General features: G+C 37.8%; 1 protein-coding gene across 1 annotated transcript; it reads left to right on the top strand.

Annotated features, from left to right (window-relative positions):
• The first annotated feature begins 1,215 nt into the window (after positions 1–1,215).
• On the top strand, positions 1,216–108,334 carry FRK (fyn related Src family tyrosine kinase). The gene is made up of 8 exons (XM_047857712.1): positions 1,216–2,128; positions 52,542–52,663; positions 89,445–89,608; positions 91,292–91,460; positions 96,000–96,158; positions 105,648–105,829; positions 106,938–107,103; positions 107,492–108,334. The coding sequence occupies exons 1-8, from the start codon at positions 1,758–1,760 to the stop codon at positions 107,701–107,703; spliced, it is 1,545 nt and encodes a 514-aa protein (XP_047713668.1). The 5' UTR covers positions 1,216–1,757; the 3' UTR covers positions 107,704–108,334.
• Positions 108,335–121,896: the final 13,562 nt, after the last annotated feature.

Genomic DNA, 121,896 nt, shown 5'->3' with positions numbered 1-121,896 from the left:
GGGGCTAGGTTAGCCAGGCTCAAGGCTCTGCCAACATTTAGAGAGATTGTTTTTTAGAATGGAACTTTTAAAAAAAATGTTTATTTATTTTTGAGAGAGAGAGAGAGAGAGAGAGAGAGAGAGAGAGAGAACAAGCAGAGGAGGGGCAGAGAGAGAGAGGGAGACACAGAATCTGAAGCAGGCTCCAGGCTCTGAGATGTCAGGTCAGAGCCTGATGCAGAACTCAAACCCACAAATTGTGAGATCATGACCTGAGCCCAAGTCGGACGCTTATCCCACTGAGCCACCCAGGCACCCCTAGAGTGTACCTTTTTAATAAGGTACCTTATATGAAAACAAGTGACACATCATAAATGAGTTGAGAGTGCTCTCTACTAGTGAAAATGGCGGAGGGTTGATCCATTCAAACTCTTTGCCCAGTTGTACTTGGGATCCAGGGCACACATCTGTGAGACGGCTCTCCCAGATAAGGGGAAGTCGAGCAAACCCCACTGCCTGTCAGGATGGCTGTCCTGATCTCAGCTTCACTAGCTCCTGAGGTCCTGCCAAAGAATTTAGTAAGAACTCATGTAGACCTGGAGGCCAAAGTTGAACAGAAAGAGCCCCTGCAGTAGCACACATGTGGCCCTTCTTCTCCTTCTCTCTTCTTGTCCCCTAGTCTGTGTGTGTGTGCGTGTGCGTGTGTGTGCGTGTGTGTGTGTTTCAGAAATAGTACATAAGAGATGGGAAATTAAATGTCTCTGTGGGAAAAAGCAGTGCTTCAGGTTCTCAGCATTTTAGTCAGCTGCTGTCATATTTTTCCAGACTGTAAATGTATTTTGAAGCTATTAAAATCTATTCATAGTGATGAAAAAAGGTAGGAACTCAATGGTTCTTTCCCAATTGCTATTTGTCCAATAACAAATACCTAAACACTTTAATTAGCCTTTTTATTTCCCCTATGGTGACAAAATAATCCTCCTCATCTATGTGGGGGAAACAAATCTGTGCTGGGAACATAGCAAGACAAAAACCTCCCTGGGCTAGTCTGTTTGTCCAAGAGTATGGATTTTGGCAGCTGCTTTAAGAGTTGGGCTCCCTGATGAGGGCGCTGGTCTCTTTTGGGTGTGGGAAAGGAGAGGTAGAGAGGCCGGGAAGCTCTTTTAAATCACAGACGAAAGGAAACCAGGAAGTAAGGAGAAATTATTTCAGTCTGCTCATAGCTCAGGATGTTAAAGGCAGTAACCTCAGCTGGTTGGTTAATCATTAGCAAAAAGGAAAGAGCAGCGGAGGTCAGGACTGGCCAAACCACAGAGACGGACTTGAAGCAGGGAGAGAGCTCCTGGAAGAGGCAAGATGTGATCTTACCTGGTGTTAACCTCTTTCTCATATTAACTTTTCCTTGGGACGTAAAGCAAGATGACTCTTTTCTGTTCCCAGACATTTGTCTAAATAAAGCCCTCTTAATTTTGTTTTTGCTGTGGGATTCCTAAGCAGACCAGAAGAAAAGGCATCTTCCCTGAGCGGCTGCCCAGCTCCTGCTCAGTTTTGCTGTAGGGCAGCCGCTCTGGCCACAAAAAGCAAGCAGGTGAGTGTCCCCAAGCGGGGCTCGCCGCAGGCAGATCTGCCCCATTGTTGTGAAACAGGGCTTTGCACGCTCTCCGAAGCCAGGGGAATTGGTGCTGACTTCCAAGTTGCCCGGTGGAAGAAGAGAGTGGATCTGCAGAGACTGAAAGGAGAGGGAGAAGCCCCTCTCCTCTCCTCCCTCCCAGGGCACAATGGGCAACATTTGTGTGAGGTTCTTGACGTACTTGAAGCCCTGTCTCCCATGCCTGTTCCAGGAGGCCGACAAGCCGATGGTGATTGAGAACCCAGTGGCCCGCTGCTCCCCTGATGCTTGCAGGTCACAGAGTCAGGAGCTCAGGAGAAGCCGTGGTCACCACTTTGTGGCTCTGTTTGATTACCAGGCTCGGACTGCAGAGGACCTGAGCTTCCTCGCGGGCGACAAGCTCCAAGTCCTGGACACTTCCCAGGAGGGCTGGTGGTTCGCCAGGCACTTGGAGAAAAGGGTAGATAGCTCTGGGCAGCTGCTGCAGGGCTATATTCCTTCTAACTATGTGGCTGAGGACAGGAGCCTGCAGGCAGAGCTGTGAGTAGTACAAACCCATACTTTATTTCTCAACTCTCTGAGGGCGGGTAATGAGTTTTCCTTCTTATCTGCAACCCCCTAATTTCCAAAGAGCTACCCAGAAAGTATGAGGAAGTACTGGCAAGAACCTTTTAATTGAAACACACCTCTACTGTTAAGAGTGAAACTGGCAGGTAATTGTTGTTGAAATGACTTCTATTACCATATGTATACCCGTGGGCCCTGGGTGTTCATCAACATTAACAAATGGTGCATCTAATACTCTACCTTTTCTTTGGCTGTAAAATATGTCTCACTTTAAAAAGAGAACTGCATTTCATTTCCAGGTATATCATATATATAAATCACACCTTCAAATCTAAAGTTCAGTTCTCTCTCTTTTAAAACTTTTGAAACATCAACGCCCAACCCTAACTCTAATTTTAATCTCTTTTCATCCTGTTAGACACACACAGAGCCAATTAACATCAGGGTAGCATTTAGAAGATGCTAATTTTTCACTGCATTTTCCCAGTGAAATAATGACTAGACATTTTTCTTTGAGTTCCAGATATGGACTTAGGCTACACAAATTGTGATAGTTTGGGGTTTTATTATGATTAGAAACTGACCAGCTATAGATATTTAGTAAGTTTTAACAACAACAACAAAAATATAATGGCTGTATTTCCCCAGAGGAGGAGATAATGACTAATCTGATATTTGGAAAAAAATTCTATGATTATGGTGGACCCACAGAGGAAAATTTTATATACACCCATCCATCCATCCATGCAAGTGCCAGGCACAGCAGAGGCATGGTACGTGGAGGAGGGGTAGGTTATGCTAGTGGTGGTTGAACATAAAGTAGATAAAGCACAGTCTTGACAATGGATACTTGAGGTTTGGTGGGTTGAGAAGCAATTGGGGACTATTACTGGCCCTAACTTTGTTACTGCCTGGTTCCAGTGAAACCCAAGACTGGGAATGTCTCCCAGGACTTATTTTATGGAATGTATCTTGGTAGAGGAACCACTGAGGATTCACTTATTTTCTCATATGTTTCTCTTTTTTATGAGAATTGCAGCATCCTTTACTGGCCTAAGGAATAAAATGACAAGGAAGTGCCAATCAGGCAGTATTCCAAACTCAAATACAAATACAAAAGGAAGGTTGGTAATTTTTGAGATTCTTTCCAACACTAGGAACCTATATGTGTTAAAAAAAAAAGGGGGGGTCTTATTTTATGCCTAAATAGAAATGAATTGAAATCTAGACTTTTGATGAATGGAATTGATCAATTCTCAAATGAGAAAATCATCTGTTTGAACATGTATTTTCTGTGATAATCTATAGGAAATATCTTTATTCATTCACCAAATGCTTGCTTATGTGCATTTATGTTTTCACTACTATATGATTTATGGATATGGTATGATAATGTATGGTATTATATATGTTTTAAATTCAGCAAAACATATGCATACTAGACAAATAAATACTAGAATATTAATACTAGAGCCTTGAATTCATAATCTAATATTTTTATCATTCTATTTATTTATTTTTTTCATCATGATAGGCGGACTCTTTAATTCCCATCTCCTATTTCCCCCATCTTCCCATCCGCCTCCCCTCTGGTAACAACCAGTTTGTTCTCTATAGTTAAGAGTCTGTTTCTTGGTTTGTCTCTCTCTTTTTTTCTTTGCTTTTCTCTTCTGTTTCATAAATTTCATATGAATGAGATCATATGGTACCTGTCTTCCTCTGACTGATTGCACTTACATTATACTCTCTAGCTCTATCCATGCCATGTTGCAAATGGCAAGATTTCATTCTTTTCATGGGTGAATAATATTCCATTATATAAATGTATGAGATATATGTATATATATACATATGTACATGTATATACATGTATATGTATATATATGCATATTCGTGTATATGTATATATATGTATATATATGTATATATATACATATATCTCAGATACATATATCATATCTTTATCCATTCATTTATTGATGGATACTTGGGCTGCTTCCATAGTTTGGCTGCATAAATAAAGGAGTGCACGTATCCCTTTGAATTAGTGTTTTTGTATTTTTTGGGTAAGTACACAGTAGTATGATTACTACATTTTAGGATAGTTTTATTTTTAGTTATTTGAGGAAGCTCCATACTGTTTTCCACAGTGGCTTCACCAGTTTGCATTCCCACCAGCTCTGCAAGAGGGTTCCTTTTTCTCTACAACTAGGCCAACATTTGTTGTTTCTTGAGTTTTTGGTTTTATCCATTCTGACAGGTATGAGGTAATATCTCATTGTAGTTTTGATTTGCATTTTCCTGATGATGAGTGATGTTGAGCATCTTTTCATGTGTCTGTGGGCCATCTGTGTGTCTTTTTTGGAGAAATGTCGTTCATGTTTTCTACCCATTTTTAACTGAATGATTTTTTTGGGGGGGGGTACTGAGTTGTATCAATTCTTTGTATATTTTGGATACTAACCTTTTATCAGATATGTCATTTGCAAATATCTTCTCCCATTCACTAAGTTGCCTTTTAGTTTTGTTGATTTTTTCCTTTGCTGTGCAGAAACTTTTATTTGATGTAGTCCTAATAGGTTATTTTTGCTTTTATTTCCCTTGCTTCAGGACACATATCTAGAAAAATGTTGCTAGGGCCAGTGTCAGAGAGATAACTACCTGTGGTCTTTTCTAGGATTTTTATGGTTTCAGGTCTCACATTTTGGTCTTTAATCCATTTTGAATTTATTTTTGTGTATGGTGAAAGAAAGTGGTCCAGTTTCATTCTTTTGCATGTGGCTGTCTAGTTTTTCCAACAATATTTGTTGAAGAGACTGTCTTTTTCCCATTGTATCTTCATTTCTCCTTTGTCAAAGATTAATTGACCATATAAATGTGGGTTTATTTTTGGGTTTTCTATTTGATTCCAATGATTTATGTATCTGCTTTTTGCCAGTACCATATTGTTTTAATTTTTGTTTTTCTTTTTCAAGACTGCTTTGGCTATTCGAGGTCTTTTTGGTTCCATACAAATTTGAGGGTTGCTTGTTCTAGTTCTGTGAAAAATGCTGTTGGTATTTTGATAGGGGTTGCATTGAATGTGTAGACTGCTTTGGGTAGTAGAGATATTTTAACAACATTTGTTCTTCCAACCTATGAGCTTGGAATGCCTTTTCATTTCTTCATGTCATCTTGAATTTCTTTTATCAGTGTTTTATAGTTTTATATTTGCAAATGACATGATACTATATATAAAAAGCTCTAAAGACTCCACCAAAAAAAACCCCACTAGAACTGATAAATGAATTCAGTAAAGTCGCAGGATACAAAATCAATGCATAGAAATCTGTTGCATTCCTATACACTAATAATGAAGCAGCAGAAAGTGAAATTAAGAAGACAATCCCATTTACAATTGCACCAAAAACAATAATATATCTAGGAATAAACTTAACCAAAGAGGTGAGAGACCCGTTCTCTGAAAACAATAATGTACTAATTTTACATACATTCAATTCATATTACTGCTTAGGATCTCTGTTTGCTCCTCTGTAAGGTCCCTGATTTCACACAGATCTCTGGATTCTCTGATTGTCTGGAAACATGAGCTTTTTTTTTTTTTTTTTTTTTTGTGGAACATGAGCTCTTAATGTTCCATATGTAGTGGTTTAGCTACATACTTGACAGACAATGCTGAGGAAAGCAAGTAAACTGAAATAAAATAAGCAATTCAAAAGTGATAACTTTCTGGGTAACAGGCTCAAGCACAGTGTCCTTGCTTATTTGGATTCTATTTGTCTAACAAACACAAAATAAGACAACTAAAATTTTGTGACTATTTTTTATTCTTATGGGCTATCTGTAACCAAGAATACTTTTCTTTGATGCACATAATTCCTGACCTCATTCCTCTTGGAATTTGTTCTCAGCAGTGTTCCAGTGTGTCACTACTAACCTATATCTTGGGATCTTCATCCACTGGAATAAAAACTTGTTGCCCAGATGTTGCCACTGGGCATCCTGGTTAGTTCAGGCCATTTCTTTTCTTTCAAGTGTACACCATGGCCTTCATCTATGATCCTAGGTTGTTAATGAGGGTGCTTGCCACCAAAAGGCTAAATTCCTTCAATACTTAGCGCAGGGAGCTGTCACCTCTAGAATTCTAGTCCATTTCAGGTAGTGGTGATTTTAACTTAACAATTAAGCAGTTAACAGTCTTATGGGTGAAAGTGTCCGAGTGGCCCACACAGTGCCTTAATACTTGGGGAGTTACACAAAGATGTCTTTTAATGTCTTTTTTCATTGAGTTTTTCAAAGTTATACTTCATTTTTTACTTTCAAATACTGTGGAAGTTAATGTAGGTTTTTTGTTTTTTGTTTTTTGTTTTTACGATGAGCTCAGAATATAGTATTAAGATTATTATTTACATTTACATATGTGAGATTAGAGGCAATGGGAAACCAGTGAGAATTAAGTCATCTAATTTCTAATTAGATTAGTTAAACACAATGCCTATTAGTATTCATTTGTTTGTGTCTTTATTCTTGAGTTGTCATAATAAGAAAACAATGCAAATACTTTTGGAGTTATTAGTGTCAGGGCAAACCAGTTGAAAGTTTTAGCATTTGGCTTTTTTTTTTTTTTTAATACTAAGAAGTAGAGATGTTAAAAAAAAGAACTATAGTATTGTTAAAAGATAAACCAATTTAATACTTGGTTGTTATTCAACTTTGAAGTGCTTTACCTTTTCTGAATATCTTACGTTAAGTGATATAATAAACCCTTTCTTAATGACTTATTTTGTCTCTAGGAAGAATCATTGTATTACCTCATCTTCAATTTGAATTCCTAGATTCTTTCATAGATGAGTGTTTTTCTTCAACATTTCAACATGGAATTTCTCAAAACCCTTACTCTTAGTGTCTGATTACTCAGAACTCCCTTTATATTTTTTATTCGCAGCGTTTTTAGAGATATAAAGTTCATCCAGAAAATAATGGTATGGAAATTACACATAAATCTTCAAGCCAAGAACAATGGCTTTAAGTTCTATGAGTTTATTGTAAAAAAGTTTAACTAATGCAATATAGTGATGAAAAGCAAAATAATCAGCAATTGTGTAATTTACACGTAGCATCATTTATCTACAGGGGGTTTAAAAAGTTGTTTGCCTGATTGTTAAGTGTGTATAAAAATGTGGGAAAGCATTTAGTGAAAAGTTTCTTCTTCTATTATTGCCATGTAAAGGCAGATTATTTCCAGTTCCTCTCCTATTCATCATGTTATGAACTGCTTTGAAAAAAAATATTTGTAATTTATAATTTTGTTGGTAGTTTATGCTATGAAATAAAAGTGTTAGAATTTTATGAAGTATAAAGGTAAGAGAACTTCTTTCTATCCATTTAGGACATATTTTCCTAATTGTGCTCCTTTTTAATGTGTCAACTAGAGTTATGTCAAAATTTCATCTAACTTACGGCCATTGTCATTGTTTGGCTTGAAGAAAATACTAAGAAATAAAATGGTATGTTCTTAGGAAGAGAATTCTTTTACCCCACCATTTAAAAATAGAATTGGAGCCTCATTATTTGGTTATTTGAATACTGCTAAATTTAATAACTATCCAATACAAGTTGTACATAGTGTTCCTAGTTATTTTCAAACTAGGTATCCGTTGACTTCTTTCTCAGCTGAGAAATGAAGCCACCTTTTGATCTTGTTAGTTAAAGGTAGAGTAACAATGTGGTTTAAAAATTAAAATTATTATAAATACATACATACATACATACATACATACAGGCATCAGAATATATAGATTTTGAGTATAATTTGGCATACAATGTAACATTAGTTGCAGGTGTACAAGATAGTGATTGGACAAGTTTATATATTACGTTCTGTTGACTACAAGTGTAGCTACCATCTGTCCCCATATGTCCCCATTTTAATACCATTTACTATATTTTTATGCTGTGTCTTTTATCCTCATTATTTATTCATTTCATAACCAGAAACCTATATCTCCCACTCCCCTGCACCCATTTTGCCCAACCCCTATCTTCCTCCCCTCTGGCAGCCATCAGTGTGTTTTCTGTACTTATAGGTCTGATTCTGTTTTTTTATTTTTTCATTTGTTTTTCATTTTGTTTTGTTTAGATTTCACTTATGAGTGAAATCATGTGGTATTTGTCTGCTTAGTCTGACTTATTTCACTTAGCATAATACCTTCTGGGTCCATCCATGTTGTCTCAGATGGCAGGATCTCATCTTTTTATGACTGCATAATATTTCATTATACACACACACACACACACACACACACACACACACACCATCATTCTTCTCTGTTCATCTATTGATGGACACTTAGATTGCTTCCATATCTTGGTTATTATAAATAATACTGCAATAAACATAGGCGTGCATATCTTTTCAAATTAGTGTTTTCATTTTCTTTGGGTAAATACCCATTAGTGGAATTTTTTGATAATACAATATTTATATTTTAATTTTTTGAGGAACTTCCATACTATTTTCCACAGTGGCTATACCAAAGGCATCGTAATATTCACAAACCAATCTGACATATCTACTTTGAGTAGTTTAAATCACTAGAAAATCACCGACAGGCAATTCATCCTATAATTGTTCTTTTTTCCAGATCATTTATTTCTTTCCCTTTGTGATAGTTTTCAGGGAAGACTAAATGGATATATGTGGAAAATGAAAATTATTCATTTTCAGTTTCTCCCCACTAAGACAAAATATATTTAAATACCATCCTTTTAGAAGCTAAGTGAAAAAGAGGTTTCCATATAAAAGTAAAATGTATTATAAGAATACATATAGCTGTTTATCAAAGTAAATGTTTCAGATAAATCCAAAATAAGAATTTTAGGACAAATAATTTAAGTTAATTAGAAAAATGTATTACTAAGTGACTGTATTACCAATAGAATTATGATGTTTTCTCTCCTAATCCTTTATTGTGAAATAACAATATGGTGCCAAAATAATTAATTTATAAAACATTACATCTCAGATATAATATGGTTTTTCATGTTAGTATAACTATTATGTTTATGTTAACATAACTGTGTTTCTCATAATTTGTTATATAACGAATTTTTATGTACATTGTCACCGTTTTGGGGACAAATGATAGGTAACTGCTAAATTAAAATAAATTTTATAAGAATAATGGCAAAGTTATAGAAGTGAGGAAAAGAGGATCCAACTAAACTGCATTAAAATCACAAAATTTAAGTGTAATTAATAGTTTAAAGTAATTGATAGATAGTAATATTTGATTACAGTATTTCAAGTTATCTTTGAGAAGTAATCAAGTGACATGGTATGGAATCATTAAAGTTAATAGGAATAATTCTTAATCTTTTAGTTTCTTTTAATTTATTTTATTTATTATTATTATTATTTTTTTTCAAGTAGGCTTTTTGCCCAGCCTGGAGCCCAGTGTGGGGCTTAGACTCATGACCCTGAGATCAAGACCTGAACTAAGATTGAGTTGGAGGCTTAACTAACTGAGCCACCTAGGCACCCAATTCTTAATCTTTTCTTTTATATAATATATATATTAAAAATTTTTTAAATGTTTATTCATTTTTGAGAGACAGAGAGACAGAGTGCAAGCAGGGGAGGGGCAGAGAGAGAGGGAGACACAGAGTCCAAAGCAGGCTCCAGGCTCTGAGCTGTTAGCACAGAGCCCCATGTGAGGCTTGAACCCACGAACCATGAGATCTTTACCAGAACTGAAGTCGGACCCTTAACCTACTGAGCCACCCAGGCACTTCTTAATCTTTTCTAAGAAAATTGATAATACTTTGAAAGTTTCAACTGCAATATGCCATTCAAACTCTTTTCTAGTAACAGTATAGATTTTTCTTTTCAGGTTTTCAACAAGTTAATAATGATGGAAAAAATTTTATGTGAGTGAAATAACGCATAAGCTGCTATGCTTCAATCCTAAAGATTAGAACCTAGATTTCAACTTAATCAAATTCATTTTTTGAAAGAAAAATATTCTGTTGGTTTTTCAAATTGGTTTTTGTTCAAGAGAATTTCTTCAAATGTATAGTTTGTCTCTGTAGATACATCCTGATGTTGTTTTTATTTTATTTATTTATTTATTTAATTTTTTTTTTCAACGTTTATTTATTTTTGGGACAGAGAGAGACAGAGCATGAACGGGGGAGGGTCAGAGAGAGAGGGAGACACAGAATTGGAAACAGGCTTCAGGCTCTGAGCCATCAGCCCAGAGCCTGACGCGGAGCTCGAACTCACGGACCGCGAGATCGATCGTGACCTGGCTGAAGTTGGACGCTTAACCGACTGCGCCACCCAGGCGCCCTATTTTATTTTATTTTTAATGTTTATTTACTTTTGAGAGAGGGAGAGAGAGAGAGAGGCAGAGAGAGAAGGAGACACAGAATCCAAAGCAGGCTCTGAGTTGTCATCACAGAGCCTGATGTGGGGCTCAAACCCACGAACCAGGAGATCATGACCTGAGCTGAAGTAGGGTGTTTAACCAACTGAGCCACTTAGGCGACCTTCCTGGTATTATTTTTTTGATAAGTGAAGGTCAAGCTTCTCACCAAATTGACATTGTCAAGGTAGATACAAACTTCTATATAGTAAAGTAGGGCTAACTTTTGTTAAGCTGCTATTATGTCTTGTCCTCTAGGTCTTGAAGCTCCCAAGAGAAAACAAACAAACAAACAAATAAACAAACAAGGTTTTACTTCAACTAACTGCCTGATTATCAGCTCAGAAAATTCCCTTTGGGTTTTCCAACTCTCAGTACCACAATGAGATACCACTATGTCACAAATAAAAATCAGAGCAATCTTTGGACTTTTCTGCTGGATATTTTAACTAGGTCCAAATGTTAGTGGCACAGAGTTTCAACTGAAATATAATGTTAATTGCCCTTTTTATGTGCTTAAGAACACAGGCTGTGCAACCAGTTGATCTAGATTGGAGTTTGGCTCTGTCATGACTTGAGCAAATTATTTGACCCCTCTGCCTCAGATTTGTAAAATAGGAATGAAAATGACATTTATCTTGTAAGGTCATTATGTAACATAAATGAGATTATTTGTGCAAAAAGCATACACCACAGAGAACCTGACATATAATAAGGGCTTCATAAATGTTACCTATTATCGAATTGCATGGCTCCCCATTTACTTCTGTCTAAATAGATCATACTTTGTGCATCTCCACTCTAGCCTCAGCTCACAATATTCTTTCTCTAGAACAGGTTTCATACGCTGAACATCTTTTAGTCTTTTTTCCATACTTTCTGTCACCTGCAGTCTTGGGCTTCATCCACATGGTCAGACTTGTCCTGCCTGCAAACCTCTCCCTCCTCTTGTCCTGAGCAACTTTCACGCATCTTCAGTCTCACTCTGTTTGTTCTCTCCCTGAAGCCTTTCTTGACGTGTTGAACTAGGTTTGGTGTTCCTGCTTAGAGCCTTTAACATTTATCATCATTGCTTATCCATTTTCTGCGAGACTATGCACTTTGGGTGTGGGAGGTGGAGAAAGGAGCCATTGCCCGGGGTCCCAGAGCTTAGTGTGGTACCTGTGCACAATAAGCACTCATGAACATTGGCTGGGTAAATGAATAATTAAATGAATGTTTGCTTATCTATAAATCTCAGATCTTTTAAAGAGCAGCTGACAAAGCCAACTTTTTTTCTTGACAGTTGCTCTCTGAGTTGTTTTTTTACCTACCAGAAATATCTAATGAGTTTCCTCACTCATGCATTGGGCATTTTGCATTCTTCTCAATGAATTGTTCATGTCTCAATTTTTGGTTAGACTCATAGTCATAAGAGTATAATTTCCAGGTCCCAGAAATTAATGACTCTAATCTACTTCTGGGGGAAAAATACTTAGGGGTCACAAATTGATTTGAATATTGTCCATAGTGTAGAATGACCATCAAACCAGAAACAGATTATGAATCTCATTGAAATGGTATTTCAAAATCACAGACATGCATATTAAACTATACTGTGGTTATATTTAGAGTAAAGGAATTATTGGCCTGAGCTCTTAAATGGATAGAAAACCAAAACCCAATTTACAAAATTAATGTTGTAGGGCCAGACTTATAATTTCAGTTTTTATGCTTAACATACATAATTTCAAATTATTATGTATATGAAATATTTTTCAGTTTGTGCATGCTGAAAGTTTGATGCTTTTACTGAATATTAATAGATTTTCTCTGTCACATTCTAAAACATTATCAAACGCAATAATTATATGTTCTTTTTACTGGTTTTCTTACTAATTAACTGCTGATTTCTCTGCAGCATTTTCTGATTCCATTTTTAATGGGAGTTCTTAACACTTGTTAGTACTGGAAAGATTGGACCAATTTTTCTGGGGGAAGATAGTTATGCAGATTGACAGTAGCTTGAATGCTATTTTAGACCTCCTTATGGAGCTATTTTCCTGAAGCCCATAACTTTAGTATTAGTTTATGTGGACTTTTTTTGAAGATCAACCTAACAAGAATTTTGCTAAACTTATAGATATAAATGTAGATCATGTGATCTGTATTATGCCCCTCCTTGCTTTTTTGACTAATTTCAGATTCCATATGGACTGTCTCTTGTGTGTGATCTTGTTGTCATGATTTCATTTTTTTCTCCAAAGGTTCTCAATTAGATTTATTTGCTATTTAAAAATTGAATTAATTTTAGTGTTAGATTAGTTAGTGTTTTTAAAAAATATTTATTTATTTTAAGACACAGAGAGAGTCAAACGAGGGAGGGGCAGAGAGAAAGGGGGAGAGAAAATCCCAAGCAGGCTCCATGTTGTCAGCACAGAGCCCCTTGTGGGGCTTGATCTCACAAACCGTGAGATTATGACCTGAGCGGAAGTCAAGAGTTTGACACTTAACTGACTGAGCCACCCAGATGCCCCAAATTCTTTAATGTTTTTACTTATGTCTCCTTTTTTATTTATATGGAATATTTTGTAGTACCTTTAAATTCAAACTAAATTTCTCAGTTGGAGATTTTTTTATGAATTATTTGCTTTTTGAAGGGTAAAATGAGAATGCAATTCAAGAAGTGCTATAACTAAAAACTTTTGTAATTCAAGAAATGCTAATACTAAGAGCTTTTAAACTTTATGTTAGGTATCTATTTTGAAAGGCATTTAAAATCTTATATCAAAATAAATATTTCCATTAACACAAATGTTGCATACCACATTGGCAGTATGATTTGGGCGATTCAGAAGAATCCCATATGGTTCCTATGGAAAGCCAGTATTGTTGGTAGATTTAAAGTCACTTTAATGCTCTTCAATCTCACATATATCTTTTTTCTATTTATGAATATTAATCAATTATGACATACCATGATTCTCATTGCAAGAGGGACATCATCTTGCAAGCTCCAGAATTGTCCTGCTTGCAAAGTCGCTTCCAGGAAGTCATCTCTGGGGGATGCCTGTGTCATTTCTGTGAAGTAGGACTCAGAACATTTTCTCCAAAATCTTCTCAGCATTTCTAGTGATTGAGAAAGATGGAGTCTATGGGAGTCATGTATCCATTCACAAAATATAAACATTTTGTGTATATTTATTTTATTAAAGGCATTCTTTTTATACAGTGGGAGATACCAAAATGGATAAGACAGTGCTCATTCTCCACAGAATTTTAACAGTCTCTGGAGGTAAGACAAATAAATCAAGAATGTATAGTGCCCGTCAGCCAAAGACCACCAGGAATACACCTGTACTGGTTTATTACTCATTGCAGGGAAGGAGAACACAGCATGGACACCAGTGGAGCATCTCAGTAAGAGCATGTTAGGAAGGATACATTATAGAGTTTGGGGTGTAATTTTGGAGAGAGTTTAAAGAAGCAGGGCTTTGCTGTGGATTGACTGCTGTCAGGAGGTAAGGATAACTATATGATTGGGTATTTTAATAAATTTTGTTGAGAAGGAGGGAGACTAGTTCAAGATTAAGGCTACAATTGGTAAAGAAACAATAGTCATTTGTATTAGCCAAGATAGGTAGATATTTGGTCATTTTTGTGGTTGGACAATGTCCATGCTTTTGTGGGTATTCAGATGTGATTAAGAGTGATCTGATCTTGTTTTTGACTTGATCCATCATGGTCACAGGGTGGCCTCGTCTGATGTTGATGTTCTGTGAGACTGTTTATGTTCAACAGAAGAACACCAAGGCCTAGTTATAAGTGCCAGGCCGGCTCTTGGATGTCAGGGGGCTTTTATTTCTCTTTCTCAGCTAGTATAAGACAGATGCTGATACATGCCATAAGGGCAGCACAGACTGTCATGTAGCTTGCACTTCAAAAAATAATTGTTTAATGGAATGAAGAAGCAAGTATGTGGATCAGTACTGCTTTGGGAAAAAAAATCACACCATTCTTTTAGGGTTTAGCTGATAAGACCCTTTCCTAATATTTCCTACCTTCATAGGAAGAATTCATAATTTGTTCTTCCTATAATTTTGTATTTCTTGTTAGTAGAATAATGGAGGTAAAGATGGAATTTTGCAGGCATTATAAGAGGTGTTATAGATGTGACAGGAATAAGAATCGCAGAGTATTATAGACTTCACAAGGGTTATAAGAACCATACAGTGAGAATCTAACTAACAGGAGAAGGGGCTGAAGATCAATTCTTTAGAAATGGTCATGGTTTTGGTAAGAGCAGTGAGTGTATAGATTACAGTAATGGTTCCATTTGTTCACACCCTCTTGCATCCACATTCTTGGGAAGTCTCCTCCCACACAAACTCTCAATTTGGCCAATTAACTTGTTTTGGTCAATAGAACAATAGGAAATGTGACAAAAACAGAGATTGAAAAGTGCTTGCATGTTGGGACTTGCTTTCTTATTGCCCTTGGAGTTCTGCAGCTACCTTGAGAAAATCCCAGGCAAAAACCCTGGAGGGTGAGAGACCAGGTGAAGAGAGGCCTTATTTGTCCCACCTGACTTTCTAGCTGACTGGAGACTCATGGTCAAGCCTAGCTAAGATCAGCCGAGCCTGTTCCAAATCACTCCCAAATTAGATTTGTGAGTTAACTATATAGTTGTTTTGAAGCAAAACCTAACTAATCTAAGGAAGAAGAGCCCCTGAAAGAAGCAGTCAAGAATTCATGAAAGTAGAAAAAAAACAAAGGGCATATTTTTCAAAACAGGGAGATAGAATGTCAAGAAAGAGATTTGCGGCCAAATGCTAAAGAAAGATCAGAGTAACAAGAAAGGGGTAAAAACTATTAGAATTGCTTGGAGATTACAGATAACACTAACACAAAGTTTTATAAAGTAATTATGGATGATGTCAGGAGATAAAGAGAGTTTAATGAGGAACTTCATGTTCTGTCTAGGACTCTGCTCTGAGAGGGTTAAGCTGGGTTGAGCCATAGGAAAGAGTATTATATTATATGGCTCTACACACGTGACTTGGGTACATCCTGAAATTCAGCAAAGGGAAAGCAAAATCAAGAGAGGCAGTGGAACCCAGCTGCCTACATCTCTGAACAGAGCATGTATGGTCCTAAGGACTGTGTCTGTTTGGCTGGGACTTACCAAAAGTTTCACCCTCCATAGGGCATCAAAGTTAGTGGTAGCTTTTCAACATCCTCTGGTGGGTTTGGATATTTGGCATTTGGAGGGTGGGGTAGAGTGGGCAAGGCTGAGGGTTCATCTTTAGTGTGGTCGGTTTGGCCTTCTCAAAATTGTTGGAAAAATTAATGAATTTTTCTCTTTGGTGCCACACACCTAAAATTTTGGGTCATGTGGGAAGATTGAACTAATTCTAGGTCTTAAAGTAGAGGCAGCAGGGCGCCTGGGTGGCTCAGTCGGTTAAGCGGCCGACTTCAGCTCAGGTCACGATCTCGCGGTTTATGAGTTCGAGCCCCGCGTCAGGCTCTGGGCTGATGGCTCAGAGCCTGGAGCCTGCTTCCGATTCTGTGTCTCCCTCTCTCTCTGCCCCTCCCCCATTCATGCTCTGTCTCTCTCTGTCTCAAAAATAAATAAAACCTTAAAAAAAAATTAAAAAAAAAAATAAAGTAGAGGCAGCAAATATATGTAACTTTTAAAGAAGTTTGTGAAGGAAAGGAGAGATACAGAATAGTGTGTTAAGGAGGCCTAATGAGAAGAACCTACTTGGAAATACTGAGTCAATTTAACAGCTCCTTAAAAATGCTTCAGTACTTAATTATATACCTTACATCTACATTTTTATTTTATTTTTGCATCTACATTTTTAATACTTTCTATGGCATAGTAGTAGTACTATTTTACAAAATAAAAAGAATGCACTCAGATCCATTTATTCCAGTAATGTTTTATATACAAAAAGCAATACGTGGTCCTCTTTGCATTTTTCTAGAAGACAGATGGGGATTGTGTTAGGTAAGCCCTGACTGTCTTCTATTGTATATTACAGTTGTAGGATAGTCCTCTGTTTAGCTTCAGGCTATTATAGTACAGTGAATACAGTGATGTTTCAGATAAAAGCAATACAAAAGTGACTCAATGTCTTTTATCTGTATTATGCAATGGTTTATAGGAAAACAGGTAGATACTGGGTTTGCTGCTGAATCACTTTGAACTCTGTGCTCTCTCTCATCACAATCCTAACTTAAAGGGTGCCTGAGTGGTCAGTTGGTTGAGCGGCCGACTTGGGCTCAGATCATGATCTCATAGTCCGTGAGTTTGAGCCCCGCGTTGGGTTCTGTGCTGGCAGCTCAGAGCCTGGAGGCTGCTTTGGATTCTGTGTCTTCTTCTCTCTCTGACCCTCCCCCATTTGTGCTCTGTCTCTATTTTGAGAGAGACAGAGAGACAGAGCACAACTAGAGGGGCAAATAGAGAGGGAAACACAGAATCCAAAGCAGGTTCCAGGCTCTGAGCTGTCAGCACAGAGCCTGATGCAGGGCTTGAACCCACCAACCTTGAGATCATGACCTGAGCTGAAGTTGGACGCTTTACCTACTGACTGAGCCACCAATGTGCCCCTAAATGCCTATTAATAAGAGGGGATAATTTGTGGTTTATTTATTCAGTAGAGTATTAGACAATAGTGAAAATAATGAATTAAGTGGCATGTAACAGCATGGATGAATTTTGGAAGCATAATGTTGAGTGAAAAGAAAATTTCAAGAGATTGCATATAATAAGATTCTATTTTATAAAGTCTACAAATAAGGAAAAACAAATAATATATTGTTTGGGTAGGCATGCAGGTTAGTAAAGTATAAAATAAAGTAAGGGAATGATAAACAGTAGCTATCGGATTTTCTCATCTGAGTATTATAAATTCCATACTTCTGCAAAACACTTAAATGCTTAGAAGTCACTTAGGTCATGAGACATAGCAAATATGCTGGCCAAAAGGCCACATACAAATATTATGATTGAACATATATAGTTCATGATTTACCTTCCTCATAAAACTACTTTCACTGAATTATCCTTTAATATTACCCACCTAACATAAATAAGAAAGATATAAAAACATATAGCTTTTGCAATTTCTGTTGTCATTATACACTATGATTTTGAAGATACTCTTCCCTCAAATTTCAATGACAAGAATCCTTAACTTGTAGACCATAGACTCTTAGAGATAGGCTTAAGACAATCATGAATCCTCTGAAATGCTGTGTAATATTTGTGTGATGTAGGAGCACCTGGATGGCTCAGTTGGTTAAGCATCCAACTTTTGATTTCGGCTTAGGTCATGATCTCAGTGTCATGAGATCAATCCTTCATTGGGCTCCACATTGGTCATGGAGACTCCTTAAGATTCTTTCTCTCCCTCTCCCTTTGGCCCTCCCCCTGTTCACGATCTCTCTCTGTCTTAAAAAGAAAAGAAATTTATGTGATGTATATTTGTACATTTTTTAGGATAAGGGGTTATAGGTTTTATAATGTTCTAATGGGGACCGTGTTAAAAAAGCATACAAATCTGTATTATAAAGTTAGCAAAGGCACAGTTTTTTTTGTTTCTCTTGAAAAATTGATTTACTTCCTTATAGCAGATAAGAATTTTATTACATATCACATTTTTTTAAATTAAGTACCATGAAGCTCAGAGTCCAGTTAAATGCTTGTTCACAATAACTGTATTTGACCTTAAGTCTGGTTTATTTTCTTCCTTCTTTTTCTCTCTCTCCTTTTTTTTAGAATCCTTTTGGTTCTTAAACTATAGAACAAGTACTGAGTTTTGTAGGGGTCTGTTATTATAACCTACTTTATTACATAAATAATAATTATCATTCTAGACATGTTTTATATTTTAAAACCTTAACTTATAAAGAAAAAGTAATTTTGTATCTTTATATACTAATTAAGAATACATTTTTAAATGGTCTTTCTGAGTTTAGTTGAGAGACTAATTCTAAAGCAGCATGACAGGTTGTTGGGTAGATTACAATGAACAACTATTGGGCGAAACTCTACCTAGCCACTCCTTTATCTTGCTCCCAATTTTTTCCCCCTCATTCTAACACTAGTTGGTGGTGTCTCTCCTGCCTCTTACCTTGTTTGTTTCCTTCTCTTTTTCAACCAGGCATACATCTTTGTTTGCTGGAGAATTTCACACAATTTCCCCGCCCATTCTACTTGTTTCCAGAATTGTAGTCAGTGTGTGTTTGTGCATGTGTAATTCAATCTGGTTATCTCTTGATCTGCAGAGTGAGGCAGGAAATTGCCCTCAGTAGGGGCTTCAAACCTGTGTGAGACCCACATGCATTTGAGGAGAAACACACAAAGAACAAAGAGAAGAATTGAAACAAAGGGAAGGAGGGGACTCAGTGGTTTAAAATGTGGATAAAAAGAACAGATGAATTTTTAATAAACATCGCAAAAGAAGATGTAAGGAACAAACAGAAGATCCCATGAGCAAAAATGAGCAAAGATAAACACCAGTATAAAGCTGGTGTTTAAGGAAATTAAATGAAGTGAGACTGTGAGAAAGTAGGAGAAAGGAAATTGGTGAGCAGGTCGATGATAGCATGGCCTGGTTTGTAGTTGAGGGAAGACTAGATACAGATACCTTGCTGAGAATGGAAATAAGTTGGGCAAATGTGGGCACGTAGGAAAGTTCATGATTCTAGGCTTATGTTATTTTAACTGTGTTTAAAAAATTATCCCTGTGCTTTTACATTTGCGTTACATAAACATTTATACTGAGGAGGCTATATAACAAGATGAGGTTTTTCAACTCAGGCTTTACTTTTGGGTCCACAGTGAGAAAAATAAAATGCCAATTACTGTCAACCAAAGTGACTTAAACCCATTTCTTCATTCTACTCTCTTTTTGCCATCCAGTGATATAGTACACTTCAGTGTTGATTATCTTTCACGAGGCAAAAAGAAAACAACTGACAAAAATGCGTACATTTATTGTACAAAAAATAAAACCAAGTGCATGACTACTGGGACCTAAAAATGAATTGACCTCCTGTACTGTGGACAAATTGGGTTAAAGCAACTTCACAGTGATATAAGAAAGCTTTAACATTCAGTAATGGAAAATTGACTGTATAGGCAAGGTGGTAAAACAAGGCTTTTGTAGGGAGTTAAAAGAAGTTAATAGCCTTCCTTGGCCCCCAGTGATTTAGAAAGTCTCACAAAGAAAAGTACTGACACATTTGGGTGTGTCTGACATTCCCCCTTAGGGAAACCTGAAGGCTTGCTTTGTTATTTGCTGATTTAGTAGTTTTTAAAAAATGCTGTGTTCACAATAATAAAAACAACTTTTTTTTTTCTGATGACGTGTTCACAGGCAGAATATGAAATTGCTTTTGAGGAGCTAAAAAAAATAAATAGGTGAACACATACTGAGAAGGCTTACATAAACTCCTGCAGAGTTCCCTTGATGACTTTTCCTAGGACAGAGCTCACTTTATTTTGTTCACCTTATCTATACATTTACTTTACAGTTAAGTAGACTGGTATTTATCTAGTGAAACTATTTCATTTATTTAATGGACAAAGTACCGTTTAAAAAAATCTTTTTCAAAGGAATATTTTCAGTTTGTTTGATTTTTGAAAGTAATTTGACAAAAATTAATCTTCAAATGCAAAGAAGGAGTATCTCCCAGGAATCTTTGCTCAGTGGTTCTGGGAATATAAAATATGTCAATAAGCATTTTGGTTTAACATTTTAAACACATTGTCATACCTGACAGAGATCAGTCAGCACACTTCACGATTCAGTTTAGTGCAGTGGGTATTATGAGAAAAATGATCTCAACCTGTTTTTGAAACCTATGTTTTTATCCATTTGACATTAATTTTAGCAACTTTTGGTTGCTATAATTTTGTGCCATTGTAGAGAAGTACGAGTGTAAGTAATGAATGGTTTAGTTTGATCCAGCAGAAAGTAAGTATATTTGCAGAGGGCAACCCAAGGAATTGGCAAGGTTCACTGCATTCCTGGAGCTTACCTTATCTAATGGGATCTCAGCCACTGCTGAAAGAGGGAAGAAAACGATCCCTGTTCCTCAAGGATTTGTCATGGAAAGAGGCTTTGTCCCAGCAAAAAAGGAAACTTTGTTATTTCTTCTAAATTGCTGATCTATTTTCAGAAACTCAGTATTTGTTCAGACAAACTTATTAAAAAAGAGCAGATAGATCTCCTGCATGTTCCTTTTCTATCCAGACACTTCCTGGAATGGAAAATTGAAATGGAATCATGTGTAATGAAACTTAGAGGTAATGATCCTTGAGAAAGAGAGCCAGAAAAAAGGAAAGAGAATAGTTCAATTGAGGACAAGATGGAGAAAACTAAGGATATGAATAAGGGAGTAGAAGACAATATTTAAATTTCTATTACAAAGCAAAGTAACAAGTGTCAAAGATCAAAGTGAATGTTCTCTACTGTAAACAGAAACCATAGAAACAGATATTCACCTGCTCACTATTTATTCACTAGTTGTTGCAACACAAAAACTCAGTACCTGTTAGCTTAACCACCAATATTGGAAAAAAAATAATCAGTAGCGTGGAGAATTAAGGAAAACATTTAACAATAATTCTATTTAAAGGTCGGTGAGTCAGAAAATTTGGTTTTAAGGAGTAGCTACATGAATTATATGACAGTTTTCCTTGTTTCTTCCTTTTTTTTGATTTAGACATTTGTTACATTTAATTCAAGTTTATTCACTATTATGCACAATAGTTTGCTAATAAAATGTTATCAGATTATAACTTTGAAGCAGAATTTTCAATCAATATTATTAGGTAGAAGTTTTTTGTAAGTTCTTTTGATGGGTGTGTAGGACTGACTGGTCATATTAGAAAAGAATGAAAACATTAGCAAGTGTAGAACATGCCTGATTCTTCTTTTTTGTTTTGTTTTTGTTTTTTATTTTTATTTATTTTTATTTCAAAAGACTCATTTTTGTTAAAGTTGTAACTTTTTTTTGTTAATTTAATTTTTTAAAATTTACATCTTAATTAGCATATAATGCAACAATGATTTCAGGAATAGATTCCTTAATGCCCCTTACCCATTTAGCCCATCCCCCCTCCCACACCCCCTCCAGTAGCCCTCTGTTTGTTTTCCATATTTATGAGTCTCTTATGCTTTGTCCCCCTCCCCCTTTTTATATTCTTGTTGTTTCCCTTCCCTTATGTTCATCTGTTTTGTCTCTTAAAGTCCTCATATGAGTGAAGTCATATGATTTTTGTCTTTCTCTGACTAATTTCATTTAGCAGAATACCCTCCAGTTCCACCCACGTAGTTGCAAATGGCAAAATTTCATTCCTTTTGATTGCCGAGGAATACCCCATTGTGTATATATATATATATATATATATATATATATATATACCACATCTTCTTTATCCATTCATCCATCGATGGACATTTGGGCTCTTTCCGTACTTTGGCTATTGTCGATAGTGTTGCTATAAACGTGGGGGTGCATGTGTCCCTTTGAAACAGCACACCTGTATCTCTTGGATAAATACCTAGTAGTGCAATTGCTGGGTCATAGGGTAGTTCTATTTTTATTTTTTTGAGGACCCTCCATACTGTTTTCCAGAGTGGCTGCACCAGCTTGCATTCCCAAGAACGTGCCTGATTCTTTTTTTTTTCCTAGGTTTTTTTTTATTTTTTTATTTTTATTTTTTATTTTTTTTCAATATATGAAATTTATTGTCAAATTGGTTTCCATACAACACCCAGTGCTCATCCCAAAAGGTGCCTTCCTCAATACCCATCATCCACCCTCCCCTCCCTCCCACCCCCCATCAACCCTCAGTTTGTTCTCAGTTTTTAAGTGTCTCTTATGCTTTGGCTCTCTCCCACTCTAACCTCTTTTTTTTTTTTTCCTTCCCCTCCCCCATGGGTTTCTGTTAAGTTTCTCAGGATCCACATAAGAGTGAAACCATATGGTATCTGTCTTTCTCTGTATGGCTTATTTCACTTAGCATCACACTCTCCAGTTCTATCCGCGTTGCTACAAAGGGCCATATTTCATTCATTCTCATTGCCATGTAGTACTCCATTGTGTATATAAACCACAATTTCTTTATCCATTCATCAGTTGATGGACATTTAGGCTCTTTCCATAATTTGGCTATTGTTGAGAGTGCTGCTATAAACATTGGGGTACAAGTGCCCCTGTGCATCAGTACTCCTGTATCCCTTGGGTAAATTCCTAGCAGTGCTACTGCTGGGTCATAGGGTAGGTCTATTTTTAATTTTTTGAGGAACCTCCACACTGTTTCCAGAGTGGCTGCACCAGTTTTCATTCCCACCAACAGTGCAAGAGGGTTCCTGTTTCTCCACATCCTCTCCAGCATCTATAGTCTCCTGATTTGTTCATTTTGGCCACTCTGACTGGCGTGAGGTCATATCTGAGTGTGGTTTTGATTTGTATTTCCCTGATGAGGAGCGACGTTGAGCATCTTTTCATGTGCCTGTTGGCCATCCAGATGTCTTCTTTAGAGAAGTGTCTATTCATGTTTTCTGCCCATTTCTTCACTGGGTTATTTGTTTTTCGGGTGTGGAGTTTGGTGAGCTCTTTATAGATTTTGGATACTAGCCCTTTGTCCGATATGTCATTTGCGAATATCTTTTCCCATTCCGTTGGTTGCCTTTTAGTTTTGTTGGTTGTTTCCTTTGCTGTGCAGAAGCTTTTTATCTTCATAAGGTCCCAGTAAGAACGTGCCTGATTCTTAAGCATGCTGTGGGTTCAACTGAAATTGAATAATGGGTATTGATTTCTTATAAAAATTATTGACCTCTCTTAAATTCACCAATATAATTTAAATTCTAGTTAGTAAAGAATTAAATGATTTCTTCTTGGAAAGCTATGTAGCAGCAAACAAAATTAACATTCTTAACTCCTGAAAACAACTTAAAATTTTTTTTTTAACTTTTTAAAAACTTTTTAATGTTATTTTTGAGAGAGAGAGAGAGAGAGAGAGGCGGAGAGAGAGGGAGACACAGAATCCAAAGCAGGCTCCAGGCTCTGAGCTGTTAGCACAGAGGCCTACGCAGGGCTTGAACCCACAAATTGCGAGATCATGACCTGAGCCAAAGTCAGACGCTTAACTGACTGAGCCATCCAGGTGCCCCAAAACAATGCTTAACTCCTCTTCCACTCTGGCTGTTGTACTTTAATCTCTTCTGTACACCTGACCTTTGAAAAAGTTGCCTGTACTTAGGTCTCTTTTTTTCTTTTCTCTATCTCCCATTTTTAATTTTTTTTTAATTAAAAAAAAATTTTAATGTTTATTCATTTTTGAGAGATGGAGAGAGACAGAGTGGTGGAGGGGCAGAGAGAGAGGGAGACACAGAATCAGAAGCAGGCTCCAGGCTCTGAGCTATCAACACAGAGCCCAAATCGGGGCTGGAACTCATGAACCATGAGATCATGACCTGAGCCGAAGTCAGACACCTAAGCAACTGAACCACCCAGGTGCCCCTTTAATGTTTTTACTATGAAAATTTTCAAACATTTACAGAAGTATAAAAAAACAGTATCCCCTTTCCCTCTTCCCACCCATGTCTCATCACTCAGCTTCAGCAATTACCAACACATGGCAGTTTTATCTCATCCTTATATTCCTTTTTCCTACCCCTACTCCCACCCCACCACTGGGTCGTTTTGAAGCAAATCCTAAACATCATATAGTTCTTTCTATAAATTCTTCTTGTAGATACCTGTAAATGACATGAAAAACTCTTAACAAATGAACTTAATTACAATATAATGATCACTCCTAAAAAAAAATCCTAATATCATCAAATATTCAGTCACTGTGAAATTTCCCTTACTCTTATAAACCTTTTTTGATCCTTTGTTTGAATCTAAATTTTTGTGGATTTATTTTATGGTTTGTTTATGAATCCAAACAACATCCATCCATTACAGTTGGTTAATTTGTCTTACTTAATCTCTTTTAAGATGGATCCCTCCTCTGTGTTTATTTCCTTGAAATTTATTTCCTCTACAGAGTTCCCCACAATCTGAATTTTGCTGATCATCTCTTGAACTGACTGCAATTAGACTTTTACTCTTTCCAGTCTGGGAAGCTGCTCTTATCAAAGAGCTCAACTGAAACATTTCTGCTGGTTCCTTCTCTTCTCCCTGAACACTAAGAGTGCCAAGTCCTCTAACCTTTACTCCTCTTCCCTGTCTGTCCTGACTTTCTTGGTCATCTCATTCAATTTGAGAGACATGCATTCAATGGTCTAGTTGATATCACTGTATCTAAATGTAACTCTCCAAATTCTAGCCATTTCTAACACCTCCAAGACTGAGCTCCTGCATTCCATTGATGAACCTGCCCCATAAAGCCTTCCCCTGCTCTGTCAATTGCCTCCATTTGCTCAGGCCAAATATCTTGGATTTACCCTGACTCCCATTTTCCCTTCATACTTCACTTCTAGTCAATCAGCACATCATTTTGTCTCTACTTTTAATATATATCCATGAGTCAACCATCTGTCACCAACTCTTGCCACCACCTAGTCCAACCCACCTTAATCTTTCAATCTGGGTTAGTGTGAGAGTCTTCTAACTGTCCTTTCTGATTTGACTATTGCTCTAAATATAGTCTGTGCTCAACCCAGCAGGCAAATGCTGCATTTTGTTTAAATGCCAAAATATTAAAATTACTTGTCTGCTCAAAATTCTCCAGCAGCTTCCTATGTCATTGAGAGGGATCCCCTATTTCCATTATTACTTTAATGACTTCATTCCTCAATTGTCTCTCCTTGGCTTCTACTTTGGCCACAGAACTTTTTTAAAATATTTTTTCACTTAGACTTTGGAATTGAAAAGTAGCCTTTTAATTGGCTTGTGTTGATGTTTCATCTGTGTTTGGCATTTCAAATGCATTGTCATTAGTAAGTGGTAGCCTGTGTTCCATTGCATGGTCTTGAGAACATAGTCTTTCTTGCTCAAGGATGTTGAGTGCAAGAAGGGAAAATCTGGGAGTTGAACAAAATAGCCTCTGGTACTTCTAATAACATCAACAAAAGTCTGTATTATTAATAGACAGGTATCTAGATTTCAGTTCTAGACATTTCAAAATCCTTGACATTGCATTTATGTTTCTTTTATTTATATTTTTAAAGAATATTTTTCTTAACGAATTCAATGAAGTATATGCACATCTAAAAATAGCTCTAAACACACACACACGCACAAATGAGTTAACTCTGTATTGTCATCGTGTAAAATTACCCTCTGCACCTCAAATGTTTCCCCCTCCCCTAAGAAATTAAACACAGGCGTGAAATATAAATGAATATGTGTTTGCTGTAATGCTACTTGACATTTTAGTTGTGATTAACAGGATTTCTAATATTAACCAACATTAATTAACAATGTAAAGTGCTTAAACATGGGATGTAATAACAATGCTGAGTAGGTTCGGCATATTCATCAATACACCTCATGCCTATTAAAGATTTCTTTTTGAATGCCGCCTGTACTTTCTGCTGTACTTGTTCTGTAGATACTAGTTCTTCCTTAAAATGTGGTGGTATTGAGAATTGGCTCCATGGTCTGAGTCAGCAGGATTGAGACAGTACCACCCTAGGGAGAGAGGTTGATTGGAGATGTAGTTCTGGGAGAAGCAAAACTGCCTTCTGGTTTTTGGGATTTTGTTTTGTTTTGTTTTTGTTTTGTTTTTTGCCTTCTGGTTTTTGTTTGGTTATGTTAGTATTGTTTTTTTTTTCAAAATGGACATAGGTTTACTTTTTTTCTGATTGTGGGATTTTTTTCTCCTATGGGAACTAATAAATGCTCACTGCAAAATATTTCAGACAATAATGAAAAATGTGAAGAAAAATTTCCTCTCATCTAAACATCCAGAGATAGTAACTCTCCCCATTTTTGATGTGGATGTTCTTTTAGAAATTTTTCCTTTGTTCCATATCAGTCTTTTAGGAATTCTCTCTCTTCTTTCTCTCTCTCTCTAGCTATATTCTATGTCTGTATATATCTATACAAATCCACTTGCTACATTACATCTCCTCTTAACCAGTACAGCTAGATGTGATTTTTGTCTTCTTGGAAATTCTCCTAAGGATTTTTGGCACTTAATCATATTTTGTCTTATGCTGGTAATCTTGAATATTATTAAAAACATTTGCCAAGTGATATACATATATAACAAATATCAAAATATCTTTTAAGTTTTCATATGCACAGGTCTTTTGTTCTTAAAAGTAATCAGTGTATATATTCTGCTTTTTTAGTACTATGCATTTTAAGGTGCTATTTAGTCTTCATATTAATTTTTCAAATTTCTGTAATATTCTTGTCAATGAATGTACCATAATTTATTTAACTCTTCTCGTTTTAAAAAGATTTTATTTAATGTTTATTTATTTTTTTAGAGAGAAGCAGAGTGTGAAGCGGGGGAGGGGCAGAGAGAGAGTGAGACACAGAATCTGAAGCAGGCTCTGAGCTCTGAGCTGTCAGCAGGGAGCCTGATGCAGGGCTCAAACTCACAAAACATGGGCTCATGACCTGAGCCAAAGTCAGATGCCCAACTGACTGAGCCACCCAGGCACCCCAATTTAACTCTTCTCTTAATAGCACTTAGGTTTTGTTCCATTTTAAATTTTTATAGTGTTTTGAATAGCATAGCAATAAGTATTTTTCTATATAAAGGTTTTTCCAGATTTTGTGTCATTTCTTTTGGATAGATTCCCAGAATCAAATCATGGAGCCAAAGGTAATGAACAGTTTTAAGACTGTTCATGTTTACTACCAAATTTCTTTCAAAAGGGTTCAAAGGATTCCACGGACACAACACAGAATGCTTATACTCTCTTAAAACCATAGTCACTACTTAGTATCATCTTTTCTAGTAACCAGAAATCACAATTTAAAAAAATTGTTTTCTACAGTAACAAATTTTTATTTTATTTTTATGAATTATATTTTCCTCATGCATTTTCAGTCCTTTGACCATTTAAAAATTGGATCTCTTTTGTTTTCCTTGACATAGTGTACGGGCTCTGTCAGAAAAAAACGTTAATTCAGTGTATTCGCTTGCTAGGGCTGCTGTGACCAAGTACCTCCAAGTGGTTGGTTTAACCAGCAGAAATGTAGTATTGTCTCACAGTTCTCAAGACTGAGATGGATATCTTGGCAGGTTGGTTCCTTCTGACAGTTATCAGGGAGAGTATGTTTTATGCCCCTCTCCTAGCTTTTGGGGGCTTGCTGGCGATCTTTGGTTTGACTTGTAGAATCATCACCCCCATCTCTATCTTCATATTCACATGGTATTCTCCCTGTGTGTGTGTCTGAGTCTCCACATTTTCATTTTTTATAAAAACAATAGTCTTATCAGATTGGGGTTAACAGGATTTCTAATATTAACCAACATCATCCTGCTCCATATGACATTTTAATTATATCAGAAATGACCCTGTTTGCAAATAAAGTCACATTCTGAGGTACAGGCAATTAGGACTTCAACATATGAAAGTTAGGGGGATAGAATTCAACTCATAACATTCAGTAATTCACTTATCAATATATTTATTGATAGTATTTATTGATAATTTAGGCAAGTGCGTTTATGTAGTGATTCCTGCTATGTTAAGCCTTAGGCTAATCATTGCAAGTAGAGATGAAAGATATAGTTCCTGCCCTCATGGAGCTGAAAGTTTAGATGTGGACCCTACTACTCTCTGTTTCACCGACTTTGCCATGGTCTCCTGCATGTTTTGGGGCACACTGGGCATGTTCCTTCCTTAGGGACTTTGCATTTTCTTTTTCCTCTGCCTGGAATATTCTTTGACTGGATGTCTGTTGAGCTTGCTCCTTCCCTTCCTTCAATTCTCTGCTCAAATGTCACCAGCTCTGTGGGGTCTTCTCTGACTATCCTATTTAAAGTGGTGACACCATGCATTTCACATGACTTATTGTCATGAGACTTATTGCCTCTCATCTTCTCTTTCTTTTTTTACTTTGCCAATATATGTTATTTTTGCTTGCTATTCAGATTATGTTCCTTGAGATTAGGAGGAGCTCAGTTACAACTAATAATTTGATTACTTTTAATTTCTTGTTTTTAAATGTTTATTTATTAAAAAAATTTTTTTAATGTTTATTTTTGAGAGAGAGAGAGAGGCAGAATGTGAGCAGGGGAGGGGCAGAGAGAGAGGGAGACACAGAATCCAAGTCAGGCTCCAGGCTCTGAGCTGTCAGCACAGAGCCTGACACAGGTCTCAAACTCATGGACGGTGAGATCATGACCTGAGCTGAAGTCAGAAGCTCAACCCACTGAGTCACACAGGTGTCCCTGATTACTTTTAAATAAGCCACAATTGACATTTTGGCATCTGGTGCCATACTAATTTGTAATCGCTACAACCATTAATGCTTGCAGCATAGATAAAATAAACCTAATTTCTTCTTTCTTCCTCTTTTATTTCTCAAACAAAAAAGCACATTGAAATATAATCAAGTGGGATAACTGATTCCACTCTGAGTTTTAAGAGAGTGAGCAATTTGTAAACATTAGTGCCTTTTTTAAAATTAAACTTTTAATTATGAGATAATGGTAGATTCACATGCAGTTGATAGAAATAATACAGAAAGTTTTGGTATACCCTTTACCCTTTTGCCTTATGCTAACATATTTTAAAACTATCCTGCAATATCAGAACCAGTATGTTATTCTTTTTTTTTTTAATTTTTTTTTTAACGTTTATTTATTTTTGAGACAGAGACAGAGAATGAACAGGGGAGGGTCGGAGAGAGAGGAAGACACAGAATCCGAAGCAGGCTCCAGGCTCTGAGCTGTCAGCACAGAGCCCGATGCGGGGCTCGAACTCACGGACTGTGAGATCATGACCTGAGTTGAAGTCGGATGCTTAACTGACCGAGCCACCCAGGTGCCCCCAAGTATGTTATTCTTAATAGTAAAGATACTGTAGGCAGTCTATTACCACAAGGATCTCTCTTTTTACTTTTTTTCCCTTTTACTCTTTTATAGTTAACCACCACCCTGCTTCTCACCACCCCATTACCCCAACCCCTCCAGTCCTGGCCCTGACCCCTGACAATTACTAATTGCTACTTTAATTTTTTTTTTTTAATTTTTTTTTCAACGTTTATTTATTTTTGGGACAGAGAGAGACAGAGCATGAACGGGGGAGGGGCAGAGAGAGAGGGAGACACAGAATCGGAAACAGGTTCCAGGCTCTGAGCCATCAGCCCAGAGCCTGACGCGGGGCTCGAACTCCCGGACCGCGAGATCGTGACCTGGCTGAAGTCGGACGCTTAACCGACTGTGCCACCGAGGCGCCCCTAATTTTTTTTTTTTTTACAAGAACCTTATATAGAACGTTCTATACAGAAACGTTCTAAATAGAATCAGACATTTTGGGATTGTTTTTTTCCCCCCCACTCAGTATAATTAATTTCCTGGCAATTCATTAAAATTGTGCATGTATCAATATGTTCCTTTTTATTGTTATTGCTGTTTATTTATTGCATGGAGTAGTATTCCATGATATGGATTACACAATTTTTTGACCATTTTCCCCTTGAAGAGCCTCTGAGTCATTTCCATATTTTTGGCTATTACAAATAAAGCTTCAGTGAACATTCTTATACAGGTTTTTGTGTCAATCTAAGTTTTCATTTCTCTGAGATGAATGCCCAAGAGTGCAACTGCTGAGCATATGGTAGCTGCACGTTTAGTTTTATAAATCTGCCAAACTGTTCTCCAGAGTGGCTACACCATTTTATATTCCTACCAGCAATGTATGAGCAATCCAGCTTCTCTGCATCCTCACCAACATTTGGTTTTGACCTTCTTTATTTTAGCCATTCTGATAAGTGGTAATAATATCTCATGATTTTCATTTGCATTTCCCTAAATGGCTCATGATGTTGAACATCTTTTCATGTGTTTCTTTATCCTTTGCATATCCTCTGCCCTGAAATTTCTTTATGTATTTTGCCCATTTTATTTCTTTTTTAAGTTGATTTATTTTGAGAGAGAGCATGAGCAGGAGAAGGGCTGAGAGAGAGGGAGAGAGAGAATCTCACGCAGTTTCCACACTGTCAGCACAGAGCCCAATGCAGGGCTCGATCTCGCGATTCATGAGATCATGACCTGGGCAGAAATCAAGAATCAAAAGCTTAATCAGGTTCTTTGCTGCTAGCCTGGAGCCTGCTTTAGATTTTGTTTCTCCCTCTCTCTCTACCCCTCCCCCACTCACACTTTGTCTCTCTCAAAAATAATTAAAAACATTAAAAAAAAAAAAAAAGAATCAGATGCTTAACCAACTGAGCCACCCAGGCACCCTTGCCCATTTCCTTAATGGATTTGTTTTTCTACTGTTGGCTTTTGAAAATTCTTTATTTATTTAGACAACAGCCCTACATATGTGGTTTCCAGATAGTTGACGTATTTTTCTCTGTCTGTAGATTCCTTTTGTGTCCTCTTATTGTGTCCTCTTAATAGGATTTTTCACAGAGCACAAGTTTTGAATTTTGCTGATGTTCAGTTTATCATGTTTTCCTATTATGAATCGTACTTTTGGTAAAAAGTTTAGATTTCTTTGCCTAGCTCTAGATCCTGAAGATTTTCTCCTTGTTTTTTTTTTTTTACAATAGTGCATTTTACTTAGGAATTGCTTGCTGCACACTTCTCAACTGAAATCAGTTGTCTTCATTCCAAAGTTAAAAACTATGTAAATGAATACATGGATGAATTAGCCATAGTCTCAATAGCTGGGATCTTTAAAAAGTATTTTTGATGGCTCTAGCATTATAGAAAAGCACAAAGTGCCTCTTCTGTAGGTACTTTCACGAAGGAAGGCAGAGCATGGAAAGATAGGACTCCTGTTCTCCATGCCTTGGAGGGTTATTGGTAGATTACTAGAATGAGGGGCATCCAACAGAAATGTCAAGGAGGAAATGGAGGCCAGAGGCCATGTGAAACATACTCATGTACAGTGAATAATTGGCATACTTTGGAGTCAAGTATAAACAGAACTGTAGCTTATTCTCATAAGAGTGTTTACCATCCTGGATGGAACCAATGGTAGATGACTCATATTAACAAAGGATTATAACACATGAAAGGTTAGTAATAAGTGAGGACACTTTTGAGAAATAGACAATAATAAGGAAAGATGTAACCACATACCTTGGATATTGGGGTCTTCTAATTGGGGTCTTCTAAGTCTGGTCTTTTTAAAGGTCAAACTTATAAGTTAAAGTTAATTATAAATTAAATTTACGTAATGTATTGCAGATTAGATGTTTACATTCTCTACTCCAGGCTTTGAGCTTTAGCTAGTCATCTGAAAATTATGTCAGTCTATATCTTTTTAAAAAAAATGAAGCAAGGGGCGCCTGGGTGGCGCAGTCGGTTAAGCGTCCGACTTCAGCCAGGTCACGATCTCGCGGTCCGTGAGTTCGAGCCCCGCGTCGGGCTCTGGGCTGATGGCTCAGAGCCTGGAGCCTGTTTCCGATTCTGTGTCTCCCTCTCTCTCTGCCCCTCCCCCGTTCATGCTCTGTCTCTCTCTGTCCCAAAAATAAATAAACGTTGAAAAAAAAAATTAAAAAAAAAATGAAGCAAAAAAAAAATAAATAAAAATAAAAACATAAAAAAATAAAAAAATAAAAAAAATGAAGCAGTGGCAGTCTGTGTGGTATCATTTGACAGATGTTCCGGGGCCTCACTAACTTCAATTTCTCCTGTAAAATTTTTGCTGTCCTTTGAGTGAAAGTCTTCTCTTCAGAAGATCTTTCTAAAGAGGTAAATATCTTACTGGGAAGCAAATATTCATATCCTCAGGTGACTCACATTTCCACACCCACTCCTTAAGTGAGAATAGGACCTAAAGGAAGCAGTTATATTCAAATGCAGCAGTCTAATAACGGGGGAAAGGATTGGAGGACATTTTCAGGTGCCCCCTGACAGCACAGACACAAACTTTATGAAAGGAAGATTTCTGAGGTTAGATCTTCCAATTGAATGTTTTTTGCAAATGCCAACCTAGTTATTTTCAAGTCTAACTAAGGAGATAGTGGGGCTATAAAAGCCACATAGTATAGTTTTTTAAAAATTAATTTTATGAAGTACAGTTTACATACTGTAAAATACACAGATCTTAAGCTTACGTTTTGATGAAATTTGATAAATATTTATGCCCATATATTGAACACAGCAATTAAGATGTAGAACGTTCCATCACCTCAGAAAGTTCCCTCATAGTCCCTTTCCAGACACTCCCCCTTTTCCTGCCCCTGGCCTGTAGCTTTGCCTATCCTGACACTTAATATAAATGCAGTCTTATAACATTTACTTTTCTGTCTTGCTGCTTTTGCTCAATGTAATGGTTTTGAGATTTAGCTTTGTTGTTGAGTGTTATCATTAGTTTGCCCTTTAGCGCTGAGTACCAGTTTATTTTATGACCATACCCAAATTTGTTTTTGCATCTTCTTGATAGGCATTTGGGCTGTTTGATGTTTTTGCCCATTATGAGTAAAGCTGCTATCAACATTTTTGTGCGAGTCTATTTGTGGACATATGTTTTCATTTTTCTTAAGTAAATACCCGAGAGTGGAATTATTTTGTCATAGGGTTAATGTGTGTTTAACTGTGTAAAATATTGCCACATAGTTCTCCAAAGGGTTTGTACTATCTTGCACTCTTACAACAACATACGAGAGAAGCTTTATAACTTGTCAATGCCTAATGTTCTCAGTCTTTTATTTTAGTTATTCTCTTAGGAATGATATATCTCACTGTAATTTTAATTTGTACTTCCTTAATGACTGATGATGTTCAGCCCCTTTTCCTGTGCATATTGGCCAATCCTAGGTCTCTTTTTGTGAAGTGTTTGCTCAAGTCTTCTGCCCATTTTAAAAATCCAACATCTGGGCCTATTTGGAGTTACTTTCTATTGACTGTATTTTTTCTTGGGTTTGGGTCATACCTCCCTGTTTCTTTGCAATACTGCTAATTTTTGGTTGTGTGCAGGGCATTGTTGTAGCTATCCTCAATTCTATTACATTCTTCTGAGAATTACTGGCTTTCTGTTTTTGTAGATAGTTTAGTAGATAGCAGTCTAAAAGCAAACTTTGTCTCCTTTAGGATATATAACTGCTAGTTATCTTTGTTCTATTTTTATTTTGCCTCTGAGTGTGACTTTAGGTGAAGGTTTTTCATTGCTGCGCTTTTTCAGATTGAGGAAGTTTTTCTTCTACTGCAAACTTGCTAAGTGTTTTTGTTTTTTTTTTTTTAATTTTTTTTTTCAACATTTATTTATTTTTGGGACAGAGAGAGACAGAGCATGAACGGGGGAGGGGCAGAGAGAGAGGGAGACACAGAATCGGAAACAGGCTCCAGGCTCTGAGCCATCAGCCCAGAGCCCGACGCGGGGCTCGAACTCACGGACCTCGAGATCGTGACCTGGCTGAAGTCGGACGCTTAACCGACTGCGCCACCCAGGCGCCCCGTGTTTTTGTTTTTAATAGCAAATAGATGTTGATTTTTTCAAGAGCATTTTTTGCATCTATTGATTTGATTATGTAGTTTTTATTTTTGATCTATTAACATGGTTAATTACATTCATTTTAAAATATAAATCAACTTTCTTCCTAGGATAAACATCATTTGGTTAGGATATATTTTTTTATTTTATGGATCCTTAGATTTGATTTACAATACATTTTAAGGATTTGTATCAGTGTTCATGAGAGATATTCATCTGTAGTTTTCTTGAAATGTCTTTGCTTTTTAATTTTTTTTTTTTTCAACGTTTTATTTATTTTTGGGACAGAGAGAGACAGAGCATGAACGGGGGAGGGGCAGAGAGAGAGGGAGACACAGAATCGGAAACAGGCTCCAGGCTCTGAGCCATCAGCCCAGAGCCCGACGCGGGGCTCGAACTCCCGGACCGCGAGATCGTGACCTGGCTGAAGTCGGACGCTTAACCGACTGCGCCACCCAGGCGCCCCGAAATGTCTTTGTTTTTGATACCAGAGTAACTCTGGCCTAATATAAATTAGAACATATTCTTTTTCTTGAATTTTCTGGGAAAGCTTGGGTATAAGATTGATTTTTTTTTTCCTTAAAAGTTGGTAGAATTCATCTATGAAGCACAGAGATGTGAGGTTTTCTTTCTGGGAAGGTTTTAAATAGTGGATACAATTTCTTCAACAACCTTCTTTAAGGTTATTAAGATTTCCTATTTCTCCTTGTGTTAGTTTGTGTAAGACGTATTTATCAAGGGACATGTCTATTTCATCCAAGTTGTCAAAATTATTGGCATATAGTTTTTAACAACATTCCTTTATTGTTACTTTAATGTCTATGAGAATCTGTGATGGTCCCCTCTTTAATTGAAGATATTGATCACTTTTTTTTTTTTCCTTAAATAATGTTGCTAGAGGCTTATACCTTTTATTAATCTTTTCAAAAAATCAATTTTTTGTCCTTGTGGAATTTTTCTATTTTTTGTTTTTTATTTGAGCGATTTCCACTGTTGTTTTTATTGTTTGTTTTCTTCATGTCTTTTAGGTTTAATTTGTTCTTTTTTTTTTTTTTTCTATCCTCTTAAAGGGAATTGCTTTGGAAAGAAATAGGAAGATTTGCATTATTGTATACAGATTCTGCAATCTTAGTTTTATTATGAAGGGAGTTTTTAAAAAAAAAAGTTAAATGACAATTGTTGTAAATTTATCTCAATTAATTACACATAAGGGGCATGAAGATTGAGTCAGCATAGAGAAATCATGAGGCAGAAAATCCTTTAGCACTTTAATGTGGAGCATAGTTAAATATTTCAGGTAATTACACTGCATAGGCCTTTTTTTCATAGTTTCTGCCTTATCAGACATATGTGAAAGTTTGCACCATTGACATATTGATCATAATGTCAATTATAAAACATTTCCTCACGTTTCTTTTAAAATATGTTTCTTCAGTTGTCTGACATCAAAATGATGTATGGTAGGGATAGGTAGCTTATATTTTTTGACTTTTGGCTTTTTTTCTTTTTGTATTAGCCTATATGTGTGTTTTTCCAATTTTAATATAAACTTTAATCAAATAGTCTTTTTTTGTTATTATTCCTAAAGCTTATTGTAGACTTCAATAAATGTTTATTTTAGTGTTTTCCCTTTTAGGTGTGATGTTTGTCAACATTTGAAACATTTTAAAATCCATCCTTTTAATTTCTAAAGAATGAGGATCTGAGGTTAAAAATTAATTGAACAGGGGCGCCTGGGTGGCGCAGTCGGTTAAGCGTCCGACTTCAGCCAGGTCACGATCTCGCGGTCCGTGAGTTCGAGCCCCGCGTCAGGCTCTGGGCTGATGGCTCAGAGCCTGGAGCCTGTTTCCGATTCTGTTTCTCCCTCTCTCTCTGCCCCTCCCCCGTTCATGCTCTGTCTCTCTCTGTCCCAAAAATAAATAAACGTTGAAAAAAAAATTTAAAAAAAAAAAAAAAAAAAAAAAATTAATTGAACAAAAAAACTGAGCGTAAAGTATTTTAAAAAGCGAACATGAAACTATTTAGTCGTTATTTTTTTTTTCACTCCACCTTTCCAACTAAATTTTGGAAATCATTTGAATTCTAACCAGTTAAATATATACTAAGAAATAAGATCAGAAAAATGTGGATAATTACTGAAGTTGAGTGTGTGTTGCACACAAGTTGGTCATTATGCTATTCTCTCCACTTTGGAATATGAATGGAAAGTTTCAACATGTCTATTGCGAGTGCACATATTGAAACTCAAGGAGATGGAAAAATTGTGTCTGATTGAGATTTTCTAAGAAAATATTTCTAAACATGGATGGATCTAGGTTTCATGAGTCTACAGCTAATGTGGTTTGGAGGAGAAGGTTCTCTTTAAGAAAATAAGTACAAAACTATATGGACAGAATTGGTAAGAAAGGGGATACTTAGAAAAGAAGAAGAAATCAGTAACAATTATTTAAGCAAGGTGACAAAAAATAGACACAATTGTGAAATATTGAAGAACTACCTTTTATAATTTGTCCCCTATATTTCTGACTCATTTTCTTTGATTGGCTCCCCATGTGACACTGATTTAGTAACACCATTGTCTGTAGAAAGAATAAATGATAATTTGATCTACTTTTGAAATGTCTGATCACATTTTTTTGTTGCAGTTTAGAAAAACTACTTTAAGCTTCATAATTCATTATTTGTAATATCATCTACAACTCTAGGATTGTTTTACTTATTTAAATATTTATTTGAATCTTATTTTGCTTTTAATTTTCAAATTTTGATCCTTATGCAACTAAGCCTATATCTAAATAACAAACAGTAACTAGTGTTTAACTTCATAAAAGTATATTTTGTTTTTCTATGGGAACAGCTTTAGAAACAAATTAGGCTCTTACTATGTATTGAAAGCGATCCATCCTTTGTGTTTTACATAAAATCTTTGCAGACAAAATGCTAAAAAGAATAAAGGCAAATCTTCTGTGTGATTTTCTTTTTTTTTTCATGAAAATCAATGAAGTTGAAGAGAAATTTAAAAATGAGAAATGAAAATATATGACTTGTTACACTAGTGCAAACCAATGGTTTACTCTGTTTAGCATTCTCTCTGAGAGATATTATAAAAGAGAGCTTATCTACTCACAGTGAAAGGGGTATGCCCCCCAAATCCTATTTTTTTATTATGGTCACATTGTGGGGTGGTTTCTATGAAGTTAGGTGAAACTATTTTTGATACCTGTTTATAATGTTTTCACCCTGGTGTTCCTTTTTCTGCAATGGTTTCTTTATATTTCTGACCCACTCTGTGGAGTGGAATTACAATGTGAGGACAAGTCCATACTTCCCACTGCATATTCTGCACAATTTTAGAGATGTCACACGTAACTGCTTTGCACATTTGCACACTGGCACTGCTTATTCTGTTCTCTCAGCTCTAGTTTCTAACTCCACAGAATGGAGGTATTGAAGCACCTACTCTGATTGCCTTAAGATTTGCCATGAGAATGAGTGCCGTAATGTAGATGATGACCCTGTGAATTATCAAGTGGAATCCAAATGTTATTCTCACTGTGATTGTTATTGTCACTTTCCTTATAGGACTGTGATCGTTTGATTGGCTATGAGTATATTCATGACTGATAAAATCTGACTTATTCTTTTGCTCTGTTTCAAACCTTCAGATGATTCTCTTTACATTCTTGTCCTATTTTTTGAAGTTATTTGGTCAGCCTTAATGTTTAAGACTCACATCCCCAAGCAATCATTTGTTCATTTATTCATGCATTCATTCAAGGGTATTTGTTGAGAGCATATTAATACCAGGTACCGTACTAGACTCTGAGAATTACGGTAATGAGCAAAAAGATAGGGTTTTGCTCTCTTGGAGCTTGCAAATATAGTGGGAAAGTAGGAATTAATCAAATAATACCAAAAATAAGAAACCAAGGAAAGAGATGTGAAGGAAACGAATGGGGTGTTCATCTCACCTGTTATGCAGACCAGGATTTCCTGGCACAAGACTTTTTGTTTAATGTTTATTTTTATTTTTGAGAGAAAGAGAGAGAGAGAGAGACAGACAGAAAGCTAGTGGGGGAGGGGCCGAGAGAGGGAGACACAGAATTGGAAGCAGGCTCCAGGCCCTGCGCTGACAGCACAGAACCCAACGATGGGCTCGAACCCACAAACCGTGAGATCATGATGTGAGCTGAAGTCAGACACTCAAAAGACTGAGCCACCCAGGTGACACTAAGGGAAGGGAAAGGGAGCTCTGTTATGTAATGAATCTATCATCACTCATCTTAGGAAAACCTGCTTCTCAGGCCTGCTTGGGGGTCCCAATTCCAAGGCTCTAGGGTGTTCCTGTCCTGGGCTTTCATTCCAAAAGCAGTCTTTTCAAATCTATAAGATTTAAAAAAATCTCTGAGTCACAACTTGACAAGTCAGAATTTACTATACTCTATGTATTTCATTGAGTTCTTTCTTCAGAAAATCCCAGGCTTTTGTGCTTTCGTAACTGGATAATTTTTTGTATCACCAAAATTATGGAACAAAACCTTACTTAATTGCAATTTGCTAATTAGTAAGGTGGCCATCTGGGCAGGACTTACTTCAGTTTCTTTGAACACAAATTTGCATACAAATAGTTTATGTGCTATTTACAAATGATATTTACCTTGTATATCATTAGAGTTTTATCCTCTTACGAAGACACTTTGAGAGAGCAAATATTTCAACCTAGTTCAAGAAATTCATAATTTTAATAAAACTTCATTCTTTTTTTTATTTTTTTTTAATGTTTCTTATTTATTTTTGAGAGAGAGAGAGAGACAGAGCATGAGCAGGGGAGGGGAAGAGAGAGAGGGGGACACAGAATCCGAAGCAGGCTCCAGGCTCTACACTGTCAGCACATAGCCCGACGCGGGGCTCCAACTCATGGACCGTGAGATCATGACCTGAGCCAAAGTCGGACGCTTAACCGACTGAGCCAGCCAGGTGCCCCAAAACTGCATTCTTTAAAATATAAATATAACTGAAAAAAAGAAAAAAACTCTGCCTCTTCACCCTTATCCTCAGATGTGTACTTGTTCTTGACAGCAAGAATATGCGTAATTTCTTTTGCTACCCTCTGCTGTGGGGAGTGGTTTGAGAGGTGCTCTGCCTAAGGATTTAATTTGCTAGAGAAAATTTTATTTTCAAAGCTCTGGTTGTTTGTGCTGTTGAGAATCAGGACTTGGACTGGATGGGCCTTTATGGAGCAGAACAATTTAATGTCTGTTAGAGTATATACACAGAAGGATGCTGAGAATGCTAGTTTGGAGTCTGAGTGGGATAAGGAACTCAATTGCTTTGCATATAAAACCAGGGATGTTGTAAAAGCCTGGTCCAGAGGAGAGAGGAACGGAAAGTAGACTTGGCAACAACACAGGGAGCTCTGGACCTGAGGGAAAAGAAGATTTGGGGAAATTCCCTCTTCAGGGTAAGTGATACTAAATTTCTAGGAAGAGAGATTTTTGATGTTTTTGAACTTGTTTTCCACTCTAAACTGTACTGAGAGCTTTACACTTCACAAATTTTACACAAAGTTTGGACTGAATTTATAATATTTTGGTCAGGTTGAAAATTAGAGAGTGGGGTCCAGTGTGGGGCAGAAGGGACCAGAGAGAACAAAGGTTTTGGGTGGGAGACATGGCAGACATGAGAGAATGTCTTTCCTTTCAAAGAAGAGCTGTGCTTTTCAAACGCAGTACCAGGTTCCCAGAGAATTGTGAGGCACTTGAAAAGCTACAGCACCCAGAGCTCCACCTCAGACCTGAGAGCATTGCCTCGTACGCACTCTTCCTGTGCTTTCTTAACAAAGTTTGAGAAACAGGCCCCAGAGGAGGTTGAGAAGTGATGGGATGTGTGTGACAGGGTGGGTGGGGAGGGACTTCTCTTTCCTTTCTCTTGGGCAGCCTTTCCCCATTGTACTTCTGTGGAGTGGGGGATGTACTTGGGCAATTGCTTTCCTCTAATTTTAAGTAAAAACAAGTCGGAAACTAATTTTTAGGTTTCAGAAAAATCCACCAGTACTGGCAGAGCCTTCTGTTTGTTTCCTGACAAATAGCTTGTTGACACTGAAAACAAAAGGTGTATTTTTCTGGCACCATTTCTGGCTCTCCTTTTGTTAAGAACAAGCCGCTTTGTGGATATGTTCAGCTTCTACCATTTCTAAGCCCACTGGGTGGCATTTATGTGGCTTATAAACAACCTTCAGTTATTAATACTAGGGTTATTATTGGTAATTATTAATGATAGCAAAGTTTAGTTGGTAGCTGGGTGCACAGGATTAAATTATTAAAAAGAAAAGGAAAGAAAAAGAAAATGTTTGTGCCCATTCTGATCTTTGTGGACCCTGTCCCACCTCTTGTCTGTCTTGGGACACCTGCTTCATTTAAACCCTTAAAAAGTCAGTGGGACTAGTGCACATCAGTGATTGTAGCTGTGGACACACACACACACACACACACACACACACACACACCCATACATCCTCATCCACATATATGTGTATGTCTCTGTGCCATGTATGGGTTAAGACAATAGAGACTTTGTTTTTCACTGTACGTTTGCCAAACGTGGAAGACAATTTCATTTAAGCATGTTGATTTTTGTATGGACTTAAGAGATATCTAGAAAGAAATCCTACCTCAACTATTCCTTTATAATCAGAAATATTATTTCTATTCTATGTATAGTTATTTTTTAGAAAAGAATGCTCTTCCCGTTAAACAGATTGCTCACTTTTCTTTGGCTAAAGAGCCATCACGCCCAAGGAGAGCCTTGGAGGATACTTGTAGCTTCTGGTGTTTTGCATTTCCATGAACATCAGTGATAATTAGTGAAATTGATGGATATTGTTTATTTCTTAACTAGAAAAAAATGCTAATAGATATCGGCCAAGCTGCAGTTGGGAAATCTGAATATTGTCTCAATCCTAGAGTGGATTACCATCCTCACTTGTCTACTCCTTTCAAAGATTCTATCCAATTTTTCTCCACAGCTGAATCTATTCTGGTTACTTTGACTTTAGGAACACACAGAAAAACCCTCTGGAATTCCCCCTGCCACATATTGCTGCTGACTAAGAGTGAGTTTTAAAATATAGTCTCTTTTCTTCTTACTTTGCTTCATTTTTTTTCTCTTTTGCACTTATCACCTTCAAACACACTGTATAATTATGCATGTTTTTAATTCGTTGTCTGTGTTTCCCCATTAGTATCTGAGCTCCATAAAAACAGGACTTTTTGTTTGTTCCATTCACTGCTATATTTCTACTAACTGGAACCATGCCTGGCACATAGTAAGTGCTCAGTAAATAATTGTTGAATGAAAAATGAATGAGTGGAGGGATTTTACGGTGGTAGGCTGTGGTTATAGCTTTGTTACCAGCTCTTTCGTGAACCAGCAAAAAAACCACTTAGCCTTATTGAAGGAGATGGGTAGTTTCTGTCACAGGCGTCACTGAGAATTTAATGAAACACGATTCTTCCCAGAGAATGCACATGCTCAGTAAAACACATTTACAATAAGTTTCAGAGGCTTACCCAGGGACCCTCATAAAAATTTATTTCTAGCTCTAAAATTCTGATCACCTCTCTTGGGTTCCTCCCATAGAATAATTCTTTCTTGCTCTCCCTTCCTCACCTTCCACATTTTCACCTCTTAAATTTGTTCACTAAACAATTTTTTAAAGAAGAGGTCAGATTTTCCTGTCATTTTTGCAGGTGTGCCCAGAACTCAAAATTCTTTACTGTTAAATCTTCGATGGAATATCTTATCTTGCTGAAGACCTAATTCCCACATAGAGTTGGTTGTTTCTACATGGAATTGCCCATAAACATTAAAGAACTGGTTTGGTTTCTTCTTCATTTAATTGACGCTCCTCCGCCTCATTGCCCTTGAAGCCAATCTACTCATGAACATGTTGCTGGTTCTTCACCTGTGACATACCCTTGCCCTTCATTTCTTTGGATTTCTCATCTTTTCTGAATCCTTATTTTCTTTAAGATGTCTTCCATTGTTGACACACTGTTGGTTGTTTATTTCTTGGATTGTAGTTCCCTTAGCACTTAAATGCTTTTGTTTCTGTCACTTTCTTTTTTATTTATTACTCAGTTGAAATGATCTTTTATCCCTCCCTTGATACTCTAAAATTTTCAAAGGAAAAGAAATATACCCTTCTTTTGTTCTTATGATTCTTCATCTGTTCTCCATACAGTTAGTATGAAATGAATGTTAATGACATATTTTAGCATATGAAACATTTAGAATACTATATTAATATCACTTTGTAGGGTAATAAGAAGGTTAAGATACCTTCAAGATGTTTACTATCTTATTTAGAGTAAAGGGTTTAATGGGAGTACATGATGATATAGAGTATATAATTTTTTTTAATTTTAATTTTTAAATTTACATCCAAATTAGTTACCATATAGTGCAAAAATGATTTCAGGATCATTTATTCCTGAATGCCCCTTAATGTCCCTTACCCATTTAGCCTATCCCCCCTCCCACAACCCCTCCAGTAACCCTCTGTTCTCCATATTTAAGAGTCTCTTATGTTTTGTCCCCATCCATGTTTTTATATTATTTTTGCTTCTCTTCCCTTGTGTTCATCTGTTCTGTGTCTTAAAGTCCTATGAGTGAAGTCATAAGATATTTGTCTTTCTCTGACTAATTTCACTTAGCATAATACCCTCTAGTTCCTAGAGAATATCATTATTAACCAATCATGAACAAGGTAGGCTCATGAACAAGGTAGGCACATGAACTATTGGCTTACTAGACTCAACATTTGATCTTGTTTATTCTATGAAAAATCCCAAAGAGCAAGTTATTTTATAGATCTTTATTTTTTATTTTTTAAAATAAGTGCTATGCCCAACATGGGCTTGAAAACACTACCCCGAGATCAAGAGTCACATATGGTACTGGCATGTGAACCAGCCAGGTGCCCCATATTTTGTAGATCTGTCAAGAATACTCAGTGGTTTAAATGAAGTGGGATGAGAGAATATCATTCATGACACTGGGAAATAAATTCTTTAAAATTAAGTGAATTAAAAAGTTCGTTTCATTTTTTTTTTTTTATCTTGGAAGTGAGAAAGGAAGTGTTTCATGAGAGGAGATAACTAGTGGGGTTTTTTTGGTAGGAAACTAAGTGGAGCAGTCACCTCTGAAATCAGTCCTCCCTGTAACTATTCAAAAGTCATACTACTACCCAAAAGCTTATTCAAATAAAGAATTGCAGTGAACATTTGTGGTGTTTTGTGAAGTAAGGCATTTTCCTAAGCATTATAAAATCAATTGCATTTACTTTCTTTGGATGTGACAAAGATGGAAACTTCTTAATGATTAATGCTTTTTTTTTGAAGTTTATTTATTTATTTTGAGAGAGACAGAGAAAGAGAGAGAGAAAAAAGAGAAAAAATCCCAAGCAGGCTCTGTGCTGTCAGCACGGAGCCTGACACGGGGCTTGAACTCACCAACCAGGAGATCATGACCTGAACTGAATTCAGGAGTCAGACACTTAACCAAGTGAGCCACCCAGGTGCCCCATGACTAATGTTTTTTTTTACTCTAATCCATATTTCTCTAGTTTCTAGGACAAACTATCACAAATGTTGTACAAAAACAAAGCAGACGGGTTAAAATTTACACTTACATTTCAGGCTTGATGATTGGAAATATCATTATATATGCCCACACTTTATTTTTTATTTTAAAAGAGAAATCAATGTCAGCTTCCATTTCCTTTCACACAAATAGAAGACGGTTGTGAAACCAAAGCAGTACCTTGAGATTGACTCCCTATTTGAACTTTGTTATGTTCTTTATAAAAATTCAAGTGAGTCATTAAAAGTTTTTGATTACTAGTACTGGGAAGTGGGTTCAGGTTATAATCATATCCTTACAAACACATAGCACTACACTTTCCCCACTGGTGAAAGTACCAATTAGTTCATCTTACTTCCTCTCTAAAGAGTTCCTTCAAAATTCCCCTTTTATGATGACTACACAGGTGAACAATAGCAACAACAACAACAACAAAGCTTTATCATATGATCCACGCAAGGAGCTTCCTGGTTTCCATGTGACCGCAAGTCCTACCTCAGATATTGGAGGCGGCATTATCACTTTGTCACGCATTCTTTACATGTGTGCAGCCCTGATAGGCTTGTGTTCTGGAGGACAGAAAAATAAGCTTCATTTTCGATCTTTAGGTTCATAGGCAAATGTTTTCTTTTGGAGAAGACTGTGATCAGATTGGAATTTGTGGTGTGTGGCCAATTAACATTCGAATCTGGCCCAGAGCAGATAAGGCTTCTCCCCTAAGCACTTAACACACCAGAACTATGTGGCAAGCACAAATAAAAGATTACATGAACACACAGGCTTTATCTAGTTCAACATTCAGTATAAACCGAAAGACATATAAAATCCCCACATCGAGGTACAATGTATTAATTGTTTCATCAACAGGCATTTATTTGACTATTCTAAAAGGCGTATGTGATGTTCTCAGTTAGGCTTTGTGCCCAGGAGGTCGTCAGCCTCAAGTGAACACAGAATAATCTTTAAAAAAAAAAAAAAAAAGGAGCTATAGCGTTTGTATGCTACATGCAAAACCACCAGAAGGGTAGTCAGTGAATACTGTGGGGATTCTGGGCAGGCAAATTTAAGTGATGCCAGTACAAATAACCGTAAGAGTAGAAGTTTAGCTAGATCTAAAGAATTGATGGTGGGGAAGATACTGTGCAGGAAATGGCTGGTGTCCTGATGACAGACTGAAATTCCAAATCAGTAAGGATTTTATTCCAGAAACAAAGGGAACCCTTAAAACTTATTATTTTTTTTTAATTTTTAAAATTTATTTATTCTGAGAGAAAGAGAGAGAGAGCACACCTGCATGTGCAAGTTGGGGAGGGACAGAGAGAGAGGAGGGAGAGGGAATCCCAAGCAGGCTCTGCGCTGTGAGTGTGGAGCCCAATACAGGGCTCGAACCCACAAACCATGAGATCATGACCTGAGCCAAAGTCAGACACTCAACCAACTGAGCCACCCAGGCACGCCCCCCCCCCCCCACCGCCCCAACAACTTATTAATGTGTATGCATTGGTGAAGTGTACCAGGTCATATTATCAAATGATTAATCTAGTGGTGGGGGCGTGAGCAAGGGGGAAGAGTCTGAGATAATGCATGCAACACTGTAGCAGCAGTTCCTGGCTCCCTGTACCTGATCAATAAGCAAAAGCTGTTAATATTAAAGAGAACAAATAGTAAAATATTGCTGTAATCTAAGTGGTGATGACAAATTGGACAAAGGTTGTGATGAGGGAAATGAAAAGGAAGGAATGAATAACAAAATACATATGAGCATTATTTATGTTTTTCTTTGCCCTTCTCATGCTTGTGAGTGGGAAGAGAGTGTCAGGGCTCACTTGCTGTGAGCCAAGCGGGATGCTGAGCCTAAGGAAGGGGAGGGATGTGACTACCTGGAGAGGAAGGAACCGCACAGAGGCTTTCCTGGCAGTGTTGCTGAAACCCAGATAGATGCAGGTGAGTCCTATGGAACTGCCATAACTCAAGGGACCATGGATCCAAGCCTTACGTTTAGACACAATAAATGAATAAATGTGATTATGATTATACCCTGAAAACTGTAGGTGTTTTGCAAAAATGTTAGTGTCACTGATGTCCCCCAAGCCATACTGGTGAAGATGATTGGTGGTTTTCTCCATTGTCACATGTGTAACTGTGAGGACAACAAAAAGACAGACCTAACCACGAGTTCCCACCTGGGCAGTCCTTCCAGGTGACTTTCCTCATGGGTGGATAGGCCAAGCTGATCTACCCATTTCCCTTTCTGCAGTTTCTGGGAGGATACCAGTAGTAGTCTGGGGCGGGTTTTACAAACTTGTTTTTTTCAGGGCCTGTTTACTGTGGTGTAAGGCCAGCTGTCTTGGCTGTAAGGGAGGCATTGGGAAAAGAAATTATATGTTAAATTTTGTAAATGTTAGCCAACAGTTATTGGGAATAAGTTTTCTCTTTTTCAAAATATAGGAAGAGTGGTGCCTGACTGGCTGAGTCTGTAGAGTATGTGACTGTGGATCTTGGGGTCATGATTTCAAGCCCCACACTGGGCATAGAGCTTACTTAAAAAATGTAGGAGGAAACTATCACCATTTGATTGCAATTATGAGTGTGCTAGATACCTACTTTGTGCTAGTCACTAAGGCAGCAGAGTGCACAGAATAAGACTATTAGAGGAAATGAAGAAATATTGACGGAGGCACCACATCTGTTTACATGTTGATTTTCTTAAATTTTAATTGACATCTACATTATCTAATATGTTGATATTAGGTAACAATGCATAAATTCTGTTTTTTTAAGCCTAATTTTGTCTTTTTTTTTTTTTTTGTAAAATAAAGAACCTCCAGTTATCACACTATAGCTTTAGCCTTTTTGACTTAGTAAAATGGCCTACTGCCACCTGGTGGCAGCGTGTCCTAGTCCAGAGAGGACAGGCAGGACAGAAAAATCACTCGGGAGGAAACTTCCGATACAAACACATCTAGAGAAGTGAGGTCACGTTCCCATATTTACTCATGTTTCATCATGACCTCAAACCTAACATGTCTAAAGCCAAATAAATAATTTCTCCCTTAAATTAGTTTTCTTAAAATAGGTGCTGTTTATCAGGCAAGAATGCGTCCAGGCATCAAACACTCTACATACATCGTTTTTCTTACTTTCAAAACAAACCTACAGGGCAGTTACTATTATTCTCACTAACAAATGACGAAATCCAGGCACAGGGAAGTTAACGTTCCCAGTGAGATGCTGTAGCTCTTAATCATTATCGTCTTGTGCCTTTAATGTGTTGCTGGGCGCATTGTTCTTCAGCCATCCATATTTGGAACCCTGGGGTCATGTTTGCTCCTCCGTTGGTCTCACTGTTCATCCGTAAGCACTTGTCTCATACTGATTTGAGATTTTTCTGCTATCAGTTCTAACTGCCAAAGTTTCTGCTTCAGATCTTTAATAGTATGTAGTTTTTATAGCATGTTCCTGAATGACTTTCTTAAATTTTTAAGTGAATTACAAAATAATATAAAACAATATATTATTGTAAATATCCAAATTATGGAGAAGAATGCAGAGTAAAAAGTGAAAGTTTTTTTCTTTTTTTTTTTTTTGCCATCACTTTTGTTATTGTTCACTCATCTCCAGAGCAGTAAGCACATGTAATTTTTGGTTTTTAAGATATAAATAAAACTAATATTTTGATTACTCTGCAGCTTACCCTTTTTCACCCAGTAGTATGCCTTGCAGATCTTTCTGTGTCTGTGCTACAGAATTTACACACCATAGACACTGGGTAAATGTTTACAAAATAAACCTTAGACTTCAATCACATACTCCTTTCATCCAAAATAGACATCATGCTTTTCGCTCCATTTTCATCTCGTTGAAGCATTTTCTTCCCCTTTTTGGTTATTCTTAATCAAGATCTCTTTCATGGCAAGTATGGCATAGCAATACAGGTTAGTTGCATTAAAGATCAATGAAATGCGTGTGCCTGACTGTGTGTGGTGTCATTTTATTGGGTAATTTTTCCCATGTAAACCAAACTCTAACATTATTTTCAGCTGTCTCATATAAATTTTTAATTTTTTTTTACTATTCCTATAACTCAGTAGTTCTCAAATTTTACTGTGCATCAGCTGCACCTGGGGATCTATTAAAACCCAGATTGCAGGGCAACATCCCACAGTCTCTGAATCAGTAGATACGGGACATGCTTGCAAATTTCCTTTTCTAACAAGTTTGCATGCTGATGCTCCCGATCCAGGGACCACACTTGGAGGATCGCTGATTTGTAAGACTCTCCCTGATCCGCCCTAGGGTATCCTGATCCCTTCTCTGCACTCACTGTTTACTGCACACAAGAACTACAGCTGAAAGCGCTGACAGTGGCTGTGGCGGACACGCAGGGCTGGGGTGTGCCTGACCTTCCAGGATGGGGCCAACAGGGACTCTAATGTGCAGAACGGAGAATGACAGTTCTGCCATGGGCTCAAAACACAAATTAAGGAACAATTCTCCCATGTGCAGATGGTGGAAAGACCTATCATTTTCCCATTAGTCTGTGCTGCAGCACATGCTCTTACGATTCAGTTTATAGTGGTTGCGTCACCACTGAGTATGAAAGATGGCATTGTAATGCAACTACATGCAGAAAACAATTGTTTTATTTATAGTCACTTCCCGATGGTAGCCGGCCAAATAAAATTCCAGGTATTAACTGAGTCGATGGATCCAATCAAATATTTACATGCATTTCACTGTTATTGTGGATTCAGTGCTGGTGTGATTTGCCTTGTAAAATGAGTGTACCAAACTATTATTCAAGAATCTAAAATTGGTGACATATAAAAGGATTTTTTAAAAAAAATTACTGCAGAGTTCCTTTCTATAAATGGTGTAAAATTACTATATCTTTAACCATTTGATTTACAAAAACTGCTTATTTGTACATATATTTTTTATTTTTTAAAATTTACATCCAAATTAGTTAGCATATAGTGAAACAATGGTTTCAGGAGTAGATTCCTTATGTTTATACATATATTGGGCAGCGAAAATACATCATTTACAGAATTAATTATCCAAAATACAAATGTAATGTATGTATCTAAAACATATAATGGAATATTTATTCTTGAAAATAATGAGATATATGAGACATAATCATACTTCTAAGAATTTAATCTGCTAGATAAATAATAATTCTTATAAAGGTTTAAATATTTACATTTAGAGCAAACATTTTAATGTTGATGCCATAATTAATGCACTCAGAATCAGGAAAATGCATTGGGGTTGATCATGTTTGACCCATGTTGCTAATGTGCTTAAGATATTTGTGCGAAGAAACGTCACCATTTCTGGAAATGGACTAAAAAAATACTATTACTTATTAACTATTAGCTTTCATTAAGCATTCAACTGTCCATAAAAATATCTAGTGTTTTTTATGTGTTGACTTAAACTTTATGTAAATGGCATTGTAAGAGTATGTATCATTCTTCAACTCCCTTTTGTCCCTGAACAATTTACTTGTTTTAATTACTGTGTGGTATTCTGTCTTAGATCTATAACCAAGTTTGTTTATCTATTCCCTTACAGTGGACATTTAGATTGTTTCCAATTTTTCAATGCTAGAATTCTTCAGTGAATGCTGTCACGATTTATTTCCTTGAGCACATATGGTGTGTAATCTAGAAGTGAAACTGAATAGTATAGGAATATGTAGCGTTATTAGATATTGTCAAATTGCTCTCTGGAGTAGTTGTACCAGATGATATTGCATCTAGAACTGTATGAAGGTTCTTGCTTCACATTTTTTTCCAATACCTGAATGTAAAAGTTTTAAATTTTGTCCAGCTCGAAGTGTGACATTTCATTGTTTTAATATTTAATATTCCTAATATTCCTAATTATTGGCACCGATAGAGACTGTGCTTCTTTTCTTATTTTTATTAGTAATTGGGTTTTCCTTTTCTGTGAACTGTACAATTATGCTATGCCAATTTTTCTACTGTTTTGTCTCTTTTTTTAAAAATATTGATTATAAGTCTCTATGTAATCTGACCACTATCCCTGTTCTTGGTTATATACTTTGCAAATATTTTCTCCAGGTCTGTGGCTTGTATTTTAATTTTGTTTCACAGTAATCTTGCAGTTGTTGAAGTTTTTGTAGTGTAAGAAGTATTATCAATTTTTTTCCCTTAAGGTTTTTATGTCTTTTTGTTTTTCTCTTATCTAAGAAAACTTCCTTAGTCTGGTGTCCTCGGAAAGTTTTAAAGATTGCTTTTTACACTAGGTCTTTATGTAGGACTATGTTGTATGTTGTAGATAGCATCAATTAATTTTTTCCATATGGATTATTTGTAGTACTGGCATTTGTTATTGAATAATCCATTCTTAAAAAAAATTTTTTTAATGTTTATTTTAATTTTTGAGAGACAGACACTGCAAGCCAGGAAGGGTGAGAGAGAGAGGGAGACACAGAATCCAAAACAGGCTCCAGGCTCTGAGCTGTCAGCACATAGCTTGACGTGGGGCTTGAACTCATGAGTGGTGAGATCATGACCTGAGCCGAAGTCAGATGCTTAGCCGACTGAGCCACCCAGGTGCCCCTGAATTATCCATTCTTTTACCTCTAATTTGTGTGTTTGGGTCTGTTCAAATTTTTTTTAATTAATTAATTAATTAATTTTGTTGTTGTTCCATTATTCTATTGACTTATTTCTGCAGTTGTAGAAAAGCATGCATTTTTTAATTTTTCTATGAATTCGTTACATAGCCCCTTGGAATGTTTCCATGCCTTCTATAATTTCAGTCAGGTAAACTATAGTCTGTGGACATCAATTTGGTCCTTGCTGTTGAATCAGTGTGGCAGTCATTAGTGTAGTCTACCAAATGATTCCAGCTCTCTTGCCTTCTGGGAAACAGTGGGATTGCATTTCCTACTCTCTTTGTATTTAGGCACAAACATATGACTTATTTGCAATGGCTTCATTCTTATGTAGAAGCTTTAAATAGAAGCTCCAGGAACCAGCCTGTGATTTGCCACATGTTTTATCTCCTGCCTCAGCAATCGTGGAAGCATGGAGATGGAAATGCCCTGGTAGACATAGAGATAGACACAGAGTAGAGCCCCAAGTGACCTTTGGTAGACATGCAGCTGAATGAAAAACAGATCTTTGTCATCTTAAGCCATGGAGATTTTTTGGCATTGTTCATTACTCCTATGAAACCCGGTATATCCTGACTGGTATAATTAATACTGTGTAATTAGAAACTTGATTGGCAAAATGGTAAACAAATACCTTGGCTTTGTCAGGTAATGATTATAGTTTAAGGTCTCTCTTTTCACTTCCTTTCCCCTCTTCCTTCCAATTGTATCACCCTCAGTGCACTCATACTCCCCAATATCCATGACATGTCAAACCAATTGGAGCCAATTTCTGATGGCCTGTATATCCTCTAACAGCCTACAGTTCCTCACACAGCCTTTATTTCTTCCTTCAAGCCTATATTTTCTCTCTTTGAGTGTCTACATTTTAGTAACCACACGCGAAGTAACTGCTTGAGCTAAAGCCGACCCTGAGTGTCTACATTTTAGAAGATGGTACCTGAAGGGGTGCCCGGGTGGTTTAGTCGGTTGGGTGTCCGGTTTTGGCTCAGGTCATGATCTCACAGTTTGTGGGTTTGAGCCCTGCCTCGGGGTCTGTGCTGACAGCTCAGAGCCTGGAGCCTGCTTCGGATTCTGTGTCTCTCTTTCTGCTCCTCCCCCACTTGCACTCTGTCTCTCTCTCTCAAAAATAAACATTAACAAAAATAAGAAGATGATACCTGAACAGATAAATGTTTTATCTAAAATCTTAGATGATAAAGTTCAACTTTTTGACCCTAGAGTGGGAGGTCATTAGTGAAAAGCATATTTTCTCAGCTTCCTCTTAGTATCACCTTGGTGTGTACCGACTTGATATGCATCTTAGACTGGCTCTCATGTTAAAATCCATAATTCTTTGCCAGGGTTTCTCACATTCACACATTTGTGTGTTCAGTATCTGACTCATATCCTGACCTGGAATGTTCAGGATAGGAGGGTAAAGATAAGAAGTGGGGGTGGCACTAAGAAGACACTTCCCACATGGAAGTATCTTTTTCACATAATCTCTCCACCAATGAAAATTTCCTTTATATTTGAAAAATTCCTCCTAAACATGCAAAATCATTGCATCTTATGGTAGGTTTAGGTAGTAATGGATGGGGGGAGGGAATTAATGTCCAGAAAACTACGTTTTTAATTGTCTACACTTTAATGTGAAATGTATGAATCCTTTGATTGGAATGTTTGCCTCCTAACACCTAGAACGTGTTGGGTGAGGCAGCGAACAGTTTGATGGTGATGATGAGTAATTGTAGAGCGTGGAACCCAGTGGGCTCAGATGGCAGGCCCACCCTGGAGGCTTTGGATTTGACAGAAGGAGGACACATGACCTCTCAGACAGAATGCAGATGTGAGTAGGGACGTGGTAGCAGGCATCAGCCAAATTCCTATTTTATAATTTTTGAAAGAGTCCTGGTGAGGGTTACAGACATCCAGAAAAATCATCTCAAGTATCAAAAGCTACCATTTACACCTGTGATAGTTTCACTAAAGAATACTAAACACTTCTGATGTTAGAATACTTCTTGCCGAACTTCCTGTTCTTTAAAAAATAATGGTTGATTGGTTAACTAAAGTTTACATCTGTTTCTTTTTAGGTGGTTCTTTGGAGCAATCAAGAGAACAGATGCAGAAAAACAACTATTATATTCAGAAAACCAGACTGGTGCCTTTCTAATCAGAGAGAGTGAAAGCCAGAAAGGAGATTTCGCCCTTTCAGGTATGGGCATTGTTTGTGTGATCTAAATATGGGTTTGAGAGTCTGTAGTCATGAACCTGCTGTGTGAACATGGACAGGTTAATTTGAAATTTGCCTTATTTCTTATTTTCGTAGTAAGTACCAAAATTAAATATGAACTACCCAAGAGTAATATAGAAATTAACAAACAGTTTCTAACTATGGATAGAAGTTTCCATATGAAATGAAGATTAAATAGGTCTGGCTGCATTTTCTCACTTTTGTATTATCTAGGGGTTTCTCCTTCTAGGGAAATGATAAGCAAAAAGTAGAAACTACACTGTTGTCAAATTTGATCTTTCCACAATACCGTTTCAATTTTTGCATTTCATTTGTCTTTGCCTGGTCGATAGAAAATGAATTGAAATGTTGGATACAAATGCATTTGGTTAATCCCATGACTTGTAAAATTTGGTCAAATGTAGTTTTTCAGCTAAAGAGTCAAATACATGTTGACTTTACATTGTCTTAGGAAGGAGGAAAGGCCTGAGAATTATCCTTAATAGTTACAGGTGCTAATATGCATGTTTCTGCTTTCATGAATCTGTCTCTCAGTGTAGGTTGCAAAGCTATTGAATGTCCTTTCTTAAAGACCATTTAGACTCATCTGTCACATGAGAATTTTTCTTTCCTTGCTGTGCTCTGACCTCTGTATTGTCCAGGCCCATTGTATGTTATTATGCCCTTTAGTGTGTACTCTGTTTCTCCAACTAGACATAAACCTTTTGGGGGAAGAGATTTTGCCTTCCTTTATCCCTGTTGGCCCTGTGGTAAATGTTTATCATATCTTATTGTGTCTGCCTGGCTCCCTGAGCTGGAAGTCAGCATGGCCTTCATGGTGCAGTAGTGAAGCAGGCCCTGAGCCCTTGTGTCCTAGGAACTTTGATTGGACCTGAACTCAGGCCCTATATGTGTTTGGTCCCCAGTTTTCTTCCTCACACCAGGAAGTCCCAAATATTAGGGCAGATGGATTGGAGCTGGAAAGGATTAAGGACAGTGGTGTTGAGACAGTTTTTTTTTCAGAGGCTCCATCCTTCAGCCCCTGCCTATTCCAGCATCAAGTTAATATGGTGTTCTCAAATTGTTTGGTTCCAGCTCCACCCCTACTTAGTTAGAGGATGCTCTTCTGGTTACTATTTTTGAAATGTACCCAAGTAGGATGAGACTCTGACCTTTCCAATCTTGCTTATATCTAAGGCAATAATCAAAGAATTTAATGACTGATATAGGTTGGGCATTAGCCACTCAGAATTGATGCCCTATCAGCCTGTGACTTCATACCAGTGCACACCTATATATACCCAGGTGACATAAGTGAATATTTTATTAGGTATAATAACTTTTTTCTGATTATGAAAGCAGTATAAACACTTTTATATGAACTATCTAAAATAATCTAAGATATCATAATCTAAAATATCACCTTCTGAAGATATATTTTTAATATTTGAATAGCTTTTCTGGCAAGCTTTTTTTCTGTGCTTAACCTTTAAACATATTTATTTAAACAAACACACACACTCATATTCAGAAAATAAATTGAGATCACCTTGTACAGAAAAATATGTATAAATATAAATATGTGTGTGTATATACACACCTATTTGTATGTATACAAATGCACTCAATGGTTCTAGGCTCCATTTTTCTTATTCTTTCAGTATCCTTGAATATTTTTTGCATGTCATTTAATATTTGTCTATATCATTATTTTTAGAAACCCTGCAATCTTCCATCAAATGGGTATTTATTGAATGGGTATTAATCTATTTCATATTTTGTATATTTTCATTATTTTTAGTTATTTTGCTGTTATGAAATACGATATAGTGGACATCCTTATAGATAAATATTTGAAAATTTCCATGAGAATATTTACTCAGAGGAAGAAAAACATGTCTTTTGGAAATCTCTATGCTTAATGATAAGAAGAGATATAAGAGGATTTCTCATTTAAATGTATCCATGTTTGTTTATTTGGCTTTCCCAATACTTATATGTAAAATTAGGTAATCATTATTTGGCTAAAAGCGAGATTAAATGTTTTAGATTAGCATTAAACACAGAGAAGAATATTTCTATGAGGAAAACAAACTAAAAGTAGAATTGCTTGAGTCATATCTTTGAATAATGCCCAGACTACAGTGACTATTCTGAACACTTTCTAAGTAGAATATTATGGAACAAAACAGCTTTACGGGCTTAGAACAAAATTACAAGGATATTGGCTGTTATGTGCTGAGAATACTCTAGCGCTTGCTTATGGATCTAGGAAGCTTTGTAGGCCTTGCTCGGAAACCAGCATATCATTATGGATTCTTTTTGAATGAAGTCAAACAATTTAGAGTCTTTCAAATGAATTGTCTGATTGCTGTGTATTCACTGGGGGACAAAGTAAATGCAGGCCATTATATTCTACTGAAAGGAAAATTTTCTTATTAGCCGGAAGGAGGGCTATCCAAGAGAAAAATGGAAAGAAAAGGTCTTCAATATGTCTACATTAAAACAAACAAACAAACAAACAACCCAACTACTGACTGTTGATTACCACTAAGGACCTTCAGATATACCCGTCATAGATTTATTTTCTAGTGCAGTTGTCCCCTTAATCAGCCTGAATTGATGGTCTTCAATTTTGCTGACTGCTATGCTGCCAAAGGAGGGCCAATAATACCCCTTTTCTATCTCTGTCTTTCCTACGTGGGTTTTCCTTAGAAGTATTGTCTTTATTCCTTGGGCGGCAATGGCTTGCAGCTGTCAGAGAAGAGCTTCATGAAGAAGCATGATTTATTGATGCTGGGGCGGGCTCGAAGCAGCGGCCCAAGGTTGGGGTGGGTGCTAATTGGTTTGTTGTGATCCTTGCATGGCTGTCGGCTCTGATGAGGTCTGAGTAGATCTGGAAAGAGAGTTAGGGCCATGACACTTCTCCTAACAGCAAGGCACTAATTAGCTGTGAATTACAGCTGCACTTTTGGATATTACATATTATATGTGGTAGCCAGAGAATCTGTCTTCATTAGATGCATGACAGGTAGTTTTAGTAGCCCTACTGTTATTTGTCATTGGTAGTGAATTGTTTTTCTGATGAAAAATATAAAATTTCGATTGCATGTCAACTTGTTGGGCTATCTTTTGACTTCAATCAAGTACTTCAGAGGAATTATTATTGTTATTACCATTAATATTAATTTGCTGTTTGGAGTTCTGTAAGCATTTATATTACTGTTTAAAGTACACTTTAAGGAAAATACACTTTGAAGGCTAAAATTGAGCTGCAGGTGGGTTTTTCAGAAGAGATTCTGCATTGCACATTGTAATTTTACCTTAGGCAACTCTGCATATAAAAACCTCTAAAGTTGTAGAGAGAATTCCAGATTCATTGTCAATGAAACCCTTTTAAGAGCAAACGATAACACATTGGAGATAGTTGAAAAATGACTACATTGAGGACACGAGGCAAAAAAAGCTCATCAGCAATATTAAGGGAGATGCATTTAGAAGTTGATATCATTTATGTATACATTTGCTTATTTCTTCAACAACATTCAAGTGCCTACCATGTGCCAGGCCTCTGCTAGGTGAAGGGCAGCAAAGGCAGCAAGGCACAGTCCCTGGACCCAGTCTTCAGGAAGGTACAGCTGTCTAGTGAGAGGAGTGGAGGCAGGGGCCCAGTCTCTGAGGGGGAACAAGAAGGTTTCACAGAGGAGGAAGCATTTGTGTTCTGGACCAATGATTGTTACCAGGTAGCAGTGTGGGAATGATTATTCCTGGCAAGGCAAGTGAATGGAGTTGTATGCCTGGTGTGTGTGTGTGTGTGTGTGTGTGTGTGTGTGTGTGTGTGTAGCAGGGATGGAGAAGAGGAGAGAAGGAATGGCAGAAAATGAACCTGGAAAGGAAGGTTGGAGCTAGACTGTTCAGGGTCTTGTAGACCACGTGAAGAATTTGGATCTTGTTCTACAGAGGGAAATTTTAGACAGAAAGTGACCTGGTCTGACCTTTCAGAGTATATGGAGAAGGGATGAGTTTTGCAGGTGATAGTCTGAGGAGTGTTAGGGCAAATACGGTGGCATCCCTTGCAGCTGTTTGCAATCACAGGTGCAAGGCAGCAGAGTTCATCAGCATTCTGCACAGAGGACCGATGGGACCCAAACTCAGCTGGTCACACCAAGGTTCTGCCCTGGCACAGGGTATCCCCAGAAACCACAGGGCCCGTCTGTTGCTCTCCTTTTCTTATGAGGCAAGTGTGGGAATCACTGAGGACTCACAACAGCAGTCTTTGCTTTGGTGCTAAGCAGTCTGGGTGTGGGTATCAACTACTTGCAGGGCTATTTGGAAATCCCAGCACGTATGGGCTTTGGGCACTGTGGGAAACTGCAGTTCATTTTTTGTCTGAGGAAACCATGGGGCCTGTTGCAAGTTGTGGTCGGGTGCAGTCCCTCTTGCTGGCCATAGGGGGTGATAGTGAAACCGGCTCAGTGGGCCCTCACCACACAATCAAGAAACAGCTCCTAGGGTTCTTTACTAGAGAGTCCTGCTTATCTCCAATGATGAGAGCCTGAAGCGGGGCAGAGGTATGGCGAATGGAGAGTAGGAAACGGAAGTGAGAAATATTTAGAAGATGGAACCGACGGGAGTCGGTAGTTGATCAGAAGTAGGGTACGATCAGGATGCAGAAAAATTAGGATGACTCTTGTACCTCTGACTTGAGTGATGGGGGAACAATGTGACTTTAGTCAGAATGAGGTATATAGGAAGAGATGGCTTACAGGGAGAGAGGGGAGAAGACCAAGGGAAGAAAGCTTAGAGATGTTTGAAGCAATGGACATATGGTGGACATACAAGTAGCCACCATCTCTTTTTTGACTTGTTTTTGAATTTGAGCAGAGTGCTTCTAGGATAAATTTCCATTACAGTGAACATGTAGGTCCCACGGAATATGCATGACTTTTATGATACTTTGTGATTACTATGAAGTCCCTTCTTCAGAATATAAAATAGGCCTCTGTAGGGACATATTTTTAATTTTATTTATTTATTTAAAGTTTTATTTATTTGTTTTGAGAGAGAGAGAGAGAGAAAATATCCCAAGCAGGCTCTGCACTGTCAGTGTGGAGCCCGACACAGTGACTCTCAACTGACTGAGTCACCCAGACACCCTGGGATATATTTTAATTTTAAAGTAAATATGCTGAAATACTTAGACCAAATACATGTTTTGCCTTTCAAAGTAATACATTTTTTAGAATTTATTTATTTTTTGAGAGAGAGAGAGCGAGCAAGATAGGGGCAGAGAGAGAAAGAATCTTCAGCAGGCTCTGCATTATCAGTGCAGAGCCTGATGGGAGTCTTGAACTCATGAACGGTCAGATTCTGACCTGAGTGGAGATCAACAGTCAGAGGCTTAACCAGCTAAGCCACCCAGGTGCCCCACTCTTCAAAGTAATAGAATGCCATTGCTTAAAGTATTGCACAGATGGTAAAAGTGTCTTACAGGAAGGATATCACTTTTGTTAAAGGCCCTTAGCTGGGGCAACTCTGTGTTCATTCACTGAGGGGAACTTTGATACTTGAAAGTGGCCAGAATTATCTCAAGCAACTTTCTGAATAATATGGATGAGTAACCTGAGTGATACCATGGATACAAAGTGCTGTAACTTTTTCAATATTTCTGCATGTCTTATAAATTAATTCTGATGGTAATTCAAAAGGCAATGAGAACAACAGTGGCATCATTAGGGAAGATGTGTACCCTTTCATGTTGACCTTGTGTGTATCCTTCACATTGAACTTACGTATTCAAAGGTTCATCTATATTTATGAGTAACTCTTTCACTGTAGGTAAATATGTGCTTTTCACACTAGATTATAAACTCGTTGGGCATAAGACAGACACTTTTTTCTGGTACATTCTTCTCCTCTATCTCCATAGTTGCCATATACTTTGTAAAGCCAGTAGAGGCTCAAATACTTACCTCTTTACCCTATAGTCTACCAGGAACAAAGACAAGCAAGACCATTGTCACTTTCTTAAACTTCTAAAATCTGGACCACGCAAGATCACAAATAATCCTCTTATTTGCTGTGCTTCAGGCTTATTTTAGACAGACTATTTCTAACCTTGACAGGTTAGTTGTTTCCAGGTAATAAGGCTTTTGTAGAACAGACAAAATTGGAAAAAGACATCACTTCTATTGTGGCCTCTGTCTCTCTGCTGGCATAGGGGTCAGACCCAAACTCACTTCCATTGACCACTGAGATGCCATTATTGCACCCAAACTTTTTGAGATCTGCTGACTCGTTCTAATGTGTTGCTGGCCCAATGGCAAAAGGCTGTGTGTTTTGTTACCAGTTCCCTGAGCTATCCATTCATTCTTCATTTAAAATTAATGTGGACATAGTGGCCACAAGAGTGTGTCAACAGTTCTATTACTATTAACCATGAATGTAAATACAATCGTATCTCCCAAGTAGGAGCCCATACTAAATGGTTAGAAAAGATTGCTCCTTGAATTTATTATGCAATGAAACTTCTATGGATTCTGGGAGCATTTTGATATTGGTTAAAGATGTTTTGCTTTTTAAAAAGTGCACATGCTGCAGAAAGAAATTTTTATGTTAATAACTCCAGTATCTCATATAAAATATATTAAATTTTAAACATGTTGGTGCCATCTTAGAAAATGCCTTTTAATTAAAGTCATAATTTAGTTGTATCCAGCTTAATTGCAAATATCATTGCCTGTAGTAGCAAGTGGCTTTTTTTGTGAGTTATGATATTTCTTAACATTTCCTTTTCTTAACACTACTACTGATAAATTATATTTCAAACGTTTTAAATACTCTATAAAGTTAAATTAACATTTTATTATCTAGTGCATATATCTGTGTTTATGTCTGTACATATACAGACACAAAGAGATGCATAGACAAAGAATCTTTTCTCTAGAGCACTGGCTCATGGAAAAGTCTTCTCTATTGAAAATCTATGACTAACATTTCTAGAAGCCGCAGTTCTTTAGCATTCTTCTTTCACTTGTCTGTGAATACTACATACTAACTTATCTACATTTTCTTTTCTGGTTTTGCTTACCTTGTTTTATTTATTAAAAAAAACCCCTCTCTGTATGAATATTTTGAGCTATTTGGAGGAAAACACAATAAAAGAAATGATGCATATTATTGCTTTTTGAATATAACCTTATAATAATACATTTCAGATATTAAATAAATAAGTGGGAAGTTGATAAGTCATGTGGAGGTCGGTGAAATTGTTTCCTTTTTGTAATTCATGAAGCCTTCCATTCCATTATTTTTTTTTTCATTTTATTAGTTGCCACATTAAGTGTATTCTTATTTATATATTGTCCCATTTTTATACTTCTAGATGGAGGTAGTGGCTAGGTAAGAATTATTTGAGTTAGCATCCTCCTGTTTTCTATTCAAGAACATACATAAGCCAGAATTAGAGCGGCTCTGGAAACTGAGTCTATCAATCGATAATTTGTCAGACTCTGGGTAGATATTCTCCCGACTTCAGTGTGACTGTAGATGATCTGACATAAGTGGCAGGAGCAGATTTTGACTTTCACATCAGATCAGGGCTAGCGACGAAGGAGGAGGGGGGATGATTTGACCTGTGCTCAGTGTGGGTTTCTGTCTTAGAGAGGCAGGACATGCAGCTACCAGGAAACCAGGCAGCCATTGCCCTCCTGAGTAGAATGACAGGGGATTCGGGCTGTCCCTTGGCAACCATGTGTAGTCCCCTCCTTTTCTGCATCCAAATGGGACAGCTGCTTGCAGCACAGCAAATGTTGTACAGATGGAAGATGACAAGCAATGATAGTGTGTTGCAAACTGGGTGAATTTAACCTCATAGAAAGAAAGGAACGAGAACTTTGCTCTCTTGTGATTGTGTTTTTCACCCATTCTTCTGGTTAAACAAACAACTCAGCATTACTGTCTTAGTCGGTTTTGTGTGCTATCACAAATTGCCATAGACTGGGTGGTTTAAAGCAGCAAGCATTGATTTCTCACAGTTGTGGAGGCTGGACGTCCAAGATCAGGCTGCCAGCAGATTCGATGTCTGATGAGTGTTCCTGGTTTGTAGCCGGCTGCTTTCTTGCTATATTCTCACATGGTGGGGAGAGAGAAAGAGAGAGAGGCTTTGCACATGAGCTCTCGTCTCTTCCTCTCCTTTATAAGGGCGCTATCCCTTCATGAGGATTCTACCTTCATGGCCTCACCTATACCTAATCACCTCTCAAAGGCCCATTTCCTAATACCACCACAATTGGGGATTAGGGCTCCAATGTACGAATTTGAGGAGGAGACAAGCATCAGTCCCTAATGATCACAAAGGACTGAATTCTGTTCTTTGTCAGCAGGAATGCCAAGGGGGCAAGAGAAGATCCACCTTTCTTCCAGCAAAGCCACGGGGGCTGAACAATTGCTAAACACTGGCAATATGTTCAGAGGCTTGGTGCTTTAGCAGCCTTCCTGTGTGTGCTCTAAGAGAAAGAAATGTACACTCATTGAATTGGATGGAGAGGAAGACCAGTGCATATGTTTTCTTCTGAAATGCCAAGCTTTTTTTTCTTTCAATGATGAGTATAATGGGAAAAATAAATAGAAGTAATGAGATTCTGTGTATGCAATAACAACCTTTCCCAACTTATGTTCCAGAATGTGAAGTCTTTGATAGGCCAGAAGTGGTCCATAGAACAGAAGATTTAGGAGTTAAATGCATTTGAAAAACATTCCCTCAGCCCTGACTCGACAAAGCACATAAAAGTCTTAGAAGCCCTACAGCAAAGAAATTTAACTTTTCAACCCGGAGTTTCCAAAAATCACTTGATTAGAGAACCATTTCTTTTTCTATAAAACATGGTTTAGGAAAAAATGATAGTATAAGAGATGATAAACAATAATCAGAAGATGTAGAGAAAACTCATACTCATGAGATATTCACTAAAAGGAACAGAAAAATTTTTTGAAAGCATTTGATTTGCAGTTATAAAATTCAAGCAAATAAAAATTCCATGAAATTAGCCATAAAAAGCAGCATGAAAAGGTAATAGATCGGAGATAGCAAACAACAGAATTGCCACTTTAGGAATGTAAGGAGAAAGTTGAGGCGCTCTTGGACAGAGAAGAAAAACAGATGAAAATTTGTGAGGGACGATAATGCACAAACTGGAGACATTTCTTGAAATTTATAAGGATAATGAAATGCAAGCAACAGTTAATATGAGGTAGAAGAAAATTTTCCTGAGGTGAAAAAAAAAAATCTGTGCTTGTAAATTAAGAAGACTCACATTGTTGCCTACCTAGTGTATCCTTTCAAAATAATTTAGTATCAAAGATAAACAAAGAATTCTGCCAGCATCCAGGAAAAAAATAATTTCAAAAGAATGAAAATTGAGTTAAGAATTTTCTCTACACTAAAAATCAACATAAAAATTAAAAAGAAAAAAAGAAACAAAATTTAACCACTGATAAAAGACCAAAGAAAAAAAAAAAAGAAAGAAATACAGAAAGAAAAAGAAAACCTCTACCATATAAAGTATTCCTTCTTTCCCCCGCCAACTTTACTAATAAAGTTGAAAAGATAACTGTGTACATTTACCTAAATTCACCAGTTTTAATATTTTGTGACATTTATTTTCTCTCCCATCATTCATATCCCTCTTTTTCTTTTTAAATGTTTATTTATTTTTGAGAGAGAAAAGAGAGAGAGAGAGAGAGAGAGAGAGAGAGAGAGAGAGGATCTAAAGCGGGTTCTGCATGGATAGCAGAGAGCCCAATGTGGGGCTCGAACTCATGAACCATGAGGTCATGACCTGAGCTGAAGTTGGACACTTAACCAACTGAGCCACCCAGGCGCCCATTCATATGTCTCTTTATATAGACATATATATAGAAATTACAGAGATCATATCCCTTCCCTTTAAAAACTTTCGTATCGCGCCTGGGTGGCTCAGTCGGTTGAGCATCCGACTTCAGCTTGGGTCATGATCTCAGAGTCTGTGAGTTCGAGCCCCGCGTCGGGCTCTGTGCTGACAGCTCAGAGCCCGGGGCCTGTTTCAGATTCTGTGTCTCCCTCTCTCTCTGCCCCTCCCCCGTTCATGCTCTGTCTCTCTCTGTCTCAAAAATAAATAAATGTTAAAAAAAAAATTAAAAAGAAAAACTTTAGTATCAATATGTATGTCTTAGGAATAAGGACACTCTTTTACATTACTATAATACCATTAAACTTGAGAAATTTCACAGTGATAGAACAATATCATCTATTATAGTGTATATACTCAAATCTCTCCAAATGTCCTTGCTACGTCTTTATTTATTTGCGTTTTGATGCAATAAAGGATTATGCATTGCATTTGGTTATTGTATCTCATTAGTTTCTTTTATCTAGCAGAGTCAAAGCCTTTGATAACTCTCCTTTGCATACCCCATAAATTCTTATCTACCTTGACAGTTCAGCCCTTCATAGTACTGCTCAAGGCTGTCTTTCAGCCTAATCTTTCATACTCTTCTTAGTCAAACTGTGCTTCCTGCAAGATGAACACCAGCTATTACATGACCATGCCTTGCACTTCCTCTCTTCCTAACCCTTTTTTTTTTTAAACTTTCTGTAAGCAGGGTACTTGGACTTAGCATAGTGTCTTGCATGTAGAAATTTTTTTTAAATAAATGTTTACTAAAGGTTGAATTGTTTTAATAGTTTGCTACTAATTTTTTTCTCACCTCACCTTTTCCTTATGTAGAAAAGCAAATTTAAAAAATATTAGGAGGAATATTTTGAATTTTTAAAAATCATTTATTCATTGATTCATTCATCATAAAACTTTGTGTATGCTATGTGGCATAATTGTACAGACAGCTAGCTCACACTATCACAAGCATTTGATTATTATGCATAGAAAGCGGTTATATGAAAATACTTTTAGAACCGAGAGAAGAGAACAGTTATTTCCTGGATTAATAAAGGAGGGGCAGGGACGCTTGGGTGGCTCAGTTGGTTGAGTGTCCAACTCTTGATTTCGGCTCAGGTCATGATCCTGTGGTTGAGGGATCAAACCCTGAGTCAGGGCTCCATGCAGAATGTGGAGCCTGCTTGAGATTCTCTCCCTCTCTCCCTCCTCCACTCCTGTTTGTACATGCATGCATGCTCTCTCTCATAAATAAATAAATAAATAAATAAATAAATAAATAAATAAAGGAGGGCATTACAGGGAAATGAGACAACAGTCAACACTACCCAATAGTGAGTAGAAGTAAATGGAAAATACTATGCACAAAATTAATTTTTTTGTTCAGATAATGCGCATTAAGAACCTTCCTACTCTGAAAAAAATCAGATTATGCTCATTAGATTGAGATAGGAATTCTTTTGAACCCTTTGACAAAAAAGGTAGAGATCTGTAAATTATTCATCCATTACTACCCATATGCTTGAATAACTATCAAGGTAGTAGACTGTATATATTATAAATTTGATCATGATAAATTCAATATGAGTTCTATTTTTGAATAACATGATAGTGCCAGAACTGAGATTTGAACCTAGGTCTCTCTGGATCTTGGGCCCAGATAACATATAAACGTAATGATCTCAAAGTGGGAAAAAGAGGAAAGATTAAAAGAAAAGTCGAGCAGTGGAAGACAGCAGGAAGCAAAGAGAAGAACATTTGAGAAGAGATGGTGTTGAGTTCTGGATTGAGTAGGAAATGAATCTTGGCTTCGGAAATGAGTCTGTGACCCACAGGCCTTCTAATTCTTTCTCTTTTCCACTTGTCTTGAGCATTTGCTTCCAGTTTATACGTCAGGGAAATAATAACTAAATAAATGTTTGCATCTCAAGGCTGCCTGATTCTTAAATCAAATTAAGCATGTAATCAATTTCTTCTAGTTACTCTTAAGTGACAAAAAAGTATTTGAAAAAATCCTGTAGAATTAAGCCCAACCAATGTATTTCATATGGTGTTTATACGAAGACTTTTGTCTACAGTGCTGAATGCTATACCTCTGCCTTTATTTTATTTTATTTTATTAATTTTTTTTTTAATTTCTTCTTCAACGTTTATTTATTTTTGGGGCAGAGAGAGACAGAGCATGAACGGCAGAGGGGCAGAGAGAGAGGGAGACACAGAATCAGAAACAGGCTCCAGGCTCAGAGCCTGACGCGGGGCTCGAACTCGCGGACTGCGAGATCGTGACCTGGCTGAAGTCGGACGCTTAACCGACTGCGCCCCCCAGGCGCCCCCCTCTGCCTTTATTTTAAAACCAAAACACGATGCCGGCTTCTTTTGTCTGCTTATACTCTTTACAACATTGGGCCATTGGAGGGCTTTCGGTCAAAGCCCCTTGCTTTGGGGCTTTGCTCCCTCTTGTGGCACATCAGGAAATAACATGTCATTATGGAAACAATACAAGAGATTTTTGTTTTGTTTTGTTTTTAGTTTTCAAGACTCATTAATTTATAGGATGGGAAAGAATACCTGATTTTAGTTGAAAACAAGTTTACAATTTTAAAATATCTTTAGGAATCTATGCTATAAATGAAAACACCCCCGACTGGCAATAATTTTACTTTATTAATTTCAAAAAATTGACCAAGGTTTAAATTTTCTTAATGATTCAGGTATCTAGTTACTGTGTGGTGATAGTTACACAAAATGTGTTCATGATGTAATAAGTGAATGAAATAAATACAATCCAATTTAATAAGTTAGTAGCTTTAATTTTAAACTACATATTTAAAATGATATATGTATTTTAGCTACTTTATAACTATTTATCAGCATCACATCAATCATGAAGTCATTTCTAATGCATTTTAGAAACGTGCTTTGCATTAAGTTGTTAGAAATTTTGGCATAGGAGCTACAATCTGAGAAAGTATTCTGTTGTCTTAAAAGCCTATGCATGGCAGGTACTAAATTTATTTTCCTATTTGTGTTAGTGGGGCAGAGACTTTCTTAAATCCCTTCTCTCTGCAGAGTTAGCTCCTTATCACCTGCAGATGCTGTTAAAAATATTTTTCTGGAAGTTAAATATGGAAGAGGCAAAAATGTAAAGGGAGAAAAACAAAAATTATATTCCTATTATTATATAATTTTAGTAAGCATCATTTTCTGTATATCTCTTCTGTGTATAATCCTGAACAAAATGATGACCCAGGGCTTCAGGAACTTTTCATTCATTCATTCATTCATTCACTCATTCATTCAATACTTACTTAATGCCCACTGTGTGCATTTAGTATTCAGAAGGCTGAGCTACAATGGCAAACAAAATTGTCTCTGCCCTCATGAAGCATACATTCTAGTTGGCAGTGGAAGGGAGATGCGGAAAGATATCTATATATTTGTTGTGTTACTCTGGTTTCTATAAGAGGAAGCAAACAGTTGAAATCAAGGAAAACACTTTGTTTTCCTATACAGAATAATGATGGATTGGAGTAGAAATGAAAATTGCCTTCTAACACTGACAATTTGAAAGAAATACGGAAGCATAATTTTACACTAAGAATATCTAGGCTGGGAAGATGAGGTCATCAGAGTTTCACTTGGATTCTCCCATTAAAGGTATTATGGTTTATGATTATGAGCTCTGTAGCCTGGTTGTTTGGTTTGGGTTCTTCCTCTTATACCGGGTGGCTTTTGGCAAATCACTCAGCCTCTCTGTGCCTCTGTTCCTTGTTCAGCAAAATGGAAATTAAAAATAGCATCTACCTCTTGGTGGTGTCCTTTGGATTAGATGAGTTACTACAATACATGTAAGGTACTTAGGACACTGCCTGGTACCAGGCAAGCAATATATATATCTGCCATTGTTGTTAGCATTCAAACCTAAGCAATAATGAGCCTTCAGACTATTTAGCATGTTGTGATATAACAACAGGACCATGAAAGTATGCTAATTGCTAGGTGGGATGGACCTAAGAAGACACTGGTTTTGTTCTCATCTCTTTGAAATTTGCGGAGTAGTTTCAGCATTTTGTTTTGTTAGCTTTGGTAATTTAGGTTGTAAAAAGCAAGGATTAGGTGTGATAATGGAGCTGCTATCAGGGTGGGAGGGATGCCCAGTGAACAGGGCAGAGCCTCAAAAGTCAAGCACATTTATCATCACATATGACCACGTATAACCCACCATGTTGCCCTGAATGGGCCTTTGTCACAATGATCAACCTCCAGAATTCTTAGGTTCCATCTGTTTAAATTTGGGTTTTAGTTTTTCTCTTTCAGAAGGTAGAAATCATCATTTTTCTCCACCACATTCCAATGTTGTAATGACTATATGTATTTCTGTAAAGTCCCTTGCTAGAATAGTAGTTAGAATTTGGACAGGAAAGGATTTTCAGATCATCCAGTCAAAATACGCATTGTACAATTGAAGGGATTAGAGGACAGATAGGGTAAGTTACTTGTCCAAGGTAACACAAGTTGGTGTGAGGGTGGCTAGCTGCAAAATTGGATCTTTTGACATCTTTTAAATATTGTTCAGAAATCATGCTACTTTCTTTAAAATGTCTTCTGTTAGTCAGTTTTTGTCCCTAAACTCAGTGGTTTACTCATTTGCGGGAGGGTTGTTGGTTGGTGAGGCTCTGTCAGAGGTACCAGACCTGGGTTCAACTCCATGTATCTTTCATTCTGGGACTCAGGCCGAGGGAGCAGGGGCAGTCTGGGTATGACACTCTCAGGGTGGAGAGCAGAAGATGGGGTGGAGCAAAGAAGAGGAGGGCAAACTATTCAGACTGTTTAAAGCTTCTGCTAGGAAGTGCCATATGTTGTGTTTGCCCCCACTCCAAAGGAATCACATAGCTGCATCCTAAGCCAGTGTGATGGGGAAGTATGTTGCACCTATTGGAAGCCATTGCAAGGGCCAAGAGAGAATGATTCATTGACATGCCTCGTATCAATAAATGCAGCCTAAAGGCTCAAGATCTAGTAGAAGAGGTACAGTGTAAATATTGAAGGCATTCAGGACAGCTTCCCTCCCCCTCACTGAGTGTGCCACGTTGGCATACGGATTATTTGAGCTGAAGGCACTTTAGACCCTGTGGGCTCAAGAGAAACTTTTGTCCCTCCTTCAAGCATACAGAAGAATCTAAATTAGGGCCTTTCCAGAATAAGGGTTATTAACAAAGATACATTTTATCTGAGTGACCCATCTGTATGGCAGGGCAAACATCTAATTACCAAACATCTGCTCTTCTTATCACCCTGTCAAATGCATTTCTTTCCTCTGCAATCCCAGACCCCAATCCCCTTCTCTTCAGTTCAGAATGACGTATGTACTTGATTTTGCTTGACTGTCTTTGGAATTTCCCTGTCTGTGTGGATTCCCCTCCCCATATGCACGCTTATTTTAAATTTGATTTTCTCCTGTTAATCTGTCTCATGTCAACTTGATTCTTAGTCCAGCTAGAAGGACATTTGAAGGGACAGGAATTCTTGCTCCCCAACAATATATAGGAACAATAGTGTGGAATGAATTCAATAACAGAAGTGAGATACAAAGGACCAAGGGAGCTGCTCTGCTTGCTTAGGCCAGAGGCTTAACAGAGTAGGAGATGCCTGGGCAGGGCCTTGAAACATGAATTTAGCTCTAATATATAAATAGAATAGCATTCTAGTTGGAGTTAACAGTTTGTGCAAATGCACAGACAGGAGCCAGCATGGTTGGAGGGGGACAGGGAGGAAACAAAAAGCAAAAACAAAGGAACCAGCATGGTTGGGGAGGGTGGGGAGGAAAAAAAAGGAAACAGTATGGTGCATTCAGGAAACTATAGATAGGTATTTAAACCTTGAAGGTAGAGTGCAGCAGAAAGCTCTCCTCAGGCATTTGAACTTAGCAATAGGAAACACTTGAAGAGCTTTAAAAAGGAGAATGGCAAGTTCAGATTCAGGTTTTAGAAGGCTACTCGGGTGACTGTGGCAGATGGACAGTGAGGCTGGAGACAGGGAAAGCAGTGTTGGAGCTTGCTCCAGTAGTCCAGGAGAGAGAAATGGAGGGGCAGTCCACGAGGTGGTGGTGGTGGGTGCAATGCTCAGTCAGAGATGAGAAGTCAGGAAGAGAGGGGGCACACGGGTAACCCCCACATCTCTAGTTTAACCATCTGGGTTTCAGGATGGCAGTACCATTCACTGAGAGTATTCAAGCTGGGGTGGAAACTTGGGAAGCAAGATAATGGGAGTTAAAATTTTGACTTGGTACATTTGAGGTGCCTGAGGGATCTAGAAGGCAAGAGTGAAGGCAGCATTGCAGAGAGAGACTGGGAGTCACCGCATATTCATTATAGTCATTGGAAGCTGAATGTCTGCAGTAACATCAAGAACAAGTTGTGACAGGTTATGCGATGTCCTGGGTCAGAGCAAAGCCGAAGGAGCAGATGGAGGGGCAGAAGCCTGAGAAGCAGTAAAAATGAGAAATAATCATGGTATTAGATGGAGTACAATGTTTCAAGGAGGGAATGTTCAAGCTATGTTTCCCTTTAAACGATGTCAATTGCAGAAATAGGCCTTATCTGCAGCATTATCATCATCTCGTGATTAAGAAGTAGCAACAAATTCACTTGCTTCCAGAGCCAGTAAAGTGAGCGTTGCCTTTCGAGAGCTGCCTGGCCATCAAGGGAGACAGTTGGTGTAAGGATCAGTTGGTGTAAGAGTGTGGCGTTCAGGGTTTTATCACCTGCTCATGGCACTAATATTTACCTGCTTTGTATCCAGGGGCAAATTACTTAATCTCTTCGTACACTTTAGTTTCTCCTCAGTAATGTGATGAAAATAATACCTATATCCCACAGGGTTGTTAGGAGGATTAAATAAGATATTACATAAAAAAAGCACTGAGCACACTGCTTGCTTAAGGCAGATGCTCAATAAAAATCCAATTGCTCTTTTTATTATGCACAAAAAGCGCTGCATTTTGCACGGAAAGATGGAGGTGTTGGCGCACCTGGCCCTGGATCATGCGCTTTGAACTTTTTCTGGGAGTAGCGATGGATCATGCTGAGTGTTCACAGTTGTTCACCTGCTTCACCCCTGAGCTGGTGAGTCATTAGGAAGATGATTGACCAGCCTTCCAAGTGCAGCCTGTGACTAGGGGATGGTGTGTCTGTATTGTGGAGTGTTTACCTGAACGTGACCTGAAGTATGTATGCACCGAAGGATGACAAGTGCAATGTAACCAGACAGATCCTTGTGTAACTATCATCAAATACTTATCTGAAGTGCACAGCAGGCACATATCCTATATCCTGGGTCCTCATTCAACATGAAGAAATTTCCAAGAATGAGAGCTATTGTCTCTTGGAAATGTGAAGGAATAATGAGCAAATTACCAGTAGTTGTCATGCATATGTAAGCACCATGAAAAAAGTGGAAGGAGATCATATTCTGCTATAAGAATAAATAAATCAGCTAATACACAAGAAGTCCTTCCCATTTTCACAAGAAGATACAAATTGATTTCAGGGTATTGTAATTATCATTCACTACATTCCACAGTGACTTAGATGTTCACTCAGATTAATACGTCTGCTACTTACTGAAAGCAGGGAGAAGAGGAGTCCTCCAGCATGGGGAAAGCTTCCTGAGGGTTTTGAGAGAATTTTTACAAGGAAGGGAAAGAAAGATACCATTCAGAAACCTTTGAGATCTAAAACATTCTCCTGAGAAATTAGTAAATTACTACTCTGTTAAACAAACAAGCCAGGAAACAGGAAATAAGTGGTTGAAAGCTTTGCTGTTCTACTGTCATTTGCCGCCACCCCAGATGACTAGACTTGGCTTCCAGCCCTGCAAACAAGTAGCGATTTTATTTTGGAAACTTGGACTTTGCCCAATCAGTACAAGAGGGATTTAGACTAGATCAATTTTAAAATGTCTTGTCTTTCTCATATCACATTCTCTTTTTGTTGACAGACTACTAGAATTTGCAAAGACTAGTCTAATATTGTTCTTTCTGAGGAGTCTTTTATTATTTATTTATTTAAATTTAGTCTTGAGAGAGAGAGAGAAAGAGACAGAGTGCTTGTGGGGGAGGGGCAGAGAGAGGGGGAGAGGCAGAATCCAAAGCAGGCTCCAGGCTCCGAGCTGTCAGCGCAGAGCCCCACGTGGGGCTTGAACCCATGAGCTGTGAGATCATGACCTGAGCTGAAGTCGGATGCTTAACCACTTAACCGACTGAGGTGCCCCTGAGGAGTTTTTTATAATTTGTAAAGGAGCTTCCAATTTCCCGTGATCAGAAAGCTAGAGAATTAGCCTATTCCATTGTTGGACAGTTTTTTTTTTCCATTAGAAGTTCCTTCTTATGTTTAGTAGATGCACCATTTCATTTGATTATCATTTCATTTGTGCATGTTTGCTTCCTTCTACAAAAGGTTTTAAGTTGGCTTACACTACCAAAACACAGTGTCAAACACAGCAAAACATAAAAAAGACAAAACCAATGAAAAAGAACAGAGAAATAGAATTTGCTGAGCCTCTAATGGGAGATAATTATCACAGTTTAGAAGTCAGTTTAGCCACGGGTTTTCTGGCAGATAAGGCAAGAAGGGGAACACATTGTGTCTCTCACTGGCTTAATGTAGGAAGAGATGCATTATGATTTTAAGCATTAAGTCCAAAGAGAAATGAATTCACGGGGGTCTGTATATAAAGACTATCAAGTATCAGAATAGACAGTCTTGAGCTAAATGTGTGAACATTGTCTTACATGGTTAATTCTTATATTGCCTCTCTAAAAAAGCTGGAAACATCATGTCTGCATTTTTATTTTAAAGTCACTGTACCTTTATTTCCGTTGGTTTGGAAAACAGAGGGTGTAAAATACTCACAAATCTGGCAATCTTTTCATGTTGGCAAATTTAATCATCTTTTCCCATATGCAATTATGGTTTTCACAGGGACCTCAGTAGGGTTCCTTTAGCGCTAAAGGCCCCAGGATATGTAAGCTGCCAGATGTATCCTCATGTTTGCAATTGTACTATTCTCTTAATTTTGTACCCCACTTGTTTCCTTCGCACATTATGTTTCTTCTTGTTCCTTCATAATATTTGTGATTATATTTTTAAGTCTCAATTTTCAGAGCTATTACAATTTAGTAGTCATTTAGTGCTATAGACATGCTGCAGTGAGCATCATATAGCTTTTCCTATTTTGGATGATTAACTGCATTTAGTTTCCCATATAAATGCTTTCATTGAATTTCAGGTTGAAAATGGACCCACATTAATGGACACTGTCAGAGCCACCCCTTTGCAATGTGTTGGTGTATTTATATTAAGAATGCTGCTGATGGGGCGCCTGGGTGGCGCAGTCGGTTAAGCGTCCGACTTCAGCCAGGTCACGATCTCGCGGTCCGTGAGTTCGAGCCCCGCGTCAGGCTCTGGGCTGATGGCTCGGAGCCTGGAGCCTGTTTCCGATTCTGTGTCTCCCTCTCTCTCTGCCCTTCCCCCGTTCATGCTCTGTCTCTCTCTGTCCCCAAAAAAATAAACGTTGAAAAAAAAAAAAAAAAAAAAAAGAATGCTGCTGCTGTTGTTACTCATGACAGTTTCTGTGTTTTGTTTGTTTATTTGTTTCTTTTGTTTTGTTTTGTTTGTTTGTTTTTTTCATTTTCTGTGTTTTCTTTGTGAGGACCAAATGAGAAATTTCTCATTTCGATTCCAGGAATGGTTGTGGTTTTTTTGGCTTTGCTTTTCTGTTTTTGTTTTTGAGTAACAGTTACTATTTTCTTCAGGGAATCAGGTAACTGAATTGTTTCCCTCATGGCTGTGAGCTGCCAGAAATGCAGAGTTGAATCTTTGGTGCGTATCTAGCAAACATGGATTGGAATGTAAAAAGCACCTCTTACATAAAGCATACCAACCTTGTTCCTAGAGTATCGTCCTTTCCTTCACCTTTTGTCCTATTTCCTTCATCCACTTATTCTAAATTTATTTTATTTTGATAATTTATGCAAGCCTTTGAGTCTTTCTGGAACAAAGCAGGGATACAGTTAAATACATGCATGTCAATATTTGGATTATTTCCTTAGGGTAAGTTTTGAAAAGTGGAAGCACTGGCTCACATGTCATATTAAATCTTAACCCAGTGAAAGATTTTCTGTAGGAAACTGAGATAATATAATCCGAGCATGTAAATTCCTGGTGATTTATTGCAGATATAATATTGAGTGAGACATTAGAGTCCCGAGAGGAATAAAGAGTCAAGTTGTTTCCTGGAGACTTTCTCTGCAATATCAGATGCTGCAAAAAGCCATTTTCACGTGAAACTGTGGGAGATACTTCCCAGTCATCTGGCAACATATCCAATGTTACAATTATGTACTACTAATTTTTTTTTTTAACGTTTATTTATTTTTGAGACAGAGAGAGACAGAGCATGAACGGGGGAGGGGCAGAGAGAGAGGGAGACACAGACTCAGAAGCAGGCTCCAGGCTCTGAGCCATCAGCCCAGAGCCCGACGCGGGGCTCGAACTCATGGACCGCGAGATCGTGACCCGGGCTGAAGTCGGACACTTAACCGACTGAGCCACCCAGGCGCCCCTATGTACTACTAATTTAAAGAGATACTCATCTTTTTTTAATTTTTATTTTAGTTAGTTAGTTAGGTTTTTAAAGTAGGCTCCACGCACAATGTGGGGCTTGAACACACAACCCTGAGCTCAAGAGCCATATGCTCTACCAACTGAGCCAGCCAGGTGCTCCTAGATATTCATCTTCTTAAGATGTGTAAACAATAAAATTAGTGTTCTGTTCTGAAAATTTAAGAGCCAGCTTTGAAAGGGAGTTTGGCTTGCTTTTAGAAGGATCATAAGGGTCTTGTGGATAAGACCAACATTTTCCTCAAAAATGTCATAAGTATTTGGACAGACATACGGTTTAGGGTAACGGATTATGTAGTCTTTGACTTACAAAGGTACCTAGTATTGGGGTGTATCTTCAAATAGCACTTGTAGTAAATTTTTCTGAGTCGGCTAATGAAGACATTTTCTTCACGGGTCTTCACTTAGCTCAACCTACCAGTTTAATAGACTTACTGACCAATGTCCACAGCATTCTGAAATATGCCTGGCTGGAAGGCAAAAGTCCTTGGGGACGCACTAGTTGAGTCATATGCGTAAAAAGTAGTTCCTTTTATTCCCTTTGGTTGTATTGTGTGTGTTTTATTTTCCGAGAAAAGAAGATAACAACTCTTCTGCATGATACTTTTTAAAATCTTTTAAGATAGATGTACTTTCTCCTTTCAAAACTGTTCATACTGGGATCCTACTGTATCTGCTGTAGAACAAAATAGAGTGCACAACGAGTGTGTGTCTTGAATTCTGTTTTAATAGGGATACGATATAATAAGTCAATTGAATGTTATTTACTTATTGGTGTAGACCAACGTCAGCATGATTTCTGAGGCAATGGTATAGGAGGAGTTACTGTGATTATCTTCATAATAGTTTTGAAAAGTACTAACAAGCAGGAGTTTGCAAGTACGGGAGCTCTCTCACACAGATTTAATAACAATTTCTTCACTTAATATGTTTGGTGGTCACTGTGTAACATAATCATTATTGTGCAAGGAGTGGAAAATTTTACTTTCTAAGTGGCTCTCTTTTGTTGACAAAGCTATTTGATAGTACTGATATTCTAATATAGTGCTCACACATTGCACATTTAGATGGATCTATCATCCCTTGTGAATAATGACACTCAAACGGTCCCTGTGGGGGTCTATAGATAAGATCATTATTCTCATTTTCTAGATAAGGAAACTGAAATGAAATTCCTTGCCTAAGGTCAAAGAACAAATCACTGGTGGAATAAGATTAGGGCAGTGAGTTCTTGATTTTCAATCCTTTGTTCAATCAACTAAGTCATATTGTTTTACTCAGTATGGGAACAGATCATTATCAGTCAAGAGGAATAAGGCTGTGCCCAGATGATGCCAGAAGATCAGCTGAAAAATGAAAATCTGCTCAATCAACCATTTGTTTGCCTATAAGATGCCAGACTACTCATTTTACTGGTATTTTTCACTGGGCTTCTAGGTTGTCTTCGTGTGTTGCAGACAGTCTCTAACTTCACATTCATATTGCATTCTGAAGTTCATTTCTGGAGGTTGCATCTTTTAAAAAACCTAATTTTGGAATATCTTGGATTTCATAATGATGTAATATGTACTGAATCATGTGTTAGTGGTGTGGTAGAACGGGGACAGAACTCCTTGAAAGTGCTTTTAGATGAAAGCTTGCAACACTCCTTTGTGTAGCAGCAAACACTTTTCTACCATCAGAGACCATATCAACTAGGATCTCGCCATTAGGAGAAAGCTGGACTTCTGTATCTGCCATCCACCACTTAGAAAAGCATTTTAGGGCGCTTGGGTGACTCAGCTGGTTAAGCATCGCTCTTGATTTCAGCTCAGGCCATGATCTCACAGTTTGTTAGTTCGAGCCCCACATCCAGCTCTGCACTGACAGCACAGAACCTGCTTGCGATTCTTTCTCCTCTCTCTCTGCCCCTCCCCCGGTGGTTTTCTCTTTTCTCTCTCTCTCTCAAAGTAAATAATCTTAAAAAAAAAAAAAAAAGAAAAGCATTTGAGTCTGGCAAATAGGACTGAAGTCATAAGATTCCATCTATATCACACATATTCCTCCACAATTAGTTACTCTGGATGTGAGGGTAGCCAAATAATCACGTGACCTATGCCACAGTCCTTACAGAAGTTGGTGGGAAGAAAGAGTTGAACTCTTTCAACAGTCAACAATCCTTTAGTCTGCTCCTTCTACATGCTTACCTACATCTCTGCAATATATCCTAATTCTTGGACATGTTCTGGTAGATTAATCTGTTGACAGGTGAAACATTTTCCCCTAGGTCAAACAGTGTACATGAGAGTCAAGATGTAAACTCAGGATGCCTGGCCTTTTAGCTAAATTCATTCAGTCATGATACTCCTGAGTTTGTTGATTGATGGCTTCATTATATTTTATAGTTAGCCTTATGGTTTTTGCAGATGAACTACTTAGAATGCTTAACTAGTCTGAACTCCGTCATTCACAGTAAGAATGGCACAAACATTATCATTCACTTATAGTCTCTGGAATTTGAAATAGGTTTGGCTCAATAATGAAGATCACAGCAAACCAGAAAAAGAATAGAAAATTCATTTCTCCCTAGTTCTGAGACCCTGTGAATTCAATCTTTATTAGAAATGATGACTTGGGGCTCACCTAACACATTAAAACCAGTTTTAAAAAACAATCATATATTTTGGATTTGATTTTACTCAAAAATACAATATGAAAAGTGCCTTCATCCAGACAAAAATATATTGAATTTTTCTGATGTAGCTTCTGTGGTCTAATTTGTAAATCATGTATATTATATATATATATATATATATATATATATATTCATAACTATAATATATATATTCACAACTATTATATATATATATATATATATATATATGGGTCTCTTAGTCTTATTTAGGTTGAAAACTTGAATGAACCTTATATAAATATCCATTCTGGATATGGGGGATGGAGTAGTTATTTCTGTGTTATGTACAAAAAAAATGGATATAAATATGAATGTCTGTCCTCTAACAGTATGTATATTCTGGGGCCAAGTGTGTTTTCCTCCCTTTAAAAAGAAAATTCCAGGGAAGTCTTATCTTGAAATATTTGTATAAGTACCTATTTAATTTTGCAGCAGACATTTCAGAAGCTTATATTTCACTTCAAATTCAAGAGTTAGTGAATCATTGTTCGTTCATTTAGCAGATGTTTGTTAGTTGTTACTCTGTGCCAAGCTCTGGTTAGGTTTTGGATCAAAATGGCAGAGTCCCTGCCATCATGGATCTATTCTAAATAAATACTATCACGATTAAACAAGGTGATAAGAGGGATCTGGGAGAGGTACATTCAATAGGGTCGGGGGACAAAGGTGGTTCTGAGGATTTAAACTGAGATCTGAAGGAAGAGGCTGGCTACAAGAAGATTAGTAGGAAAAGCATCCAAGGTGGTGTTAAGGGCTCTGAGGTGAGAATTACTTGTTTTATCAAAGGGCTACAAAAAGTAATGGGAATTCAAGGAGAGAAATCAACAGTCAGACATGTTTGATCACTAAGGTGGAAACAATTGGAAATTTGGAGATTTCTTAAAGCCAGCTTTTTTATTTTAATATGGAAAAACCGAGGCCAGGTAAGATTGAGGTGTTTTTGGTCATTTTCAAGTTCAATTGTGACCTGGCTCTCCCATCTCCCAATTTATTGCTTTTTCTTTTTTCTTTTTAAAAATATTTTTATTTTATTATTTTTTTAATTAATTTATTTATTTTTGAGAAACAGAGTGAGACAAAGCGTGAGCAGGGGAGGGGCAGAGAGAGAAGGAGACACAGAATCAGAAGCAGCCTCCACGCTCTGAGCAAGCCGTCAGCACAGAGCCTGATGAGGGGCTCAAACCCACAAACTGTGAGATCATGACCTGAGCCGAAGTCGGACGCTCAACCGACTGAGTCACCCAGGTGCCCCAAAATACTTTTTAAAGTTTATTTATTTTTGAGAGAGAGAGAGAGAGAGAGAGAGAGAGAGAGAGAAAATAGGGGAGGGGCAGAGAGAGAGGGAGACAGAGGATCTGAAGCAGGCTCTGTGCTGATAGCAGAGAGCCCGACATGGTTCTTGAACTCCTGAACCATGAGATCATGACCTGAGTTGAAGTCGGATGCTTAACTAACTAAGCCACCCATGCGCCCCTCTATTGCTTTTTCTATTAAACAAAATTACTTTTGTTGTGTTGGATCTCTCAAGTATTGGCTTTTACAGCTTCGAGTTGAAACCTTTACAGAGTTGGCAAACATTTATTTAGGCTTTCTTTATAATCAATAACAATTGCCAAACACATATCAATCGTTGTGATTTGCATCCTTATTAAGAAAATCACAAGGAGTACTTTAACTCTTCAGTCATTTATTGACTTTAGCCTCTAGCTTGGAGATCTTTTAGATTTTTTGTTGTGCATTAAGAAAAAATTCCTGTTTATGTTTAATTTCCACATAGTCCACTTCAGTTTGAAACTAGATATTGTCTGTCTTGTTCAGAAGAGGGGAATTTTTTTATTGCTTCCAATCATTTCCCGTTATAGACCTATTGGCTTGCTAGAGATCTCAGCTATAATTTGTGTACTTTTCTTTTTGATAAATGGCAAAGCTTGAATTTTTGAGGCCAATCATTTATATAAATTTCAGGTATGCTTTATATTTAGCTACCCTTCTACTTCTAATATTTTTATTACTTTGTGGAGAAATGAATTGGACTAATATTGTTGACAGCTCTCTTTGAGTTTTTTTGTTAACCTTTTAATCCATTAATAAGAATTGTTATGAGCCTTGCTCTATATCCTAATAAAACCCTTCTACTTGGTGATGATTATACAGGGCAACTAACATTTTCCCAAGAGTCATGTTCAGTGGGAATGGTAACTTGACAGAGCAGAGGGTACAAGAATGTGTCGCAGAAACTTCAAAAATTGAAATGGAAGAAAACTTACGTGGCTTTGGGAGGACCTAAATGTACTCTGTATTATATAAAAAAAAACTAAAACTACAAGATTTTTGTATATGCAGATGACAGGATTCTTTTTTCAGTTTTATTGAAGAAAAATTGACAAAACTGTAAGATATTTATTAAAGTGAACAATATGATGATTTGATATACATATACTTTGTGAAAGGATTACTCCCACTGAGTTAATTAATACATTCATCACCTCACATATTTACTTTTTCTGTTTTTGTAAGAGAACGTTGAAGTTCTACTGTTTCAGCAAATTTCAATCACACAATGCAGTATTATCAATTATACTGACCACATTATACTTTGGATCCTCACACTTTATTTATCTTATAACTAAAAGTCTGTACCCTTTACCAACCTCTTCCCTATTTCTCCCTGTCCCCCAGTTCCTGGCAACCATTTTTCTCCTCTTTGTTTCTATGAGTTCAACTTTTAAAAAAATTTCCACATGTTAAGTGTGACCATTCAGTATTTGTCTTTCTTTGTTTGGCTTATTTCACTTAGCACATGCCCTCCAGGTTCATCCATGTTGTTGCAAATGACAGGATTTCCTTCTTTTTTAATGCTGTATACACTTTCTTTATCCATTCATTTGTCAATGCATTTAGGTTGTTTCCATACCTTGTCTATTGTGAATAATGCTGCAGTGAACATTGAGATAATGATTGTGTTTCTTTTGGATATATACCCAGAAGTGGGATTGATGGATCATAGGGTAGTTCTATTTTTAATTTCTTGAGGAAACTCCATAGTGGCTGCACCATTTAACATTCCCACCAACAGTGCACAACACAAGAGTTCTCTTTCTCCACAGCCCCCGGTGTTTATTATCTCTTATCTTTTTGATAGTAGCATTCTAACAGGTGTCTCATTGTCATTTTGATCTGTATTTTCCTGATGATTCATGATGCTGAACACCTTTTCTGGTACCTGTTGGCCATTTGTTTGCCTTTTTTTTTAAATATATTTTTTTAAAATGTTTGTTTATTTTTGAGAGAGACAGAGAGACAGAATGCAAACAAGGGAGGTGCAGAGAGAGAGGGAGGCACAGAATCTGAAGCAGGCTCCATGCTCTGAGCTGCCAGCGCAGAGCCTGATGCAGGGCTCTAACTCGTGGACCACGAGATCATGACCTGAGCTGAAGTCAGAGGCTTAACCAACTGAGCCACCCAGGGACCCCTGTTTGTCTTTTTTTTTTTTTTTTTGATAAATGTCTGTGCAGGTCCTTTGCCCATTTTTAAACTGGCTTTGTTTTGTTTTGATGTGGCTTCATAAGAATTCATTATGCATTCTGAATATGTAGTTTGCAAATATTTTTCCCGTTTTATAGGCTACCTGTTAATTTTGTTGTTAATTTCCTTTTCTCGACAGCTTTTTAGTTTGATATAGTCCCACTTGTTTATTTATGCTTTTGTTGCCTTGCTTTTGGTGACAAATCCAAAAAATCATCACCAAGACTGATGCCAACAAGGCTACCCTGTATGTTTTCGTCTAGTTTTATGGTGTCTGGTCTTACATTCAAGTCTTTCAGCCATTTTTGAATTAATTTTTGCTATGGTGTAAGGTAGGGGTCCAGTTTCATTCTTTGCATGTGCCTGTTCATTTTCCTAGCATCATTTATTAAAGAGAACTTTCCTCATTGTATATTTTTGGCTTCTTTGTCTGTCATAAGCTAGTTGACCATTTCTGCATGGGTTTACTTCTGGGCTCTCTTTTCTGTTTCATGGATCCTTGTGTCTATTTTTATGCAAATGCCATACTGTTTTGATTGCCATAGCCTTGTAGTATAGTTAGAAATCAGGACGTGTGCTCCAGTGTCCATGGAATGTTCTCCAGAATAGACCATATACTGGACACAAATCAGCCCTAAGTAAGTACAAAAAGATTGAGATCCTACCGTGCATATTTTCAGACCACAACGCTATGAAACTCAAAATCAGCCACAAGAAAAAATTTGGAAAGGTAACAAATACTTGGAGACTGAAGAACATCCTACTAAAGGATGAATGGGCTAACCAAGCAGTTAAAGAGGAAATTAAAAAGTATATAGAAGTCAATGAAAATGGTAACATCAAAACCCAAAACCTCGGGGATACAGCAAAGGTGGTCATAAGAGGAAAGTATATAGCAATCCAGACCTTCCTAAAGAAGGAAGAAAGATCTCAGATATACAACCTAACCTTACGCCTTAAGGAGCTGGAAAAAGAACAGCAAATAAAATCCAAAACCTGCAGAAGACAGAAAATAATAAAGATTAGAGCAGAAATTAATGCTATTGAAACCAAAACCAAAACAAAACAAAACAAAAAAACAATAGAACAGATCAATGAAACCAGAAGCTGGTTCTTTGAAAGAATTAACAAAATTGATAAATCCCTAGTCCGTTTGATCAAAAAGAAAAAGGAAAGGACCCAAATAAATAAAATCAAGAATGAAAGAGGAGAGATCACAACCAACACAGCAGAAATACAAACAATAATAAGGGAATATTATGAGCAATTATATGCCCATAAAATGGGCAATCTGGAAGAAATGGACAAATTCCTAGAAACATATACACTACCAAAACTGAAACAGAAATAAATAGAAAATTTGAACAGACCCATAGCCAGTAAGGACATCAAATTAGGAATCAACAATCTGCCAAAAAACAAGAGTCCAGGGCCAGATGGCTTTCCAGGGGAATTCTACCAAACATTTAAGGAAGCGTTCACACCTGTTCTCTTGAAGGTGTTCCAAAAAACAGAAATGGAAGGAAAACTTCCAAACTCTTTTTATGAAGCCAGCATTACCTTGATTCCAAAACCAGACAGAGACCCACTAAAAAGGAGAACTATAGGGGCGCCTGGGTGGCTCAGTCAGTTAAGTGTCTGACTTCGGCTCAGGTCATGATCTCACGGTTTGTGAGTTCGAGCCCCACATCAGGCTCTGTGCTGACAGCTCAGAGCCTGGAGCCTGCTTCGGATTCTGTATCTCCCTCTCTCTCTGCTCCTCCCCTGTTCATGCTCTGGCTCTCTCTCTCTCAAAAACAAATAAACATTTAAAAAAAAAAAAGGAGAACTGTAGACCAATTTCCCTGATGAGCATGGATGCAAAAATCCTCAACAAGATATTAGCCAACCAGCTCCAACAATATATTAAAAAAATTATTCACCACGACCAAGTGGGATTTATACCTGGGATGCAGGGCTGGTTCAATATCTGCAAAACAATTAACGTGATTCATCACATCAATAAAAGAAAGGACAAGAACCAAATGATCCTCTCAATAGATTCAGAGAAAGCATTTGACAAAATACAGCATCCTTTCTTGATAAAAACCCTCAAGAAAGTAGGGATAGAAGGATCATATCTCGAGATCATAAAAGCCATATATGAACGACCCAATGCTAATATCATCCTCAATGGGGAAAAACTGAGAGCTTTCCCCCTAAGGTCAGGAGCAAGACAGGGATGTGCACTCTTGCCACTGTTATTCAACAGAGTATTGGAAGTCTTAGCCTCTGCAATCAGACAACACAAAGAAATAAAAGGCATCCAAATCGGCCAGGAGGAGGTCAAACTTTCACTCTTCAAAGATGACATGATACTCTATATGGAAAACCCAAAAGATTCCACCAAAAAACTGCTAGAACTGATTCATGAATTCAGCAAAGTTGCAGGATATAAAATCAATGCACAGAAATCGGTTGCATTCCTATACACCAACAATAAAGCGACAGAAAGAAATCAAGGAATCGATCCCATTTACAGTTGCACCAAAAACCATCAAATACCTAGGAATAAATCTAACCAAAGAGGTGAAAAATCTATATGCTGAAAACTATAGAAAGCTTATGAAAGAAATTGAAGAAGACACACAAAAAAATGGAAAAAGGTTCCATGCTCCTGGATAGGAAGAACAAATATTGTTAAAATGTCGATACTACCCAGGGCGCCTGGGTGGCTCACTCAGTTGGTTGGGTGTCCAGCTTTGGCTCAGGTCATGATCTCATGGTTCGTGGGTTCCAGACCCATATAGTGCTCAGTGCTGGCAGCTCAGAGCCTGGAGCCTGCTTCAGATTCTGTGTCTCCCTCTCTCTCTGTCCCTCCCCTGCTCATGCTCTGTTTCTCTCTGTCTCAAAAATAAATAAAAGATTTTTTAAAAAACGTCGATACTACCCAAAGCAATCTATATGTATTCAATGCAATCCCTATCAAAATAACACCAGCATTCTTCACAGAGCTAGAACAAATAATCCTAAAAGTTGTATGGAAACAGAAAAGACCCCGAAAAGCCAAAGCAATCTTGAAAAAGAAAACCAAAGCAGGAGGCATCATAATCCCAGACTTCAAGCTATACTACAAAGCTGTAATCATTAGGACAGTATGGTGCTGGCACAAGAACAGACACTCAGATCAATGGAACAGAATAGAGAACCCAGAAGTGGACCCACAAACATATGGCCAAGTAATCTTTGACAAAGCAGGAAAGAATATCCAATCGAATAAAGACAGTCTCTTCAGCAAGTGGTGCTGGCAAAACTGGACAGTGACATGCAGAAGAATGAACCTGGGCCACTTTCTTACACCAGACACAAAAATAAACTCAAAATGGATGAAAGAAGCCATCGAAATCCTTGAGGAGAAAGCAGGCAAAAACCTCTTTGATCTTGGCCACAGCAAGTTCTTACTCAACACGTCTCCAAAGGCAAGGGAAACAAAAGCAAAAATGAACTACTATTTTACTCATCAAAATAAAAAGCTTTTGCACAGCTAGGGAAACAATCAGCAAAACTAAAAGGCGACTGACAGAATGGGAGAAGATATGCAAATGACATATCAGATTAAGGGTTAGTATTCAAAATCCATAAAGAATTTATCAAACTCAACACCCAAAAAACAAATAATCCAGTGAAGAAATGGGCAAAAGACACGAATAGACACTTCTCCAAAAAAAGACATCCAGGTGGCCAACTGACACATGAAAAAATGCTTAACTTCACTCATCATCAGGGAAATACAAATCAAAACCATAATGAGAGGGGCGCCTGGGTGGCGCAGTCGGTTAAGCGTCCGACTTCAGCCAGGTCACGATCTCGCGGTCCGTGAGTTCGAGCCCCGCATCAGGCTCTGGGCTGATGGCTCAGAGCCTGGAGCCTGTTTCCGATTCTGTGTCTCCCTCTCTCTCTGCCCCTCCCCCGTTCATGCTCTGTCTCTCTCTGTCCCAAAAATAAATAAATGTTGAAAAAACCATAATGAGATACCACCTTACACCTGTCAGAATGGCTAACATTAACAACTCAGGCAACAACAGATGTTGGCGAGGATGTGGATTAAAGAGGATCTCTTTTGCATTGTTGGTGGGAATGCAAACTGGTGCAGCCACTCTGGAAAACAGTATGGAGGTTCTTCAAAAAATTAGAAATAGAGCTACCCTACAGCCCAGCAATTGTACTACTAGGCATTTATCCAAAGAATACAGGTGTGCTGTTTCGAAGGGACACATGCACCCCCATGTTTATAGCAGCACTGTCAACAAAAGCCAAAGTATGCAAAGAGCCCAAATGTCCATTGATAGATGAATGGATAAAGAAGAAGTGGTGTGGGGCACCTGGGTGGCTCAGTCGGTTAAGCCTCCGACTTCAGCTCAGGTCACGATCTCACGTTCCGTGAGTTCGAGCCCCGTGTCAGGCTCTGGGGCTGATGGCTCAGAGCCTGGAACCTGCTTCCAATTCTTTGTCTCCCCCTCTCTCTGCCCCTCCCCCGTTCATGCTCTGTCTCCCTCTGTCCCAAAAATAAATAAACGTTAAAAAAAAAAAAAGAAGAAGTGGTGTATATATACAATGGAGTATTAGTCGGCAATCAAAAAGAATGAAATCTTGCCATTTGCAACTATGTGGATGGAACTGGAGGGTATTATGCTAAGTGAAATTAGTCAGTCAGAGAAAGACAAAAATCATTTGACTTCACTCATATGAGGAATTTAAGAGACAAAACAGATTAACATAAGGGAAGGGAAATAAAAATAATATAAAAACAGGGAGGGGAACAAAACTGAAGAGACTCATAAATAGGGAGAACAAACTGAGGTTTACTGGAGGGGTTGTGGGAGGGCTAAATGGGCTAAATGTGTAAGGGGCACTAAGGAATCTACTCCTGAAATCATTGTTGCACTATATGCTAACTAACTTGGATGTAAATTTTAAAAAATAAAAAATAAAATAAAAAAGAATGTTATATTAAAAAAAAAAGAAATCAGGAAGTGTGATGAGTCCAGCTTTGTTCTTTCTCAATTGCTTCGGCTATTCAGGGTCTTTTATGGTTCCCTACAAATTTTAGGATTGTGTGTTCTATTTCTGAAAAATGCAGCTGGAATTTTGATAGAGATTGCATTGAATCTGTGGAAGACTTTGGGTGGTATGGACATTTTAATAGTATTAATTCTTCCAATCCATGAGCATGGAATATCCTTCCACTTATGTGTATGTTCACATTTCATCATCAATATTTTATAGTTTTTGGAGTACAGATCTTTCACCTTCTTGGTTAAATTTATTTCTAAGTAGTTTATTCTTGCTGATGCCATTGTAAGTGGGATTTTTATTTTATGTTATTTATTTATTTATTTATTAACATTTATTTATTGTTGAGAGACAGAGAGAGACAGAGTGCAAGCGGGGAAGGGTCAGAGAGAGAGGGACACAGAATCCAAAGTAGGCTCCAGGCTCTGAGCTGTCAGCACAGAGTCTGAAGCGGGGCTCGAACCCATGAACTGTGAGATCATGGACCTGAGCTGAAGTTGGACACTTAACCAAGTGAACTACCGAGGTGCCCCAGGGGATTTTTATTTTAATTTCTCTTTTTGATAGTTTATTATCAGTGTATAGAAAAACAACATGTTTTTTTTTTATATATTGACTTGTATCTTGCAACTGTACTATAGTTGTTCATTAGTTCTAACAATTTTTTGGTGGAGTCTTTAGATTTGTTATACGTAATACTAACGTAACAGATGACATGATTTTACGGTCATGAACTGGATGTGTCTTATTTGACAACTAGATCTACTATCTGAAACTCTCCAGTTATAAGGAATCTTAGAATCACAAGTCCCCATGTTTGAATCCTGGCAATATCACTACTTGCTTTTACGAGTTACAAAACAGGCCTATTAATGTCTACCTTGTATGGCTATTATGAGGATAAAAAGAGATAATGTACTATAGTGCTTAGCATAGCATTTGGTTCAATGAATGTGAGTATTACAGAATGTTAGATGGAATTTTTGACTATAGCTGTGAAGATACAAGGGAAGTAAAATCCAATGCCAAATCACCGTACGCAGAGTTTACCAAGAAATTGGTCAAAGACAGGTATTGCAGTTCTTGGATCCTTCAGCTTGTTAGTGATCTTAAAAGGGTGCTAATAGTAAGAGGGAGGAATGCTTTGATCAAGGCATTTTGCTTTTGGAAAAAGCTATGAGTCCCTCTGATCTTCCCAGGGAGATGAGTGGAACCCCAAACCTAGTGAGAAGTCCACTGTGAGAGTTTATTCTCTGCTCTCTCCAGTTGGTCAGATACAACACTCGAGCCTGACTCCAATGGCTGAGTAGGCTAAAGCAGCCTGTAGCAGTAGGTTGGAGGCCACATGGCATCAGTCAGTCCCCAGCAACTGTCGGGGTAAAGGATGTGTGAGTGTTATCTTAGACCATAAGTGGACCTTGTACATGAGCAAAAGTGCCAGGGAGATGTAGATAAATGGTCTGGAGGAGTTTTGGGTTCTGCTCAAGAGGACTTCTGCCAGAAAATGAGGGGGGACCTGTAAGCGTTGGAGTGGAGGGTAAACTGCTAAAGAAACAGAAGCTGAAAAGCAATTAGGGCAGAGGTGGCTTAGCAGACACCTGCATCTTAGGAAGGAGGGGGCTACATAAGTGTTCTTGACAGAAAAATCAGCTTGAACGTCTGCCAGGCTGAGAGTTGAAGCTGATTTAGACTCTGCCAGTCCAATAAGAACTTCCTCATTCTTTATCTCCTCCTCTCTATGCTCTTACCCTAGATACTCAAATCCTGGCTGGCAAGGCCATGAGGAAAGAACACCTCTAGGCAGAGAAAGAAAGACAGCCACCCACACCTACCTTTCCCACTGCTGCCTTTCAGCCTGATGTACACCTGAACAGACAGATTAGCTATTAAACTGAATAGCAGAGTGTTTTGATTAATATCTTGGACTGGGCAACCTAAGCTTGAGTTGAGACTGCATTTGTGATTCTAAGTGAAAGCTGAACCTATAATTAAGTGTGATCAGAAAAGCTCTGTTGGAGCTTTCATCTAGGTGCAGGGAACTGTCTTTCTTATTCAATATTATTCAAAAAGCATTGAACAAAAGATGTTATTACATTATTAGTTGTGCTTGTGTGGTGTGTTGGTTACATTATTAGTATTGTTGATGTAATAGAAAGGCTACCTTCAAATTCAGCATCACGCACTCAAAAAAATTTTCATTTATGTTTGATATTCCTCTGTATTTTTCTGGCTTATAACCTATATTCTTATATCAAAAATTAACTCAGTTATTTAGGAGGACATTTTGTAACCAGGTTTTTCACAATGCTTATCAGAAAGTTATTTTGCTTAAAATTAGTGTTCTTTGAATACTTTACTGAGAAAATTTGATATCCAAAATGAGAATTAGGTAGCATTTACCTTAAAAACTTTCTAGACTGAAATAATTCAGCATGTGCCATGATGTAGCACTTTGGGGGCTTGATGTTCTATTTGTCCATGAACTAGAGCAAATAACCATTAAAAAATTCTTTAAAAATTTTTTTTTGTGTTTATTCATTTTTGAGAGAGAGAGAGAGAGAGAGAGAGAGAGAGAGCAAGAGAGAGCATGAGTGGGGGAGGAGCAGAAAGAGAGGGAGACAATCTGAAGCAAGCTCCAGGCTCTGGGCTGTCGGCACAGAGCCCGATGTGGGGCTTGAACTCACGAACTGTGAGATCATGACCTGAGCCGAGGTCAGACACTTAACCGACTGAGCCACCCAGGTGCCCCTAAAAAATTCTTTTAAATTGATGTATGACATGTGTAATAAAAATACACAATTTACAAAAGTTTGGTTTGATGAGCATTTATGAGGTGAACACATGCATGTAAACCAGCATCCAGTCAAGAAAGAGAATCTTACCAACATTCCAGTCTGACTCCTAATATCAGTAGTTTTGCTAGTTTTTAAATAAGGGAACTATATTTTTGTGTTTGTGAGATTCATTCATGTAGATGCGTGTATTTATGGTTTGTTTATTTACAAATCTGCATAGGATTCCCTAGACAAACATAAAATAATTTATTAGTCTATTCTATGGTTGATGGACATTTGGATTGTTTCCAGGTTTAGACTCTTACAAATAATACTGCTAAAAGCATTCTTATACATGTGTTTTGGTGTATATATTGTACATTTTGTTGGTTATATGTTGGAGTGGAATTACTAAACTATAGGTATGACTGTGTTCAGTTTTAGTAGAGCATGACGGTTTTCTAAAGTGATTGTAAAAATTACACTTCTATCATCTGTGTGTGAGAGTTCCATTTACTCTACTTCCTTGGCAACGTGTGATATTGTCTGTTTTTTATTTGAGCTATTGTGATGTGCGCCAATTCTCTTGTGAGGAAAACTTTGCCCTAGTCATTGGCATGCCCTCAGTAAACTTCCAAACTAGGATTGAGCTGTTTTCTTAGTCTTCTTTTCTTTCAAGAGAGCATTGCTCTAGCATGACCCATTATTAAAGTATAATTTTTATATTTAGCAAGGAATTAAGAATATCTGTATCCTGGTAAATGCTGCTCAATACTTACCAATAACTTGGCTAAGTGAAAGAATAGCTTATGAAATGTATTAGTCAATATTTTTGAATGCAAGTGCAAAAACTAGTTTAAGTAAAAAAGTTTTAAGTAAAGTTTAAGTAAAAAAGTTACTAGTTTATGTAAAAAAGGTGACTGATTCTTCAAGCTGAAAAGCCAGTGTGATTGGCTCCAGGGTCTAAGCTTCACTTTCCAAATCAAGGAAAGAACTTCCCAGGCAAAGCTTTCTCCCTGCCTGGGGCAAGATTTTGCCTGTAGGTCCAATCTCCTAGCAGTTAAACAGAAACAAAACCAAAACAACAATCATAACAACTGCTTCCTGTTTTCCTGCGGCTCTGTAGCACAAGTCCTGGAATTGAGTCTTCTTGGCTCTGATTGTACATTCCTTGGCTCAAGGTTGGCAATGATAATCTCTGGACCACATGCTCTCAGAGGAGCAACGATTCTCTGAAAAAAATTGGGGTGCTATTACAAGAAGAAGGGAGAATTGTTGGTGGCAGGCAAAAGCAAGAAATCTGCTATAGTCAGATGATTTGAAAAAGGGTATGCAATCCGTTCATTCCACTGGCTGTTACGAGACTTGCCCTTCGATCAAGCAATAGTGCTGGGATGTTGGATACATGGATTGCATTATTTTGGGCCCTGTAGAATAGCTTTTATTGAACTGTGCTTGGACATTCTGTTATCACCCTGCATTAAGAGACAGAATAATAAGCGGCCCTGCAGAATTCCTGATGTTATTTTCGGATAGTCCTGAGGACACCGTTTTGTTCTATTTCAGTGTCCCCTTCATAGGATCTCATGGGAGAAAATTCTCCCTGGTCTCTGTGCCAGGAAGAGTTGAACTATTTTTAAACAACTTTTGTGATTTTATCTTATGAACTCTGTGATTTCTGAAACTGATAATATTTCCCTCTTTGCATTGCCAGAATGATAGAGTCAAAATTTTTTTTATAAGTGGGACTTGAACTCACGACCCCAAGATCAGGAAACACATGCTCTACTGACCGAGTCAGGCAGGAACCCTTAGAATGATAGAGTCAATTTTATGGCTTGTTTTAATCAAGTTCAATAAGCCTCAAAGCCTAGATTTTTAGTGGTGACCTTACTCCATTATTTTTATCTTCTATTTCCTTTAATGTGGTTTCCCATTTCTTTTCCCTTTTTATTTTGCTCTATATCCTTTATAAACTTTCTGAAGTCTTTTCTGAAACAAAGTTGAGAAATGAACAGAATTTATGAAAATTTTATTCCATGCATTGAAACTATCACCACAAAATAAGTAGATTTGCTTGGTTTTGGCAAGAAGTATGTTAATAGGACTTATTTTGGGTTCCAGTTTTAGATGAAGGGATTGTGAAACACTACAGGATCAGAAGACTGGATGAAGGGGGGTTTTTCCTTACCCAGAGAAGAATCTTTTCAACACTGAATGAATTTGTGAGCCATTACACCAAGACAAGGGATGGCCTGTGTGTCCAGCTGGGAAAACCATGCTTAAAGGTAAAATGCTTTCAAGCTGTGTTGATTTTGAGGTTAACTCTTTCCCTTCAGATACTGGAGTATTAGTCATGTGATATGTCCGTTCAGGAAAAAAAAAGTCATTTGATTACCTACGGCATGGATAGAGAAACCATGGCCTATGAGCCAATACTGTCCCACACTTACATTTTAAATATTAAGTTTTATTGGGACATAAGCATGCTTATTTATTTAAAAATTGCCTTTGATTTTTCTCTGTATGAACAGCATTTAATAGTTGCAACAGAAACCTTATGGCCCACAAAGACCTAAATATTTACTATCTCATTCTTTTCAGAAAAAGTTTGCCAACTCCTGACCTTAGGCACTCATTGAAGCCAGAAAATATTCATCCTTTGCTCCAAGAAATTAATCTGGTATCTTGACACTGGAGCACTTACTCATATGGCTGGAGGGAAAAAAAAAAGTGCTGGAATATAATTCTTATTTAGCTCTGTATTCAAGGATATCAATATGAAATTGCTAGGCTCATTATCTGGCTGAAATACCTATATAGAAATATCATTTAAGTAACTGTTATAATAGTTTGGCCAGGCCAAACAACATTTATAGAGTTTATTAAATCTATCAGTATTCAATTATTGCATGTTTTACCTAGGTTGATTTAAAGTTATGTAGTGGACTTACATGGTAGTGGGGCAAAACCTCAGCTCCTCGTCTGAGTTCAGGTCTCATGTACTGTCCATGGGACAGCCAGCCCTATGGTTTATGCCTGGATGACCACTGAAAGCTTCCTGGTGATGCCTGACCAAAATATTAGGGACAATTAGAAGTTGAAGACTTTTGTCCAGTATGTAGGGAATTCATTGACTTAAATCCTGCCCAGTGAATATGCAACTTTCGTGTAAGTATTGCATGTTGGATGGAATAGGTATGAATGACCCCACAAGAATGGTTAAACTCATGCTAAGAATAGCTTACCTGATACAAAAGTATGGCTTAGAAAATACTCTGTTTAACCAATATTGTTGAAAAGTGTTCACAAGGAAGCATAAATGACCTTCTGTGTACTCAAAATGCTAATTACTTGGCGGAGGGGCTAAGAATTTCCTCTGGTAGATAGTAAAGTAGATTATGAACTCTCGGAGGGCAGGGGTCTTGCCTACTTTGTTTACAGAATGGCACTTTGATGGTGCTTGAAAAATTATTATTTATTAAATGAACAAGTACATGAATGAACGAACAAATAAATAAATGAATTCAAAATAAGATGAAAAATTTAATTATGCAAAAGTATATGATACATATAGTAAACGCTATAGGCCAAAGAATTTGGGAAGTAATTGTGGATGAGGTGGAACTTCAAATGGGTCTTAACATTGGGAGGATTTAGCTTGGCAGAGGAAGGCAAAGAGGCAGAGGAAGACCATGCCAGACCCAGGCAGGGATGGCATTGGGTGTGGGGTGGGGCAGATGGACAGCAAGGTGCCTCATGTAGCAAGATTTAGGGAGGAGATCAGCTCAAAGAGGTAATGATACAGATTCTGCCATAATTGCTTTCCATTTTAAAGTAATTAGAATAAAATTTACAATATTTTGGTTTTAAAAATGGTTTCTCTTTTTAAAAGTGCCTAGGCTATTATTTTCAACCAAAAAATTGTTAAATCTTTTTCGTATAGTTTTTCTAATTATTCTGTGAAACAGGTACAAGTACCAGCGCCTTTTGATTTGTCTTACAAAACCGTGGACCAGTGGGAGATAGACCGCAACTCCATACAGCTTCTGAAGCGATTAGGATCTGGTCAGTTTGGTGAAGTATGGGAAGGCCTATGGAACAACACCACTCCAGTAGCAGTAAAAACATTAAAACCAGGTATGAGAATGAGAATGTCAAAGGTTAAATGGCATATGTTAATTAAAAAAATTATTTTGAAGTTTATTCATTTTGAGAGAGACAGAGACAGTGTGAGTGGGGGAGAGAGAATCCCAAGCAGGCTCTGTGCTGTTAGCACAGATGTGAGGTTCGAACTCACAAACTGTGAGATCATGACCTGAGCTGAAACCAAGAGTCAGATGCTTAACCGACTAAGCTACCCAGATGCCCCAGCATTTGTTAAGTTTTATAAGCTCAACTTGCCACTGTAAATGTCTGCAAGGTCACAGGACAGCCAATGCAGGCACCAAGCAAGTACTGTAATCATGTTTTCTGGCCCAGGTGACCATAAAGCATAACATGCTTCAGATTCTAAAGGCAAGAGCATGTGCCTGGAATCAGCTAAGTCTTAAAATATCCCCAATGCAAGATTTCAACCAGGCATCTCTTCTCTGGAGTTAGGAATGTCCCTCTCCACATTTTTTCCTAGCCTTCGTTAAAAATGCTAACTTTAGGGGTGCCTGAGTGCCTCAGTCGCTTAAGTGTCCAACTCTTGATTTTAGCTCAGGTCATGATCTCACGGTTCTCGAGCCCCGCATCGGGCTTCATGCTGACAGTGCAGAACCTGCTTAAAATTCTCTCTCCCTCTCTCTCTGCCCCTCCCCTACGCATACACGTGTTTCTCTCTCTCTCTTAAAATAAATAAAATAAACTCTTAAAAAGGTGACTTTACTGGAAGTACTTAAAACAATACTTAAATCAATAGAACCTTGGAGACCTTCAGGGGGAAACAATTTTATTAAATACTAATTGTTTATGGTTAAAAGGTAAAATGGTCCATCTAAAAGACCTCATATTTGGAAATGTAGGAACTATTTTTTCTTCCATCTTCCTTTTTCCTATCATGGAAATTAAAAGTGAGTGTACTAAAATAATATTTATTCAGGCAGACATTATCTCTTCCATTTTAAAAGTGAGATAAGAAAATTTAAAAAGATTAAGTAACTTTCCTGAAATGTACTAGTCATATGATCTTGAGTAAATTTTAAACTACTCTGTGCCTCAGTTCTATCATTTGCAAAAAAGAGATACTAATAAGGCCAACCCAGCAGGATTATTATGAAGATTAAACTGGGTCATTAGTGGAAATGCTTTGAATAATGTCTGGTTCATAGTAAGTGACCAAGAAAAACTTTTTATTTTAATTATTATTATTACTGTTATTATTATTATTATTATAAGGTCAGTAAATGGAAGAGCTAGGATTTGAACTCACATCTATCACTATTGCATCACACCCCAGGGGAGACAGTCTATGAAAGTACAGTGTTACTGTAGTCACCTCATATCTACATCTAATAACATAGGTAAGAATAATAACTAGAGGCTAGAAATTAGTTCTCTAGGGGACCTTCATTCTTTACTTAACCAGAATTATTAAGGGTTTTGAAAGCCTCCTGATGGCAGAACTTGAGCACCTGGGTGCTGCTGGATAGCACCATTCCTTTGGTGACATCATATCTTTGTGAAACTGGGTTTTTGTTGGTGACTGGGATCACATTCAAGAGCCACACAAAAATTTCTCTGTATTACCTTTTTAAATGGGTATTAGGTTGTTAGAACACAAATACTTTTAAAGTTGCTTTGATTTAACCAAATAATCAATAGAACTCTTAGGTATTCATTTTGGCTTAAGGGCATATCATGAAAAGTGTTACTGAGACAATGAGGATGCCATGAACCAAGAAAGTCTGGGCCCCTCTGGTGTTATAGTAAGAGCATAAAGTTTAGTATAAAATAGAACTGAGTTCAACCTTGCCTCTGCCCTCTGGGACACTGGACAATGTATTAATCTTTTGAATCTCCTCATCTGGAAGTGGGGATTATAATAGTTCCTACTTCATAGAGTTTTATGAGGACAAATTGAGTCAACGTACATAAAATATATGCAGTGAGTTCTTAATAAATGTTAGCTTCAATGGGGATGCTGACAGATGTCCACGGAAGTGCAGATTCGCTAGTGCAGGACGTCTGTCAGGCATTTACACCTGCCTCATGAAGTGATGGAGAAGCACTTTTAAGTGGCTGATGCCGTGTGAGCACTCCAGGTGAGAATGATCTATTCCAGCACCCGAGATTTTCACAATCACTGCATATATATTATTTTGAATCGTAATCTCGTTGACACTTGAGCCTAAACTTTATTGTTCAATCTAATCATTCTTTTCTCAAAACGAAGTGGCTAGCTATTCATCCTAACACTGCTCTCCAAGGAAGGCCTTCTGGAGGTCAAAAAAGAACAAAAAAAAAATCACTTTTCTTATATTAAAAAAAAGCGCCACGATAGTTTTCTCTCCAACAGGAATAATTATTATTGATTTACAGTGTAATAGCAGCAAACAGCTTTGGTGATTGGTTAAATGTCTTCACTTCACTGGGGCCATTAATCAATCTTAGCAGCTATTTATTGCTTAGCAGACTACCACGCAATAAAGACGAGCCTGAAATCAACTCCCATAGTAGCTTTGACAGGCAAAAATTAATATTTAATGCTGCGTTACTAGCTGACTTGAAATTGGGTCTCTGCTGTGTAGCTGGTCAGCTGCAACCAGTGTAGCCATGGAGTGCTCTAAGCAGCCTTCACCTGCAGAGGCTCCTGATGTACCGTGGTTTTTCAGGTCTTGTGGGTAGTCTGATTTGGCAATGATTCGAGTGTCCTGCATTTCACAAATCTGATGGCTACCAAAGCATTAGAGTAGAAACATATTGTGTATATACATTGCCTGAATGGTGACTATTATCACTGGAAACTTAATGAATCAGATTATGTTGAGGGTGTGGTGGGAAGAATCCCACTATATCCATATTTGACCATAGGCCAAACTAAATTTAACAAGAAGAAAGTCCTTCATTATGGTTTGGGTGCCTCTTTTATTCTCAGCTCCATTTTGCCACTATGACTCGAAATTTTAATCCTCTTTGATTAGGTAGATAATTCCAATTCCAATGATAGGGATGGAATTGAGGAAGTACAGAAGATCATGATGGAAATGAGAATAGGTCATTTTTCTCTATTTTTCCTCAGTAAGTCCTTGCCCCTTCCTCTCCTCAGTCTGTGAAAAAAATACAGTTGATCTGTTTGGTTTTTCCTAGAATATGCTTATTAATAATAATACAAATAATGGCCTATGGTCATTGAACATATATGTTCCTGTTATTGCAATTTCCTGATAATGATATTATGGTATCAGTAGGGTTATTAGCCATGTTATACAGATGAAGAAGTGAAGTTTGGAGATGTTTGGTAACTCGCTGAAGATTACCCAGTGAGCTAGGATTTGACCAGAATCTGGAGTTTAATCAAGCCTGTGTTCTGAACTTCTAGACTCTCAAGGGAATACCAAAGGCTAGACTGCCTAAATGGTTTATGTGAAATGATCTGCAAGTCACATGGAACTCGTCTTGACTTCATATTAATAAATAAGTCAGACTGCTATTTTAGAATGTCAAAGCTTATCCATGCCTGGGTTCAAATATCAGTTGTGAAGTCTTCATCATGAGATACTGATGAATGGGACAGTCTCTTTGAGCATCAGTGGAAATGATATTTGCACTATCCATAGTGAATACTGAGATATGAAATGACAGTATTCCTTCAATTACAGCAATGCCTCTGATACATCATATCTTTAAAAATAATGAAAGATTTTTGAAAATTACCGGTAAAGTGTAAACTCCAGGTATCCTTCCTCTTCTTAGATTTTGTTATTAACTACGTGGCACTTTGCAAGGTAAGAGTTGAACCATTAAAATACAATTTAATTGTAGGTGAGTCTTCAAAATAGGTCCCAATACTTCTCCCTTATCATTTGGTTAATCTGTTAAGAGTCTGACTTATGGAAGTATTAACATAGGAGAAAATGTTGAAGATCAATTTCAAGTTAGACATAAAAGACTAGTGCAAAAAGACACTCAGTTTTGGGTGTAGCCCTTGAATATTTTCTGTTTGGCCTATACCATATGTCCCTACAGAATTAAGGATATAAATATGGCAGAATGTCATGGCTTCAGGATTGTTCTCTAGCTGTTCCCACAGTGGGTACCAAGGACAGGGCAGCTCTCAGTCTTCCCTGGATCCTGGACCAAAAAGCTCTGGCTGCAGTAATTAAACATTCAGTGTCCTCCAGCATTCATGTTAATAGAATGCCTTCTTTTCGTGCTCTTAATTTGCTTGCCTTGTTTTATCAGTTAGACTGCCAGTCTCTCCTTTTTCCTTCATTTCTCATATGGACCTGAATCAACCTCTCCTCACCTACAGGTCATAACACATAAATTACACACCCTTGATGCACCAACACATCAGTTATTAGGTTGCCCTGGGTGGACTGATTCTCTTCTTTGATAAATCTGAAGATTTGTGACACCAATGCTCTTATTTTACTGAGAAGCAGGAAGCAATCTTGGTGATTCCCACCAGACTGCTGTGAGGATAGGAATGCCTCAATAACAGAAAGTGATTTCCTCCTCTTCTTGTTTCAGGTTCAATGGATCCAAATGACTTCCTGAGGGAGGCACAGATAATGAAGAACCTAAGACATCCAAAGCTTATCCAGCTTTATGCTGTTTGCACTTTAGAAGATCCAATTTATATTATTACAGAGTTGATGAGACATGGAAGTCTGCAAGAATATCTCCAAAGTAAGCTAAAGACTTAATAAAAGGAAGAAAGGAGGGATTTAGTTTAACTAGTCCTATAAATGTCAATTTAGCAAGCCTTCTATAACCCAAAGGATATTTACTATGTGTATATCTGTGAGAATGAATGGCTCAACTAGTTTTTAATAGGATATATACCGTGTGCTCAAAGGGAGGGAAAATATTTATGTAGTGAAGAACAAATTGTTCGCAACAGACATATCAGAGTACGTAAATGTAATGTAGAAAATTGAAGAATAGGTGTTTTGCGTGATGCTTTGTTTCCTGCAGTAACTAATGGAACATTATCAGTCACGGGCCAATTTGTTCTATGGCTCAGAATTAGGGAACATGGGATACTTTGGGGGAAAGAGAGGGAGAGGTACCCTCATTCTTTTTCCTTTGCCAGTGTGAACATCATACTTGTTGGTGTTTAATATACTTCCACTGCTGGGCAGCATTAGAATTTTCAGACTAAAAAGCAGAAATATACAATTGCTTTATTTCTACATCTGCTTCCTGTAGTCAGAGAAGACTTAAGGGCATTGTGAAATTTTGATGTTTATTGCAAATGAATAATTTAATAAGCAACAATATAATGAGTATTAAAATGAGATGTTCAAAGTAGTGGAGATCAAGTACTGAGAGAATAATTCATGCTTAAAAAAGAGACTTTTTCTATTGCTTTCCTGAAATGTCAGAGTGGGATTGATAGAACGTGCAGAGGTAAAGGGAGGTGAGAATAATGGAACAAAGATATTAGAAAGATAAGAGTATTCTCTGATTTCAGGGTGACTTGTGAAGCTGGCGGTATTAAATTGCAAAACTGGGGAAGAACAAAGGACCTGGGCCTGTTAAATGCTGTTAAAAATTATGCCTAGCTCCTTTGCATGAGGATTTCAAATTTAACAGTATCAGAATATGTTAGCCACCATGGAAAAACTAACTTCAGCCATTGCCCCCTTTGCCTTATTCCCTGGGACAAAAGTACCGTCATTATCTTGGGTCCATCTTTAACAAAAATGATTTGTCAAGGGCACAGTTTCAAGTCTAATACTCAATTCTCAGTCTTCAGACCTGTTAGCATTTATTTCAATGGACACTCTTTCCCTTTGGAAATACCTCTTCATTTGGCCTCCAGGACACTTCACTCAATGGCTTTTCCTCCTATCTTTTTTGTTGGTTCTTCTCCCATCTGTGTGATTTCTCTTATCTCTCAGACCTCTTGGAATTTTGTAACATCACCAGTTACTTGCTAAGCACAGTCAGTTTCAATGTTAAATAATATGTATGTATCAAAGACTCCTGAAACTACATCCCTCCATTACTTCAGAATCATAAATCTCCAACTGCTTTCTTGACTACTCTACTTGAACCATTCTCTGGATAACATAGGTATGATGCAGCAACACTCCCCTCTCCCAAATCCCAGAGGCACTTATTTCTTGCTCGTGCTATGTGTGCAAAATAGATTGGTTGGTCGCTCAGGTGTTTTGATCACCTTGGCAGGGAAAGGGATGGGACTAATCTCATTCTGGCTCTTCGAGTTCCAACCAGGAGATGCAGAGATAACTTCTGTGCCCTTTTTCATTTGGTCAAATCAAGACAAAAGGAATAGGGAAGTATAATTCTTTAAAGTGGTTGCAAGGAGGAAAAAAAATGTTTGTGAACAGCTGGAATTTTCTACTCCAGGTGTCTATTAAAAAGTCTCAAAACAGCCATGTCCAAAACTGATCTTATGTATCCCCAGTAATCTGCTACTCTTGTGGTCTTCCCGTCTTTGACAATGTCAACACTCAGGCCTAATCTCTTGATCATCTCTACTTCTCACAGTTTCTATCTAACTAATCTGAAAACCCCATTGGCTTCTTTCCAAATATATCCTGGATTTTGTTACCTCTCAGCACTCCTACCCTGGTCTAAGCTGACATCATCTCCTTCCTGGATTAGGCAACAGTCTCTTAAATGGTCTCTCTTGTTTAGTTCTTGCTCCCTTCAGTCTCCACTCAACACAGGAGGTGGAGAGAGCCTGTTAAAAGGTAAATCAGATTGTGTTCCCCCCTCAGCTCAAAGCCTTCTGTGACTCACTGGTTTTCTCTATATAACCCATAAGGTCCTACATGGCCCAGCTTTCCATTACCTCACTGACCACATCTCTCCCAGTGTCTCCCTTGTTCAGTCTGTGTCAGCTGCACTGTCCTTTGCTGCTCTTCATATCTTCCAGGTGCGCTTTGCTTCAGGCCCTTTGTGCTTTTTCATCCTCTATCTGAATTCCACCCCCCTCCCATTACTTACCCATGTTTCCTCACTTCTGAAAAGTCTTTCCTCAGACATTCCCATTACAGTGAGTCTTTCAATGGTCAACCTCTGAATTCTAAAATTTAATCTCCCTCTCCTGTCTCTTTGTATTCCTCTTTTCTGCTTTTTTGTTTTCCTTTTTCTTAGCTGTTAATCATCATATAGTGCATTACTCTTTTAAAGATGTTTATTTATTTATTTATTTAGAGAGAGAAACAGTGCACGAGTTGGGGAGGGGCAGAGAGAGAGAGAGGGAGAGAAAGAGAATCCCAAGTAGGCTCTTCACTGTAGCGTAGAGCATAATGTGGGGTTTGAACTCACAAACTGTGAGATCATGACCTAAGCCGAAGTCAAGAGCCAGATGATTGGGGCACCTGGGTGGCTCAGTTGATTAAGCATCCAACTTCAGCTCAGGTCATGATCTCACAATTCATGGGTTTGAGCCTCACATCGGGCTCTGCACTGCAGAGTGTGCTTGGGATTTTCTTTCTCCTCCTCTCTCTCAAAATAAATAAACTTAAAAAAAAAAAAGAGCCAGATGCTGAACTGAGTCACCCAGGCATCCCAATGCATGACTTTTAATATGGCTTATTGTTAGCATCTTCTCAAATACAACTCCCTGAGGACAGAGATTGTTCTTTATTTTAATGATAGAAGAGTGTCAGGCACATAGAAAGTGTGCTCTAATTATGTGTTGAATGAATAAATGAAAAAAAATTAATGGATAGATTAACTGGGGCTATTCTAAACCTAATATGATCAGGACTTGGGGTTGAGCTTGTCTTGAGACTCTTGGTGTCAGCTTGACAAGATCCACTTATTAATTACGAACTCCTCTGGCACTGAGAATTTTTGTGGTTTGTTAATGTGTTTTACTCAGGGGTGAGCACAAACCCTGTCATATTGTGGATTGGGCTATCAGGGTCAAGTTTACCAAGGCCTTCATTTGCTAAGATACTTAGTAGCCATGAGAAATAATGAAGAGATGCTCATTACAGACAATCCCTTCCCAATCAAGAGGGCTTAAATTCAACAAAGTGATCTTAAAATGAATCTGCCACGTTTAAACAGCCCATCATGATACATATTATAAGCTGAAAGACTCAAGTGATGGAACATAGTTGAAAATATTTTCTTGTTGCGGATGTAAATTGTCACAGAATTGTGAACCTTTATATCAGTTTTGACAACTGACTGTTGCATTAGAAGTGTGTTCTGAGGTTCCCCTGGGCAGTTCCTAGGCCATTCTACTCTTTCAGGGTAGAAAATATGTTAGTACTCGATGTCCTTCACTATTGTGCCGGTCAGTGAAAACTTTATATCCACTGTAATAGAATTAGATGTTGAATTTGATAGTTGAAATGACATACATAGTTTTCTATGGAACCACCTTTGTAGACCCTAAGCTTGGCTGAATATTTTTTTTGTAATAAATTTCTCCAAAATAGAAGAGGCTTACCAAAAGACTTTAGCATTGAGGGTAATTGATGTCCAGTATTTCCTGCTGAAATTTAAAGAGAATAAATATATGCATTTTTTTTTGCATATATACATACTGTTTAAAGTAAATCAAGCTCCAGCATGTTGTTCATCATTCTCATGGACCATTCACTAAAGTGGACTGAGGTAGACAGGAGCGTTTTTACTAAGATACCCTTCAGCTGGCTACAACTGTAGCCCCAACATTCAGGTCCTCAGGAATCATGTGTAACGTAGGTTTTAGAGAGGAGTATAGAATAGTTTTTAAGAGCATGAGATTTCAACCTCAAACATGCCTGAACTTGAATCGCCACTCTACAACTTATTACCTGTTCTTCTAAGTAGCAGAAACACCTATGAAAGGGGGCAAATAGTAATAACACTTACTTCATGTAGCTGTGAGAATAAAATGAGGTGATGTACTAAAAAACCAAATGAGATAGTGGTAGGAGAGGTGCATATATTTACAATTTATTTTTCTAAAAAAAACCACACTGTATAGTACTCACTATATGTCAGGCATTTTTGTAAATGTTGTACAAATATTAACTTAGTTCTTTCCTCTAACGACCTGATGAAATGAGTATTATTATTATTATCATTTCTATTTGATAGTGGAAGAAACTGAAGGATGGACAAGTTTATAACTTATCCACGGTAGTTGAACCAGAATTCAAACCCAGGAAATCTGGCTCCGTAGTCCATGCTTTTAACCGTGTGCATAGCACTGACATTATTTTCTTAACATGAACCTGCATTCGTTATCTATCGTGCACAAAAAATACCCAAAACTTAGTGGCTTAAGTCAGCAAGCATTTATTATCTTACATTTTCTGTGGTCAGGAATCCAGGTGCAGCTGAGCTGGGTCTTCTACCTCAGGGTTTCTCACAAGGCTGCAGTCAAGGTCTTGGCAGGTGCTTCAGTTATCTGAAGGCTCTAGGGGAAGTTGATCTATTTCCAAGCTCACTCAGGTGATTGTTGGCAGGAGTTGGCTTCTCCAGGGCTGTTGGATTGAGGAAGTCAGTTCCTTGCTGGTTGTTGGCAGGAAGCTGCCCTATGTTCCTTGGTGCATGGACCTCTCCATAGGGCAACTTTCGCCATGACAGTTGGCTTCATCAGACTGAGCAAGTGAGAGAGCAAGAGAGAGGAGAGTTCTTGCAAGATGAAGCCATAGTCTTTTATAACTTATCTTGGAAGCGATACCCCATCATTTTGGTCATATTTTATTTGTTAAAAGTGAGTCAGTAGTCCAGACCACATTAAACGGAAGGGAATGTCACAGAAGCCCAAATACCAGGAGGCAGAGAATATTAGGGGCCATTTTAGAAACTGTCTACCGCTTGGCCTAGGACTAGTCACCAGTTTATCTTGGCTTTTTCACATTTCTTTTCGTATCGAGTTAATTTGATATCAAAAGGCATAGCTATTTTGACTGTCATGGCAGCAATGCTTTGGCATTATGCTGCACACTAAGTTATGTTTTGTCGTTTTGCTTACATCTCATTTTACACTGAAGAATCAATGTTAGCGGCTATAACATACAATTCAAAAAATTTAGTGATGTGACAAAGATATGCATTTAAAAAAATTTAAATCCAAGTTGGTAAACATATAGTATAATAATGGTTTCAGGAATAGAATTCAGGGATGCATCATTTACATATAACACCCAGCGTTCATATCAACAAGTGGCCTCTTTAATGCCCATTACCCATTTAGCCCATCCCCCTACCCAACACCCCGCCAGCAACCCTGTTTGTTCTCTTATGGTTTGTCTCCCTCTCTGTTTGTATCTTGTTTTTGCTTCCCTTCCCCTGTGTTCATCTGTTTTGTTTCTTAAATTCCACATGAGTGAAATCCTATATTTGTCTTTCTCTGACTTGCTTAGCATAATACCCTCTAGTTCCATCCATGTCATTGCAAATGGCAAGATTTCATTCTTTTTGATCACCAACTAATATTTCATTGTGTGTGTGTGTGTATATATATATATATATATATATATATGCCACATCTTCTTTATCCATTCATCAGTCAATGGACATTTGGGCTCTCCCTGTAATTTAGCTATTGTTGATAGTGCTGCTATACACATGGGGGTGCATGTGTCCCTTCGAAACAGCACACCTGTATCCCTTGGATAAATGCCTAGTAGTGCAATTGCTGGGTCATAGGGTAGTTCTATTTTTAATTTTTTGAGGAACGTCCATACTGTTTTCCAGAGTGGCTGCACCAGTTTACATTCTCACCAGCAGTGCAAAGGGTTCCTCTTTCTCTGCATCCTCACCAGCATCTGTTGTTTCTTGAGTTGTTAATTTTAGCCATCCTGACAGGTGTGAGGTGGTATCTCATTGTGGTTTAGATTTGTATTTCCCTGATGATGAGTGATGTTGAGCATTTTTTCATATGTCAGTTGGCCATCTGAATGTCTTCTTTGGAAAAGTGTCTATTCATCTCTTTTGTCCATTTTTACACTGCACTATTTGTTTTTTGGGTGTTGAGCTTGGTAAGTTCTTTATAGATTTCGGATACTAGCCCTTAATCTGATATGTCATTTGCAAATATCTTCTCCCATTCCGTTGGTTGCCTTTTAGTTTTGCTGATTGTTTCCTTTGCTGTGTAGAATTTTTTTATCTTGATGAGGTCCCAATAGTTCATTTTTTTGTTTCCCTTGCCTCTGGAGACGCGTCAAGTAAGAAGTTGCTGTGGCCGAGATCAAGGAGGTTGTTGCCTGTTTTGTCCTCTAGGATTTAAAAAATAAAATTTTTTTTTCTTTTTTTGAGAGAGACAGAAAGTGACAGAGCATACATGGGGGGAGGGACAGAGAGAGAGGGAGACACAGAATCTGAAGCAGGCTCCAGGCTCTGAGCTGTCAGCACAGAACCTGACGCAGGGCTTGAACCCATGAACCATGAGATCATGACCTGAACTAAAGCCGGACACTAAACTGATGGAGCCACCCAGGTGCCCGCCTCCTCTAGGATTTTGATGGATTCCTGTCTTATGGTTAGGTCTTTCATCCATTTTGAGTTTATTTTTGTGTGCGGTGTAAAAAGTGGTCCAGGTTCATTCTGCACATTGCTGTAAAAATATGCATTTTTGATATGCATCACACTGCTCTTCTGAGTGGCACTCCTTAGATGGTGATGTAGGGATTTAGACTCCTTCATCGTGTGGCTCTGCCATTCCAAAATTTATTTCTTCTAGCTACAAAACTGCGGGAGATTTTAAGGATTAGGTCTGTAAGTGACGGACATCCTCTCTTGCACGCATTGCAGTGCACGGAACTAGTGGCATGATCCAATTTAACTGCTAGGGAAGATGGGGAATATAGTCCTCTGTGTTTGCCCAGGAAGAAGAGGACAAATGGATCAGTGAGAAGTTAGTTTCACTGCATATCCTATTTAAATATACTGCTTGCAGGGGTGTCTGGGTGACTCATTTATTTAAGCATCTGACTCTTGATTTCAGCCCAGGTCGTGATCTCATGGTTGTGGAATTGAGCCTCACGTTGGGCTCCATGCTGAGTGTGGAGCCTGCTTAAGATTCTCTCTCTGTCTTCCTCTGCCCCTCTCTCTCATTTGCATGTGCGCTCTCTCTCTCTCTCTAAAAAATAAAATAAAATAAAAATAAATAAATAAATAAATATGCTGCTTGCATTAAAAAATAAATATGTATTTACCGACACATACGCATACACACACTGTGCTTAGGTCTTCACCGTTAAAAAAAAATCTCCTCAACTCTGTTTATTTAATTTTTTATTGAAAAGATAGCATACATTATAGAAAGAGCACACATCATAGAACATAATTTATCATTACTTAAGAGTGAGCAAGTAAATAATGGTATAGCCACTGCATAAATCAAGAGTGAGAACATGGCTAGCACACCAGAAACTCCCTAAGTCCCATATCATTGACAGCCCCTCACAGTCATGAATTTCTTGATAATCACTTTCCCATGGTTCACACTTTCCTCTGCCAACTGCCAACTCTTTTGTTGTCTTCCTTTCTTGACTAGGGTTTGGAAATTGACATCTCCTCCTGCTGTCTCCATGTCCTCAGCTTCTGTTCTGCCCTCAACCCCTTGTCCCCCATCTCCAGTGAAGTTGTTCATCGTGCCACTAAGGCATTCAGTTCTTACCTTGCTGGACTTACTTGTGGAATTTGGCAATGGTGGTGACCTTCTCAAAACCTTTGACTGTTAGGGTGTTCTCTTCTGGTTCTTCTTTCATTCTTTTAACTGATTCCTCTCAGTTTTCGTGCAGATTTATCTTCCTCTGCCCACCCTAAATGTTGATGTTTCTCATGATTCTGTCACTTCCCAGCAGTCTCGCCCACTTTTAATGTTTAACTCCTACTCATCAACTGTGATTGTTAAGTTGACATCTTTAGCTGTGTGCTCTCTCCTGAGCTCCAGACCCTTGTGCATGTCTTCATTTAGACATTTCTGTTTGAGTAATGTGTATGTATCTCTACCATGACAAAGCTTAAACTGTTTAATTCCATTTAGGCAGCAGCAATGAGAATAAAAACAGGTAGGGTTTACCTGGTTCTTTCTAGGTGCCAGGCTCTGCTTTAAGTGCCTTACATGTATTAACTCATTTTAACAACCAATACCATAAGGTAATTACAATTACCACAATATAGATGGAAACACTGAGGCACGGGAGTGTTAAGCGGCTTGCCTAAGGTTAGGAAGAAATGTGAGCCTGTGAAAGCCCTGATCCAGATTCTGGTACTCTAACTTCAAGCCAGTTTTCCAACACCTGAGCTATAGTTGTCTCTCAAGTCAGAAGTTGTGCCTAAGACTCTTGACCATGAATCCAACACACTTTTGGTAATATTTGGCTTATTCGGTCAGGGATGATGATAGTTTGGATTTATATGAGACCTTTTAATTCTCCAGAAATCTGAAGACATCCACTAACCAGTATAGCAGCTAAACAGTATCCAGGATGGCTGACTGCATTGCACAAAGTCCCCACATAGTAAAACTAACCTCTCTACTAATGGCCAAACTGACTCTCCTGCATAATTTTCTGATTATGAGTAGTGGGAGAAACTGTGTCTACCAAAGGCATGTCCATGCCTGGAGAGATGAGCAAACCATCTCTAGGATTAACAGGCTTAAAAAGGGAAATGAAAAAAGTGCATCAAGCTTAATGAAGTACAAATGTAACACACACATTTTATAACTACTGATAGAGTCTTCATTTTTGTTACTGAACTAATTTCTAAGAACAATATGATGGAAGAATGAGAAATTTTCATTGGCTCAGCCATGCAAATTAGTATTATTTTATAGCGTCAAGGACTAAAACAAACTGTGCAATGTTTGAAAGAAATCTAGAGGCAACCAAGTAAATAATTTCCATGAAGAGATGAGTCAGTGGTGCGTGCTACGGAAAATGACAATACCTGGACTCTTTCAGGTATTTATAGCTGTGTTTGAATCATGTGATACTGCTGTTTCTTTCTCAGTGTAATGTTCCTTTAGGGGAGGAAGGGCCACAGCCTTGGAATGTGTTTGGACTCTGAAAATTGTTTCCCTTAACAGGAAATGAATAGTTTGTATTATGTTTCTTGCTCAACAGATCGGTGCTATGGCACTTAAGCCCACTAGTAGCTCATTCATCGTAATTCTCAGAATTCACTTTAATAATTCAAATGTTCTCCAAAGTAAACCTTTGACTTTCTCTCATTGCTCAGATGATGCTGGAACAAAAATCCACCTGACCCAGCAGGTAGACATGGCAGCACAGGTTGCCTCTGGAATGGCTTATTTGGAGTCTCAGAACTACATCCATAGAGATCTGGCTGCCAGAAATGTCCTTGTTGGTGAACATAATATCTACAAAGTTGCAGATTTTGGACTTGCAAGGGTTTTTAAGGTGAATTTTGTTTTGTTCTATTTAGGTTTTGTCATGGGTTAAAAGATTAACATACTAGTAGTCTAATAGATTTGCTGTTATTCTTCAAAATAATCTTTGTCCAAGTTGTGTGGTCCACAATCTTTGTCCACAGTTGTGTGGTAGCCTAAAGCATTACAGATAAACTACCTCCTGTTTCTATTTCTTCACCAAGGAGAAAAAAAAAAAAAACAGGGAAAATGATGCCCACCCAGATGGGAAAGTATGTGATTAAGTTTGTGGTTGAATTAATGATCCATTTTTCAGTACCAGGAAGCCTCTGGTTGTCTGTCTCTGTTTTCCTTACAAAAGGCATCACACTTTCTATAGTTACCCCATCCCCCTTTGCTTACTTTATGCCAACTAAAATTTCATGCTGCCAGAATTCTTCAGTAATCATTGGCTTTTTAATTCCGCCCCTCCCCTCATTTCATGACATCAGGCCAAAAGAAACTTATATAAGAGGTATAGTATTAGGTGTTTTTCTCCTCATTTTCAATTTCTACATTGTGCCCTAAAAATATGGATGTGGAACATGAAACACAACATATAAGTGATTCTTTTTTGATCTCCATGAATTCATCATCTCTTTTCTTGATAAATTAATTAGAACCCCAGTGAGTTGATATGTTAATTTAAATCATTTGGATCCTACTTTTCAGTATTAAAAAGTGGTAATGTGGTAATTATTAAACTCGGTGGCTCTTCAATACCCGCAGTAAGTTTGAAAACAGACAAGCTTTGCTTTCATTATTTTTTTGTTGTTCTTTTTTATTTGCTAAAGACCAGTTGCTAAATACCATCGCACATGAATTCTCTCATATGTAGTAGAGTGCTCCTGCCAATGCTGTTTTTAGCACATAGTAGGCCCTTATATGACATTGCATTAATGACTTCTTATAGATTCCTCAGTCTTATAAGCCAGATTTGGAATTTGCTACTGTAATCATCAATTGACCTAAGCTCATTTTGAATCTTTTCCCTCTAAATTTTAATGTGAAGCAGGTTACAGATGAATGAGGGTAGAAAAAAAAAAAATATATATATATATATCACTGGAACGTGGCTTGATTCCTTAATGCATTAACAGGTAGATAATGAAGACATCTATGAATCCAAACACGAAGTAAAGCTGCCAGTGAAGTGGACTGCACCTGAAGCCATTCGTGCTAATAAATTCAGCATTAAGTCTGATGTGTGGTCATTTGGAATCCTTCTTTATGAAATCATTACTTATGGCAAAATACCTTATAGTGGTGAGTAATTAATCCTGAAATGGGCCTTTCTGCTGCAGGTCACTTACTTAGGTGTGACTTTAACTGCTTTGCCCAGGCTTAGAGGGCAGAGTTATGAGGCTGACCACACCATGTGCCTGTGGGAGCATAATAGATAAAATTTGATGACGATGATTTGCATTAATGAGGTGGTTTATTGCCTCTGTATCCTTTGCTGTTAAATTGCAGTCTTATAGACATTATTTGCTGCAAGATTTAGTTTAATCTCTGCAGTCTGGGAAGGGGATGGTAGACCTCATAGTCTCACCAAGGAAATCAGTTTGCTTTGTAATCTGGAGTATAATTATCTATGAATTTAAGACCCTGATCTTTAACTTGTTTTTTGTTGGTCCCATTCTGTATTATTTAGGCATGACAGGTGCTCAGGTAATCCAGTTGTTGGGTCAAAACTACAGACTCCCTCAACCACCTAACTGTCCACAAGAATTCTACAACATCATGTTGGAATGCTGGAATGGAGAGCCTAAGGAACGGCCAACCTTTGAGACACTGCACTGGAAACTTGAAGACTATTATGAAACAGAATTTTCATATTCAGAGGCAAATAACTTCATCAGATGAACATGGAAAGGAACATTAAATAATGAAGTAGCAAAAAAGTTCAATAATCAGTCCAGAAATAAAGCTTATTAATCAACTGTGAAAAGAGCTTACCTTGACACATTCAAGTGATAGGGTCAACTTGGCCATGTATTATGAAAAAGATTATATGTTCATTTTATCGACTGGCCCACACTGCTGGATAGTCTATGATGATATTTTATCACTGTCTGGCAAAATCAAGCACACTAAATCCAGTTATTTTTCTTTTTTAAAAATACTTACATTTGTATTTATTGTTTGAATCACCTATCAAGAGGATCAACAGATGATAGTCAATTTTTACTCAGTGACTGTTGTAGCATTTTCCTGTTTACTGATTAAAGTGGTTATTCATTATTCCTCGGTTTGCTGAATCCCATCAGAATGTTATTATGAAGGAATCTGATTGCTTTGCTGCACAGCAGGACCTGTGCTTTGAGATTTTTTTTTCTCTTTTAAAATATCCTGTAACTACAATGATGGTAAAGCCATGTTAAATGACTTGATTGTACTTGGAGTAATTGCACATATTTTTTTTTTCCTATGCATAAAATAATGAAGCAGCTGTTGAGAAAAAGAATTAAAATTTCTCTCATTTTGTAGAAGGAAATCAGTATGTGTCATCTGAGAATCATCTACGTTAGTTTTAATCTCCTAATGTTAAGAATCAGATTGCAAGGCAGATGAGTTATTATCTCTGGAAATAGGTGAGAAACATCTAATAGCCCGCAAAATCGAGAAATAAGTATAAAATAGTTTAGGAAAATGAGAAGAGAATAGTAGGATTGCTATAGCTTGGGTTTCTGAATAATTTTTTAAAAATGGGCCTTTGACATATAGGCTGGAGTTTTAAATTGACTACAATATAGGCCAAGCTTGGTTTTAGATCTAGAGGCTAGAAATAATGTCTGACCTTGGTTATGAAACTGTATTTTTGTCTGGTAAGACAAAAGGATTTTTACTCATCTTAAATGGCATTAAGCTTTGTAAGAATGTTACTGTCTTCTTAAGCAATGGGTGTATCAAATTTTGTGCTTCATTAGATGATGAGGGAGGGTTCTCAAAGGTAGTTTCAAAATCAAGGAGATATACAAAGATCTTCTGCCATAAAGTAATATGAATGAAACAAGCCATGAGGAAACAGAAGATTTTGAGTATATTTTCTCATCTTTAAAGCAGAAGAGGAGCATATTTAAACCATCACAGAAACCCACATTCAAAGTGGATGAAGTACTATGTGTGAGCTCCAACTGGAAGGCTGGAGGTAGAGAGGGCTCTAGGTACCTGACCGCTAGCACTTTAGCGATGTTGACAGGACTCATGTTATTCCCATCCTCTCCTGTGTCACCAGTGTTGTCCTCATTCTCATAGTCACAGATGGCTTGGTAGCAGCTGGGGCTCCCAGTTCTTTTCTCCTCATCCAGAAAATGGGAAATATCTCTCTATGCATCTTTAGCGTGCATAAAAACCATTCTTTTTATGTTCAGGCAAATCGGGGTCATATGCCCTTCCCTGGATGAATGATAGACTTAATGTAAATGTTATGTGCTGATTGGCTTGGCAGAAGTTGTGCCACTCAAACTGGGAATGTGACCATTTTTTCTGGAGACAAGTTGGGAGGTTGACTTATCTGAATAAAATTAGATGCTGGGTAGGTATCCATTAAGGAGAAAATCCCCTGAGACTTAAGTAGGTGTATATACAGACATTCAAACTTCTCTGTAACTAAAATGTGTCATGTAGAGCTAACAATAATAGAGACTTTTGACTTTTTTATAAATAGAAAATAGTTGTAAGCTAAGGTCAGCACTAATTATTTAAATCAATTGACTATGTATAAGACAACTTTATTTAAAGTCAGAGTCTAATTGTGAAAATTCAACTACTATATAATTTGTCTTACATAAATTTCTAAGTAAGATCTGATTTTGAAACATATAAAGGAGGTTATCCTCTCTTGTTTTAATAACACCTGAAACCCATTTTACTTACTACATTTGATTCTTAGAGACATTTATGTTCAAGGTTCTGTCAAAGCAATCTATTATTCTTGTTTTTGCCTGATGGATCATAGAGAAAAATAATGGATTCAGTTATGAGAAGCAGTAATAGATTTTTTTTAAGTTGACATAAATTTCTTTTCCTGTATAGAATAAAAAGATCAGGAAAAGATAAGTTGAATTTTCCTACAATGAGCCAGTTCTTGTTAAATTTACCTCCCATAAATTGTAGCAAAGCACTTTCTATGTAATGTTTTATTTATGTAATTCAGTTATTTGGAGGTGGTGGTGAGGGATGTGAGTACATCATTTCATGTGGTATTTCAAATCTCCTTTGACAAAAGCCTAAGAATTTTTGCAATAGGAAAAATTCAAAATTCCATTAAACGTCTTTTAAGAAGGTTAGAAAGGAAATAGGTTTACATTACCTAAGGTCAAAAGAGGCACAGAATGTATTCCTAATAGTTGTGGAACCTGAATATTGTATCATCAAAAAAAAGTAAAATCAAAGTGACCAGCAATCTACAAACTGGGCTGTGGGGGAGTCTTAAAGGACACTGAAGAACAAGTGTGGGGAAGTTATCAGGCTAGGCCAACTCACAACATGTACTCACAGCACATGTCTGCATGGGACTACATGGGTCAACTCAACCACAAGGGGCCTACACTCTTTTGATTCTCTGATGGCCCGGAGGGAACCCTTGCCCTTGGAAGGATGCCATAATGTCACACAGCTGGAGCTTCCTTGAGGAAGCAGGGCCCAGCTGGTGATCCATGGCTTTGTCAAGCATATGCCCTATCTGCAATAAGGCTTCTCATAGTCTGGTTGAGCATATGGTTTCTGGACCAAAAGCCTGTCTAATAGTGTGTTTGTGATGACTTTTTAGGACTCTTTGCAAAGACACATTATGTGAACTGGAATGGTGATAATGTAGGTACTTACTCAAATTGTGTTATTGTGTTCTCCCATTGGAAAAGTCCACTCTTAAAAAAAATAATAAATGAGGTTTATACCTGGATATTGGAATTGCCTGTGGGCTCATCTGGAGATGTTTTTGTATTTCCTTGGCATCATTATGGAGAAGTTTCGGTCTATAGTCTCCAACATGATCCAAAATTTTAGTGTTGTAGGATTAAAAAAAAAAAAAGCTGCTGGGAAGCTTGGTGAAGAGAGAATACTTATAAATCTTTTAAATCCATGGCTCCAGCAATATTTTAATTTTCATAGTGTCATCTTTTTACTGCCTACACTGCCCCATTAAACTCCTTAAGATTCTTCCTTTTTATATTAAGGAAGTGGTGGTAAATCTCTTAAATTATTTATTATATTTAGACATAAATTGAAGAATAAAAATAGCACACAAATTCTGAATATCAGAGCCTGTTACAAGTTTAACTTCAGTCTGCACTCAGATGGTACTGTCTACATAGGAGTTATAAGATTAAGTTATAAGGAAAGAAACACCCAATTATTTCCATTTTCTCTTCTTGCCTGGGTAGTTTATCTGTTAGTCATCTGAAGTAACAGACTTCAATGTAACATCTTTTTCATCCTCATGGAAAATAATTGGCTCTTCCAGAAAAGGGTAACAAATCTCAAACATACGTTAAGGATCTAGTTATGTATATTTCTGGGCAGGGGATTCAAGTCATATAACATAATAGCCCTGAAATCATATGTTAGGGAAAAATGGTTAAAAGCAACTAAAATTGCTTGGCTTGGAAGAAGCTAAATGTTGCCTTGTAATAATTCTCTGAGATTTTAGAATAGAGCTTATGTTGTACTATATGTGAAAGGTAAAGTTGTTTGGTATTAACCAAATCTCATTTAACTTTTATGGTCCACACAATTCCAGAGCAAAGGATATTATGGCTTTTAATTGTTTTTCAAAATCTGCATTTAATAATAGATTGAGAAAGTGGGAAACAAAGCCGATTAGCCCGATTCTATACTTTGAAGGTGCCACTGTGAGGTATTTGTCTCTAAAGAAATGAGTATTTCTATATTATACCCTTTAATAATACTTACATTGCACAATTACATGTGAGTGTGTTTATACATGATTCATTTATGTATGCAACAAAGAAGGATAAAAAAGACTTCTTTTAGCAGTGCCTGACTGGTTGAGTCAGTAGAGCATGCAACTCTTGACCTCAGGGTCATGAGTTCAAGCCCCACATTGGGCATGGAACCTATTTAAAAAGAAAAGAAAAATTAAAAAAAACCACCTTCTTTTAATTATGCCACTTGTTACAATGCCGTTACTTATCTTGATTCAAATGCAACCAATTTTTTTAAAATTTCTATTTCTGTGCTCTTTAAAATATTAAGGCAAAGGCTTTTCTCGAAAATATATTTTAATCTAAGTGTTCTATCTTTATTTACACTGGAAATGACTATTATTTTTTTTAAATGTTTATTTCTTTTGAGAGAGAGAGAGTGTGAGCGGGAAAGGACAGAGAGAGAGGGTGAGAGAGAATCCCAAGCAGGCTCTAGGCTGTCAGTGCAGAGCCTCACGTGGAGCTTGAACTCACCAACTGTGAGATCAAGACCTGAGCCAAAATGGAGAGTGGGAAGCTTACCCACTGAACCACCCACGCACCCCTGTAACTGATTATTTTTAACTTGACTTTTAAAAATTGACTTCACTGTTTCAGAGGTCAAGCTGGTTGTGGACCCATGACATTAATGTGTTTTATAGTATTTAAAATGTTTCCTCAGTCGGCTGCATTAAAAGAGCTTATGTTTATATGATGGGGAAAGTAAGTCTATGAATCTAGGAAATAGACCTTGCTTATGCCACATACTCACTGCAGGTCAGCTGCTTCATGTGACCTTTGTCAGAGACTCAGGCTGACGGAGAGGCCCCCAGCTCTGATGTTGTCAGCTGTACCGGCAGTGGAAATGAGAGCCCTGGTGGGTCTCATGTTGGCAATCGAATCCTTGTACCCAGAAGATACACTTGTCACTTCTGTTCCCAACTAACTCACTGACCATAATCGCATGGCTTCACCGAGACACAGGGCATATTGGATGTGTCATCCTACCATGTATCCAGAGACAGAACACCAGAAATACTCAGTAAGCAGCACTAATCACTGTCATACCACAAAAGAACATCAAGCAAATTTTACACGGTACTGAGTGGTAAAAGGCCATGTATTCTTATTTACCCATTCCCTTAATTATTTTATTCATTCAATAAGCAAATGTAGATTGCCAATGAGTAACAGACATTGGGCTACATAACTGAAAAGCACTGTGAACAAGAGAGAAATAGACCCTGCTTTCTCTAAGGTTACAATCTGTCAGGGGAGACAGATTGGAGTATGTGACTCTCAGCTCACAAATCTATGTGCACAGTTTACCTTTCTATTTTCTCCCTGAGAATTAACTTATTGTCTGAAAGCTCCTATCCCATATCCATTCTCTCGCTGCTCCTTAATAGAAGAACCTGTTTTCTTGGAGGCCAGCTAAAAGATTACATTTCTTAGACTTTTCTGTAGCTAAGGGTTACCAAGGAGATGTAAGAGAAAATTGCTCAGAAGGACTTCTAGGAAGAGTCCATAAGAAGTGGAGAGACAACTGGCATGAGCTCTTTCTTGTCTTTCCCTCTTTTGACCACTTTTGGCCTAAAATTCAGTAACCATCTTAGATCATGAAGAAACCTTATAGTTGGGTCTGAGTAGGGTCTGGGTTCTTGATAAGAGTGCAGCTGCCATACCTGCCTTGGATGGCTGACCTCAGAAATTCTACTAGAGGAGAGAAAAATAAGCCAACATTATGCTGTTTAAGCAATTCTTATTTCCAATTTCTCTTTCTAGATATTGAGACGGCCAATTTCTGAATGGCACATTGTCTACTGAAAACCTCCATTCTACCAGGTATTCTACCAGGAAAATAACTTAAAAAAAATTTACTGTTTTATTTATTTTTGACAGAGAGAGAGAGAGTGAGCATGAGTGGGGGAGGGGCAGAGAGAGAGGGAGACACAGAATCTAAAGCAGGCTCCAGGCTCTGAGCTGTCAGCACAGAGCCTGATGTGGGACTCAAACTCACAGACCATGGGGGCGCCTGGGTGGCCCAGTCGGTTAAGCGTCCGACTTCAGCCAGGTCACGATCTCGCGGTCCGGGAGTTCGAGCCCCGCGTCAGGCTCTGGGCTGATGGCTCAGAGCCTGGAGCCTGCTTCCGATTCTGTGTCTCCCTCTCTCTCTGCCCCTTCCCCGTTCATGCTCTGTCTCTCTCTGTCCCAAAAATAAATAAACGTTGGAAAAAAAAAATTAAAAAAAAAAACAAAAAACCTCACAGACCATGAGATCATGACCTTAGCTGAAGTCGGATGCTCAACTGACTGAGCCACCCTGGCGTCCCAAGGAAAATAACTTCTTAGTCCGTTCTTTCTTTCTTTCTTAAGTTTATTTATTTTGGGGGGTGGGGGAGAGAGAGAGAGTGCAAGTAGGGAAGGGGCAGAGAAAGAGGGAAAGAGAGAATCCCAAGCAGGCTCTGCACTGTCAGTGCAGAGCCCGAGGAGGGGCTCTATCCCACAAACTGTGAGATCATGACCTAACCAAAATCAAGAGTCAGATGCTTAACCAACTGAGCCATCCATGTGCCCATCCTGCTATTTCTAGGAGTTTTTCCTAAGTACTGGGTGCTTATGATATGTTAAGGTTTTGGAGGAGTTGGAATTGTCTAGTGCTGGTATCAGGTTATCTCTTGTCTACATGGCCATCCCCTGTAATGTCTTTCCTCTTATCTGAAGTGATGTCTTGGTCTTAGCTCTTTCTCATCTATTTTCATGTTCTTCCTGGGTCCAAAAGAAGCATTTGGCCCATCTTTCCATTTGCTTCCACCTCCGGGAGCTGTTCTCTCCTGTGCCAAGACATGTGTCAGGAAGTACTCCAACTCTTTCCTCCTTTCTGGGCTCTACTTGGGAATACTTCTCCCGGATTCCCCCTCCTCACATATCAGAATAGGGTCCTACACACCTCACGTATATCGTTCATCCCTTTGGCTCCATTCTTCCCCTGTCCTTGGAATCTTTTGTCTTTTAAGGTAGTAGAGTTGGATGGGGTGGATCAGAAGGCCTATTGCTTTCAAAAGCCTTGGATTTTAAAAGAAAAGAATTTGACCTTGTTTTCCACTGTAATAATCTTTTTCTTAGATAATAAGCGCCTCATGGTCTAGTTGCCTGATATGCGAGGACCAAAATATAATAGAAAGGGGTGCCTGGGTGACTCAGTAGGTTGAGCGTCCGACTTTGGCTCAGGTCATGATCTCGTGGTTCGTGGGTTCAGGCCCCGCCTCGGGCTCTGCTGACAGCTCAGAGCCTGGAGACTGCTTCAGATTTTGTGTCTTCCTCTCTCTCTGCCCCTTCTTCCCTCATACTCTGTCTGTCTCTCTCTCAAAAATAAATAAATATTAAAAAAGTATATAAATAAAATACCTGGGAAAAACATCAATTAATATCTTAAAGTAGTATCCTGCCACACATGGAAATTCAACAAAAATTACGCAAGTAATTACTTAACTGTGGTTGTGCTGAGTATCATTAAGGAGAAATGTGGGGTGCTGTGGCAGTGAATAAAACACATCCCCATCACTAGGTCTGGGGGGGAATGCAGAACATGATGTTTTACTGCGGTCTCAAAGACGAGAAGGTGTTTGCTAGCTCCAGGGGAAAGGTAGGCACAGCAAAGACAAAGAACACAGGACAACTGAAGAACTAAAAGAAATAAAGTTTGCCTGGAGTATGTGGAATGAGGGGGAAAGATGCAATTTACGGCTGGCCTGGAAAGTTCAGTTCCAATAATGGGGGCTGTGTAGTCCAAGTTAATAATATTATTATTAATCCTAATGGGCAGACATTGAAACTTTTAAATTGACAGCATGACCTAATTTTGATTTTTAAAATATTCTTTTCACCAGCGTATGGAGAATGGATACGAGGGGACAATTTAGGAGGTCCGATTGTACAGGAGAGAGACGATAGTGAGTCAGATGAGCGGATGGCAGGAGATCTAGAAAACTGAACACATGGGAGACGTTTGGAGGTTGAACCAACAGTTCCTTATAACTGGTTATGCGGGTGAAGAATAATTGGGTCTCAAGGATGACCTCATGTGTCCTCTAGGAGCAACTATATATGGAACAGTGGAAAAGAAGCAGTTTAGGGGAACAATGATCATAGAAGCTGGTGAGCTGATGAGTTGTCATGAAACACCCAACTTGAGATATTAATTGAAGAGTTGAATATTTGTACCTGGAGCTCAGAAGTGACGTATGAAGCCAAACGTAAGTTGAAGACGACTTGTTACAAGGAATCCATGCAAAGGTAGGGAACCACTCAGGAAGAGAGCAGAGCATGAGAACAAAAGAGGACTAGTTCTGAGGAGATGGGGCATTTAAATTTGGGTGGAGGGCACCTGGGTGGCTCAGGCGGTTGGGCGACCGACTCTTGATTTCTGCTCAGGTCATGATCTCGAGATTCGTGGGATCGAGTGCTGTGTGGGGCTCTGCACTGACAGCAAGAGGCCTGCTTGGGATTCTCTCCCTCTCTCTCTCTCTGCACCTCCCCTCTCTAAAAATAAATAAATAAACATAAAAAAATTTTTTTGGCAAAGAAAAAGGAACCAGAGAAGTGGATGGGAAATCAGGAGTGTTTTATCACAGAAAGTCAAGAATTAAGGAGTGCCAATCTACTGAATGTTTATGAGAGCTCGGAGAAGAGAGAAAGTGAAAGTTTCCATTAGGTTTTAGAAACACAGTTGTCCTTAGAAAGTGTAGTTTCACCGGAGAAGTGGTATCAAAAGTGAGACTGTAGTGAGCTGAGGCACAAGCATGAGATGGGTGAGGACATTTAGGGCCTGGATGGTTTTTCTCCATAGGGGAGTGTGCATACAGGAGGAGAAGTGAATGTGGGATTCAGAGGCGGGTGTGTGCAATTCAAAAGTCAGCTCTAGAGACTAGATCTTATTTGAATGCTTTTAGGATGGTTTTTGGAGGTTATTTTAGGAGTAGGAGCATGTAGGAGCAGGAGTAGGGTAGTACGTAGTGTGGGAACATGTTGCAACTCAAATAATTCTGAAAGAATAACTCTGGCCTTGCTCACTGAATTTGTGTGCATTATATAATATGGATATTTAGTTGTAAGCTAAATATCTTTACCTTAAGGGAATTAAGTTCTGGAATGTAGTAAAAATATTTTTGAATGGATACATCTCTTATGCCAGAACCACTTAACTTTGTTTTCATGAAGATTTCATGATGAAATTTTCTTACTTGTTTCCCCAAGATTGATTTAGTTTCCTAATATTCTGTGAGTAGATAGAAGGCTTTTCTTTGGAAACATAAGTTTTAACTGGATTAGAGAAACAAACAAAAAAAAAATAAAGAAAGAAAAATTCAAGTAATCCCAAGTAAAATATCTATTCATTTTCCTTGAATATGAATGTTTGGTCTAATTGTTCAAAATGAAACATGGCAAATGAATTATGAAATCCATTTCAGAGCACGGTACAATAATGTCAAGGAGGTGATAAGAAGCTGGAGTTTTAATATTTCAGGGGGAGGACATTTGAACCACCCCAAAGAATATAATCATAAGAAAGAATAAAAGGGAAAAGTGAAAGAAAAATAAAATAAAGGAAGCCAAGGCTGTTTTAAGAAAACATGCCAGGGGCGCCTGGGTGGCTCAGTCGGTTAAGCGTCCGACTTCAGCCAGGTCATGATCTCGCGGTCTGTGAGTTCGAGCCCCGCGTCAGGCTCTGGGCTGATGGCTCAGAGCCTGGAGCCTGTTTCCGATTTTGTGTCTCCCTCTCTCTCTGCCCCTCCCCCGTTTATGCTCTGTCTCTCTCTGTCCCAAAATAAATAAATAAACGTTGAAAAAAAAATAAAAAAAAATAAAAAAGAAAACATGCCATCAAAATCTTAAGAGAAATGTTTCTTCATTTATCTTGCTAATCAGCTTATGAATAATGCAGAAATGTACTTATTTGGCTTTAAAATATCCTTAGTTCAAACCTTAAGTTTTGGGACTTGAGTCAGACAGACGTGATTTTGCAATAAAATCTTTTTTAGGCATTATCTTCATCAACCTATTTTCATAAAACTGCAGAATTTTAGAGCTGGTAGGCACCTTGGAGAGCGTATAGCTGGTCTCGCAGGAGTTCTTTCCTTCTTTTGAAATGAAAACTCAGAAGCAAAAATAACAAAAAGCAAGGGGTATTTAATCATTCGAGAGATAGTTTTCTTCAAATGAAACTGCTTCTTAGACTCTTTAAATCCTTGCAGAATTATTTGCAAATCTTCAAGAAAAGACTTGGCATAAATAAAATTGCCTCAAGTTAATTGCCTTTCCCCTGTATTTTAGAGAAACTTATAGCTCTTAATTTAGAGAAAAACCAAAGATAAAATTCAAGATCTGATTTTGTGGCTGCATATTAAAAATATTTTAAAGCTTGCAAGATGTGCAATGTTGCACAAATGGGAATGGGTGCCAACATCAAGTAATAGCAGAAATCAAAGCAACAGGATAAATGAAGTACACAAGTTCCCAAGCTGACCAGCAGATGGGGGCCCAGCTTGCTGCCGAAGAGCTATGACTGGGGAGGAAGGGGAAGAAAAGAAAAGAACCTTAAAAATAATCTAAACTCTCATCTAATATTTAATTTGTATGAAAAAAATAGCAGAGGTAGCTCACTTGATCATAGGTACCTAGGCTCAGACCTGCAATGAAGACATTGACTATGGATTATAACACAGTTTCCCCACAGTTTCCGAGAACTGCACAATTATGCAGTTCACTCCTCCCCAAACTGCTAATTATCAAAATAACTTTGCTCACCAAAGTAGACTTAATAGCAAAGTAAAGAGCCCTCATGAATGCTCCTTTTTTGATATACAGATTTTGATATTTCAGTTCTTGTTTTTATATGTATTTTTATGGTATACCATCTTCCCACATGCCCAATTATATTCCAAAAGCATTGACATACTCTTTACATGTCATTGCTTGCTTTCTTTGCTTATTCACTCTTGTGACAAAGAAGTATGAATAGACTTCTGTGAAATTAATTTTAAAAAATTATAGGCATACTGTTACTAATACGAAAAGTAAAACATTTTCAATACTACCTTGCAAAACTGACAACGAATCATAGTTCATTTTTTGTTCAATCATAAGAGAGTTAAGTGATTATTATGCAAGTGAAAAATTGCACATTTTCCCCCCACTGTGTTTTAGAACTTTTAGTTTAGGAAACAGTGAAAATGATATGTTGTTTGTGGCATTAACTCCACTTAATTTGGAAACTTAGAATAATTTTATTTCTTCCATTAAATCTTTAATGCACTTTCAGCATAACATTTAAATATATTACTATGTCAAATATTGATTTTGTGTTAACATTTTAAGGCTACGTAAATCACATTGACACTTTTTGGTGGATCTGAAAGCCAGTTGATGTGTACTTTATTATCTGCTCAATATTATGATTTTAAGTTAATTTGTTGACTAAAGAAGAATTATATCTTTCAGTTTCATTCTATTATGATAATCAGATTTCTCATACTGTGAGGAAGACTTAGAAAGAATCATGTACTTTTTCTGCATAAATGATACAATTATATTTTCTTTTTCATTTTTTTAAACAAGATTCTTTTTTTTTTAATGTTTATTTTTGAGAGGGGAGCAGGGGCAGAGAAAAAGGGAGACACAAAATCTGAAGCAGGCTCCAGGCTCTGAGCTGTCAGCACGGAGCCCGATGCGGGACTCGGAACTCATGAACTGAATGGTGACATCATGACCTGAGCTGAAGTCGGATGCTCCACTGACTGAGCCACTCAGGAGCCCCTTCTTTTTCATTTTGACATTACTTAGTTAAACTCTGGTGGTCTCTTATGTGGTGAGAAGGTTTTAGGAAAGGAAAGCGTTACTCTATTAATGCTGCAAAAACTCCAGTGGAAGGTTGACTTCATATCTTGTTGGTCTTATTGTTTCTGGGGTAAGATGTATGAAAAAAATATAGAATGCTAGAATCCCAGTACGGTTCTGACAGACTGCTGTGCTAAGAGAAAATCTGCCTCTGGGACCATTTAAGAGAACACTTGATTTACCCACAGAGCAAGTTCAGTAACACCTTTATAAATACTAACTAGTTTCAGGAAAAGACAAGGGTAGCAGAAAGGAAAAGGGTGGATGTTCTCAAAGAAATTTAGGAATTTTCTTCTCCATGCATCCCACAGGGGTTGTCCTATCTTTCCCTACTTCATACTCTGTGTTTGGCAGAGGGTGGGAATGAGATAAGAGGGAAAGGAGAAAAAAGGGCATTAGAAAGAAGAAATAATGTAGTGAAGCATTGAGATGGTGAGCTAGTGGGAGAAAACTAACTCTTCCCTCTTGAGACTATATAGGCAGACTTATAGTACCCATTTCAGTCTTAGCCAGAGATTTACGGACAGATCTTTGCCAAATCAAATCACTTAATTTTATAAGCCCCCCCACCCTTTTTGCTCATTTAAAGGTATTATTGTTAGTATTAATGAATTGCAAAGAGGGTTTCATAAACATAAAACCATGAATATTTCATGAAGATCTTGAGATTTTTAGATCGGAGTATGGTTACCAAATACAGCCAACTCTCAGAAACCACTTAGTGGGTTATGTGTGGAGAACTTAGTTCTGGACTGATATCTTCTTTGCACATAACATATTTCTGAGCTTGTCTCTTTTTACAAGTTAGTCACTATGTAGTTAAGGAGAGCCATCTAATTTAATTTCCGTACTGGCAGTAAATCTTGTGCTATGAAAGTTTGCGCTATGAAAGGTGGGGGAGTAGTGGAGGAGGAACTGCTTTGGGCTTTCATTCAATCATTATTTCAACACTTAATGGGCATCTGCTCCAGCTAGGGACCACATTAGGGTTTGGGAATAAAAATATGAGTGATAGAGGAAACCTTGTGTTGTTACGTGATAAGTCTTTGGAGCTAGACTTACTGGGTTTAAATTCTAAATTTTGGTTAAGAGTTGCTAGCCTTGAGCATGTTATTTAACCTCTCTTATCTCCTTTCTTATCTGCAAAATGGCGATATTACCCAGGTCACAAACTTGTTTTGAAAATTAAGTGAAGAGAGCAATTTGAACAGTATCTGGCACATGGTTATGTACTCGCTACATGTAATCTATGAAGATTCAGTCTCTGTCCTCTAAAACAGTCATCTGAGGGGGAATATGGATAAGTAATGAATCACTAGAACACAGTGTGGTAACCCAGACTTGCATAGGCCTTTATGAGGCCTCAGGAGATGCAGAAAAATCAGACTGAATGGTTGGTCTAAGTTGGGAAAGGATATTAACACCAGGTTTTGAAGGGAATTGCATGCCAAGGACCTATACTGTAGTCGGAAAAAATATTGGTATATGAAAGGGCGGGCCTATGCCGGCCGACTCCATCTTGTTCTGTGTCCTTCACCTTGACCACACCTCCTCCCCTTGAGTAACCCTCCCACCGTCACTTGCCTAACAGGACTCAGATCCTTCCCCAGCCAATCAGCTGAGGCCATAGCCATTACCTCACCAACTGCCCCTAGGCCCCAATAAAACCTTTGTCCTTTTGAAACTCCTCTCTCTCCCTGGTATCTCACCTCTGCATAGGTGCAGATAGGGGACTGAGCTCGAGCTAGCTCGAATAAAGGCTCTTTTGCTTTTGCATCGGACTCGGCTCCCTGGCGGTTTTAGGAGATCACGAATTCTGGGCATAACAGTATACAGCATATAGACTTCTAGTCTGAGCTTCAAGCTCAGGAGATCTTTGTCCAAGAAACTCTAATTAGGGTTTTCATCCTCTAACCCCTCTCTTAAGACATGAAAGAACTTAGTTTTACATCTTTAGCGTTTGACCCTTTTCGTCCATCAGAGATTTGGTTTAGTTCTTATGGGGCCCTTTATCTCACGAAAAATTTAAAAATTAGTTTTATGTTTAAACTATTTTTATCTACCTTCATTAGCCATATTTCTCAAATTACTACTAATTCTTTGTATTTCATCCCTATCTTACAATTTAGTCTCTTTCTTTGGACAATTTTGGAATTTCTTGGCCCTTACAAAATGTGTTTATTTGCCCCAGATTTTTCTTCAAGTCTGGCATATATTATAGAAGAGAAAGCACTGG

Source organism: Prionailurus viverrinus, chromosome B2, assembly GCF_022837055.1.
Source record: "Prionailurus viverrinus isolate Anna chromosome B2, UM_Priviv_1.0, whole genome shotgun sequence".
NCBI classification, from domain to species: domain Eukaryota; kingdom Metazoa; phylum Chordata; class Mammalia; order Carnivora; family Felidae; genus Prionailurus; species Prionailurus viverrinus.
The sequence above is the reverse complement of the archived record's forward strand: the minus strand, read 5'-3'. Positions and strand labels throughout refer to the sequence as shown.

Coding starts and splice junctions, on each gene's coding strand:
- FRK (XM_047857712.1), top strand. CDS start 1,758: ATGGGCAACATTTGTGTGAGGTTCTTGACGTACTTGAAGCCCTGTCTC. Junction 52,664..89,444: donor AGGAGATTTCGCCCTTTCAG/GTATGGGCATTG, acceptor TTTGGGTTCCAG/TTTTAGATGAAGGGATTGTG. Junction 91,461..95,999: donor AGTAAAAACATTAAAACCAG/GTATGAGAATGA, acceptor TTCTTGTTTCAG/GTTCAATGGATCCAAATGAC.